The sequence below is a fragment of the Spea bombifrons genome, chromosome 3, assembly GCF_027358695.1.
Source record: "Spea bombifrons isolate aSpeBom1 chromosome 3, aSpeBom1.2.pri, whole genome shotgun sequence".
NCBI lineage: Eukaryota > Metazoa > Chordata > Amphibia > Anura > Pelobatidae > Spea > Spea bombifrons.
The window spans coordinates 111,619,314-111,763,492 of record NC_071089.1 but is presented as its reverse complement, the minus strand read 5'-3'; the positions used below and the strand labels follow the sequence as shown (position 1 = coordinate 111,763,492).

Sequence of the window (144,179 nt, the reverse complement as noted above, 5' to 3'; positions counted from 1 at the left end):
ACGTGAAGGTCAGCGGGTTAGGCAATGATCCACAAGAGAGGCATCTGCCTCATCTCCATGGAAGCATAAGATGAATAAAAACTCTAGAAATCTATTTATTATTGTATTTATTTATTTTTTAATTCAATATTGAATGATTTAGAGAGAAATACAAATGGAAATGGAATATTTCAGTTATGGAGCACATAAAATAATAAAAGCAGCGAACTGTCTGCGGTCTCTCTTTCTGTGGACTTTATACCAGCGAGTGTGGCTGTGTGTCAGGTTAAATAGAGACAGTTTAATGTCACCGACAGCCTCACTAAGAAGGAACGCATCTTAACGTATGCTGTGTGTATTTCAATGGATTCTTCAAAATAAATAAAAGCACTTAACTGAGGTAGAAGCTGCAGTAAACCTCGGTGGTCTGACAATTCTGGCCCCTTGATTCATATCAATGGAAGCGCTTTCAGCACAGCACCTGAGCCAGAGCTGGAGCTGACTGCCGATGAGTCGATCACAATCAGGAAGATTGTTCGGCCGGGGCCAGCGAAGGCCCATTGAGAGGGGAAGTGTAATTATTCAGAGATAAATATTATCTGTGCCTTTCGGTGCAAAATCATCACAAGCGTGTCACTTTTCCTTCAGCAATTTACTTTCTGGCATTAATGTCAGGTTTTGCAAATATTGGCACAATGCTTTTTATAATCCTTTTTAACTGTTTAATAAACGTTAAATCCCACAATAAAAAAAAAAAGTAATGCATGATAGGCCTTCTGGCTCTTTACGTCTCCTCGATCGCTGGGCCACCTGGACCAAAAGTCATCCCCAGTCTGGCCCTGCATGGGACTTTACTGGGACAGCGGGAAATCTAAGATGCCCAACCGACGACCCAAAATCAGATGAACGGATTGAAAAAGAAACACAGAGTTTGACAGTAGATAAGAACCACGTGGCCCCTCTAGCCTGCCCGTGTCTACTGCTGCGAAGAACGAAGAAAGAAGTCACCGCTTGGTCAACAGAAGCTGGGATCCGCAATTATGAAAGATATTAACGTGTTATTAAAAGCATTGAATTGTTTCTCTTAGTAACCGAGTGTCTCCTGATTTATCTGCAAGTGGTAATTAAAATCCAGCCCTGGCTGCAGTGTTCTTACAGCGGGTCGTTACATGCTTCCTCCTGCAAGCTATTTGTAGAGCGATATCCATTCACATGAAATAAAGAAGAAAAAAAACAAGTTTTCACTGGCCTAATGCATTCAAACTGAAACATGGCAGAGAAAATCCCAGCGAGATTATTACACAACGTGCTGGTGGAGGGCCGATGACTAATTCATCCACCCCAATGACTAAAAGCTTGTAAGCAGATATTAGGAACAACAGATCCTTGTTAGTTTCCGATAAATTGTCTCCATGGCGTCACTTTTGATTTTTTTTAATGTGAAATCAGATGATTTAAATACCTGATAACTTTTTTTTTTAATAAAGTGGAAGGAAACCAGGTGAAAAGAATAAAAACAACTTGGACGTGCCTGGCTGAGAGTTTGTTTTTAGACGGTGGAATGAAAACTTTAAAAGTGTTATGAAAGCTACGAGCTGAGCATGAGTGCAGCTACAAACCACCTCTGTACCGGCCCTCTGGAGTCCCGTCTCCGAGATCTCGTTTCTTTAGTATACAGGCTGCCTATTGGCCCCTTTAAATTATGGTTTGGTCCCCCCTTACAAATGCATAGAGGAATATAGAGTCCTTCCTCCTATGCATTACCTCTACTCCAGGCCCAAGCCTCCTGCTTGCCAAAGTGCATGGGCAAGTAGTCACTGTCGGCCAGACAGCAAGAGTCTAATGAGACCCCTAAAAAGCGTGTGCAGAAAGCACTCCTATTGGTTTCTATGAGAGGGCTTTCCTGCCACTGATTGGCTGCTTCAAGCATTCAAGAGTGATGTAGAGATGGGACCACGGAGGGTTGGTGCACCACAAATGTTCCATAGAAGTGTTTCATTTCTTTTGTCCCTACCTAAGTACTTTAATAGCATTAAGCACTTGTGGGGCTGAATGGACACTTGGCGGTCCCTTTAAGCTGTTCATGGCGGTACCAGCAGACGGCTGAGCATGTTCCAATGGAAGGAAAGTTCTTGTGGATGTCCATATGGAGGTTCACTTACACCAACATCATGACCAGAGGATGGGTTCCACTTCACATGCCAGATTGGATGTTGGATTTTTGAATGTCCGTAATGTAAACTGATTACATTCTATTTTTGGGATACGTAGGAACAATCATAATAAAAAAAGGCTATTTCACCTTCAATAAAGCTTTGGAGGCGAAAGCCGCCGGTGGTATTATTTTGAAATATTTGCTCTTAGACATCTAATGCCGTGAAGCCTTGGGTGTGGGTCTTGTTTGTATCATCTACTTGCGTGTAATACTTGTTGTCTAACGTCTTACGTTTGGTATTCCTGGAAAAATCCTTCTTGATCCACGTGGATGAGTTTTAAATGCGTTAATTCTGTTTGCAAAGTTTTCAGCCAACAAGTTTAATTTAATTTTAAGCACATTAAGAATAATTTTCTGTTTCAAAAAGTTCATAGTATTACAAAGCCAAAAAGGGATATAGGAATGGAACCCTTCAGAACAGCACTTTAAGAATAATTTTCTGTTTCAAAAAGTTCATAGTTTCTATTTAATACATAGAAATACCCAAATACGAATCAAATTTTCTCTGAACAAGAGAAGCAACAACACTAGATGAACGTCTGAGCCATCAGCCAGACATGAGCCTCCCACGTCACCTAACCTATTTTTATATAAGTTCCTTGTGTAATATACACACATAATGCAACAGGTAGTTTTCCTTATTACAGGAGAAGAATGACCTGATTTCTTGTCGAGCAGCTTGGAATTCTCTTATGAAAGCTTCTGATATATTCATCTGGCACACAGTGTATCTGAGTCAACGTGATGCCTGCCACAACAAGGACTACCCAACGGTCGGGCTTTCCTTCAACAGGAACAAGGAACCTTCCACTCATACTTACTACCCAACTTTCCTCCATTGGGAAGAACTGTCCTCCTTAGATTCCAAATCTCTTTTGGCTTGCTGGTGGAGGGTCGATTTGTATAATGCTAGCCATGGGCTAGGGCAATAATGCCACTTTTTTCTGTTTGTGCACACATTCTATTACTTTTTCACTTTTTTATTAACTTTGTTTGGCCTGGATATATGGCATGTAGGCATTTTGGGGGCAGTAAAAGGCCACTAAAGACTTAATTCAGACTCATTGGCAAATTCTAATTTAAAGAGTGTTCCCATAATGGCTTATTGAGTATTACATCCATAGACCTGGGGTCTTCTGGCAAAGACCTGCTTCTTGTGGTATCTGCAGTGAACCAGGCCTAGGTTGACTAAGTCCTGCAACAAAGCAGAGGCAGGGAGAGTGGATGCACCACTGGGTCTAGGGGCCAGTTTCTTCTTTTCTGGGCAGGAGTGCGGAGTGTGACCACACCCACCTACCCCCTCCCACTAAAAGCTGTCTGGCGGTAGCCACGCCCCTACACACAACTAACCACGCCCCTACACACAACTAGCCGCACGAGCTTCAGACGGCCTCTGCTGGGAAGTTACATCATGTTAATTTATACATTTACTTTGTGCAATGACATGACGTTCTGACATAATCATTCCTGAATCACTCCGGTCCTCCGTGGTGGTTTACACAATTTATAGGGTTAGGACCCTGTATTTTTTGTGAATAATAAACATTATAAATATTATCGCAATGCAGGGAAGATTGGAATATTAGACTTCAGTGTTCAGAAGAAGTGAAAGATATTGATGTAGGGAAAGAAGCAATCATGTGAAAGAATATTTCCTTTGTATTAAGTAATGTTCCTTGATTGCGGTCACAGACATGCACACAACAGGTTAATGTGGCAGACATCTGGAAATTCAGCATTTAATTAAGGATTACGCTGGGATAGCAAAGCCCATCCTGCAGGAGACGTTCGCTGTTGTTCACCCTTGACATAGTGAAGTCAGTGAGCTCACCGGCAAACTCCCCGTTTAGTGAGTAGACCTCATTGGGTTTTTGATGGAGCCCTCGGCTAAGTGCTTACTGAAGATATGATGTGAACCAGAAATGCTTTGGAAAAACTAACAATCATTAACCAGCGATTATATCTGAACCAAACAAGAAGCCACACAGAGCAGCTTCACGTGTCTCGGATACATTATTATTCCATTGGAAACAATAGCTTTTTTTTTTTTGCTATATTGCAAAATTCCCATTAATGGAACAGTTTGCCTCAATTAAACTTGGCTGTCTTCCAAACTGGGATATCTGGAAGAGGCAGAGGCTACCCTTTTGCAGATGGTTTCCCTAATGAGTAACATTTAATATGATATGTTTCATATCATGTGCGATGCCCTGGTTAACTGTTCATTTAATATTACTTTTTTTATTTTTTATATTTCTTCAATGTTCTTCTTTCTTCCAATATTTTGCTTCTTCTAAGACAATGTACAATGTCCCTGTATACTGAAGCGGATATTCCATTTCCAGCGCTCTGTGTCTTCCTGTTAATAATGCTTCTTTGAGCTGTAGTACAGAACACATCCTGTTCCAGGCAGAAGGACCTTAGGGTAACTGGCAGTCCGTTGATTTGTCGTTCCTTGAAGGCAATACCTATGACACGTTGTGATGAATAAGCTCACTTATCCTAAATGTTTGTCTTGTGCCAGAGAGTTAAATATGTGGAAATGTTTAAAAGCTTACCTACATCACATTGCCTACAGCTGATTGACTTTGTGGTGGTTTTATGTTTACAGACAAGCAAAATAATTTTGGTAGCAACATATCGGTTCTTTATTGGACTTGTGTATTAGAATGATTTTAATGTATCCATAGAAACAGAAAAACTATGTATAACTGTTAACGAGAAGTACCCAATGTATAGACACTGCCACTTTGGATCGTATATCAACCTTAATTTAATGGCTACTCACTGTTGGTCCCAAAGCATCTATACAAGCAGACCACAAGACAAGACAGAAGAAAAAAGAAATGGAGTACAAGAAGGAGAAGCGGAAACACGGAGAAGGAGCACATTGACAGAGATCATGAGAGTGTGAGTTAGAATGAATGAAAGTGAGTGTGTGAGTGAATGAGAGTGATTGACAAGGAATTTTGATTTTGAATGGGGGAAAACTTTTTGAATTTTATCCGAACCCAAAGGACAGGAAACAAAATTCTTTGTCCGAAAACAAATGGACCAAAAATAAAACGAAAAATTTACCCAAATCGTTTTTGGTCCATACGCATAAGCCTTATTATCAGAGATGGGTATTTTCAGTTTTTAAATTTTTTTAAATTGAAATAATTACATTGGCAGGCTTTTCTTGGTTTCTGCCCATGACTGCTGATTGCTTTTGCTGGCAGGACATGCTATGGAAATAAGTGATATTTAAACACACAATGACTTACTATGTACTATGTGGTAAAGTGAAGTCTGTATGGCATAAAGCTTTACCCTGTGCCATTAATCTTTATATAACAATGATGAAACGATGCAAACAATAATATACAAGGACAGTACAAGGGCAATTAAAATATCTTTACACCAAAATATAAAATGATAAAGGAAGAGGAAAGTGTGCAGGGGTGACAAGGACGGTAACACAATATGACCGTCATCACAAAAGGCTGCACAAATGTATCTCCTTCTATGACAGTAGAGATCTGATTTTTCCTTGTGTAGGTTTATATTTGTATTTTTTATTATTTTATCACAGTATCTTTTTCTTTTTTCTAGAAGCCTGTGGTATCTCATGCTTCTGTTCATTGTGTGAAGAAATGGTGTCAGGTGTACCTGTGGCCATTGAGATTCACCCGGTGGGCCAGCTGACCAGCCTTTGCATAGTGATGGGGGTTATGCTGTACCACTACCAATGTCTGGCTCGGTATATAGTAATATGAGTTATGCTGTACCACTATCAATGTCTAGCTCAGTGGATAGTGGTAGGAGTTATTCTGTACCACTATCAATGTCTGGCTCAGTGTATAGTGATAGGAGTTATGCTGTACCACTATCAATGTCTAGCTCAGTGTATAGTGATGGGAGGTACGCTGTACCATATCTGTTCAGTAAATGTTATGTATTTAAACTTAGTTCATTTATTTATACATTAATAATTCATTTTCAGAACTCTGGTTGACATACAGTTTACAGAATTGTAATAAATATTCTTGCCAACATTAAATTTTTTTATTTGTCTTTACATATGTGTGTGTGTGGGGGGGGGTGCCACATACAGGATCCGCCTAGGGTGGCAAATACTCTAGGTACGCTCTTGAGTGTGAGGCCATGGTAGGCGAAGTTGGTGAGATGAAACTACAGCTCTCCTGCAAACTCTCACTTTCATGAATAAACAACAGATTTGCAGGTATTTTACAATGAAATGACAACATAAATGTTTACACTAACAATGTACAATATGACTCAAAGCAGACAATGATAATAATTATAGTATAGCCTCAGCTCAGGACACAATGAAAACTCCAACAGGATTCTTCTTAGATATCAGGGCTGTGCTAACCTATAGGCAAACTCGCTGTCTATGGTGAAGAGTTTGCAGGAGATCTTTATTTGGGCTCCTTGACCGCTATACATGAAGAGCTTGTGTTGCATTGGCTGGCATTGTATAATCTATAGTCTAATACGTTGCATTTTACATTATCCGGGGCCAGCCTCATTCTCTCACATTGAATGATGGAGAAACTTGCTAGTGTTGGCCCTTCATAAGTGAGTGAATAGTGAAGTGAGAGAGGTAAGGCCATAACTTTCCTCAAACTCCTGCCATCTCTCACGTTAGCGGATATACCCCAAAACCCCCATACGAAGGTTGGGCTGAAGCTCCTTTATGTCTCTACAGGAAGAAGGCCGGTGCTGCCAGTACACAATTCATGGAAGCTAAATGATCTCTCCATTCAAAACAAGTTAAGGGGCACTAGGCAGCCATTAATGCTCCTTCTGTAGCCACCAGTGAACCTTGATAACCCCTAACTGCACTTCAGCCGATGATGAAGGATGAGCACAAACTCTACTACCAGGGTAATACTGTGAGTTATCAAAAGCAGTGGGGCAAATGCGCCCTCCTCTTGTGCTGTGACGGGGTAAAAGTGGTTTAAACCGCCGGTGACAGCCGTACATCTACTTTGAGTTCTTGGTATAGGTTCAGGAATATATATTGTAAGTATGTATCTTCTCACGTGTCCAGAGGCATCCTAAAAGCAAGCCACCAGCTACATCAAAAACCAGAACATTAACCCCTTAAGGAGGAAGAGTTTTCAGCACTTTTGCTATGATTTTGTTTATTTTTTCATATTTAGGTGACCTACACAAATTATACATTATTCGGGCTTTGTGTTAAAACTTGATTCCTTATAAACGTTTTCTCGTCTGACAAATGTGATCAGATATGAAAATGATCACTTCTACTTGGCAACATATTTATCTTTTGTGCTGACCCCGGTCCATCCTAGGGCACCCCCCCATCCAACCCTCCTCGGTAAGGGTCTGCACTGCCTTAAAGTGCCACTCTACATAAACAACATAGTTATGTGTTCCCAAATGCGTAACCTTGCTCTATTTAACAAAATACAAACCACCCTGTTGAATAAACTTTACTTTAAAGTACTGACTAGAGGCAAAATATCTTTTTTTTTTCTAGTCCCAAAGAAGAAAGAACTCATTCATTCGGGTTCCTACGAAGACCCTCGGGCTGCAAATAATACATGGTTATCGGCAAGACATAGAGATCTGTTTCTGGTGAAATCTTTTCAAAGGAATCTGCAGTAAATCATAGCGCACTGAAACATTTTTTAAATAGGTATCTCACGCGGTTTCAGAATTTCACGTATGGATGGCGGTTTGGATTATGATCCAGTTCTGTGAACACTAAAAGAGGATTTAGAGGAACAGATCAACAAGATATATGTGAAAGATCGATTCATATCACATAAAAAAAAGACAAAATAACCTCTTTAGCAGAAAGCGATTAATACTTTGCTTATTTAACGTAAGCAGGAATCAAAGTGCTTGTGTAGGAGAAAACAGCTTTGATGTATGTTGTCAACTATGATGTATTTTCTTTGCTTTGGGAAAAAGCTCTTTTATCAATGTCTCTGCTCCAGTCCCTTGAATTTTCACAGCCTCAGAGAACCTCTTTTTATGTTTACCTGTGAAGAGACCTTGGAGGTATGAAAGCCTCGGCTTGTTAGACTTTGCTTTTTGAAGGACTGAAAGACCCCATTCAGAGTCAATGTTCACTTCTTCACCTGACACACACACAGCCGTTCAAAAGTTTGGGGTCACTTAGCTGTTTTCGTGGAAAACTAAGAAAATTTCTGGCTGCAACATAAGTGCAAAAGGAATTTCTAAATATTAAATAGGCTTAAACCTGGTTTTGCGAACACAACGTGCCATTGGAACACAGCAGTGATGGGAGTGATAAAGGGCCACTGGAACACAGCAGTGATGGGAGTGATAAAGGGCCACTGGAACACAGCAGTGATGGGAGTGATAAAGGGCCATTGGAACACAGGATTGATGGCAGTGATAAAGTGCCATTGGAACACAGCAGTGATGGGAGTGATAAAGGGCAATTGGAACACGGGAGTGATGGGAGTGATAAAGGGCCATTGGAACACAGCAGTGATGGGAGTGATCAAGGGCCTCTGTACGCCTATGAAGATACCCCATTAACACGTAGCCATTTCCAGCTACAATAGTCATTTACAACATTAACCCCGCCTGTGCTGTATTTCTGATCCATTTCAAGTTATTTTAATAGGAAAAAAGTTTGAAGATCAAGGACATTTCTAAGAGACGCCAAACATTTGAATGGTAATGTAATTAATTGAGTAAATGACAGAACATGCCAAATACACTGTGCATCGATACTTTTATTGAAATCTAACTAGTAAGCAGGGCCGCCATCAGACATTTTGGGGCTCAGTACACGCTTAGCGCCTGGGCACCCCATTGCCCCACCCCTTAAGATTCTCCCATAAACACCTTATGAGAACAGGGGCATGCCTAGGGTTAATGTTGCCTGGGTGCGCCATTTTTTCAAGGCCCCCTCTAACTAACATGCACACATACTAATGCGCAAACTCGCTTTAACACCCACTTACTTTACCTCCGTACACTTACATACACACACATTATCTTACGATAATATCATACACTGACACCCACAGACACATGCTTACACTTAACACTAACACACATACACTCATGCTAACACTATACTGTTACACACATATGCTAACACCATACACTCATGCACCGTACAGTACATGTGTGTATATATATTTATAGTGTTAGAATCAATGTGTATATTTTATTATATATATATATACACAGTGGCTCTAACACAACTGTACAGCACAACAGTACAGCACATACACACACATACCACATACATACTACTACAAACAATGTGCTTATACACACAATAAAATACTAACATACTTGCACACACAAGCTAATATATGCACTTACACACACAGTAATATACTGACATACTTACACACACATACCATAACATACCTACACCCATAGTAACATATTTACACGCTTACTAACATGTTTCTCTACACTTACACACAGAGAACATACCTTTGTTGGCTCAGGAGGGGGGGGGTAGGCCGGTAACTAGTTACATACATTTAATGGCCATTCCATATATCAGCGTGCATTTTTTATTCCAGAGGTGTTCTATTAGCAAAATGTTCAATCGCTATTCAATGCCATGAAGCATTATATAAGAATAGAGTTTTCTAACAGAGTTTTTCTGTATGGAGTTCTCCCAGAAAACTTTGCAATGGAACCTCCTAGGTATAGCTATTAATAAATACCTTGGCAATTAAATGAATAAAAAAAAATAAAAAAAAAAACACACAAAAAAAACAGAACAATAAGTATAGTTTTTATTGTTTTATGTGTTGGAATAAAAAAGTGCCTAAACAGGGTAGTGTTTAGACATATATTTAAACATATATTAAATATTGCTTTGCATTTTATAAGCTATAATTTTAGACCCATTTTAACATTAAACTTTGTAAATTAAGCGAATAATTGTTTCTAACAGGTGCTGCTGGGCCATAAGAAAATTAAAAACTCAATTGGTTGCTGAAGGAGAAGAGACTTGTAATTCTGGAAAGTCATTGGCTGTCGGCTTTGTGAATTCAAGTACAGACTCGTCGGGCAATCCAGAAGAACCCTGCGAAACGAGCTATAGGTTTATTGTAAAGCGTAATTGGATTTTCCATGGGAATTTTTCTTTAATGATCTGAATTTCCTTGGGCAACATGAGATCACATGAGTAACATATAGGTCAGGAGACAAGGAAGGCAGCAGTCTGTTTCCTGTAACAATAAAAACGAGGAATCATTTTTGATTATGTGCTTCCTTTACGGAATGTGGCCTGTTTTTGAACCGTTGCGATAAAAAAACGTAATAATTATTTGGATACAAAAAAACTAATGGAGATAAATTAATTTGGGTGGAAATGTGGTGACCTCGTTGGAGCACTATTGCTACGGGATCTTTCCTGAGCTTTCTTTCCTGTTTAGTTCTTTTCACGCGGCTCGACGTACGTTTATGTAAGCTGCAGAAATAAAGCTACGTTTACTGACTTTCCTCTCAAAATGAAGTCACTTAAACAAAGAACAAACAAGACAGTATTTTACGTTCACAGCTTGATGCCATTCAGTGATAAACGAGAAGATGCCCAGGGGTTGGAGTGCCCTTTGGTGAGGCTTTGCGGACTTTGGCCACGTTTTTTTTTTCTCTCACAAACTGTTTTCTTTACATTTTAGTCTCCTTGGTTTCAGAGCAGAACTATATTTAGTTCCCACTGGCTGTTCCTCGGACCCCTGGGGACGGACCTGTCTTGCTTCTGTAGTCTCCTAACAAATATTGACATTTTTTAAAGAACGAGGTCAGCGATATTTGAACGTTCTGTAGGTGCAGACACTGAGTTTCTTGTGTTCAGAAGACAAACTCGCTGGTTATAAAAATTATTTTCCCAGAGACATGGAGGCAGACGGGCTCTGACCCTCTGAATACAAATTTAGCGTACATTTTAATTTAGTGCATATTGTTGTGAATATATTGGCCAGAGCTACAGATCATCACGATAACCTATTTATTATTATAAGTAGTTTGGCAAAGGGGTAAAGGGGGTTTCAATAGTCCTCCATGTATGACCACAGTTGGAGAAGGCATTGTTATTTAGTGATGACAAAGTCTTTCAATACATTACCTGTCAAGCAACTTGTATATCATTATGCTTACACAGTTCTCTATTCTTACCATTCATAGGCACATAGAATTTGTCAACATATCAGATCCATTCATATAATATAATAATATAATGATGGCTGGGAGCTCTTGGGTTTGACTAGGAGTCTGTGGGTGAAACAGCGCTGTTACCTGGGTCTCCTGGTCACTCTACTTTTTCTTGGGGGAAGCAGAGAGTTGTTTAGCCACGCCCATCCTCCACCCAATTCACCTTCTACTCTCAACCGTTTTAGTGTCTAGCCCCGCCCCTAGAACAGCTTAACACGCCCCCTTCCATAGCAAGCACTGCTTCCTCATGAAGCCACGCTCTCAGTCAAGGAAGAGCACTGGGTAGCCTACCCTGGAAAGTTCCCAGGTATGCATTTAATCCCACCTCGGCCAGGTTCAAGAGAGCCTTAGTCTGGATGTGAATTAGGCTCTGGACTGCGATTGGGTGAATAAAACCTTTTTAGGCCATTTTACTTTCCGCCCAGAGCCATTTGGCATCACCATACCTGGGAACTTCTTGGCTCCAGCTACCCAGAGCCTTCCCTTGCAGGACGCGGCCAGGACCGCACACTGACGTCAGCAGGCGGTCCCACTGATGTCGGTGGGAGGTCCCGCTGATGTCCGTGGGCGTTCCCGCTGATGTCGGGGGAGTTCAGCGGGAACTCCCCCATTTAAAAGGGAAATGGGCAGGGAGTGGGGCGTGTCAAGACCCGGAGAACCGGAGGAGCAGCGCTCACCCGACAGTCTCCGTGTCAAACCCAGAGCGTTCCCAGGTATGGGCATCACGCTTCATAAAACTCCAGCTCTGATCTCTTTGGCATATTCCATGGTTACAGTCCTCCAAGGAACTCAACTTCGGAGTCACTACTTACACACTCCGCCACAGTAAGAACATCAGGTTCATACAACAACAATAATATTTACACACACATCTCTTCGTTATCTTTAGATTAAACCGTAACTTTAATTGTGTTATCACGTTGTACACAAGTATCAGATGCACATCTTTATCTGAGCTCTTATGTGTAACGAGAAAGAATAGGTCATGGAAAATCTAATAAAACCGTCACCATAGAAATACGTCAACACAACTGTTGTATAATACACAAAGAGAAGGGGTTATGCACTTTGTTTTTCTGATTAAGGAGATTAATTTCATTAGCATTATACAGTCAAACACTAAAGTCAAAACCGAATCGGCTTAAACTGGAGCCCTTGGAAAAAAAAAAAAAAAAGATACTATTAATAAAAGTTTAATATCAAATAACATAGTTAAAAGGTTATGTTTTATGTTAGATTTCATAATGAGCTTAATTTTATGGGAAGAGCAAATATTGAATTAATATGTTGGAGGCTAGATTTTATTAGAATGGTGTATCCGAAATACCGTGCCTTTTCCAGGTCGGCTGAGAGTTATAGAGTTTACGTCCAGGAAGGTTGTTTGGTTGGCCATATTTTCAGGGACAGTCACCCTTTATAAGCATACCTGGGAAATCTGTGAGTTTGACTCGGAGTCTCCGGGTGAAGTGCTGCATTACTTCCCAGGGTCTCCGAGTCACTCGTCACATTCTCCGGGGCAGAGGAATGGCATTTAGCTATGCCCACTAATTCTGCCTGCCTAATTCTCCTCCCTTGTCCATGGCTAGCCCTGTCAATCACAGGGCTAACCACGCCCCTCATATGGCTAGCCTCACCACCTTACCACACAACTCCGTCAGAAGAGGGAGAGCTCTGAGTAGCCAAAGTCCCAAAACTTTTGTCACTCAGTCAGTTGTCAGTTTTACTTGTCCATAAAAGAATAGCCTCCTGGGACATTTTATTTACTATTATAATAATAATTATTATTATTATTTTTGATGTATTCATTTATTTTTTTGTTTTAACTGGTTTGTATAGCATCATCATATTCCAAACGCAACAATAAGAATTTGGACAGAAACAAAAGTTGAGGAAGGTCCTGATCTTGTGAGCTTACAATCTAGAACATATTTCAGTGAATTTTTGAGGACATGTACAGAAACAAATTAAATTAATGTTAGACTGCATGCTGACATAGTAACAACTTTTAGATATAGTACATGAGCATACCTGGGCTACCCGGAGCTCTCCCTCTTGTTTGGGTCTGGCTTCATGACGGGCAGGGATAGATGCCCACAGGGGCATGGGTAGCTGTGCACAGGGGCATGGCAAATAGTGGGGGGAGGGGCAGATTCATATAGGGAGATTCTGCAGACCCCCTCCCCACACGCGTAAACAATGTGTATTCCATGACAATTTAAAGGGACCTCTCAGCTATCGTCTGATTAAATAATATAATATGACACATGTGTTGGTTAAATAACACACTGAGTTTAGCCAATACATTTACTTCATAATTCCCCCCCGAAGCTCCATGCATTTAGACTCCTAATCCTTATAGCTGGAAATCCTTGATGGATTATCTCTGCTTTTAAATAATTCCTTTCATTCCTCTGTAGCCTGAAATTTTTTGACATCTCACTTCTTGCAGCACGCATCTCGCCCCGGAAGCAGAATAACATAGAGTAACATACAGTAATTAGTGATGTATCTCATCATGTTTGTCAGACATATTTCTGGGGAATGAGACCATCCTTAGCTTTCGTTTCTCAAGACCCCGATGAACCCACTTACCCTAGCTGTGCCCTTAGGGCCCTTTCACATTCCTTGCTGCCCTGTACCAGAGGCCCTTGAAAGAAGTGCCTGTCTCATCTCACAGATGCTATACCTGTTTTTTCCTCCTCTCTTGAAAATTATTTTCAACTTCATATTAATGTCTATGGCTTTAGAATGTGCTGTCATAAAAGTCCCTGTTGGTGTAATGGTCAAGTGTCCCAATACTTTTGTCCATACAGTGTATGTCTCATGTGTCGTAACATCACACGTGGTCATGTCATGTATAATCCCTGTTCTTGCAACTTGCATGTAGATACAAATCTTGTTTCATTCTGCAGGAGCAATTTTTGGCGGGGCAGTTCTTGTCATGCATGGTCACATTTTCATAGTTCTAGCTGCTGCAAGATGACATTGAAATCCTTCACATGCGCATGCATATAATTCTATCTATAATGCCACACACAGGATGGGCTCGCAGGTGTGCACCAGCATTTTACATCAGGAGATAGAATATTGTCTCTGCATGCGCATGTGCAAGTAAATATGATCTTTGGTCAGACCTCCCCTAGAGTATTGGGGACAGTTCCGGAGACCCCCATTTCCAGAAGGATAGTGACACATTGGAGAGATTTCAGAGGAGGGAGACCAAAATGGTGAATGATTTAGAGAATAAAAATTAAATGGGAGACTAAGGGAGCTCAATACGTACGGCTTGGAGGAGAGAAGAGAGAAATGTGATAGAAACATTTAAATACTTAAAGGGATTTAACAAAGTACAGGAGGGACGTTTACTTCAAAGAAGGAGAAACGGATAAGAAGCCATAATCTAAAAATAAAGGGTCAGAGGTTTGGAATGTAATGTAATGAAGTTTTACTTAACTTTGATAGGGTGGTAGATAAGTGGAACTGTCTCCCAGAAGCGGTAGAGGCTAATACAGGAAGGGAATTTAGGGGGTTTTGTGCCCATGCATGTCCACCATCTATATTCATTGTAATATGTTTCCAAAATACAGGCTTCGCTGCTGCCATTCCCGTGTAATCATTTTAAAAGCACAGAACACGTGTGTCGGATACGCACCCCGTCTATATGATACGCTCCGCCGTTACTAAATCAACAACCACAGGCGGAGGGTTTGTATTTTTCATGAAGAGCGTACAAAGCTACCAAAATATTTGTTCTTCAGTAATATTTCAAAGGTAATCTGCATTCAGCTATATAAACCTCGTTCCTCACGAGTGTCAGCTTACTGGCTTCTTTTCCGACCAGATACAAAAGGAGCCAGGATCGTGTGAGCAGGTAAAGACACGACGCGAACTCGGTATAGGGGGTGGGAAGGTTTTACATACATGTTCAATGACCTCTAGGCATGTAGTTGGCTCTAGCTAATAACATTTGTGGACCGGTGTTGAGACAATAAGATCATTGTGGAAAGCAGTGGTGTTCGGGTGGTGGTTTGCTAACTCCCAGGGGTTCCAGGACTTCTCTAGGTGGTCTTCAAGACAACACAAAGCGAATGAAAACGTTTACATGAAGTGTCTGCGGACCCAAGGCAGAAAATGCAGAGATTCTAAGCTAGATTCTAAAATAGAACTCGAGGTTTTAAAATAAATTGAAGCTATCACTTCGGTTCCTTCTTTCGATCTCCCAAACATGGCAGCGTTGTCCTGATGTCCTTCAGGGTCCAGAACATCTCTGAACTGGTTTCCAGACACAAGACAAGTTTTTAAAGAGTTTTGTGGCCTGTTCAGTAAAGCTGCCACATGTTTGTTGAGTTGAGGCTTGTTCATCAGCTGGTGCTGTATAAATAAAATATACTAATCATATAGTTGCATGAAAGTCTTTCTTGCCATGCATTTCTCTCCATTATTAGGGTATGTATTAAAACTGCTTCAATTTTAATTAAAACAGGAGGTCAAATTGATACATTTTATTCTTGTAATCCATTTTTCTCCACAAATATTATCAAGAGTGCCAAAAAATGCACGTGATTTAAACGCATGGCACGCTTGCAACTCTTTAATACATTACCTGCCATAGATTTTTTTTAATTTTTAAATTGGACTTCACCTGCCAATGACCTTTAGTGCCGCCACCTGGCCCCGGGAACGCTTAGCCTTTCATATACACAGATGATGAGGAAGGCACGGCACCCGTTAAACAAATTGCTTGCATTAAAATTCGCCTACTCTTCTGCACTCAAGCCATGAATGTCTCCTTTGTAGACTGTCACGCTGGTAAAGGGCAATTGACCGATGTGGTTTGATGGGATATTAAAGTCTTCCTCTGCACAGAAATAACTTTGCGGTCGCAGGTATTCTAACGCTGTTTGTATAAATTATACCTTTTTTGGGTTCTTTTAGGAAAGTAGAAGCCACGCTTCAATATCTCACTGTCTGCACTTACAGACCAATAACCCCCTAGGTGCGACATAAAGCCCTTATACACCAGCTGAGATTTCATAACTGTGGCAGATACACAGCGTAATTTGCTCCCACGCACATGCCGTACATACGTGGGCCGCGTGCCCAGCGTGGAGCAATAAGATTTACTTTATTGAAGTCTTTGTTCCCCCCCAAAAAATCGCTTTCCAGCCTTTCCAGTGCCAGCACGCGGCACCCGCTCCGACGGCCTTTATTATAACTGTGCCCGTGTGTTTTCCGCAGAATTTCAATTATAATCATGCAAAACAAACGTCTGGGTTACTTTAATGCATTCTGAGTGAAAGCATGATTTTTTTATTATAAGAGAAATGCGCTTTGGGCTCATATTGTAAGCATGCAATCTAATTTTATTAGCGCTGGAAAGAGTTCAAATGCACAGTTCAGAAAATAAAATAAATTATCGTTTATTTGGGAGGTTTTTGTGTTTGAGTTTTTTGTTTTTTTTGGAACCAGCACAGACATCGGTGGTAAAAAAATATACCGGTATATAGAACCCCCTTACAGTAACATCATATTAATGATCTATCATGATTGCATCTAATGAAGTCATATAATACATCCTAATTTGATTACAGGCTAAACATTATACACATAATTACATTATACATAAGTATAATTTATACTTTTGTTTTTTATTATTGAATTATAAAACACGCCGTAAGGTGTAATGGAATATATGGTCTCATTTTCTACTTATTACCGTGAGTTTAGAGCATGCACAGGGTTACTGGGGTCTCAGTACGGCTGCCTTCATAGGGCCTATTAGAGTCGTTATGTAGGATCGGCCCCTAGTGTATTATATGTTTGTTTATTTCATTGATGGTTAGGGTTTCATCTATTCCAGTGATGTCCAGTGATTTCAGGCACATCCATTTGAGGTCCACATCCAGCCCGCTGGTCACCAGTAGGATGAAGATGAGCAATGAAGAAGAGACGTTACAGTGAAAGCTAATTATAAAGAGAAATTCTGGGGCAAAATTTTTTTAATAGTTTTTATCACTACAGCAGCCATTGCAATGGTGCAATTAACATATAGAAGTCCATCGGCTGGGAACTCACCAGGTTTGACCTGAAGTCTCTGGGTGAAGTGCTTCTTCCTAAGATTATTTTCCTCTTTCTGCGGGTAGAGGGGTGCTGATTGGCTCCGCTCAGCCCCGCCCACTTCACACCCTACTCCAGGCCCACTTAATTCTGTCTGGGGCTATCCATATGTATAGCTTGCCCCGCCTCTACAGACGGGTGGCTCCAACTGTTATAAGGCCACTCCCCTGAGCTTCCCGGAGCCAATTCTGGGAAGTTCCCAGGTATGAAAATTGGTTTTGATACTAACTTTGAATTTTATCACTATAGCAACCACTGGAATTATTCAATTGGTACCTATGGTGATAAGACCACTTTTTTCAAATGCTTAGTCTGCCGTGAGTGTCAAAGACAATAGCATATAGTACATGGGAACTTTCCACGACGGGAAACCGAATCTTTCCTTCCTTCTCCTGCTCTCTCTCTATTTATATATAGAAGGTTGTGGGGGGCATGGTCAGGTTTAGGGCGAGGGCCGCCTCTTCCTCCTGACATAGAATAACGCTGACCTAGACATCTGACAATCATCTCAGGTGACGTCTCAGGTCTGCGGATCAGTGATCTGTTCCCATATTTTGTCCATTTTTGGAATATCATGATCAGCATCTAAACTGGCTTTAGATGTGGGTGAGACAGCTATATCAAGTCATGACCCAGTCTGAAACCAAACCAGACCCCAACCTGGTTTTGTAGAGCAAGCATATGTGCAGACTCTGAAGGCACAAGTCCATGTGAGTCTTGAGAAGAAAGCTGCATAACCAAGGCCGAAGTATCCTGTGTAGAGCGAAGAACTGTCATACTCCCTTCACGTGACATGTTTCTAACAAGCAGAATATTAATTTACGCAAATATAGCAGATGCAGAATGATTCCATCATACATTAAATGAAAGTGATTACCCAGCTGGGAATATAACAGACATCAAATAAACAGACACAAAATGACGTTTAGGACCGGCAAACAATAGGCTTTCCTGGTTTGTTGTTTTATATGAAAACATTTAGAGCTAGAGTTTAGCAATAAACTAAATTTAAAATGCACTCATTTCCATGTAACTTCATATGCAATTAATGTCACAAATTGGCTTTGCAAGCAAACTTTGGCAGCGAATATGAGTTTTGACCTATACAACCAGGTCACACCTGGCTCCGGTTAACTTACCCTTTGGTGAGTTTAAAGAGCTGTTTCGAAGCTGTAAAGCCACTTCAATGAATCTAAGTATTAGATACAGCTAAGTTACAAATGGTGCAGGAAATTAACCCGAACTGAAAGCTGCTGTCGGATGAAAGGGTTTTTACTTTTAGGACACGCGTTAGAACATAAGACAAGAACAAGGACCAAGCAAGGTTTGAGGATCTACAGTGGAATCGGAAATCATGGACACCAGATGGGCCAAATATTTCTATTTAAGAAAAAAAAAAGAGTTATTTTTATTTGTGCAATGTTAATTAAGTGGTAACTAAAAAAAAACATGTTTCTTTTAATTTGGGGATTTACACACCTAGTATTGTTTGGAATAGAACAAAAAGCAAACAAAAAATGATTGAGGAGTATTAACAAAGAGTCCTGGACAGACAATTGCTCATCAGCATGGCCCTGTTTGCTTTTACTATGGATGTTTATGGTGTTGACTTGAATAGGGGGCTTACGATTCACCAACCTGTTGTTACAGCCGTCTTGTTTGCAGTTCTTTATGATACCTGAGAAAGTCATGCTGCAACCCTACTGAACACCGTCCATAACGACTCCCTGCACTTTTTTAAAAGCCTTTCTCTATCCAAGGAAGTATTACCCAAAACCGGTGATTCTCTGGCTTAGACCTTCCTCTATTCTTAAATGAATGCTTTTGTTCTGTTTTTACAGAGAACGCTGAGGGACTCTTGTTAGCAAAGGCTTGTAAAACTGGTGTGTTTACAGAGGAAGAAGTTCCAGCTGAACTCTCCAAAGTAAAAACAGACAAACCCATGGGACCCGAAGGGATACACCCAAAGTTAATAAAAAAGCTTCGAAGTGTCCTGGCAAAACAGTTGGATGACTTATTTAACCAGAAACTATTGGCAGGCGTCGTTCCAGAGGCTTGGAAGTCTGCAACTGTAGTACCACTTCACAAAAAAGGTAGCAGGGAAGAGTCGGCCAACTATAGACCAGATAGTCTTATGTTTTTAGTTGGCAAATTAATGGAAATAATTGTTAAATATCTGAAAGTAAATGGTTTAAAGGATTAGAAACAGCAGGGGTTTACTATAGGAAGACCCTGTCAAATTAACTTCATTTATTTAACCCCTTAAGGACAATGGGCGGTCCCTAAACCCATTGAAAACAATGCATTTTGAGCCCGTACATGTACAGGCTTTGTCATTAAGGGGTTAATTGACTAGGAAACTAATATAATAGACCAGAAAGGAGCTGTTGATATCTAGATTTCAGTAAAGTATTTGATACTGTCCCCCATAGAAAACTTGCAACAATGGTTAAGTGATAGGAGGCAGAAGGTTGTAGTTAATGGGGTATATTCAGAGGAAGGACTTTTTCATATTCATTATTAGTGATATTACAGAAGTAAATTAGAAGAATGTGGCAGCTGCATTTTAATGTTGATAAATGTAAAATAATGCACTTGGGGCAGACAATCCAATAACGCGTCCAAAGAAAAGCAAGCAGGGTGCTGGGTTGTATAGCCAGATACATTAGTAGCAAGAAGAGAGAGGGGAGATGTGATGGGAACAGTTAAATACTTAAAGGGATTTAACACAGTATAGGAGTGAAGATTATCTGAAAGGAGAAAAAAATGTTAGAACAAGAGATCGTAGTCTAAAAAAAAGAGGGTCGGAGGCTTAGATGTAATGTAAGTACGTTTTAGAGAGACTGTGGCAGATAAATGGAGCAGCATTCCATCAGAAGTGGTAGAGGTTAATACAGTGAAGGAATTTAAAAATGCATGGGGTGGGCATAAAGTTATCCTGAATTTAAGACAAGACCAAGGACTGATTAAGGTCTGAGTCTTTACATCAGGAAAAATAGTTTGCAATGCTGCTCTACAATGCTCTAGAACACTGCTGTCACCAACTGTGGGAGAAGAAGAATTCAGGGAGATCCGGTCTCTCAGGTCCAGACGGGCCATTGGGTCGCAGGCTGCTGCTGATATGGTCACTGCCAATCAAAGTCTGCCTGTTATTTAAAAGGAATTTTGACTGCCTGCCTGCTAACCCGAATGGAAAAAAATACTAATACAGCAAATTGTAGTGGAAATTACTAAATGAAGTGTTAAATGTATAAAAAAGTGAACACCGCGGCAAAAAACATAACAGTCCGATCAATTTTATTTTAAATATTAAGATTTCAGTAACAAAAATCAACACTGGTTGTGTAGAAGGTATAGATCTCACCTACTTCTTTTGTTGGACAATGGAACCTGAAAATCAGACCCATTTAACGTAAACTCACCGTTCTTCACAGGAAAAAGAATCTACATGGTTAAAGTAATGGTTCTTAAAAAAAAAAAAATGTAGCACTTGTGTGTGTGCTACTAATACAGGTTTTAAAACATTAGCTACAGTATAAACCCGGCGAGTGAATTTGATATTGTGCATTTATTGCAGCTCTGAGACCCAAGCAAGTGTTGACCCTGAAATAACAATTTTCTCACACTATGTATACTCTAAAAACCCAAATAAGAGCTAGACATGGCACTATGTAAAACTAATTCACAGCAGTTCTCAAACACCTATAAAACAGTGTCTCTGCAGCTTTAAAAATAAGTAATGAAGTAATAAAATAAGTGTTACCAAGCAGAACATGATGGAAAACAGTATATCGTGTACAAGATCATGTTACCTGGACATTATATTAATATATACAGGAGACATGGTAGACATTCCTTTGCAGATGGGTAGAGCTGGTGATGTTGGTGGATTTCCAAAAAACATTGAGACAAAATACTCAATATCAGAGGGAAGTGGGGGATTATGGAATTGTGGTGTCCACTCGAGTATGCAGTAGAGACTCAGCTTGTACGCTGTCTAGTGCACATGAGGCATACTTGAGCACCTATAGAAATATATGGCCCCTAGTTTGGCACCAAGGGTGCTGGGTTACTGCCATCCTGCAAGCCCATCAGTAGCAGGCTGGTGTGGCCTTCCATATTTTTGACTCATTTGGGGCCAGTTTTATTTGGGGAGGCTCCCCAATAAACGTTATCAGGCTGAGATGAGGGACAAGTCCCCAGCGAATCACCGTGTCTGTTGCTGCCAGTTGTTCTGCAGCTTGGAGTCCAGAGCCATTAATGGACATGTTGGCTTATTTTAGGTCACCTTGGTAGAGTTGCCAACAGGATGAGTCAACCTAATGTATCCCGAGGGTCATGCTCAGCCGGAGTGCACTCAGAATGCTCTGTATTATCTCACTATGTTTATAATAAAAAATAGCATTTGAGTGAACAGAGCCTTAAGCTTAACTCATGTGATGCCTAGATTAATGCATGGGACATCAGTTCCATGCTGGACTTGGCTGAATGTGAAGCCAGGGAGATCCCAATGGAACAACACCTAACTTAAAAGTTGGGATGCGTGCAATACCTCAGCTGTTGGGGTAAATCTGCCACTCGACGAGCTTTTCATGTCCAACTTGCTATGTGATACACTACTTGCTTAGTCCTGATTACCCATCGTACAACGCTGTGTACTATGGTGGAGCTATATAGATCAATAAATAATATATATTTCCACAGTAATGGTAACATTTGGATATTTTTGTCTTACTGGAAAGCAGCATGTGGTGTTGGAGGCCAGGTGTCCTGTAACTCTCTTACAGCTGAAGCCTTCTCAGATACCTTACACAGAAGTTACACAGAAAGTTCTATGAGACAGATGCCCACTATATATAAAATAATATGTTATGTCCGAATAAAGGCTTCCTTGATATCGTAACTCAGTACATGTAATATATCCATGCTTGTTTAACTTAATAAAAGTTTATGCTTAATCCTAACCACCCAAAACAGTTCTAAACCACACAGTGCTCACAGGTTAGCTATTTTAAAACATTCCATATATTATAACCAGCCCAAAAATAAAAATCAATAAATAAACGTCCGTTGGATTTTTACATTTCGGCATTTCGTTCTTGTATGCTAAACATAGATAGCTCACAGTTTGTCCTGACCGTAATAAGCAGGGTGATGTTGAGAGATGCAAAAGGCTTTTATAATTGTAGGTTACTGACTTCAAACTAAGCTCAAAGAGAGCAAAAATAGGCCAGCACAGGTTTTGAGCCATTATTTCGTAAATAAGTCAGTGGTTGGCACCACATAAAAATAACAGGTACTCAACGGGTACAGTCTGTGCCCTTTACACAATATCATTTAATGGAGTAACAAACAAATATATATCTCCCAACCATCCCGTCTTCCATGTGATTTTTAGGCATTGTTACTGTGTCCCATCGAGCTGTTCCATTGTCCTACTTTTGGAGACACGGAATCTCATGAGCCGAGACACAGATCTCCCCTGATCTACCGAGGGAGCTGTAACGTTAATGGAGGTCTGTGCAGTTGCCCAGTTTCTCTGGGTTGTTTAAGCCCATTCTGACCATGGCTAAGAGGTCTATAAAAGACCTAATTTAATGAAAAGGGATATTTTTTAGGCACGTCATCTTTCTCTGGTTTAAATGGATTAAAGCATGTGAAATTCCATTATATATCAATATAAATTCAGATTACAGCAGTATTATTTACATAATATTTTAGTATTATTTAATGTATCATAATATACATTTAAAAATGTAAATTCTTCTCCTCCCGACTCCATCAAGCTCCTTCTACACACAGCATGACTTGACAATATATTTAAAAGCTCAACCAGCCCCCAGGGTGAGTTAAAAAAAACATATAATCCATAAACCATTTACTTTTTTGTCTTGTCTTCAATTATAACAACGGATTATCTACATCCAGACAAATCTCAACACACCCATTCAGCTGGTGCAGCATTTTTATTCTGCCTCCCCTACGGGGTATAAGTGAAATGTGAAATATATTCCGTTACTTCTGCAATTAGAGAAATATCCTTGATGGGCATTTGGTAACTGAGCGACGGTATTACGTGCTGACTGATCTCAAACAGATTTGGTAATGCTGGAGTTCCAAACATCACCCTACGATTTGAGTCTCTCATAAGAGATACAGTAACTATGGCCTTCTATAAGATCCTAATGCAAGACTTTTTGTATAGGGGGTCATACATGTAAAGACAAGATCAGATTGTATATTTTTCTTCATGACATATTGGGTAAAAAGTGACTGGATCTGCTTCTCTCTTTTTTGTACAATCCCGAGGCTCCATTTCATCATCTAAAAGAAATGTTAAATGACACATATCCTTATTATTATAGAATTCACCCCCGGGCGTCAGATAAGCAATCAAGATGGTGGACAAGGAAAATTATCATGGGTGTAGATTCCATTTCCTTTTCATGGTTTTAGTTTCTCTGTTGGCTCTTGTGCCACCACTTTGTAGCTTCACAGCCAAGTGTACAGGAGCCACCGAAGGTCCAATTATGAAGCTTCCTTGACTTCTTCATTCCAACCTGTTCTGCTACTTTTTCTGTTTAATTGGCGCTGTTGGGAGTGGGGAATTTGGTAACATCTGCTTACAGTTCAGTAGTCCTCGGGTTCTATCGCCCTATTTCATAATAATTATCCAGGTTTTACCGGATCATATATATATATATAATGTAGGCAACTAGGATGTGATCTGGGCCTTGGGAGCTATGGATATTTACGAGAGTTTTAATAACCTATATTTTTCAATGACTAATTAGAAATGCAATTTTCTTTTTTATATGTTTACATACAAACTCTATTTGGAATAATTGGTTGATTACTTGACTGACTAAAGGCAGAAGAAAAAGAACACAGACTATTAAAAATAAATAAATAAATAAATATATATATATATATATATATATAAAATAAAATCACCTCATCAATATGTTTTTTTTTGCATTATGAAAGTGTCTATTTTTATCTTATCAACCATCACTATGCTCTGATGAAAAGAATATAGACCTGTATAGTGTACCTATAAACTGTCCAGTGTATTAATAGATAAGTATATATGTAAAAGATTATATCATTTTTTTCTAACGTTCATATAAGAGCAGTGAAATTAAAGAAGGAAGAGCTGGAATGTTCAGAGCAGTCATACAGGTCCTCTTTGGCTTGTTAGTATAGCCCTCGAGGTTGATCTGCCCCTCCGTTGCCAGTTTTTGGCCTTGTTGCAAAAACAAGTTAAACTAGAAATGTATATTCACTGTAAAATATCAACGTATTAAATATAAACAAAAGATTTTTGCTTTAAGAGCAAAGTCACAATGACACAAAATACACCTTTGGGTTTGTTCACTAAAGTACTAAGAATACATACCTGCAACAGGGTAATACTTTGTGTCTTTACTCTTCAGGTTCCAAAGGGGTACAAATTAAATTGCTTACCTATCTAGGTCTCCGAATGTGTGCTTATACATAAATGGGGTGCACCAAGAGATATATGTATATGTATATGTATGTATGTATGACAGTATGTGTGTTTTAATTTTTTTGTGTGTTTCCTTTTTTGTACCAGTGGTTTAATATTGTATTTTACTAATTTGGCACTCAAAGGGTAAATTATATTCATTAATCCTTGTGAGAGCTGTGGCTCTTAAAGAGCTAAAACATAGTTAACACTGCCTAGAGGAGGACTGGTAAGGAGACGAGAACAGATCTGCAGGGGAGGGCCTGAATCTGCAGGGGAGGGCTTGAATCTGCAGGGGAGGGCTCAAATCTGCAGGGGAGGGCTTGAATCTGCAGGGGAGGGCATACATCTGAGTATTTGTTTTGTTGTCTGTAACAGCTGGATGTATGTTCCTAGTTTGGGTTTTCACACAATGGAGCTGAGTTGCTGCCTGATCAGTTTCCTGTGTTCTCAGCTCCGCTAGCACTGAGCCAGCTGCTGGCCCTACATGTTTAAATATCTCTCAAGTGTCCCTTTATTGGTCGTAAGTCTCCAGTCCTTCATTCCTCCCAGATGTTCCTCTTTTCCATTATCTCGAAATGTCTGCTGGGTATGAATTTACAGTTGGGTAAATAGGGTATGATTTTACAGCCCTAACGGTTACTATAATGTGTATAGCAAGTAAAAGCACATTGTTTTTGTTCTAAATTCCTAAATAAATTACTAAACAAAAATGTAGAGGTCGCACTTTGGCCATTTTAATTGTTGGGAGGCGTGTGTTTCCTTGTTACATCTTACAAACAGCGAGGGAGTGCAGCCAGGTCACAGAGAGAAGAACGACCCAGGGTGCCCATTGCAGGTGCTCTATAAATAAAATGTAACAATAATGATAGACTTGCATCTCTTTTTTAAAACTTTCTATAGCTGTTTCAGGACAGTGCCCAACCAAGTTATGTCTCTGTATATACCCCCATCACTGTGCACTGGGAGTTGCTATTTACCTCTGTGGACACCATTGGCCATGCTGAGCACCAACATATGGTGTATCTATCTGATCTCCTCAACCAGCCCAACGGTAAGAGGTTGGAACTTTCGTCCTAGGCCTACTCTAGAATACATACATTACTGGATGTATATAAATTCTACTATGCCACCATAAAGCATAAACATACTATGATTCATTATTAGGGTTTGTTCCACCATTTACTCAATGTAGGTCTATGGTGCTGCGCCGGGAAGTGTGCCAACACAAGACTACTTCCAAGTTAGCAAGCAAGCGCATGCAGAAGTTGGCATTGACGATGTAGGTTGACAAAGGGACTAGAAAGTGAAAAACCCCAGCGCTGGTCCACTTTATGGAGTAAAATAAACAACAATTTAAAGGAAAGTTTAAAAAGTACTTGTTTGCCTCAAAAATAATTGGCCGTGATTTAGCATATATCCAAACATTTCCCAAGAATAAACCTTTACTCTTTTTACTCTGAGAAGGGAATCAGTGCTTGGTAGAGGAAAGGATCCGTTTCAAAGGTTACAGACGGGTGCAACACCGATCCCTCTACAAACACTTTCAGTTTAGGTGCCGATGAATCAGAGATCTGAGTTACACGAAGAACAAATAAGGGTTAGGTGCGGATACGTGGTAATATTACAAATTAACCATACGTGCCGCAGTAAACCGTGACCCCAAATTCACTTTTCTAATTACCAGATTAAACTGCTAACGCCGTGAACACTCTTTAGCGCTAGTTCTTTGATGTTGAGGTTCACTGTAATTAAATCCGGCTTCCTGCCGCCAATTTACTTTTTTTTTATATCATTTTACACGCAGAAAGTGATTCTCACAGTCCGCAGCTGAATTTTCTTTAAATTATAAGGCAGCCGCAGAGACGGGCTTATTATGGTGTACAGCCATTGTAGGGCTTGAAATCGACACCTCAGCTGAAAAAAAACATCGGCTTGAAAAAGAAAAAAAAGAAAAATGAAGGTACAGCTTTGTGAAAATATTATTTCGTTTCCTAAGTATAGATTTTCAGTGGCTGTTAAATATTAAATACAGTATATTTTTATATTTAAAAGTTCATTTATCTCACCTTGTTTTAAACATTCTAACATAAATAAGATATCAAATTATGGTGGTATATATTGCATTATAAAAAATAAAACTGTCCATTCTCGTTCCTCCAGTCCGCCTCTGAAGATGTCCACGCTTCATCGGCCCATGCTGCAGCATTCTCCAACAAAACCTCTTCAGCTGTCTCCACTCGCTACAGCTGCCTCGCAGACACAGCCACGCCACACAAAAGATGGCGGCTGCACATCCTGAATGGAGTGACATCACTCCTTGTGAGTCTCAGAACACACTAAACCTTGTCCCCTCAGAACGTCTTTGATCCTAGTGTCGTTCTATATTTGACCAGATAGAGGCCCCTGCCAGTGACCAATAGAGTCGCTCCTACGGACCTCTAAAATCCTGGCACCAGAGCTGCTGCGTACCGCGTTAACCCCTTATTAACCCCTTCTAAAAAAAAAAATACAAACACGAAGAATGTACACGAATATTCGCCCGAACTGAACACAGGAACGGGTGAATATTCGTGGAATACAAGGATTTTTTCCCCCACGAAGACGAACACGAAGAGTTGCCGGCACCCAAGTCTAATAGTAACTCTAGCACGTTATTCCATGGCAGCATGGCTATACTTCTTCTAGTAGATTTTTCTGGAGGACTGTAACCAAGGTGTGCTCACCATGAGGAGGACATTTGTGACTTGGTGAGTGGGCCCTCAGGCGTGTGCATAGAAAGTGCTCCCATGTGATGTGAGTGGGTCCATTTTCCTGCAGATGATTGGCTAACTCAGTGGCGCTGAACATCAGTTCACTGAGGAGGCATTGCTCTGCAGCTTCTCCTTAAGGTAAGTAATTGAATATTTTTATTAATGTAAATGTTTTATATCCCTTAAACCGACCTGCATCTCACAGTTTAGTAAATTAACCTCAAAGTCTATACAATAAACTAATGCAATAATATAGGCCAGGAGTTACAAAAAGGTAAATCTCCAGTTGATGCGATGTATAGTTCTTAGCCAGGGTAATTACTACAACTACAGCCATAGAACTACTTGCTGGATACTCTTGGATACGGTTTTGTCTATGTATACAAACACCATAGGCGACGTTTACTGGGTATACATAATTAGTAGATGTATTATTTTTTTTATACCTATAAAATAATAGGATTTAAGTCCCGGGACTCCATACCGTCTGTCATGATCAGCGCTGTGAAATGCTGAGAGGTGACACACCTTCTTAAACACAACGGCAGAAAGCACTTTCAAGAGTCATACCTTCTCGGAGGCTGATCACCTTTCCCTTCGCTTACTCATAGACCCAGCCCTGAACAGGTCATAAGAAAAAAGAAAATGTACCTTATCACCGCACAAACACGCTCTGCCTCGCAGGCGCAAAACTCCGATGACTAATTTAATAAAATGATACAAACCCTGGCACTGGAACGAAGTGTTAGCAAATATAAATAACCTGCGTGCTCCAACCTGAAAAATACATTATCATCCCGCTTGTTTTTTGGACCATGTCGCTATTTTCTAATAAAAAAAATGGCATTTGAATTTGCAGCAGGTTATATCCCTGTAATAATGAAACATTATTCTGATCGGCAACACTCTGTGAGTGACCCTAACCCTCTGTGAGTACGCCTTCTTAAGAAAGGAAAAAAGAGATCCTACAGAAGTGGGAGCTCCGCAGTAGCTTTCTTTCTAAACATCCAATCAGTGGCAGGAAAGCTCTCCTGCTGGGATCATTATATAGATCCTACATGCAGATTTCACCAAACTAGCACTGAAGCTGGCTGGCAGTAAGTATTTCGTATGCAGGGACATCTCCTTCATGGAAAATTACTGGGGGACCCAGAAGACAATGATCGTTTAAAGGGACCACTTAGACATGTGCAAACGGGCCAGATTTTGACAATTTTCAGTTTGTTTTTGGCCCATTCGTTTTCAGGTAACAAATTTGATTGCCCACTTGGGTTGGATGAAAATCGGAGGGCATTTTTAATTTGGAATTAAATGAATTGCCCAGTGTTCACATTCACTCTCACTCCCTCTCTCACCCTCTCATTCACTCTCTCAGGTCCTCATTCTCGTTCACTCTCTCACGTTTACCTACTATCTCTGCGGACTACTTCCGCTTCTGCTGACCACTCCAACGTCTTCTTGTTCTTCATTGTCTATATTCTCTCTTTAATTTTCTTCTTTTTCTCTTGTATCTCCTGTTTTTGTCTGCATCTCCGCGGACATAACCTGATGATGCTTCCGGTGATGTCCTCTTGCCCAATCCTACAATCAGGGTGGGAGGCCCTCTACCATGATGAGAGCATCAGGGATGTCACCAGAAGCACCATCACTTCTGTGAAAATTTGAACCAGATTATATTCCATGCTCCAGTCGGGTGAGAGGACATCACCGAAAGTGCTGCCATTTTGCCCTAAGGTGAACCTCCGCCAAAATCTCGACGCTTTTGGTGAGGTCCCCCCAGGTAGCAGGTCGCTGCACCATATCCCTGCTACCTCACTCAATCAATAGACTGGGGCAACCACATAACATAATTCACCCCGGCTAACCCCTGTAATTGCATAGTTTTCATGCTGAACTGCCTATTTCTTCCAGGCCCCTTCATCCTTTTTCTATCCAGGACCTTCAGTTTCTTGTTGGCCTCAGTTGGTGTAACACTCCTGCGTTGTTCCTGTATTATTTTGATGATTTATTCCTTTTGACCCCGCTTCTCCTGACATTGCTTGCTGTTTTACAATTTGTATGACCTCGCCTGCTTCTTACGTGATTTGGATTCGGTTATTTCGCGTTCACCTTATTACTTATTCATTAAGAATTACTCTCTTTCTTATTATTTCCCTTGATGGTGTAATCACCTATCAGTTACGGCATTTGTGTCACATGACAGAATGTGTTCCCAGTGAAAATTATGAATGAGACAAATTTGTACTTTATTAAATAATTATCTCTGGGAATAATGTTTCTAAGGCAAAATGTAGTTACAAAAGTAATACATTGAGCAGAGTAAGTTAACAGAACCTTTAAGAAAAGCTAATGTGTTATTAATAATAACAGCGGCAGGCAGTTTATAGTAAATAAAAGTGACTTTACGTAAAAACAGCACATGGCGCATTAAGACTGAAAAACATTTCTTAGTATAATTTCTCCTTATGACCTTTTAGGAACACATAACTGAATCCTCCAAATTCAAAGTTGGGTTTTTATTTTTAGATGATGCTAATCTCTGGTGGGTTTAGTTAAAACTATCCATGTTACTGCACTTTTGTTCATACAACTTTCAGGGTTCTTTCCTTGTCTGGCCAACAATGTCTTAAGTAGCTTTTTTCAAAGGACTTTTCATTCAGGCACATTTTGTACCGTTATTTCACCTATACATTGGGTTATTGAGTTAGACGTATTATGGTGACCAATTCAGAGAACTTTTGTTTTCACAAGAAAATAGAGATACTTGGAGGTGCAGGAAAGATCTGTGTTGTGGTGTTGCCAACACCACATGGTTGCTAATAAATATGGTGGCCCAATTAGAAACATAGAATTTGATGGCAAATAAAACCATTCAGCTCATCTAGTCTGTCCCTGTTTCCTGCTGTAAAGACTCAGACCCTAATCGGTCTTTGGTCTTATGGGAAATAGGGAAAAGAAAAAGTGTCGGTGCGCTAAGCTAGTCTCAGGCTCAAATAACACAAATGTGTAATACGAGGCCTACCAAACAGGTGTAAGCATGCTGCAAGAAACAGTGTATTGGCTGTACAATGTATACAAGAAACAAAAACTGTCTGCGCTTATGGGAAATAACAAATATGTTAAAATGAATTCCATACTGGAAAACCTATGCAGGGCAGATCAGCTCTTTGATCATTCCCCAAGGTCGATCATCGGTGATGCATGGGTGATCAGGCTCCCTCTAACACCACTGTTCGACTACACTATGGAGGACCATGCAGAGTCACAGCCTCCATACATCACTTTTGCCCAGTGCATGTGATGGAGAGCTGGGATATGACATCACACCCTGGCCCTTAGCCTTAAAGTAGGCCGTGCAGAGGGAGCGGCTGGTGGCGCTGCCATGGGTTAGGCCTAGGACAGCGTTGAAGATAGATACACTACTGTCAATAATAGATACATTACAGCTACCCGGAGTACTTCAACATGATGGAAACTTGTACGGAACGCAAACACTGCTTGGTTCAGCCCAACTGTGTGAACGCTGAATAATTGTTTTCACCTATATACCAAAGATATACTGTACTTTACCTGCACTACACTCTCTGCTTAGTGAATAAACATGACCACCTTCCTGTGTCATAGTTTACCCCCCTCCATGCTATACAGAAGAACTAATGAAATCATGAATAAAGTGCTTTCCACGGTATCTCCCAGGAACAATGTGTAAATAAAATAATCTCAGATGACTCACGAGCAAATCCCCACACAGTAGGCACACGTGCTTGTTGTATCAGCAGTTGGCAGTTTCCCATGACCAATTCATGCACCTTACAAAGTTAGATGTGAATATTTAATGCCCTTTGTTACATATCATGCACATAAATAAAAATAATTTTTTTTTGTCTTGGATAAAATGCACAATATTTTCCATGTGTAGTCTCAGCAGATATATACATTTGTAAGGATATGCAATCAGAACTTTGTATCCGCTAAGGGTAGTCTTGCTAGGTAAATACAACCTCAGATGAACAACAACACATGACCATACCTGGCAACCCGAATCCTCCGGGTCGCCGGATTGGGGTCTTGACATGACCAGCTCCCCACCTGTTTTTTCCTTGAAATGGGGCCCACTAATATCAGCTGGGCCGCCCACTAACGTCAGCGGGACTTCCCGCAAGGGAAGGATCCGGGTAGCCGGAGCCGAGAAGTTCCCAGGTATGCACATGACAACAAAAAAAAAGCCAAATGAAGAAGCCATGTGTAAAAAACCTTTGGCTTTATTTTTGATGAATAAATCATGACACAGTTTAATATGTCATGTGTTGTTCACCTGAGGTTGTATTTGCTAAAAAAATGTATCTGCTAAGGGACAGATGATTTCTGGATATGTAAACCATAGAATTCAAAGAGGGTGTACTTTCATTTTCACACAACTGTTTTTTCCTTCACCTACTGTCGCAGGTACATCTAGCTCGCTCATACATGGCATGCTGGGGGTCTGGCCCCAGCTGAGCTGATGTTAAGCACCAGCTGTCTGGCTCATCATTAAGCACCTGGCTGTTTTCTCAAAAAAACAAAAAAAAAACATAAAAAAATGAATGTGCTATTCCTCCTAGACGAAACATTAATTGCACTCTTTAGTTTGTTAAGCACAGACCTTACACCTTGTAATGCTATTCTTGTATGTAGGTAGTGTGTATCGTGCATTGTAAACCCAATACCAGTTTAACCCACCAAATAACGACACGGAGACTGAGATTGGATAAAGCAGGCCACAGCACAATTTTATTATAAAACCCTAAAACACTGTGTTGGCCCAAAACACCACAAACCAATAAGAACAATATACAATAACCGATAAATAATAAATACAAATATACAAATATATACATAACACATTACCGTAACATATTCAAACATAACCAACACAGGAGCCGAATTAACCCCGTCCTTGCCGGCCTCTCACACTGCACAATCCAGACCACAGGTACTCACCTCCCCCCTCGTCCAAACAAAAGTTGACAGCTACCTTTCGCTGTCCCACCACCAATGCTAACCACCAGCCGTCCAACAAGCTCGGTGGGCACGTCCAATAAAACACCAGAGGTTAGGGGAGGATTGAGCCTTCCATTACCAGCATCCAAACTCCATCACTTACCAAAACCAGACCGGCAAGGACACCCAAACCGCCACCAACCCCGCTGTTTAAAACCCCTTAAATCAGCGGGGGCCCCCACCAACACACGCCATGGCCTGACCGATAGCCTCCTGTAGAGCCAAATTGAAAAGATCCAAACCGATGTCATTCAAATGAACGCCATCACTCCGAAACAAATTGGCCGCGTCCCTTTCAAACACCCTATGCCGAACCGTCACACCATTAACGCTAGCCACAAACTTGGAAATCCAACGATTAAATTTAACCCGCGACCGCTCCAGGGCCCGCTGATTAGTCGCCACCCGCCAAAAATTCCGAGACACCACCTCGGACCACACCAACCGGACATCAGGAAACAACACCATAAGCCTAGCAAGGTCCCGAAGAACCGTATCCCCCAGAGACCTAACCGGGACCACCCCAAGATCATTCCCCCCGAGGTGAATCACCAGAACCGAGGGAGGACCCAACAACCGGGACAACCGAACCAGCTCAGGGAGGAGATGAACCCACAGCATCCCCCGTTTCCCGAACCACCGCACCTCAACCGCAAGAGGAGAGAACCCCAACTGCTCCCCGTTCGGGCGAACTGCCGCCCGCCTCCTGGCCCAGAAGATGAAGGAATGTCCAACGAGCCAGACTTGAGGGAGAACCACACCTACAAAAAACAGAGAACATTAAACAGGCATATCCAAACGAACATATGACCTAAAACGACCCGATCGCCAGCGCCCAATACGCTGCACAGAGGAATCAGGCAAACCAACCCGGGTAGCCTCCGTAGCCGCACCAATCCTAAAGGAATGACCCCCAAAAGACCCGGCGGGAACACCCAAGACCGACAGCGACTTCCGAAAAACACTGACAAACTGGAAATGGGATAAAAACGACCCGTCCAGATGCACCAACAGCGGACCCCCCACCGCCGGGCGTACCAAGAGAAACTCGCGAACTAACGACACTGGGCAAATAGGAGAGCCCGCAATGGCACCCAAACGAACGCAAGACCCTCTACCCAGAACATCCGTCTTCGAGCGCCGAATGCGAAAGCTCAGACCACCAACCCCTAATTCCACATCCTCCGCCAAAACACCGCCAGGCACACGCTTATTAGGGCTAACCAATTCCCCAATCCGCATAGCCCCGAAAAAGGCCAAGCTAAAAGCCGCCCGGAACAACCGAACTTCGAATTCTGAAACACAAACAGAACCCAACACCCCACACAACCGAACCAGCAACTCAGCCGAAACCGGCCTCCGAGTGTCCCTCGCAACAACTCCCCGTCGCCAACCCCTCAAGGCCTGGCGAACAAGGAAATCCTTGGTAAAATCGGCGATACCCATCAACTTACACAAAAAACTAAGACCCGACAGGCGAGCAGAAGCCGCAGATGGGGACACCCCGGTCGAGTCCCACTGGCACAGGAGAGAAAGCAAGCCACGAACCCGAGCAGCATGAGTCGGGAAACCCCCACAGCCGCCCTCAAATGCTGCCCACTCGTCCCACACTTTACAATACCTCCCCCAGGTGGACCTGGAAACTGAACCTCGAATCCACTCCGTCACTCGTCCAACCCAAGGGACCACAGGTCCACTGGACACGGGACCCCGTCTTCGTCCGCGAACGGTGCCGTAGCCCGAAACTCTGCCCACTGAAAGCGAGAAAGAGCATCAGCCGTCACGTTTTTGACACCGGGTATATGCACTGCCCTACAGGTCACATTCAGACCCAAACACCGCAACACCAGCCGACGCAAAAGGCGAACCACCGGAGGAGAGGAAGCCGTCAAAGTATTGATAGCCTGAACAACCCCCAAGTTGTCACAATGAAACAACACCCGCCGATCACGGAGAACATCTCCCCATACCTCCACCGCCACCAAAATGGGAAAAAGCTCCAGGAACGCCAAGTTCCGGGTCAGCCCCGACTCCCTCCACGAGACCGGCCATTCCTCAGCACACCAGTGCACACCCAGGATAGCCCCGAAACCCACCGACCCCGCCGCATCCGTGTAAAGATGTAGCTGGGAATTAGAAACCTGGGGCGCCTGCCAATACGACCGACCATTGTAGGTATCCAAAAAGGACCCCCAGACAGCCAAGTCGTCCCGCAGCGGACGAGTAAGTCGAATAAAATGGCGGGGTCGAACAACGCCCGCTGTCGCCGCAGCCAGCCGCCGGCTAAAAACCCGACCCATCGGCAAAATGCGGCAAGCGAAGTTCAACTTCCCCAACAGCGATTGCAACTGACAAAGCTGAACCTTTCTCATACCCCGCACCCTGGCAACAAACCCCTTCAAGTCAACCAACTTATCAACAGGCAAGCGGCACTCCATCGCCACAGAATCGATCTCGATTCCAAGGAAACTCAGACAGGTCGAGGGACCCTCCGTCTTGTCGGCCGCAAGAGGAACCCCAAAACGACACATCACAGCCTGCACCGTGTGAAGGAGACGAAGACAATCCCCCGAATCCCCCGACCCGATACACAAGAAATCGTCCAGATAATGCAGGATAGAAGCCAAACCCGCCTCCTCCCGAACAACCCACTCCAAAAACGTGCTAAAACATTCAAAATAGGAGCAGGAGATAGAACAACCCATCGGGAGGCACATATCAACGTAAAAACAACCCTCAAACTGACAACCCAACAAATGGTGGCAGGCCGGGTGAACCGGGAGAAGGCGAAACGCCGCCTCAATATCAGTCTTAGCCAACAGGGCGCCTCGACCCGCCGCCCGTACCATGTCAACCGCCTTATCAAAGGACGCGTAAACAACCCGAACCATTTCAGCCGAAATGCCGTCGTTAACCGAACTGCCACGGGGGTACGACAGGTGATGAATCAAACGAAACTTACCGGGGTCCTTCTTAGGAACCACCCCGAGCGGGGACACCCGCAAATTCGCCAAAGGCTGCACGGCGAAGGGGCCCGCCATGCGCCCTAACTCAACTTCCTTATGCAACTTGTCCCTAACAACATCAGGAAATTCCGCAACAGAGCGTAAATTCCGAAAATTAACCGAACCAGGGGCATCCACGAATGGAATCCAAAACCCCTCCGACAACCCCCGCAACAAAATGTCAGCAGCACGCCGGTCACTATATCGGCTTAGCCACGGGCGCATCGCGGCGACGTCCACTGGCGTCGTCGCCCTTCGATCCCACATCTGCGCGCTCGCCCCCTTTAGCCCGCTTGAAGCAGCGGGAATGGGGATGGGCTCCGCCACAGCCGGAGCACTCATGCTTGAACTTACAGGACGTTCCAAACTTACACTGCCCGTCGTTGAACTGGTAACAGCACCCCGGCCGCCGCATACCGGCCGGAGAGGGCGTGGCACCAGATACCCCCCCGGCCCCTCCAAGAAACGACGAGAAACCACCCTGGTGTGTGGCCGGCCGAGTCATAATGGCCAGCCACAGACCAATGTCCATCTGATCCCAACCGATAGACGGCCGGACCGCCAAGCGTTGGCGGAACTGCTCATCGTACCGCCACCAGCCCAGACCCCCATAAGTCCGACACGCGCTCCAGATGAGATCCTGATACGCAAAAAGTGCCGAACATTTTTCAGGGCACTTTTCGCCTATCACACTAGCCAGAATAGAAAAGGCGCGGATCCAATTCCCAAAGGTCTTTGGAATCCGCCGATACCGAAACTTCTCTTTCTCCTTCTCCTTGTCCTTATCCTTCTCCTCCGTCGCAGGGGGAGGAACCTCCTCCAGCGGCAGAAGGGAGAAAATCTCCAGGAATTCCCCCTTCCAGATCTTCTCCTTAACCTCCTGTTTTAAATGCAGCCCAAGCGGGCCCGACCAACACATGTAGGCCGCCCCACGAGCCACGTCCGCCACCCCCAAAGCCGCATCTACAACTGGCAACGAGCCAAGAACCGCAGCAGACCCGCCAGCTGGCGGGGCCGCCGCCACCGGAACCCCGGGGGCCACCGGGCCAGATGGCCCGGCTCCAACAGTCCCCGCCACAGCAGGCGCAGAAAGGGAAACCGAACCTAAAGACCCCACGCCACCCCCAGGTTGCTCCCATACGGACCTAACCTGACTATCCAAACCTGAACCTGACGGACCAGCACCCCCGCCGCGCTCCCACGCATCCAAAAAACCCCTCAGACCCGAAAGAAAAGCACCCATAGAAGAGCCCGAGCGACCCTCCACCCCGGCTCCCAAGAGGCCCACAGAAGTAGAAGGCAACTCACCGCCAAGCGACCGGCAGACCTCCTGCGGCGCCGTAGCCGAAGCCGTATTGCTAGAAGGTCCCTGAAGTCCTGGTCCCAGCAGCGGCGAAGCATCCTGCAGCAACACACCAGACACAGCCTGTGTAGAGGAGAGGGGTGAGATCACAGGTCCTGGAACCGTTGCAGTACCAGAAACCACCGGCAGGGGGCCGAAACTTGGCAAGCCACCAGCAGGCGCCGTAAGGAAAGCAGGAAGGGGGGTAGCAAAAGCCTCCTCATCAGAGGAGCCGTAAAGAAGCTGGGAAGACCCCACCAGCCCTTCCCCCTGAGGAGGTAAGCGGGCCGAGGGCCCCAGAGAGAGGGCCAGGTCGTCCCCGGAGGACCCCCCTGCCTCCTCCGAGACAGCCCCCCCAGTAGGACCCCCAGCCGCCCCCCGTATAGCCCCGCCGGACCTACTCACCCCCCCCCGCGGCTTGCCTGACCCCGGATGGGGCTGCCGCAACCGCCCGCGATGTCCTCTTCGGGCGGGCAGCGGAAACGCCGCCCGCCGCTTCCCGCGCTCCCGCGCGGCCTCCAGCAGGCTCCACAGTTCTGCCGCGGCCACCGGAGCGGCCGCGACGAGGCGCCGCATCCCGTGGCGCCCGTGCAGGCGCCGGGGCCTCCGTCGACGGCCCCGGCAAGGGAGCAGCAGGCCTTGCGAGCCGTGAGGCAGCCTCGCGAGACCGCCGCGAGGACGCACGCCGCCGCCGCCATCTTGGGGACGACGGCGGCGAAGACGGCCGCCCGCCCCGAGGAGACGCCTCCCGGGGCGCGCGCGGCCCGGGGTCCGGACTCCTGCTCCGGTACCGAGCCCCCCCACCCGACACGGGGCTCAGCCGAGCAGGAGGGCGGGCGCGCCGGCGACCCGAAACGCGCCCGCGAGACGGTGCCTCCGCGGCCCCACCAGACCCGGCAGGCACAACAGGCACCGCAGCCTGAGGAAGTAAATGAGCAAACTGCTCACGAAGCGCCCTACCACCGTCCTGGTCCGCACCAGCCCTGAGAGCAGCGAGGATCGCATCCACGTCCATGCTCCAGGCCGTCAGGGTACACCTAAGCACAAGCAGGTAAACTGTTGGCCGTGTCTGCAAAAAGGACAGTGACCGGGGTCACCCAAAGGGCACCTTATATCACCTAGGGTCTCCCACCCCTTAATTAACATACCCCAATCAAAACACGGACATGCCCTGAGCATGCACTAACCCACACACATACATGCTCCCTGTCCATTTAGCTACGCTGATTCCCAGGGGCCTTTCCTCTATAGGTGTGATCACCACAACACAGAAACCTAAGTGTTTCCCATAACAATGTGAACAGGGCAAACTATTAAATAATGAAAGAATCATTTTTGGGAAAGGTTTGGACATTTAGTTACCTTTAACATAAATCCAGATAACCTTCTCTTATTTGGCAGCAGTAGTTAAAGGCTGGTGATGGATTAGCAGCTTCATCGTTGGGTGTAGCAAGCTGAGCAAGATGACAAAAAGAGGAGTGATTAACCATCTTCTCTCTACTTACCAGTTGGCACTGGCTGGGATTTGGCTTCTTTCTCCCTGGCATTAAAGTGTCATGTCAGCATGTTTTTTTAGGTTGCCTAAACAGAGAAAAATCTCCAATTGTTCTCTGGTAAGACATTATCATTACAAGAACTAAGCTCTCGCTATTAAATACAGAATTATTAAATATAGAATGCATATAATATTTCCCCCATAAGGCAGAAAACTGAACGGTTAGTTGATGGATGTCCCCTCTGCAGTAGTAATAACAAGGCTTCTTTTATCTGCATGGCCATGTCGGGGACTATAGATAAAGAACACTTCTTCTGCACAGCTGGAAAATGGTCTTATCATCACAAAAACCATTGGAATGTTTATTTGGATGGGATCATTACAATGGTTACTATGGCGATAAGACCACTTTTCAAACTATGTACCAAAATCATATTTTTATAGGTAACCCCACTGAACTCATTGGGGTTGTGTGTGATAAATGCCTTTGGGGCCACTATATAACTGGGCCATTTGGCTGAACTGGCCCCCCTGGGATGTACTTTACTAGACCCCCCCACACACACCTTGCCCAGACTGTTCCTCAATATATATATAACACTTTTATTAAAATGAATATTAGGTGACGGCTATTATGAATTTTGTAAATATTCAAGGTGGCGGAATTATTTCTTTAATTACTTACCAGGTTTTCTTTTTGTGATAACGTCACTAATTGCTCGGTAACACTTTAACATACTGGTTGTGTGCAAACAAAAGTCAGCAGGATACAAAGCGATGGAAGGTACGATTATTAGACCACTGGGCACATTTTACTGTAGAATCTATAAAAGTATTCATAACACTGCAGGAACAGAGGGGATTCAAGTCTGTTCATTGTTCTTGCCTCATTACCAGCAGATGGTTGCAATCAAAATTCTGTAAATTTGGTAATAACATCAATTTTACGTTTGTTTGAAAAACAAAATAAAAAAAAGTTAAACAGAAACACACAAAATATGTAATATATTTTCTTAGAGAAGGTAGCTTTTTAAATGGTTTGTAGCACCACATGCACACAAAAAAATAAAAACATAATTTGCAGCCAAAAATAATGTTCCACTTTATTACCAGCGAGCGAAATAAAGTAATCATTTTAATGTGAAAGGACACTAAAGGTTAAATTGATTCATACTTCAAATGGAACCCATTTTTCTAAGCAAAAGAACGATCTGGGTTCTTCCTGAGATTTCACTGATTTCACTTATCACTGATCAGAAAGCAAAGATCTCCATGCCTGATCCCAGCGTGTGTGAGCAGCCAGCAGAAAAGGTGTTAGGAGAAGACAGGCCCTGAACAGAAGTTCAGGCATACAAACACTCTTAAATGTAGCCAGCACTCACATTGAGCGCCATTGCAGTAAACCTGACAATTTAGAGCCAGCAACGGTGACAGAATATTCTGGATTGGCCAACTAGGCCTAGGGCAGCAGGTCCAGGGAGCCCCGCCGACTCATAACAGGGAGCCAATCAGCCAAATCACTGCTCAATGGGCTAATTAAAAGGGAGATCACTGGTCGCTGAACCCGGCTCACTAACACTATAGATGCAAAGTATTTTGACTTTTGACTTTGTAGGGATTTCCTTGGTGTCCATGTTGGGCGCAACTGCTATGTTCTGGTGGTCACGGTACCTGGAAGATCAGCTGAAGGGGCACGTGACCATTATAGGCAGAAGACCTGCACCCCTAGGGCCTCCTTACTTGTCTCAGACCAAGGTTCCTTGACTTGGAGATTGTTACAAAGGGCACTTGTTTAGCAGTCCAAGAGGGGTCCGTAAAGTAAAGGTTAATCAGGGAGAACGTGGCCATTCCTGTGAGAGACCCCCACTGGCCCTTCATAAACCTCCGTGATCTTAGATGCCCAACTCACCTATAAACTCCCACTGGTGAAAAATCACACCCAACAAAATTGTTATCTTCAAAATGCATGAAGTCATCTTATTGAGCAAATGTGACAAAGGGTTTTGACTGACTGCTTCTAGTTGCTCGGTACAATTAACTGAATTTGGACGGATTCAGTGAAAGGTTTTAAATGCGATTACAGATTTTATTAAGTGATTGTGAGCGTAAGACGCCCATAAAAAATACACAGGGCAAATTAACTAGTCTGAGCATATCAGATAAACGAGTCCAACAGAAAAACATGGTTTGACTGATTTATATACGACAATAAAAGTTTCAGAATAAAGGATTAAAGGAATACAGTCAAACTGACGGGCAACTCTGTCAAAGTCTGTCAAAGGCCGTCAGACAGCCGGTAATACAATGGAGGTGAACCGGTTTCTAACAATGTGACAGCTGCATTGTAATGAATTTTCGTAGACAAATAATAATGCATCAAAACCAATGAAAAACACAAATAAACTTTCACACACCTATAAAAGCCAAGTTTAAATTTATCCGTACATAAACTTTGGGACTAAAAATAATGGTTATAGTTTGAATGCGTTGTAGTTTAAAGGGACACGCTAGCCATCATATGTACTTACAGCGGAAGGGCCTTTTAAATATTTTTCCCCTTGTGAATGCACGGGGGGATTCTGTATTTGCCCCCTCCCAGCACCTCGGTTTGGCTGAAGAAATCTCCTGTTCATCAAAGTACATGTACGCCATATTCCACCAGCTGGCTTGCACAAGAGTTCCAAGGGTCTCTAATGAGACCACCTGATTTCATGCACAGGGGGCACTTCTATTTCCTGCCGCTGATTGATGCTTCAAGCAGCCAGAAATAATGCAGAAAAATAGTTATAATGTTCGTGTAATATGCAATAGGTTCTAACGATTCTAAAAAGATCTGTGATTTAAATTGTGGTTGAAAATCCCTGTGCCCTAAAAATATTACATGTGCCCTTTATTTAATTTTAAAGAAACTTGGCTTTGATGGGATATTTTTGTATGCCATACATTAGGCTTCTATAATCAAAATAGGCTAGATAACATTGTATTAGAGTATATTATATATATTATTATTTATTGTTTTATATAGCGCCATCAAATTCAGTAGCACTGTACAAAGGGTATATAATAACATTATAATATTTTAGTATATTATATATACAGTTGTGCTCAAAAGTTTGCATTCTCTGGCAGAAATTGTAAAACATTGGTATTGATTTTGAAAATATGACTGATCTTGCAAAAATAACTGTCTTTTATTTAAGGCTAGTGATCATATGAAGCCATTTATTATCACATATATCACTCAAATAGCCCTGTTTAAAAGTTTACATACCCTTGAATGTTTGGCCTTGTTACAGACACACAAGGTGACACACACAGGTTAAAAAGGCAATTAAAGGTTAATTTCCCACACCTGTGGCTTTTTAAGTGGCAATTAGTGTCTGTGTATAAATAGTCAATGAGTTTGTTGGCTCTCACGTGGACCACTGAGCCATGGGGAGCAGAAAAGAACTGTCAAAAGACCTGTGGAACAAGGTAATGGAACTTTATAATGATGGAAAAGGATATCCAGAGCCTTAAAATGCCAGGCAGTACTGTTCAATCACTTATTAAAACGTGGAAAATTCGGAGATCTCTTGATACCAAGCCAAGGTCAGGAAGACCAAGAAGGACTTCAGCCTCAACTGCCAAAGAAAAACCCGCAGGTATCCTCAGGAGAAATACGGGCTGCTCTGGAAAAAGACGTTGTGTGGTTGTTCCAAGGAGCACAATACGACGGTACTTGAACAAAAATGAGCTGCATGGTCGAGTTGCCACAAAAAAGCCCGGTCACAATATACCCGACAACACCTTGACGCGCCTCACAGCTTCTGGCACCCATGACGAATGGGAAGCTATACCACCTGCAAGATTTCGGGGCCTCATAGACAACTATTACAAAAGCTGGACGCTGTCATTGATGCTAAATGGGGCAATACACTGTATTAAGAACTAAGGGGACGCAGACTTTTGGGGTCATTTCCTTTTTTTCTTTGCGGCCATGTTTAGTTTTCTGCCCTACAGTTGAAAATGAATCCCATAAGAAATAAAATAAACGTGTTTTGCCAATTCTCCAGGGGCATGCAAACTTTTGATCACAACTGTATGTTAGTCATGTTAACCAGTCTTTGAGTCATACGTGAAGGGGTCTGGTCACTAGCCCTGTCTGTTGAGTTCCTCCATGGCTGCTTCCTGACTTCCTTTGGCCAACCTTGATGAGTCTTATGCATATGGGCCTTCTTTTCCCATGTTTGCTTGGTCACGGCCAGGGCCACCATCAGATGGGTGACCCGCATACTGAGGAAGGTTAAGAAGAACTTGAAGAAAGGGGATGAGAACGGACTTTATCTACGGGGAGTGGGGATAAAATGGAATTGTGGGTCGTGTTCACTTATGGATCCCAGATATTTACATTGTACTTGGCCCCAATATTTCTAATGTCCCGCCTGAAAACTGTATAATACAGAAATCTTTGACTTCCAAAACAAGTAATTAGAAAAAACTAGTAGATCATGTAGTGAATTTCACTTGTCGTAGTATAATGTGCGCTGGCACTCGGTAATGCAGCTGTTGGGTTTCTCTGTAGTAAATGAAGGGTTATGGGGGTTTGAGTGAAAGGGGAACTGTCCCCACCTTTGTGTCTAAAATTGTTATCTCCTAATTCAGATTAACATAGTTTCAACCTAGTAGGCAGAGTTTCAACCCATAGTTTCAACCCATACTACCAAATATGTAGTTGTTATCATAATAATTAAAGTTTTCAGAAAAGAAAATTGTATTATATTTCAGGGCACTTTCCTTAATAGAACAGACCACTGGAACTATAATAATTTTGTTTCAAAGCAGATTGTAATCTATTACTCGAGGAGATGCTGTCCTCTTAGACACGGCAAGGGTTATTTCTGGGGGATTACAGTTATGGGAGTAGCCTTGATAGCGGTTAATCCAGGATCAACTGCAAAGCTAAATTTACCAATAATTGCAGAATTTTCTAAGAATTTGAAACGCCAATCGCACCAGTGGGAAGGCACCCGAGGCTTAGGCTTCCATTCGATACTAATATCCAACAGGTAAAGTTACAATACAGATGATACGGAGATCCGAATATATATTATTAAGTATAGAAACCGTAAAAATAATATTTTTTTTTATTTCAGGACTTATCTGATGAATTAGAGAAAGCGCAACAAATAAAATATTTTTAGAATGTGGACTAATTTACTAATTGTTTATGTAAAAATTACCCGTGTTAACAAAAATTGCAACTGGATTCTCCTTAAAGCAGACTAAGCCTTAAGCGTTTGTCTAGAGAAGTATTTTTTTTTTTTTACAGGCAAGCCCTGAAAACTTTTTGAACATTCCTCATTCAACACCAACCATCAGTCAACTACAACTGTCAAACTGTACTAAAAAAAAAAAAAAATCACACAAAAACATTACCAACCAGTAAGCCTTAATTAAAGGAATAAGTAGAATTCCCCAGGAATAGTGAAATAATAAATTGTAGTTAGTAAATTTAAATTTGATAGGTTTTGGGGGGGGGCATTTTTTTTCTACTAAATTTCTACTCTTCGAGATTTTTAAGAATATAAAAAAGCACATTATTTACACAAAATAAAAGAATGCATTCACTGATTTCTATGCAAAAAATGCACTGAAGTTCACGTCCAATGGATACCAATACGGACTAAAAAAATAAAAAATGGGGACAAGGCCATCCCTTTAATGCTAAAGTATGACTCAAGAGGCCTGGTTGAGGATCACATCACGATGTTCTTGTCTGCCATAGACGGCTATTTATCCAGCAGATGAAAGGTGGAACAAGTGGTTATGAGCAAATCTATAAAAGAAATTGTAACTTTTGTTTGAAATGCCTGAAAATTCAAAGCAGATTGATGGCAAATATGTTTTCGGGCCGGTTTACGGTACATGAGTTCAAGATGGAAACCACAAGAAGAGTAGTGGTTCTCGAAAGGATTTGGCAGGATCCTTTTGTTGAATTAATGTATTGAACAACGCAAGTGGCACACGCTGTACAGCTAAGCCCTTGGTTTACGAAGCTTAGGAACAAGCGACATGGAGAATGCTTTTTAAATACACAACCCGCAATAAACAAACGCTTTTAAAAGTGTCCAGTATCGTAGGGAAGATGGTCCGCCATTTGGTTCTTAAGTTACATACTTTAGTTCACACAAAGTAAAGATCAAGTGTGAGCCATAGCTTAAACCTGTATACACAAGATAAACCTAGTTTAATTTACATTGTGTATCCTGATATTACTGCCAAAAAATCCTTTGCCATCCAACACACTCATCATGAGTGCCCGCAGAAAGTTTTCTGAAGGAGGGCAAAATTTTACCCCCGGGGCAGAACATATGAAGAATAGGGTGGTCCTGCCAGAGAATTTCCAAGGGGACAAGTGCACCCACTTTTGAATATCCATGAAACTAATCTGATTTTGTTCAAGAACTATCATAAAGGACAAACAGAGCCGACAAGTCCTACTCCATCGCCTCGAGGTTGTCCGAGTACTGAGAGAACTTTCTTCTAAAGCAGTGGTTCCCAACCCAGTCCCCAAGGCACACTAACAGTACAGGGTTCAGTAATTACTACAGTTTACTCTAAGAGGGAGATTAAAATCCAGGACCATTGGTGTGCCTTGAGGACTGGGTTGGTCATCACCCTTCTAAGGTAATTTTCCTGGGGTATAAATTTCAGCAAACATTTGAAAACATTTAAATAGGGACAATTTTTATAAAATACTGGTGGTTTTCCTTGGGCAAGCACCTTCTACCCATGTGATCAGCCACTCATCAAATAATCTTCAGTAATTTGTTCCCATAAAAACCTACAGGACGTAATTGTACTAATCTAACATACTTTCTAAAATATATATATATTTTTTTAATTTTAATTTGTTGTTTTTTATCCTTGAACAAACGCATAAACCAGGACTAACCCAAACCACTCAGCCTCTGAATAGTCTTACCAGAGAAAATGTCATGAATGTAATAAAATTATCCACTAATAACTAACTAAAAAAGAACAGAACACAGACAAAGGTAATGTTTCTTAACTTTGCCTTTGTCTATTGAAGGATTCTTTGCCTGAAATTGGTTATAAAATGCACTGAAGTACCTCGGATGAGCTGAAGCTGGTCTACGCTACATCTTGGCAACTAGCATCAGCGGTCCCACTGGTGATCACTGCTACAGTGCGGCGGCGCCGCGGCGGAGACCATTCAACCACAAGACGTATCATAATATCCTATGTCCTAAGTGGTAGGAATGCAAGAATACCTCCTGCCTCCTGAATGGGTTAAACATACTCTCTACTAAGCAATGTCAGAGTAAGGTGACACAAAAGTACACTTCATCCACATACCCACATTCTGTCTGAAATCAACATCGATCAGCATAAAGTGTCTTTTAGTACGTGGACTGTATATTACTTATTTTATCTAAAAGAACCTAAATCCAGGTTTATTTAGTGTATAGAAGTGTAGAATGCAGGATTTGGAATAATGACACACACTTTCTTGGTGTAACGTTACTCACATAGTCCTGGGTTGGGGTATTTCTCTGATTAATGGTTAATTAGTCAGCTGAGTGTTCTCTACACCAATAAGTAAAATATTTAGCTTTATATTACCGTGACAACTTGAAATGTAAGAGCCCCTTCAGGGCACAAGTCCTGGCTTTGTCTGAATGTGTGAATTTAGCACACACAGGATGTATAAGCAAACAAAACACGCGCACCGATATGGCCGAACTTTCCCTCGGTACATTCCGCGGTGTTGAAAACTCTGACTACAAAGCTTAGCTTACACAACTTGCTAATTGGGCCAAACATTTTTAAATAATGAAATAAAAGGCTGAACTGTCTGTGTGTTTGCTCCTACGGATCTGATTGTTTGGGGTTATTTGTAAGATGATCGCACCCTATCCACACCCACGCGATAACTTGTTTCTTCATGTCGGCTTCCTTCTCCCAGAAACCTCCATCTACTAAGAGAAGAAAAACATCATGAAACAACTGAATGTATTAGACCTTTTGCGTATCTTTTAACTCAGATGGTTAAAAGTGTCTATCAAAGGGTCTTTAGTAAAGGGTTGGGAAAGGAAATCATAAGTTGTAATCGATTTGTATACACGGACCAAAAACAATTTTTTTTGGTTTCGTTTTCGGACAACGAATTTAATTTTCTGCCTTCTCAGTTCTGACGAAAAAGAGGCCTTTATTGATTCGGAAATGGAATTCTTTGTCAACCTCTCACACTCTTTCACATACTCTCTCAATGTCTTCTTACCCTCTCCAACAACCGGTGGTGTGCATGGAGGCTCTGCCTCGTTGCGGGAATACTCCAAAAGGCCAGAATAATACAGATGGATCCATAAAAGAAAGAGAACCACTCGGAAGAGGCCAGGATAATGCCACGGAGAGCCAGGAGCAGCGGAGAGATGGGAGAAGAGCAAGAAGAAGAGGAGACCCAGAAGCAGACCTGAATAAGCATGGGAGGTGAACAGGTAAAGCCAGGTAAACATCAATTTGATTGGCTACCACTAATCTTGTGTCTTGATTATGGAAAAGCGTGATGCTTCAGGCTTACGTATTTGAATGATCCTGTCTACTTTTAAACTTTACAACAAAATGACTTTTAATAAGTAACCCTAATGAGGTCAACATTACTATACCTGGGAACTTTCTGAGCTGAGACTCGTGAAATATTAATCCTTTAATGGCTCATTGTGAAGATTCTATGTAGTGTGTTACCCAAATGGTTCTAATACTGGTGCTCATGGAAACATTGACTTGTGTAAATGAGTTCTCACAGGCAAGCTGCTAAAGGGGCAGAGGCGGCACAGGCAGGCTGCTAAAGGGGCAGAGGCCTACCACATCAATGTCTGGTTTATTGTATAGTGATAGGAGTTATGCTGTACTAGCATCAATGTCTGCCTCAGTGTATATCACAAATAAAGTCGCTCAGCACTCCAGTAGTTAAGTGAGGTGTGTTTAATTCAACAACAAGGGCAAAGTTTCAACCTCACGGTCTTTATCGTAAGGTCGAAACGTTGCCCTTGTTGAATTAAACACACCTCACTTAACTACTGGAGTGCTGCACGACTTTATTTGTGATATTTTGGGGTGCTGGTAGAGCCCAGTTCGAGCACCAGAAATATTGGAGTGCTGTTCTACTACTTCTAAATTGGTATATGGCTCAGTGTATAGTGATGGGAGTTACGCTGTACCCCCATCAATGTCTGGCTCAGTATATAGTGATAAGTACTATGCTGTAACATATCTGTTCAGTAAATATTATTTATTTAAACCTATTTAATTTATTTATAAGTTAATAATTTTTTCAGATTTCTAGTTTTTTCCAGTAGACATACAGTTTACAAATTTGTGAAATAAATATTCTTACCAACATTATTTTTTTGTGTGTGGGGGTGCCACATACTCTAGGTTCTCCCCTGTATATATACATGTACCTATCTTTTCTTGTTTTTGCGAACTTTTCCCAGTTCCCTATCCTTATTTATATAATATATATCAGACTTTTTGTATATTGTAGCTTTTAATTTACAAGGAATGATAATAAAGGTATCTCAAACCCGTCGCAGAGAAAATGGAATAAATGGCCTTCTCTGATGGACAGTAGAAGACGTTATTATTACAGAAAAGTCATCTGTGATTCCCACGCCTGCTATGCTAGGACACTCCTCACCCTTCATATCATAAGTGCTGCTTTATCCTATGTGATGATAGAAAATGACATCACAGTGTAATAATGCATTTTCTTCACTTATCTGTATTTCTGGTCATTATTTATGTAATTATCAGCAGACAAGGTACCTGTACTAGACAGCCAGTGTAAACAACACGAGTAACCTCAGGGATAGGCATCCTTGGGAACGCTCCTGGTGACCCAGAACTCTTTGATCAAATACAATGCACCAAACAAAATAGGTTTCCAGGAGTTCCTGGTGGCCAAACCCGGAGGGTTCCAAGGAATGCTGGCCGGGGTCCCTGAGACTACTGACATAGGTATAGCCCCACCGTAACTCCCCCTGCACGGTGGGCACCATAGAGTCCCAGCTCGCGGTGTGTCCTGCACTTAGCTACTTGTAGTAGTTCCACCCAAATTAGCCAAACCTCAGACAGATGAGCTCCTCACTAGTTCTGCTGATCATCAATGTTCTCCCATCTCCAGAAGTCACTTGGAGTTTCATCTATACAGTAAGTCCTGGTCGGAGATCACACTAGGGACCATTTCACAGAAAAATGCTAAACGTGATCGTGAATGGTGGGCTAAAGAGCACAACCATGTATGAGACGTGCGGTCAGTATCCTGGGTACACGTCGCCAACTACATATTGGTTGGCACTAAGAGGTTTAATAGAAATAGTCAGACCACACACTTATTGTACACTTGCAAAGATTTCCTCTACTCAAACCAGACCTCATTAAAATGTGTTAAATCTACCCCACGAGTTACTTTGCGGAGCGCTTCTATAATTACATTCATTCATATAAGAGAGCAGAGTATATGTATGCTTTAAGAAAAATAACATTTATTACTTTAATTTAAGGAGGGGGGTTTCTTAGTGAAAGGAAATGTACAGTTTGGTCATAAAAAAAAAAGAAAAATAAATATATTTCTGCTAAATTTCATCACAATGCACCCATTCACAACTATCCTTGTTTTTTAAGGGAATTTTTTTTTCCAAATTCCTACAAGATAAGTAGAAATAGATGCCTTGTACAGACCTTCCCACTAATCAATGTTTTAGCTCTAAATGCAAGATGAACTGTGGCAAGATCAGGGTTTTCTGGGGGTAAAGAATTACTTTACTGAGAGGGTAGTGGATAAATGGACCAAGGTTCCAGCAGAAGTGGTAAAGTTAATACAGTGAGGGAATTTAAACACGCATGGGATAGGCATGTGGCAATCCTGAATGTAAGAAGAGACCAAGGACTGATTAAGGTCTTATTCTTTACAGCAGGAAACTGGTCAAAAAGCCAAATGCTGTCAAATTCTGTTTTTAAGTACTAGAAGGGTGAGCTGGGCACTGATATGCCGTGTGTTTGACATTTAAAGAGTTAAAATGTCAGAAGAGAACATTAGTGTCAGTCAAATCACACCTGCAGATCGCCAAGGGTTTTGTTTAGCCAGGGGTGTGCTTTAAATGCTTTTACGGCTTTAACCGTGAAAAGAATGAGGTCATATTTCTATAAGCAGTGCTACATGTAGCGACTAAGGTATATTTTCCCCCATAAATCTGTATTATTGTTATATAATGAAAACATGAGAATCAGACCTGGACTGGCCATCAGGCACATCGGGCACACCGGGCATACCGGGCACATCGGGCATACCGCTGGCCGACACACTCGCCCAACATGCTGCCCTTTTAGGCTACTTGAGCCGTCAGCCGCACATATGTGATCAGGAGGTCGCTGGTCTTAAAGTGCCATGGACACCTCGTCATCTCCGATCCAGCTCTGATGAAAATGCCTATCCTTAGGTGAATACCCCCTATGCATTAATCTTATTTATAGCAAAATGTATCAGTGGAATTGGGTAAAGATACAATGAATTGATTTAAGCTCTCATCAGGACTCAGACCCAGCCTTATCACAGCGAGAAAGAGTGTGGGAATGACTACGGTAGCCTGAAGTGACTCTTTCATTTTAATAATAATAAAAAAAACGCTAAAAATATACATTTTTAGCAGTAAACAAGCCACTTTGATTTATTATGTTTTTTTGTTATTCAAATTGGCTTTATAATAACATCCAGCTTTTGGGTTTAGTTACATAGGAAGGACTTTTAGGCTGATTTTCCATTGCATTTAATGAAATGCCTTTAAGCGCACAATCTGATCATAGGGCCGGCATTTTCATGAGCTGGATTCCAAACAGAAAAACATAATCACAAGCAGGGATCCACTGGAATGAGACCATTATGTAGAAGCTATATGGTTACTGTAAATGTACAGTACAAGAACGGCCATGCACGTATAAAAGGCTCCATTGAGTTTTACTGCCGCTGATTGTTATATTTTTTACTTTGTTAAATGCTTAGCATTATTTGTCAAGACTCCTCCAACTTTCCGGGTTGTACCCCCTTTTGCCTTCATTCTTCGTGGCAGACTTTCTATAAGGTGCTGGAAACATTCCTTATAGATTTTGGTCCATATGGACATGATGGCATTAGCAGTTACTCAGGTAGGCTGTCGCATTTAAACGATGCTCATTTGGTAGTAAGGGGCCCAAAGTGTGCCAAGAAAATGTCCCCCACACCATTACACCACCAACCTGAACCGTTGATACAGGGCAGGATGGATCCATGCTTTCATGTTGTTTATGTCAAAGTCTGACCCTGCCATCTGAATGTCGCAGCTGGAATCGAGACTCATCAGACCAGGCACCGTTCTTCCAGTCTTCCATTGTCCAATTTTGGTGATTCTGTGCGAATTGTAGCCTCAGCTTCCTGTTCGTAGCTTAGATCACTGGATATTTTCTCTGTTTCGGACCATTCTCTGTAAACCCTAGAGATGGTTTGGGTGCATTCAAAGTCACTTAAATCCCCTTTCTTCCCCATTCTGATGCTCGGTTTGAACTTCAGCAAGTTGTCTTGACCACGTCTACATGCCTAAATGCATTGAGCTGCTGCCATGTGATTGGCTGATCAGCTATTTGTGTTAACAAGCAATTGAACAGGTGAACCTAATAAATTGGCCAGTGAGTGTATGTATGGGCCATTTTCTATGCTGAGGCTTTTAAGGGCTTCAATGGGAGCGATTTTCTGCCACTAATTGCCATGACCGATCATGGAGGAGGAGGGCAGCTTCTCTAAAAGGTGAGCACTTGTTTTTTTTCATTTTGGAATGAGAGGGTGTCAGGGACATTAGACGGACCCTTTAAAAGTTAGAGATTCGAAAAGAGCCCTTTTAGAAAAGATAATATGCAGTAAAAGGCAACAAAAAGCTAAAAATAAAATTGTAACTTTTGATGGCATTTGACATGAATGTTCCTCGCAGGAGAGGGGGTCTCAAACAACAGTGTAGGAAGTGTATTAAAATGCAAATCAAAAAAAAAAAAATCAAATGTATTCATGTGCTTTCATTTTTTAGACCTAGATTTGTAAGACACTATTATTTATAACATATATGTTTAGATTATTCCAGTTCCAATTGCACAAAAACCTAGAATGATCCTTTTTCACACCCTGAGTTTGAAGCTTTGAGAATCTCCCGAAGGGGAGAATAAAGGGGAGTAAAGAATAAATTATTAAAATCACAGAATCAGGTAAAACCAGATGCTCCCAGTGAGGTGAGGATTTTGTAAGGAGACACACTCCCTGTGTGCCCAGGTATGACCTTTTCATAGCCGCTCTAAACTCATCTATCCTGTGAAGGGTACTGTTCTTGGTGCCTGAAAAAAAAGGGCCCCTCTAATGAGCTCTTACCTCCTTTCTGCCTCCCGCATGTCAGTCCTTCATACTCCCTCACTGACACACTTACAGGATGTGACCTGTAGCTCCCTCAATGTGCTGTATGCACGAAATGACATCACTTCCTGGCACTCAGTCTCAGTGAGGGAGCATTGTTGCCAGTGCTGCGTCACATGAGAGGTAAAGGCTCCTCACACCGCTGGGGCCTGCATCAGTTGTTCCGTGTGCTCTGTGATTAAACCGCTCCTGGCTGAGGAGAAGTACAATGTAAACATATAGGCCCGATTATAACCTGCATACCTACCAAAGCTTCCAATCTTCCCTTCTGCTCCCCCTTCTCCCACAATCCCTTCAGTTTTGCCCCTTCTTTGTGTTGAGTTTCACTCCACATCACTTCCGCTTCTGCATCTTCTGCTTTCTTTTTCCTATCGTCATCCGTTTGGAGGATCGGGCATAGGATTTCACCCCACGCACCGCCATATTGCTCTCAGTTCATGGTATTTGGTGACGTCCTCTCCCACTTTTGGTGGATCGGGGAGAGGACGCCACCGCAAATACTGGCATTTTGGTGGGAGTTCCCGCCAGTTTATCTCCATAGAGATGCGGATGAAGAGAGAAGAGAAGGGAGAAGATAAAAGATAGAAGATGACGAAGATGTGGAAGTTGGCAGAGAAAAGAGAGAGGGAGAGTGTAAGAGAGTGTGAGTGAATGTGGGCCTACAAATTTAGGACTAAAATTCAGAGCATTTTTTCAACTGATTTTTGGCAGGTTTAAAGAAGGCATATTAAATAATTACAGAGTTCTTCCTCAGGAGGCTGACTGGGACCAATGACAGGATGGGTCATGTGACTCTTAATGAAGAATTGTAGATAGGGATTGTAATGGGGAATAAAAGGGGCTTAACAGGTCAGTTAAAGGGACAGTACTGTCCAAAAAAAATGACCAATCATTTAAACAGAATAAATCCTGTGCTTGCCTGCATACTTGGCCTGAGTTGCTTGCGTTACCAGACATGTTAATTACATTACAGTAAGCACATGGCTGCTGGTAATGCAGCTGAAGACACGGAGAATGTAATTACATGTAATCTCATTAAGTAAATGTACTGTAAAATGGTTATTTTAACAGGAAGCCCTAACAATCAGGAGCTAGGCGATATTTTATCATTAGCGGACAAACTGCTGTTAATGCACCTACTTGTTAACGATGGAGACTGTGTGTCCTGGATTGGGAGGACAGTCCCGAGACTGCGTGAGGCAGATCCCTTCGCTGATAATGCCAAATATTTGCTTATCTGGAAATGATATGTATTGGGCCTAGAGGCAGCCTTTGATCACATAAGCGAGGGAAGGTAGCATCTAGCATCTTGATCTTGGTTTTTACTGATAACCCACCACTTGGTCCAGCAAGCCGCACTTTGATCCTGACAACTTTTATTTGCATAACTGCCAACAGTCCCAAATTTGTGGCTGTCACAACAGCTGGGCCTATGTCAAGCAAATGATCTGTTTATTATTATTGTAGTTGGTGTTTTTGTAATACCTGGGAACTGGGTTTTACTCCAGGAGAGGTGCCGCTTACCTGAATCCGATACCTGAATCCTCTGGATCGGGGAGCCGGGTCCTGACATGCCCCACTCTCCACCCATTTCCCCTTTAAATGGGGGTGTTTCTTGCGATGCCAGCGGGAACACCCACAATGTCAGAGGGACCGCCCACTGATGTTGGTGGGTAGTCCTGGCTGCATCCCGCAATGCTAGGCTTCCAGTAGCCATAGACCCACAAGTTCCCAGGTATGCTTAACATACATACAGCCCCAACATGTCATGGGTCCAAATCAGGACACCTGTGTTGGGGGTTGGCAAGAGGTGGGGAGGGGCAGGGCTGGCCCGAGAAGTAGGCAAGTCCAGAGGCGTAGCCATATGCCCACTTTAATCTAGGAGCCACCTGATGAAGCTCTGCAGATTGATGTCACACGGTCGTCATGTGAGAGCTGCAATTGTGGTCTATGCTGCTGTCTAATCAACTATCCCAAGAGCCTCATGAGACAGCAGGACTGTCACACTAGAACCGGGACACTCGGGAAGTATATTATATATATATCCATATAAAGCATATTGACGGTTTTTCCCTGAAAACATCATTGATGGCACAGATTCAAACCGTATGCAGAAATACTTCTTGTGACACAAAAGCAGGCACTGATAAATGGTTACCAAAAGTTTTTGTGTTTATAGAATAAAATGACAGAATTGCTGAGCTTTATTTGCATGAAGTATGGGACAGAACCTTTAATAAAGTTACCGTCGGGCACATGCCGTGTTTCCACGTGTTTGTCAACCCCCTTCTTTGTTGATTTATTTGCGAACTGTGCCCCCTGCTGACACCAGCCGGCATAACACGCCGTGCTGAGAACCGATCACACAATACCACGCTGGGTGAACATATATGCAATTTTATGAATGCGTTTTGTGTTCTCATATTACCTTAGTACCCTAAATTAAATGAACTCTGCTACTTTACACAAATCCTATGTCATTATCATTTATTTATATCAAGTTCTGCAGCGCTGTACAATGGTCAAACATGACATAACAAGTGCTGCACAAGTACACAACAATTTGGAATTAAAGAAACCAAGGAGTAAGGCGTTCCCAGCTCAAATCATTTTATAATCCAGAATATGTTACTGGTATATACTAAATATATCTATGTATTCATGTTTCACCTTGTATGTGTACCATTGGGAATCGGTGTCGGTATTCCTCCCCATTATGCTATGTCTGTTGCAGATTGGGCAATATATACTGTTTTATATGGCTCGTCCCCATTCTAGCTCTCTTATTGAGAGAGGCCTATAGTAAAATTGCAGGTCCAAATTCTTCAAGCATGACCGGGGCAGCCTGCTCACACAATGGGGGCCGAGAAGGTCACATAAAGTGATGTTACCTGACCCTGTGCTAGTAGTGCATTAACCGTGTACCATGTGCGGGCAGCACTGAAGTCAGGCTCTATGCAAGGTAAGCGTGTGTTACAGTGTATATGTGTTCGAATGTGCTTTAGAGGGACACGTTTGTATTCGGTGGTGTGGATAGGGGCATGGCCCCGAAAAATACATCAACAGCTGTTGATGTAGTTGTACCTAATCTGATCACCAAGCCATGAGTCCGCATGCTTTATTTCATGGCAATGGGAGCAGTGTTTGGCGTTGCTCACTCCACCTGGAATACACTCCCTGCGCCTTTTCACCCACTCCCTATCGGGGTCACATTCACCCCCACTCTTTGTCTCAGTCATGGCCCCTTCTTGCCACTACGTTGTGGCACAGGGGGGAAGCTGGTATGAAAGACAGTCCTGGAAAGTTCCCAGGTATATGTTTAATTGCAAAATTCAATTTATAAACAGATTTTATGTTGATTCTAAAGCTCTTATTGTGACGCCTTGGTCTGTAGAACATTGTGATGCCCTCATACCCAGCAAAAAATCGGGGGAGGAAAAAGGCCGATGGAAATGGGTCCCAAAATGGGACTCTTCCGCCTACCGGCGGAAACTTGGGCGGTATACATGCTAAGACATGCTAAGACTAAGCCTCTGTGCTTGGCCTTCCTAGCTCCTTCACACCTAGGGACCCCAGGGGAAATCGGCGCATCCAATAAATCAGCCTAGAGTGGATCGAAGCACTTTTATTGAGCTATTAAGTTAAGCGCTTTCCTTTAGCCAATAACAACTTTTTTATTTATGTTCTGTTTTGTGCTTTTATTTCATTTTTTAAATAATAAATAAATCTTTTGAAAGATAAATGGCCTCTGGCGGAATATTAAAAACACTGTCTAAATGGAGAGGGCTCTTAAGGAGAATGGATGACAAGAAATCAAGCAGAGCGGATGCTACGATAAAGCCTAAAGCCAGCAGGGGGCAGTAGAGTAAGTTTTCATAATTAGCTTTTTGTGTATACAGAATGGAGCTTGTAAAACATATTAAATATTAAAGTGTTATAAAAGCAAAACTATTATAACAATTGAATACATATTTAAATAGATTTTTAAAGAAACGTTGGCAATAAAGTTTAAAATAGAAATTTGGGATGCATGAAGACCCTAGGCCAAATCATCCGGAGAGGAAGATCTCTGCTCTCTGATTGGCTGCAGAGGCGCCTACTACATGGACTATGAACCGACTGATCATTTGTGCTTTCACCCCTGCACAAATGCAAACACACAAATAGAGAGAGAGAGTTCTACACATCTGTAGCACCTTTTTAAGGGTGTTTGTATAACATTCGGACATGCCATTGGTGGGTGTGTATGTGAAATATATATATATATATATATATATATATATATATGTTACTATGTAACTATGTAACTATGTAACTATATATATATATATACCCACCCATGGCATGTTCAAATGTTATAAAAACACGCTTAAAAAGGCGCTACAAATGTGAAGAACTCTCTTTGCGTGTTTGCAAATGAATCTGGTGCCACCTCCTGCATACATCTGCCAATGCTCTGTATTTGGAAGGGCCAGCCCTGTGCCCGCCACCACACATGGGTCCGCCAACAGTACATGAGAAGAGGGAGGATATCCCAAAGCCGGTTTTTCTGGGTTTCTTTTATATATGCAACGCCAATCTGGGCAATGCGCATGCAAAGCTGCCAGCAGACCCAAGGATTGGCACACCTGTTGGAATAGCCGACAGCGAGCACAATGTTAGGACTGTCCATGCAGATTTCAGATTGCCAGCAGCTGCGGGCTTCCCAAATGTTTCTCTTTAGGTTGGTGAGTCTGGTGACCCTTTCCATCCTCCCCCCCTTCGTTTCTAGAAGATCGGAGCGTTAGTGGGCAATAAGTGCTCCATTAATGTAATTTTTCCTAAACCACGAAAAAATGGACGGATGAGATGGGCCAAAGGTTCTTATCTGCCTTTAAATTCTATGTATATAACCAGGAGCAAATGTGTGTATAAAACAAACCCATATATATGACTCTCAAAACCGCCATTCGCTGAGCCGGAATATAAAATCCAACAAACATAACCGTGCCGTTCAAATGCCTTTAAATAGAATCTGACCAAGCCGGTTAGACAACTCAAAGGGACTTTCCACCTATCCTGCCGGATGTAACAATAACTAGATACAAAGTGAGAAACAGCCACCTTATTGATGGCTTCCAGTCTCCGGCCCATTAATATTTAAGTGTGTCACATTTGTCACATTTGTGTTTTCTAGAGAAATACCGTAATTACAGGTTACAGTTATATGAGACAAAATAATAATAGTTTGATACTTTGTTGCCATAGCAGCAGAAGAAACAGCTATGTTCTTTTCATGTGTTTCCATCAGATGTCCAGCCAACAGGTAGTTATGAGTCTGCTCAAAAACCACACTGAGCTGATGCTTTATGACAATGCTAATAAAGTCTATCCCTACATAGACTTCCATTAGTCAGCGTCTGGCTGGGTGATTGAGACTGAGCCATTCTGTTGTTTACCACAGGCAGTGTGATAAGGAGTCGGGGTGTTTTTTGAGCAGATTGGGCTAGAACACATACAGTATAAGTGGCTAATATACAGCTGCTGGAAAGTATTATATTATTCAAAAACTAGAACTGTTTTACATTTAGAAAATTACACAATATTTAAAAAAAATATATTTTTAATCTGATACTACCGTATTTGCTCGAAAACGAAAAAAAACCTTACATCCCATTGCCCTAACACCCAGTATAACCCTCCTGCCCCCGTTCACAGCCCCCAAACCCGTTAAGCCATAAGCATAAAAATTCGAAGAATAATGTACAATTTATAGTATGTTTCCTATAAGTGCTGGGAAAGTATGGAAAATCTATATAAATTAGGTATTTCTGAAATCAGGACACCTGAATTGATAAACTTGGAGGGGATTTTCCATCACTTTACCTAATTTTGTGAGGATTCAGAGGGAAAATGTATGAAACATTAGGTGTTTTTTTTGTAATTTTTGCTAGTTTTTACTAAATTTCTCATCCTAAATTTTTAGCTAATCATCGAACTATGGTATCAAACGAAAGCTCTAAAAAAACAATATATAGTTTACATGGGTACGCTATTCACAGGAAAAGAGAAAAATCACTGAACCGACTTGAGGTACCAAAAACCCCTGGGACTGAAGGGGTTAATCAGGTCTAGGGCAGCACAAAACCTATTAACAATAATGATCTGCAATAATAAAAATGGGGCTCAGGGGCCCCCTTGCCACTCCGGGTTCCATGTGCCCCTCGATTTATCCAGCTCTGACAGAGAGTGTTACTTTTAAAGACCCCTGGTCTTTTTTACAACCCTCATTTAAGAAAATGTTCTACAGAATAGTGGATGCCTGAATAATATAGCTAAATGTTAAAATATATATATTTCAACCGCCATAATAACTTGGAGGGAAAAAAAAGTATGTAAACTTTTTAATATTCAGTAAATTCAATTATCTCACAAAAATCTAATTTGGCAGCATTGAAAGAATTTAACGTCGTGATAAAAAGACTAAAGGATCTCAATATGTAGAGGGGAGATGTGATAGAAGCATTTAAATAGTTAAAGGGATTTAGCAAAGTACAGGAGGGAAGATTATTTAGGAGGAGAAATGTTAGAACAAGATGTCGTAACCTATAACTAAAGGGTCAGAGGCTTAGATGTAATGTAAGGAAGTCTGGGCGTTATCGATCTCAAAAAATATATGGATGTTGGGCATTACTGTACTTGGCGAATGCTGATGAACATAAAGTGAGTTTTTTTTCCAGGAGCTAAAATGTGAAAGAAATCCTAATTAAAAAATGTAAAAAAAAAAAACCACTAACCAAATAAAGAGGAAATAATGGTTAAACAAACACAAGGTTAAAATTGTTTACTAGTGGGAGTAAAGTGTTTTTTTCCCCCAGAGGCCACGTCCATAGAGAAACAGATAAAGGAAAAAGACACAAGGAGCAGCGGACAAAGAAAAAAGAAGAAAGAAGACACAAGGAGCAGCAGAGAAAATGAAGAAAGAAGACTATGATGATGCAAGAGAAGAAGCAGAGCTGGGTGACAAGGAGACATAGGGGAGAAGGTAGGGAGGCATTTAGAGATAATGAATGGGGGTGTAAGAGAACATGAAAGAGAGTGTGAGCGAGTGTGAAAGAGCATGAGAGAGTGTAAACAAATTTTATTTACAAATGTAAGATGCCCTGTGATTTTCATCCAAATCGCAAGAGCAGGAAACTAAACTTATTGTCCAGAAACAAAACAAAAAACTTGTCCCAATCATCTTTGGTCCAAAAAAGTCTAAAAAATACCACAGGTAGAAGGTGCAGCTCCAGGGCTTCAGCTTCCTCAGTGCTCCGAGTAGCCAATCAGTGGCATAAAATTAGACGCCCTCATAGGACTTACTATGCCAGCAATGGAGCTGACTGATGGTGAGTATATCACGTGGCAAATACCATGCACGGCAAATAGCTATTGGGGCAGAAAGCGGTAAAAGCATATGGGCAGAATCTGGCCATGCACTAACAAGGGGCAAACCAAGTACATTTTGAAAGCGATCACTCACTTCTCATATACATTAAAGGTGTCCCTTTAAGAAGCCACAATTCCTTCAGCGCAACCAAGAGAAATGGCGGGAATATTATTATTATTTACTGGATTCCATGCGTTCCCAGAACTTTTCAGGATGTATTTAATCACTGGGTGTATTTTTACGACGTGGGACTGAAAAGCATCAGACGAAGTGCCCGTTCTCGTTATAACACATAAATAACCGTCTCAGCTCAGAGCATCAATATTAAGTTTGCAGTAAAATCTCCAGCGCTTGGTATAATAAGGAACATGTGAAGGAGCGCACTCACTTCCTTTGTAGTCAAGTTTCTTTCATTCCATTCCTACTTTAAAAGCCGTGATTAAGGACGTTTTATTGGAACACAGATCTGATCATTAATTTCCTCCATTCCGTTAATGGGACATATAGACTAGGGGTCTTATTCTCCCCCCCCCACCCCCGGCCTAAGCTTTGGAATATATCGCAGTGATGTCACCCGAGTGAATTGAGTCATTCTGATTTATAACACTGACTTTGACCTCTTCTGAAAATGAAATTATTGTTGCTGTATAAATGAAGTTTAAGCTGGGGGGGGGCATTAGGTGGTTAAGGAAATCGAAGGTGGAAAAGTTTGACTTCAAACAGTATTTGAGGGTTATAAACAGGAGTCATTTTACTTTACCCCTTAGAGATGAAGGTCTCTTCTATAGGCACGTTACAAAATTCCGGATGAAGTATATATATTTACACAAAAACAGTGCCGGTGCAGTGAAAAAGATAAGATCCGTAAGATCCAGGACTTTGATCGGTCATAAGTAACTATGCAACGCACAAACTGCCCCATGGATGTGAAGGTTATCCAAATATTCCATATTGTGATAGCGTGGCTGAAATGTTTTGCCTCTGTCAGACCATTCTTCAAAGAGTTGAATTGGTCCATTCAACGCTTCCAAATTCTGTGTACTCCTCGACCCACTTTCCCCTGCTTTGCACACAGTTTCCCCCAACTAAAGGCTTTCTGGAGCTGCCCATGTCCCTCCTGACCTCCCCTGATCAGGCTCCGCTCCGGTCTCCTCGCGATGCACTGTAGGTGAGCGCAGCAAGGTGGCTTGTCGTGTATGGTGGACGGTGACCCCGCTCCTCTCCATATCCCCCATCACAGGTGTGCCAATTTGTTCACCTGAAATGTTGGGGTATTTTAAAGAAGGGGACTTTGCTCCTGCAAGCTTAGGGTCAGTTAATTTAGGTGAGAGGGTTATGTGTAAGGTGATAGTAGAGGTTGTGGGAAATATGTAGTGTAGCTTGAGGGTCTCTTGAAACGTTCTTTACCTTTAGTATTTTAGGGAGCCTTGGGAATGTCGGTGGCTCTCTGTATGAGGTTCGAGGATGTCCATTCCAATCTGTGGTATCAGAGCAGATGTTGTTATACACGATGGCCTGGCTGTACATTTATAGAGGTTTTGGATGGAAAATTCTCAGGCAGGTTATCCTTAAGTTTTTTCTATAGTAATTCCTAGATGTAGTTGATGACTGTAATGTCCTGAAAGTTAGTGTTTGTACTGTCACAGCTGAGTGACAGGCTGATTTGGGGGTGAAATGTATTATAGTTTGGAATTTTAGCAGATCATCTTCACTGATGGTCAAGATAGTTGAAGTATTATAAAGTAACTGGTTGAACACCTTCTGGATGACCAAACTCACTCCCATGGATGTCTCTGCCCTTCACCATCTGTTCTCACACCCCAACTCAGGTGTCCCAGTTCTGAGCGTATGCTGCACGGTCTGTATGTGAAATATTGGTCCACCGCGATCCAATATCCCGCTATTTCCATCTCATTGATCTAATCAGGTGAGGGGGAATATATCGTAGACTTCATTTTGCCAACAATTCTAAGGTAAATGGCATTTCAGTGTATAATGAAGAGGACAATAATCACTGTCACGGAAGCCTCCGCGCCATGCCAGGGCCAGCCTCCTTCCTACAGACTAAGGGCTCTGGTATGGAGTGCCACGTTTCCCAAAGTACAAGAGACTCTAAAGATAGTGGAGCTCGGAGACAGATGTGGGGTTACTGTCCATTGGGTCAGGATTTACAGGCAGAGACATCTATGGCCAGTATTTGCACCCAGATCTGATATCCAGCAGGTTTCAGCCAGAAGTCAGGGAGCCGTCCGTGTTGGGCTTAGGTGGGCCGAGTGCAAATACTGAGCCGTGTGCAAAGGAGGACCTGATGGAGAACTATGTGTGGCTTGTTGTGTCTATTATATGTAAATTACCCCTTGCATTGTTTAAATACACCTGTGTTTCCAAATAAACTGAGTCCTGTTTTCACCTCCACACGAGTGCTGCCTGATGCTTGGGGTGGGCTGCCTGATGCTTGGGGTGGGCTGCCTGATGCTTGGGGTGGGCTGCCATGAAACTTTAGTGTCCTTTTCAGGACGATAGTCCAATATTCACACTGTGTAGCTAAGCTTCGGCTAGCCACGGTGCCAACGCAGCTTCGGTGCAGCGACATCCCCCCTTCTCTCTACAACGCTGGTTCTAACTGGCGCTGAAGGGGTTAACCGCTGGTGTCCCGGCAGGAGGAAGCAACATTGGTCGGGAGTACCCTGTCGGGGTACAGGGCGTCCCGTCACAATCACCATGTATACTCTCAGTTTTTTTTTACTTTGATAAAGGATAAAAACAGACAAACATGGGGGTATAGAGAAAAGAAGAGGGGAGAAAGAGAAGAGGAGTGGGACCTCTGCTCTGGTAGAGAGATAAGAATCTAGTTTTTTCCCTTTTGGTTAGCATTTTGATACATGTGACATTTATTCCGTTTGCCGGCGGTGTTCTAGTATCCTTAACACACGACGGAGAGGAGGGTGCTTTCCAACATCTGCCTGCCGCCAGCTTTGTAGCCAAAAAGAAATTCTATGTTTCTACAACTCGATATTGGAGGAAATAAAGAAGAGATGTGATAGAAACATTCAAATACTTAAAGGGGTTTTAATAAAGTGCAGGGGGGACGTTTATTTCACAGGAGGAGAAATCTTAGAAGAGATCATAATCTAAAACTAGAGGGTTGGAGATTTAGATGTTATGCAAGCAAGAGGGTGGGAGATTAACGGAACAGCCTTCCATCAGAAGTGGTAGAGGATAATACACTAAGGGGATTCAAAGATGCATGGGATCATGGGACACAACACCTTTAAAAACCTTCTCCGATATCATTTCATAGGGGGTGCAGGACCACCAAAGTCCAGCATATCACAGTCCTCTTGACGCCATCTCCCCGCTGAACTCCCTGGGGGGCTATGGGCTATTCTAGCTGGTGTTATATACCATCTGCATGATTTTTTATTCTATAACCCCATACGATTAGAACATTTAGAAACCCCCTTCATTTCTCCTTCGGTTTGAAAGCATTAATCGCGGGGGAAACTCCCGACCAAGTTCCCTTTTCCAAAAAATACCAAATGCAAGCGTTCCAAAAACTAACAAATCGCTTACGTCTATTACACGAGAATGAGAAGGCCGAGACTTCATTAACACGATCTTAGCATCCTGTGTCAGGAAATGCCTCCATCAAAGATATCTGTTAAAGAGATCGCTCTTTGATAACATGACGGCAAATTCAAGTCTTGAACCTTATATTCATCTGAAGACACGGGGGAGGCGAGGGAAAGAGGTTAGCTTTGAAATCTAATTAGGACGGCGTCCCAGGTGCCAGCCTAGTGGCGACAGTGGGGTTCATGGGCCAGTTGGGTTAATCGTTTGAACCATTATTGCTCCTATGTGGCCACCTTGAGATACTCTGAAGCCACGAGGTGGCCCTGTGGCCCACGTGAGCAGATGACCCTGCCTCAGACCCCAACCTCCCCGGTCTTTTCTTCTTGCCACATCCCCATCACAGGCGTCCTGATTGCGACACGTGAAATGCTGAGGTTATACATCTATGGCAGTCCATCCATCTGTTGGATACATTTAGTAAGGTGGTGGAGACTCGTTGACCTATGGAAAATGATTTAGTTTCCTTGAATTCTTTGGTTTGACATTTATAGTGAGATAACGAGGATTTTTTTTAAAATAATTTCATAGTAATTATTATGATATTTGTATTTATTATTATTATTTGTATTTCTACCATTATATTATATTTTAACTTGTCCTAATCAATATATATATATATATATATATATATATATCGGTATATCTTATATATAATTTATTTGTTTGCTGGGGGCTATAAACCAGTAAAATAATGAAAAAAACCTGCTTGAAATTAGGTAATTGAATTTTTTTTAAAACTACAAATTCCACAATCCTCTGGGTTAAACAAATATTTGATTAGGATTGTGGGACTTGTAGTCCAGATAAGCTCCAGAGTCATACTCTCGTTTGGGCGCTGATGTTCCCTTTTCCAAGATGGTCCCGGCTAACTTCACGCCCTTCTTTGAAAGCGAGGCTTGGCTCCGATTGGCTCTTACTGGTCGCAGTTTCCGTATGACGCGCGTACGTTAGTGAGTTTGGGTGACCAGCGACAGCGACAGAAGGAGTTTTTGGAGACCGAGGACAGCGGGAGACGTTTGGCTATGAACTTGAAGCGGACCCGGGACCGGCTGTACAGCACTCGTTGCTGCGGCTGTTGCCATGTGCGGACCGGAACCATTATCCTGGGCACTAAGTGCATGGTGAGCATAGAGGGAAGAGTACTGTAACATATGGAGGCGGCCTTGGTATACTGACTGTACGGTGTAATGTGACACAGCCGGGATTATGTAATGCCCGACATGGTGTAAAAGTGCTGATACTGAGGCGGACAGGAGGCTAAACGGGGAAAGGGGCTGAGAGTGCTGGCACTGGGGGGCTGAGAGTGCTGGCAATGGGGGGCTGAGAGTGCTGGCTGTGGGGGGCTGGGAGTGCTGGCTGTGGGGGGCTGGGAGTGCTGGCTGTGGGGGGCTGGGAGTGCTGGCTGTGAGGGGCTGAGAGTGCTGGCTGTGGGGGGGCTGAGAGTGCTGGCTGTGGGGGGCTGAGAGTGCTGGCTGTGGGGGGCTGAGAGTGCTGGCTGTGGGGGGCTGAGAGTGCTGGCTGTGGGGGGCTGAGAGTGCTGGCTTTGGGGGGCTGAGAGTGCTGGCTTTGGGGACCAGGGTTAGGGGTTGTATGATACACTATAAAGACTGGCAAGGAAAAGGCTGGCAGTGGCCAGGCTGTGGCCGAGGGGAGGCTGGCAGTGGCCAGGCTGTGGCCGAGGGGAGGCTGGCAGTGGCCAGGCTGTGGCCGAGGGGTGGCTGGCAGTGGCCAGGCTGTGGCTGGCAGTGGCCAGGCTGTGGCCGAGGGGAGGCTGGCAGTGGCCGAGGGGTGGCTGGCAGTGGCCAGGCTGTGGCCGAGGGGTGGCTGGCTGTGGCCAGGCTGTGGCTGAGGGGTGGCTGGCTGTGGCCAGGTTGAGGCGGAAAGTGGATCTGAGGGTGTGAGTGCGACCGGTTCATGGAAGCCCAGGGACTGTAAGGTATCGCTGAGTCGTAACCAGGAAGGAAGCTCAGGAGGCAAATAACTCACTGAGGTGAGGCCGTGTTGGGCTCTTAACTGTAACCTTAACCCCTTCGTGACCAGGGTATTTTCCTCTCCAGTTAGCGAAGATTTTTTGCTATAAATATGAATAGTCATTTTTATGGTTAATTTTGTAACGGCGCAGAATGTCCTTTTACTGTATTTTTGGGGTTATTTAAATGTTTAACCCTTCTCACTTAAATAAAACACACATATATATTTTGAGGACTTTGATATTGGTGATCACTTTACAACCAAACAGTACCGCTTATGATGTCATGGTGACATCACTGTGGTCCAGTAATTGTTATTTTTTTTCTGTCTCCGGTCCCCCCTTTGCTCCCCAGTACAGCTGGTCACAGAGCGGCACTGTTATGTCCCCGTACACGTGATCCGTATGGTGTATTCTTACATCGTACGATTTGCATCTCTATACAAAGTGGATCCCTTTTAATAACTTTTGGAGGAAATTAACCCTTTGAGTGCTAGAATTGAACGAAGCACATAAAGTAGGCAACAAATGGCTTCTTTACAGACGCGTTTAGTACCAGTGGCAGCACGTTTTGCCCAACTTCTTCTAGCCCGGCTGGTAATAGGCTCACTTTTCCACTATTTTTCCCCATTTAGTATGCTGTTTACCCCCTGTTGACTGCACTTTGAGGGGCCACAAACCCCTTAGATTAGTGTTGGCATAAACCACGGCAATGAAGGTGCTACGAAGCAGCTGCTTGGAATACCTTCCAGATTATGACAATTAGGGATTTATTCACTAAAGGAGAGTTTTGATACAGCTTCAGTGTACATCTTGAAGGTGAGCTTATGTATAGTTAAATCAGGGAAATGTCTTCGAAATGTTCCCACACATTGGATTATGCATCCTGCGGGGCCAGCTTAGTCCTTCATGTTTGGGAAAGAAATAGCAAAACAAGAGTTAAAAACGCATCTCTCCTAGTCTTTCTTGACAACTGTTTAGTGAATAAACCCCTTTTCGTTGCTCAAATATAAAGCGACATCAACTTTCGTTTTTAGAGACATAATTAGTTTTATGGGAATTGAAGCCTCGCATGGCCTCTACTCATAATCTGTGGCTTTTAACCGTTTACTTTCCAGCACTACAGAATTGTGGACCCGAATAATTAAGGGATGACTTGGTTTTGTGAATCGCACGGAATCGTCTCTGTGTTATGGTTGCCGTACAGCATGTCCTGCCAGCCCCGGACGCACCGTTCATATAACACGACCCAGCCGCGGAGGAATGAACAGCGTTTGGCAGAGCGCTGGACGTGATGTGATCACGCGCTGCGGTGCTGCGTCCGCATGTTTCTCACAGTATTCACAATGGCCACAATACGTCTAAAGCATTCATAGTTGTTGTTCCAGCTCTCCTGACTCCATAAACGGCTGTGTTTTCGGTCTGTGTCCGGCGGGGGACTGTTGTGTCGCTTGTTGTGTTTATAGGTGGGACTCGCAGAGATTGGGGTGCTGTGACGTAGCAGGAGGCTCAGCAACGCCAATGCTTACGCCTCGCCGGTAAATGGGATTTGCTGCGGATGCGCTTTTTGTTCCAAGCGTATCCTGAAATTCGTTGTTGTGGGAAGAATACAGCTGCCTGATCCATAGCACTGGGGTGTCTCGCCTCCATATGGTGTTTAAGGTTAAACCATTTGTGATAACGGGACAGTTTGCACATATGATGCTGCTTCCATTCCAAAGAATTGTAAAAGCGGGATCTCCGTTACCATATTGCTACAAAACGTAAACCAGTGGCTGGCTTCCTGCCCGTTGGACCGTCTAGTTCAGCCGGGGGATTCCTTTACTCTGCTGCCTCTTCGCTTGATGTCCGTTTCTTATGGAACGCCGTTGCACCTGCTCAGAAAAAAGTACGTCGGCCGGCTCTGCAAGGATTCCTTATGGGGGAAAAGGATAAAGGTCTATCGCTGAGCGGCAGCTTTCTCATCTCCACCGGCACATTTAGCAGCACATGTCTGTATTCCACACGCACCACGTGCCAGACTTCTGCTAGGACCAGATAAGATCGACTTCTCCGCTGAAATCTATGGATTGCAGAGCGGGGACGCACTGAAAGGGTTAACCGAGCCGTAAAAACACCTACGCCTGCTCCGCTTCTTAATTACAAGTCGGCCCTTTTATCGGAGTTCTTGGAATATTCCTGCTGAAGCCACCCGTAGCGTATTGTTTGCTAATAAACATCCAGTGTGTACACAACAACAACATAGTGCTCGGCGTGACCTTCGTTACTAATGATAGCCGCCGGTCGGCGTATATATGACATGCTGTCTGGAGCCGGCGATATCCCCCGTGTCAGTAATAGCCAGGGGCGACCTGATCTGTGTAGGATAGTCTCTCAGTACGCAAGAACTTATCCCCTAAAACATATCTAACGTTTACCGATTTTAAATAAATATCAAAATCCACCTTTATATTTAAATATAATTTTACTTCAGAACATTCAATGAACGTATATGATGTCTGCAGATTAAAATAATATATATGTGTGTGTGTATGTATATATGTAATATATACACACATACTAATATCCCATGGGGGAAAAGTATCTTAACTCCCTGTTCTCCGGACCTATGATTATTATTACTGTCCATCGCTTCCCTGTTGTTGATGGTTGGCGGGTGGGGGGATGGGAAGCTGATAATGCCAGTCATGCCACAAGCAGCCACAGATCTCCGCTTCTACAAGGTGAAAGTTTTACCCCAAATATCTCCAAAACCCCAATGGCAATCGAGAAAGCACAGGCTTTTAACACACATAGCAGTCGCTGTCCCTTTAAGCCTCGTCGCCTGCCTCGTGTAACCCTTCGAGGGCAACCAAATTATTAGGGGGATGAGCGAAGTCGGTATGCTTGGCCAATTTAATGTCCGCAGTCATCGGCTCAACGGAGTTAAAAGTAACTCACCGAGGAACTGCCAGCGTATGTCGCATTGCATTTTGTTTTGGATTTAATAGTTTAGCAGATGTTCCCCTTATCTGCGGCTTCGTGATGAGTGTTTACGCGGAGCGCTGTGGCCTTGATTCCCACACTTTTTTATTAACTCTGTTTTGAGAACATTAAGGCAATCAGTCCTAGAAATGTGAAAACTAAACACATGAAAAGGTTTATATCAAATGACTGATACATTTTTTCCCCTTAACATATAGAATTCTAGATTGTAAGCTTGCCAGTGCTTTAATATGCATTCTACCAAAACGTGTGGGGGGGGGGGATAAAGCACTCATAGTAACTGCAGCCTGGCTTCTCCTCCACGGTCCACCAGTTGAGTGCTTGAATCTTTCCATACGTGTGGACGGTGTAAAACGTGACACAGAATGTCTGCCGCCCTGTTACTATCTCACGAGCCATGCTTCACCCACTGATCGCGTTTCCTATTACTTTTTTGTATAGGTGATGAACTTGCTGATGGGCATCCTTCTGACGGTCAAAGTGACCCATCCGGACACAGTGCCGACACTCGACATCCAGTATGAGGTCATCGGAAGTGACTACTCCTCTGAGAGAGTGGCGGGTGAGCCTCACTGCTTTGCACATCTCTTGCTTGCGATTACGAGCCACGAGTCAGGGCCCTTCCTCTGTAATACGTTTTTTTTTTTTTTTTTTTAATTTGCCAGCCAAAAAATAAATAAATCTTAGTTCCGATGCCTTTATACCGGCATATCCGGGAACCCTCAGTACTCCTTTCTGAAAGCGGCTTCTTCAGTGATGGATCTCTTTGGTCAGACGGCTCCCTGTTTATATGCTTCATGTTTTTTATGTTCCCAATAAGCTTTCATAAATGTGTGCAGTAATTGTTTCTTTTTTGTCTTCGCAGAGAACACCTGTGTCTTGTTTGCCATATGCCTCCTTATGTTTGCCATGAGTGCCATGATGGTCTACGGAGCCGTCACGGTAAGTTCATCTCGTTGGATGGAGGTATAAAGGAGAATATTCTACACGTCCATTGAAACTGTTATGTTGCAGCCGATATGTTCATTAAGTCCACCCCGGCCAAAAGGTCCCTTGTAGGAAATGGCGTATCGTTGGCTATAATCATATAACCATTAATTTGAGTCGTCTTCTTCACGCAGCATCGCGGAGGTTGGCTGATTCCGTTCTTTTGCTACCAGCTGTTTGACTTCGCCCTGACCTGTCTGCTTGCAATCAGCTCTCTTACATATCTGCCTGGAATTAAAGATTACCTGGAACAGCTGGTAAGTTTGTGGCACACTGTACTGCGATGCAGTCACGCCGCCTATAGCCACCTATATGATCGGCACTCTGTTATGTGGCAGAGGGGTTTCTGCCCCCTGGATCTGCCACCCTAGTCCACAATACCCCCCTGTGTGGAGTAGTTTCCGAACGTAGAATGTAAACGCGGTGGGTCTCTGCCGTGAGCCGGTGCTCCAACAGGGAGTTGATATAAGGCGGATTCCAGGTGCGGAGTATAATGATGTATACTATTTTTTTTTTCATTGGGCGAGAAGAGTGCATTTTCCCTTGCCATTCCAGGTGGCACATGAGAAGTAGGCTCCGCCTACCAGGTAGGGCAGGAAACACTATAAAAAAAGGATACCTCCCCCTTCCTCCCCAGTGTTGTTTCCTGCCCTACTCAGGTAGCGGTTAGGCTGAAGCTTACCTCTTTTTTTGTTTTCTTGGAGCCCCGGGGGGGCATCCTCTCTCCCGACACCCGGTAGTGGTCCCGGTGGATCCAGGGTGATGCGGCAGCCTCGGAGGCTGTAAACTCCGCGGTAATCGCGGTAACACGAGGCTCAGTCCTCGTTATACGTTGCCCACAGCCCAGGGGGCTCACTGGGACGTACATCCCCGGGCTCCGGTTCTCTCCGTCCCGGGGAGGGGGAATCCTCAGCGTGCGGCGGCAGGAGAGCGCTCCGGCGCGAGCAGTTTTCTTTTAGCCGGCAGTGCCGATCTCTCGGCACCCGGTTTTATTATCTCCTCTCTGCAATTACTCCGGCTTCCGTCCGGGGTCACGAGAGGTCAATTGACGAGGAATTTCCGGATGTGACGGTTTCCGGGCCTTGGCGCCTAAATGCCTCTATAAAAACGCCAGAATGGGTAAGATCTTTCCATGCTCTTCGACCTGTACTGTTTTATTGGATTTTTTACTCCTCTTTTTTTGCCTGCCTGTGCCTGAGGACTGTATATTGCCTTTTCAAGTAGGTGTTTTCTCTCCTAGTTTAGAGAGAGATTTCTATGGCCTATTCCATTGCTTTCTGATGTTATAACTTTTGTGTTTTCTCCTCAGTTATGTCAGACAAAAATCCAGACATTCCTTCTGAGGCCTCCCCACATAAGAAGTCTGTGGGGAAAACGAAACATAAAGCCTGCTCATCTTGTAAAAAGACCCTACACGACCCTACGGCCAAAATGTGCAGCTCCTGCTCTCGGCCTAAAGATGTTTCCAATTCAGAATTTACCTCCTGGTTGAAGGGGGAGCTGCAGTCCACCTTTGACTGTTTTCGTGCCATGGCAAGCTCCGCTCAGGGGCCGGTGTCGCAGCATCATCTTTTCCAGCAGGGTCCTCCAAATGTTCTACCAGATACCCTGGAAGATTATTCGGCACCCTTTTCTGAATACGACTACAAGTCTAATGACCCCCAGTCTTCGGATGAGGAGGGGGAAGTTAAAGAAGAAACCTTTTTCTTCCCAGTCGAAGAAACAGGGAAGCTAATCTCTGCAGTCAGATCTACTCTAAATCTACAGGATGATATACCAGTTTCAAAACCGGATCCTTTTCAGGGTCACTCTAGGAAGCCGCAGACCTTTCCAGTTCACGACTCGCTTTCGGCCATAATCACGGAGCAGTGGAAATATCCGGACCGGAGATTCTTCACGTCTTCCAGAACCAAAAAGCTGTTTCCCTTTGATGGCAAGGATTCTGAGGCCTGGGAAGTCCCGAAAGTAGACACCGCAGTAGCCAAGGCTACGAAGAAAACAGCCATTCCGATGGAGGACGCGTCCCACTTCAAAGACCCCATGGACCGGCGGGCTGAGAATGCCGCCAAGAGGGCTTTTGAGGCAGCAGCGGCGAACTTTCGTCCAGCCATTGCAATAGCGTCAACTTCTAGAGCCATTAAGATCTGGCTCCAACAAGCGGTGGAAGATCTGGCAGCTGTCCCAGGGTCTGAGCAGGTCGCAAGAAACTTGTCCGACACCTGCCTAGCTATTGACTTCATCTCCGATGCTTCCATTGAAACTGTCCGTACATCTGCTAAAGCTACGGCACTTTCTGCGGTTTCTAGACGAGCGCTCTGGCTCAAGTCATGGTCTGCAGATAACGCCTCCAAACACAAGCTGTGCAGCATTCCGTTCCAGGGGAACCACCTCTTCGGCAGCGACCTTGACACGATTCTGGAATCCACCACGGGTGATAAGCACTGGTTACCTCAGAGGAAGGGACCACCGCGTTTCAGGTCCAATTATTTCAGAGCTCCAAGAGACAGGGAGTCCTACAGGCCCTCAACATCCTATCAAGAGTACCAGTCCTTTCGGGGTAAACCCTACGCGAGAGGCAGATTCCAGAGAGGAAGAGGCAGAGGCAGGGACGGCAAATCAGGGAAGTTTTGACGCCAGCAGGTTTCAGGTAGGGGGCAGGCTATCCGGTTTCCTGCATGCCTGGGAAGAGATCACCTCAGACCCCTGGGTTCTTCGCATCATCAATCAAGGCTATGCTCCGGAGTTTACTCACCTACCTGCCCAGCGATTCCTGCTGTCCATGCCTCCCACAGATCCTTGGAAAAGAGCGGGATTCTTCTCCACACTCAACAACCTTATTCACGAAAGGGCTCTGGTCCCGGTGCCTCTTCAAGAAATAGGAGAGGGAACTTATTCCCACGTCTTTGTCGTACCAAAACCATCCGGGAAATTCAGACTAATAATCAATCTACAGTTGGTAAATGCCTGCATCAGATACAACAGGTTCCGGATGGAATCCCTGAAGTCCGCCACGGAGGTTGTTTCATCGGGGGACTTCATGGTCACTATAGACCTGCGAGACGCCTATCTACATGTCCTCATCAGAGAAGACCACCAAAGATTCCTCCGTCTGGCCGTTCCACTACCTCAAGGGATTCGGCATCTTCAGTTTCGGGCACTTCCCTTTGGGATTGCTTCAGCACCACGAATCTTCACAAAACTCATGTCAGTCGTCGTGGCCTTCCTGAGGCAAAGAGGCATAAAGGTGGTCCCATACCTGGACGATTGGCTCCTGATAGCAGCTTCGGCATCATTGCTCCAATCTCATCTAGAATTTTCCCTCAGGACGCTCCACAAACTGGGATGGTTAGTGAACCCCCTAAAGTCAAAGTTTCTGCCAAACAGACGTCGGTCTTTTCTGGGAATGATCCTCGATTCAGAAGTACAGAAGACGTTTCTCCCGCAGGACAAGATCCTAAGGTTACGGGAATTCTCACATACAGTCCTGCAGTACAAGTCAGTGTCCCTCAGATCCGTCATGTCCTTGCTCGGTCTCATGACTTCCTCCATCCCGGCGGTTCCCTGGGCACTGGCTCACGCAAGACCCCTTCAACAATTTTTACTGGATCACTGGGATCGCTCCCAGACATCCCTACACAAGAAGGTCCGGCTTTCTCCCCTCGTTCGGGAGTCACTCCGTTGGTGGCTGTCAACCAAGAATCTTTCGCAGGGTCTCCCTTGGCAGACGAGAGATTGGGTGGTAATCTCCACCGACGCCAGTTTGACAGGCTGGGGTGCCGTCATGGGAAGCCATTTTGCCCAGGGATCCTGGTCTCCCCAAGAATCAAGCCTACACATCAATTTTCTAGAACTACTGGCGGTCTGGAGGGCTCTCAGGTTCTGGTCTTCAATCCTGCGGCACAAGTCCATCAGGATCCTTTCAGACAACATCACCGTGGTGGCCTACCTTTCCAAACAAGGTGGCACCAGAAGCAGACGCCTGCAGACCCTGACTGCTCAGATCTGCAGATGGGCGGAGTTCAATCTCTGCACACTCTCTGCGGTTCATATCAAGGGGTCTCTGAATCAGGAGGCGGATTACCTCAGCAGGAAATCAGTACCTCCAGGAGAATGGTCCTTAAACAAAAAAGTCTTCGCCCTCATAACAAGGAAATGGGGCACTCCTCAGATAGACCTGATGGCCACGCACCTGAACGCTCAGGTAAAGGAGTTTTTTTCTCTTTCACCAGTCGGTCATCCCAGAGCGCTGGAAGCACTCTCGCAGACCTGGGATTTCGACCTCGCTTACGTTTTTCCTCCGCTTCCCCTTATCTCCAGAGTACTCCGGAAAATTCGGGGAAACCCTCAAAAAGTCATCCTGGTTGTTCCTTTCTGGCCTCGCAGGATCTGGTTCTCGGACCTTACCACCTTGGCCATAGACGAACCTTTGCTTCTTCCTCAGGTGAAGGATCTTCTCATTCAAGGTCCTGTTCTCCACCCAGATCCATTCCGATTCAACCTCTCTGCATGGCTTCTGAAAGGGAGATCTTGTCCTCCAAAGGATTAGCTGCATCTGTGGTGAACACCATTCTTTCCAGCCGCAAAATTTCTACGGCCACCAAGTACCAAAAGGTTTGGGAGACATTCATCGCCTGGTGCAATGTGCATGAAGTATCCACTCCATCTATCCGCGAGGTGCTGCACTTTTTTCAAGATGGCTTTGATAAAGGATTTCAACCTGCTACTATCAAGGTCCAGATCTCAGCACTGAGTAACTTCTTGGATTTCAATCTGGCCTCTCATCCGTGGATCTCCAGATTTTCTAAGGGAATGTGTAGACTTCGCCCTAGGATCCGGCCGTCGGTCCCTCCTTGGGACCTTAATCTCGTATTGCATCAACTCACCTTGTCTCCATTTGAGCCTCTAGTAGATACCTCTCTTAAGCTGCTCACCTACAAGGTTGTCCTCCTCGTAGCCCTCACTTCCGCTAGGAGGGTGAGCGAAATCCAGGCTCTCTCCAGAGTTGAACCTTTTCTCAGGATTCTGCCGGACTGCATTATCCTTCGTTTGCCTCCAGAGTTTCTCCCTAAAGTGGTCTCCCCTTTTCATGCGGATCAGGAGATCGTCCTACCTACACTCTGTCCGGATCCCAAGAATCCCAAAGAACTGGAACTCCATTCGCTAGACCTGCGGAGATGTATCCTGTCATATCTCTCACGTACGTCGGCCTGGAAGAAATCCGATTCTCTCTTTCTGTCCTTTGCGGGGCCCCGCAAGGGCAGATCAGTATCCAGGGCTTCCGTGAGCCGCTGGCTTAAGGACGCTATCGCTTTATGTTACGTCTCCGCGGGAAGAGTACCTCCCTCCGGCCTGAAGGCTCACTCGACCAGATCCGTCTCAACTTCCTGGGCCGAACTCTCCGGGGTGTCTCCGTCTCTCATTTGCAAGGCAGCGACCTGGAGGTCGATCCATACGTTCGTAAGGCACTACAGGCTGAACCTTCATCTCTCAGACGAGTCTCAATTTGGTCGTCGTGTCCTTCAGACTGGAATCCTTCCCTCCCTATCTTGCTAATTCTTCTCATGTGCCACCTGGAATGGCAAGGGAAAGAGAGAATTCTTACCTGGGAATTCCTTTTCCTTGTCCATTTCCAGGTGGCACACTTTTTTCCCGCCCATTAAAATGTATTTGGGTTTTGCTATTATTTGTCTGAGTCTTTCTTTTTAACCACACTGGGGAGGAAGGGGGAGGTATCCTTTTTTTATAGTGTTTCCTGCCCTACCTGGTAGGCGGAGCCTACTTCTCATGTGCCACCTGGAAATGGACAAGGAAAAGGAATTCCCAGGTAAGAATTCTCTCTATCTGTTACAGAAAGTCCCGAGGATTGAGTAATGCGGGCTGTTTTTTCGTTTTTTTTTCTTGAACGCAGTTCCTGTATTTGGGTGGGGTGGCCGCATTTCTCATCATTAATGTCTTTTTCTAGCCTGATTTTCCTTACAAAGATGACATGCTGTCACTGGATTCCAGCTCGCTCCTCTTCATCGTACTGTTTGTGGGTACCTTCATCATCCTCTTAAAGGTACGTCTGTATAGATATCTGTAGCTTTTATACTGGATATATATATATCTCTGATGAAATGCAGCGCCTAGATAGTAGCGCGCCTTTATCTCAGCCGCAGTTTCCTTATGTCTGTCGGCAGCCTCAGGCAGTCTGAATTCTGTTAACTCATTTTTGGACTATTCTAATTAACCTCTTAAAGGGACGCTCCATTGTCCCAGACATGAAACACCCCAATTAATGCATATTAAACGACTTTCTAATATGCATTTAGTGGAGTCAAAAGAAAATAAAAATGACTTGCCTTAAGAAGCCGCGGCTCCTGGCTCTTCCATTGTCCGGCATTCAGCTCCTCCAATTGACTGTTTGATTTCAATGGGGTCGCTTTAGTGCCAGTGATTACCTTTTATAACAGAGACCACCGAGAAATTTAAAGGGACCACTCGGGTATCATATGCATTAACAGCACCTTGTAATGTCTCTTTAATAGGTATTCTTCCAAAATGGGGGAGAAAATGCAGTTAATTACCTTATGTAGCAGCTGCAGACCCTCTCCTCCATGGTCGGATTCTTGCCACTGATTGGCTGCGTGAAGCCAAAGCTTTTCATATACAGCCAAAAAATTTGCTTTTGCATCTAGGTCAGCGAGCCTCGTTTGAAAGTGAATACATCTTGTGCCGTATTATACCTGCGCTTATTTTTAACCCACTTTCTTTGTGTGTTTGCCAGGCCTATCTGATTAACTGCGTGTGGAACTGCTACAAATACATCAGCAATAGAAACACCCCTGAGATCGCCGTCTATCCAGCGTTTGAAGCCCCTTCACAGGTAAAACTCAAGGCATGATGCCATCATCCAGTGCATCATCTATACAAATGTCTGTCACCGAAGTACACTTCCGAATGGAATATAAAAGATTAAAAAAATAGGAATATCGCAATAAAAACATCCTGCTTGTCGCGCAGGGTGTTTGTAATACCCTCTGAAAAAATCTGGTTTTCCCCAGGACTGTACAATTTTTAGTGCCAAATATAACAATGTAGTTTAGCATCCATAAAAAAAAAATTTAACTTTATGTGCAAATCTAGAGGCTGCAGAGGTGCAATATTTCTTGGCACGCACAAATCTCCCCCCGTAATCATAACACATGAATATACGTAAAAGCAAAGTCACTCTAACTCCCACTTAGCCAAAAGGCCGAGAACCAAACATACATATACAAGTACGCACTCCCTTCTTCCTGTGCACCACTTAACCTAGGCTCACATTCTAACACTATTCATTCACACACTCGTGCTGACACCATTCACCAACATACTCCTTACTGGAGTTGCTGACAAACACTTGTGCTAACCTTATACACTAGCGCTTGCCAACACGTACACACTTGCCAACAGCGTTCACTCACACGCGAGCTCGTCTCGGCACTCCAAGCGAGCTATTGCCTCTCTACTACCACCACAAAATCACCTGTTACACGACCCCTCTGGGCATCTCGGTTACCGGGTGTTTAGGTGCCGTTCACCGCTTTGGAGCGCCCCTTAGAGGCTCTCGTCTTATATTGGGCGGCTTTGTCATGTTCAAACACCACACTGAGCTGATTCTTTATGGCAGTGCTATTGAAGTCCATTCCCTCCATAGATCATATATAATAAATGTGTGCGTTTGGAATAATCTATGGCTTTGCCGTTCTCTCCCGTTACAGTACATTCTTCCAACGTACGAGATGGCTGTTAAAATGCCAGAGAAGGAGAAGGACCCTCCACCTCCCTACATGCCTGCTTAGTTACTGAGGCTTGGAAGTTTGTTTTTCTTTTGTGTTTTTCCATTTCTTCTTTGATAAGTATATTACCTCTGTGTTTGTTTCACATCTGAGATAACAGATTAAAAGAGGAAGAAATATTTTTATGTACATGTAATGCCTTAACCTTAAACTTTTTATTACAATGATTCATTATTTACATTTAAGACAATCGTTTTTGATTAAAGTTTACTTGGTAGGTTTGCTTTAGGGCAAAAAAAACTGTTGGTGTTGTTTTTTTGTGTGTATTTTTTTTTTTTTACAGTTTTGCTTATGTTTTACATACCTTTTTTTAACCCTTTCTGAGCTTGATTGAAGTTCAAGGTTGCTGTTAATCTAGTTCTAGGAGGGTTAATCATTTGTGTGCCACAGGGGGTTGGAAATCGTTGCCACGTACCCCTATGACACTGCAGACCATGCACTGGGGATTCAGGAGTATGTTAAGAAAAATAGAAAATAAAATATATATATATTTAACTGGACTGATGCGTTACAGCATGCTTATGCAACAAATACGAAATATATACGGGGATGCATCTCGGTATTTTATCTGTCGGAGCACAAGACGGATCTCAATGTAACTCGATGGCTGTGATTTATTAAATCTTTAAAGAAACCCATTATACTTTGTGGAGTTTGATGTGTTATCGATTGTGTTCTATTTTTTTTTTTTTTTTTTAACTACTATATAGGGAAGGTGCAGCATAATTTAATAATAATTGAGGCCCTGGCGTCAGAGCCGCAGTTTTGAGTACCCTAGATATAAACGTAGCGCCCACCTGCTCACACCTGTGTATTTAAAGCAAATTTGTCTCAAGTCATTATCCCAGTGCTTCAGCCATTGACTCCGCTTTGATGGTGGAGCCAGTAACCATGGCCACTGTATAACATAATTGATATCACTAAGATTTTCCCATTAATACATTGTGTACAAGTGCACGAAAATAATGGTTTTTGATCTGTAATAATAGTACTAAAGCAAAGTCATAAAAAGGTCATGCAAAGCCTTTGGGTCAGCGATCCCGTTGGCTATAAAACTGGAGTAACCTTGTACTACATGGTGGATGCTAATGAATCTTGTTTTTCCGGACCAAATTTCTAAGTGATGGAAAAAATTGGAAAATTACAAGAAAGTATAATAGACATTTGTATTCTGTAGCCAACAGCGCCCCCTATCTGAATATTGGGAGATTTCAGATTAAATCCAAAATTCATCTTCCTGGAACCCTAGTCCGTACCTGATAGTAAATCCAGGCCTGCGATCAATGTTCAAGGATACATTGCGGAAAATGCCTTTGTATGCTGTAACGTTAATATTACCCTCTGCTGGAACAAACGTGTGCTGGTGTTGCTTCCAGAGACCGTATAGAACTCTATAGCGAGCGATGGGTGTTTTATACACACTTCGGCCCCGGTGGCTGCACTCCGCTTCGTGGCTGAGCTGTTGTTACTCCTAGTAAATTCCAGTTCACAATAATAGCCCCTACATTGGCCCGGGGCAGATCAAGCAGGGCAGAAATTACAGGAACTGACGTGTGGCATCGTATGACAGCGCCACGCTTAAAGTCACTGAGCTCGGCCCGTTCTACCGCCAATGTCTGTCTATGGAGATGGCTGTGTGCTTCGTTTTATACACCCGAAACACCTAAACTTAATAATTAGGAGGGCTGTCCACATACTTTTGATCACATTGTGTATATATGTGTGTGTGAATATATAATTGGTCATATATATATATAGATATATACTATTAAATAAAAAACGTTGCAGAACAATTGCTTTAGAGTTCAGACCGTGGCCGGATGGGTGGGATTTCCCAGCACTCCGTCCCGGATTCCCAGACCTAGAAGGCGTCTCTCTGTTCTCCATACACTATATGTCTTTGTGGACACTTCGCAGCTTCAGTATCGGGTCCTCTGTGTGTACATTCACCAGCACGCTGTGAGCTCCGGGGATGAAGCAAATACTGAGCAGGGCTGTCCTCTGCCTGTCGGGCTTCCTGATGGTGGCAGTCAATGGCACTCATTACAGGATGTATGGATTGCCACCGTATAGAAGCTACTTTTTCCCCCCTGTGGTTCATGGCAGCTCAATGTTGCCCCTTCCCAGACATGGAGCGCTAGCCAGCCCTCTTCACAAGCCAGAAGAACCCAGGACTTTGCCCGTGCAGAAACCTAGAGGTAAGGAAAGATTTATTTTGGTCCCCTTCAACAGGTCTACTGTCACTAGTCTCCATCGCATCATCCGGTACACCTGACGTTACATTGCTGCGTTATATTGTTCGGAGTTGGGCTTATATTTTAACTCTTTCAATGCTAGGGCTTAAATGCAGAACCGAGTAAGAAAAAAGTAAGCTCTGGAAGTGAAAACATTTTAAATAATGGATCTTTTCTAATTATTAAAAAAAATAATCTACCTTCGATTGCCTTTGCATTTTAACTCAATGTTCCTCTTTATATCTGCTCAGCAAATATTTTCTTCTGAAGGTAGGATGTTGCAAGTGTACGTTCTATTGTATTTCCGCTTTATGGTGCGAATAAAAAACACTAGAATGAAAATCTAAATTATGAGTAATTTTTATTTGGCAGTTGAAAAATCTTCTATGGCTCTGATACAATACAATTTTTATGTACAATTTGTACAAAAGTGATACAAATGCATAAATGTTGTAATATGTAAAATCCTGCTGGAGACATAACGAGATGAATAAATCACTGAAGGTGCTTTGAAATAATCTTTCCTTCTGTACTTTGTTAAATCCCTTTAAGTATTTAAATGTTTCTATCACATCCCCCCTCTCTCCTCCAATCCTTACACATTGAGATCCTTTCCATTCCCAAGTCCCTCTCTTCCGTTATCGCTGACAGAACAAGGTCCCTGAAGCTATATTCTGCATTTGAGATTTTTACATCCCAAGTGCGTTATCTTACATTTATCAACATTAAACTTCTTCCACCAGGAACATCTACCCTGCTGCAGACTTTTGTATCATCTGCAAAAAGAGGTCCCTTATCATTAAGAGCTTTTGAAACTTTGCACAGGGTTGTAATGGACATTTTTTTGTTTTAACCCCATAAATGTCTACCAAAAACCGCTCGATACATTCCCATGTTACACTTAGCACGGTATGTGAATTTGCAGATTTAGGAAGTTGATTAAGTATTGATTTGTGTGAAAGAACACTAGGAACAATAGACTTCATGTTTTTAGTTTTTATAAACAAACATCATGCCTATAAAACAATAGAAAGTTTTCCTAGGTGCTCCTTTGTAGTCATGTGATGAAGAAACGATGCAGGTAGTTTGAAAGGCTTTGTTGCCATTGCTGCAGAAAAAAAAGTGTTTCTTTATAAAAGAATTACACATATTTATTAATGCTTTATGGTTATGTTTTTTTTAGGTTTTGTGTATGTTTTACTTTTCAAACTCAGGAAAGGAGGGGTTTTTCATGGAATATAATAGAATATTTTGGAGAAAGCAAAGTTAGGAGGCAGGGGCCATAAAGGTGAACTATGACAGTGGATATTAATTTGTATAACTTTGGTCCTTACAATGGAACTGCCACCAACTGTGGTTGGTTTGTTTTTTTTTAAAGTAGTTTTTGCATAATTTCATGTTTTCAGGCAGCTGCATATCATGTATGAGTTCTGGTTATCTGAGCCCGATCCTCTTGACAAACACGTCAAATCCTTATCATACTGCTTGTGGGGAAACAATAGAATGGCTCAGTTTTAATCAGCCAGTGGGACACTCTGACTAATGAAACTTGATGGAGAAAGACTTCAATAACCTTTCAAATAAGAATCACTTCCGTGTGGTGTCTGAGCAGGGAAAGTCACCCAAAATGCTGATCCAGTATAGAAATAGTATAATTCAGTAGAATTGCTTTTGTCCTCCTGGACCCCCATTGACCCAGATTGTATCTCATATAATATATGCATGTTTTATACTCCATTGCGTATCCGGTGTTAGGAGGCAATGAAACAATTTTACCTTTATGTTATGTGCAAGGAGCAACTTTCCACCTTCATGTTGTTTCCTACAACTACACATATGGAGAAGAACTACGTGGAGGAAAGCAGAGGTTCTATGCCATGCCATTAAGGGGGTTTTGTACACATGTGTATAGAAAGTTGGGCTTTTAGGTTCTGTCGTAACGTATAATAAAGGTGCACGTTCATCTATGGCGTTATCCTTACAGACACCGCGTGTAAGAGGCAGCCCATGGACCTGGTGTTTATCATTGATAGCTCCCGAAGTGTGCGCCCAAAGGAATTTGAGAAAGTGAAGACCTTCCTGTCTGAAATGATAGACACGCTAGACACGGGCGAAAGGGCCACTCGCGTGTCCGTGGTAAATTACGCCAGCGCAGTAAAAATCGAGTTCTTCCTCAAGACCTATTTCACAAAAGCCGAGATGAAAAAGGCTGTGTCGGCGATTACCCCGCTGTCTACGGGCACTATGACTGGACTGGCCATACAGACTGCCCTGGAAGAGGCATTTACAGAGGCTTCAGGAGCACGTCACGCGTCGTTCCAAATTCCAAAAGTGGCCATCATTGTCACAGATGGCCGCCCTCAGGACGGTGTGGAGGACATTGCGGCCAGGGCCCGGGCTTCGGGGATTGAGATATACGCAGTTGGAGTTGATAGGGCAGATTTACGGTCTCTCAAGCTTATGGCCAGTAGGCCTTTGGACGATCACGTTTTCTATGTGGAGACGTATGGGGTCATCGAGAAGTTGACCTCTATGTTCCGGCTGTCTCTTTGTGGTAAATATATGCTGACACACTATGTATTATACCTTGAGGGCTGCCCAATCCACCCCATTGTTATCTCTCACCTGTTGTTAAGTTGCTACTTGCTGTCGATTGGTTCAGACAGCCTTTGCAAGGCTTTTTGTTCTCATGTATTCAATCCACCCGCACTGATTCAAAAATACCATATAGATTTTTATAGGAAAAAACAAAACTGTGCTTAAAACACATTTACGCTATTGCCTATACATCTCCTGTATACTCCTGTTTTATTTTGCTCCTCCCTCTGAGGGCCTCTAGAAAACAGGAAGTGTACTTAAGTAAGCTTCCTGCCTATAGCCACTCCCAATTAAATGAATGAGAGTAGAGGCAGCATTAATTAAACCTACATATGATTGGCTGCCACTTCTCCCATCGATTTAAAATGTACTTAGGAACTATCCATCTAGTATTAGGCAAATGTAGAAACAATGTAAAGTCACAAGCTTTGTGGACGTCAGAGGTCTCTTCTTTGACTAATATGACTGTATCTGTTTCCATGTTCAGTATGAGCAAGCATCCTGCTCTCAGCAGAGGCAGCCACGAAGAGGAGAAAAAAAGAGGCAGCAACTAAGTAATACTTGTTCTGAGAAATAGAGTCTCTTGTTTAAATGTATGCCGTGCGGATTAACTGAGCGGGTAACAACAATCGCGGTCCTGTAACAAAGTGATAATAATTATTTATATGGCGCCAATAAGATTTATGAATATTGACAAACAAAAAGAGCAGCAGTGAGGTCCAATGACGAGCCCCTTAGCTTCGTCTTGCAGAATTCATGACGTACCGTTAACAGCTTAATATTCAAGATCAGCAACAATGAGAAAACCGAGGATAGATAAGCATGTTCCGACACGCTAATACGCCGAGTGTACGCTCACGTTTCACAAACGCACCCTAAAAGTTTGGTGCTTTTTTAAAGAAAAAGTTTTTTTTAATAGATATGCTGCCACTCTGTCCCCCCCGAGATATGCTGCCACTCTGCCCCCCCAGATATGCTGCCACTCTGTCCCCCCCGAGATATGCTGCCACTCTGTCCCCCCCCCAAGATATGCTGCCACTCTGTCTTAAAGTGGGGGGGAAAAGTGCGGCATATATTTGAGCCAATACGGTAATTACTCTTGCGTGCCTTGAAGACAACCAGCTGGATAGAACGTAATATGTATCAACATATCAAAATCAGCCATGTCCTTTGAGGAGAGCGGCACATTGTAACAGTAACACGGCAATAAAAATATAATAAAAGGAACATCAGCTGGGAAATTTCACTTGGCTGCAACACTATCTTCTCAAGGTGCAATCAGTGGTGACCACGTTGAGCTTGGTTGATGATCTTGTACCTTTTATCTATGTATGTATGTATGTATGTATGATTATTTAGCATCAGTAGATATACTTAGTTCCCTACAGTTTGCTGTATAACGAAGGGAAGGCACAATATTATTATTATTTATTGTTTTGTATTGTTTTATATAACATCTACAGTAGTCTTGGGAACGTCCCAAGGCAGGCTACCCCGAACCTTCCCTCTTCCCAGGTAGTGGCTTTGTGTGGGGGGTTGGATACGGAAAATTAATGGGAGGGGAATTTGGTAAGCAGTGGGCGTGGTTAAATACCCCTCCCCCGCTCCAGAGAAAGAGCAGAGCGCCCAGGGAAGCAGCGATTCATCCAAAGACTACGGGCCAAGCCTGGGGAGTTCCCCGGGGTCATTATGATTGCGGCAAAAGTTCAAGGAAATAATAGGAAAAGACGGTCCTTTCCAGATAGCGCTTACAATCTAAATCTTTTTATAGGCATGTGGGGCAGTTAATACAGTACAGACTAAGGGTTATAGAACAACATTCTATTGCACTGGTAATATAAATTAAATTAAAACAAAGAGCCATGGAAAGCAGTGGAAGCTTTTAATATTAAATGAGCAAAGCAGGAATTTAGAGTGGATAGCCCGTCGAGTCTGCCCATTCCTTTCCAGCTGTAAGGCCTGAAACCTTATTTGATCCTCGGTTTCGCCTTATATTCAGAATAATTTTATGCCTATTCCATGCATGTTTAAATTCCCCCCGTTGTATTAACCTCTAATACTGCTGGAAGGCTGCTCTCCCTATCTACCACCATCTCTGGGAAATAAAATGTCCTTACGTTACATCTAAAGCTCTGGCCGTCTAAACTTTGACCTCTTGTTCTTCCACTTTGCCTCTTTTAAAATATAAATAATAGTTTTTAATGAGATATTTTTATGACCTCTCTGCTATCTCTCTTCTCTCCCTTATATATCTCTCTCTCGTCTTGTCTTATTTGTTGAGGTCCTTTGATCTTTCCTGAAAATGTCAATCTGGTAGAACATGAAGAATTTGTTGATGCCACGTTGCCTGGTGACGTTTAGAATACCAAATATATTATTTATGTTCCTTAACAGGCGTAGATGCGTGTGCACTGGGAAAACATGATTGCGAACACGCGTGTGTTCCTACAGCTCTATCCTATTACTGCAGATGTCATGACGGTTACACCCTGAATCTGGACAATAAAACATGCTCGCGGATAGGTAAATATTATCGCAAATGCTTCCTGTTTTCTCTGCTTGAGATGTTCTTTTATAATTAATACAAACAGAGGTATTTCCCTTCATCAGGCATGGACTGTGCTGGCTTCTCTTATAACGCGAGTCAAGGCGGCATCAGTGGGCATTTCAGTAAATGCCCCACAAACACTAATGTCTTCCACATGCCATGTCATGGAGTCCACATACAGACACTTTGTGCTACTCCTGGGATAGTGTTTTCCTACATTCTGACCACGACATATTTACATCCATGAATTATTGTCAGTTGATATATAATAATAAGAGGTTCCGATATCAATGAGAATTACACAATCTTTCGTTTAAATGATACAATGAATTGAAACATAACGGTATGTTTCTGTTGCAGAAGAAGCACGGGGGATTGCTCAAACAGAAGATCCCTGCAAATGTGAAGCTCTTGTCGCATTCCAGCAAAAGGTTAACGCATACATCGAGTCACTGACCACAAAACATATCCTTTAACTGTATTGGGAACCGCTGGCCACCTTGGTGCTAGAAGAACAAACTCACCATGGGCTACGTCTGTGTTGTAACAGACGTAGCCCAGTGAGTTTCTCATTCAAGAAGAGCTAAGATGACCTCGTATAATGAAACGAGTCATCTCACCACATCACCTACAACGTTCAACCTTAGCAAGTGTCTCCTGGTAGTAGGGCTGGGTTGGTTCTGTATAATCTATAGTCACTAAGATATTAATAATCGAACTCTGCATTATTTAGGGCCACCAAGTCATAAACTCACTCAGTGCCCCCCATTACAAATCCGTATACTGAAAGGAACCCTCTTGGTACTTGGTGTAAGAACAAAAGGCCACCTCCTACAGAGCAATTCCAATAGAAATATCAGGTCCTTCCTAATGTGTTAGGCGTAACATCTTGCTCGAATTCTACAGGGCATCTTGCGTTCAAAATATACAATAATTGGTTTATGAAGCTCGTAGGTGGAATAATTGGTTTAGGAACCCAGGGTTTAGGAACCCTGTTTACTGAGCACGTCTTCAGCTCTCTTTCAGGCCCGGACTGGCTATCTGGCGCACGGGGCGAATGCCTGGGAGCCGCTGACTGACAGCACCACACAGTCACCCGATCTACCGCTCTACTGTTAGATTTGGGGCTGTAGTGTTTGGCCAGTGGCTGGATATGCCCAGCTACATACTATGCGAGAATAAAAAATAGCGTGCCAGACGCCAGCCACACTTACGCCATAAGGTGGCAGCTGGCCTTGTAGTTCCAAGGCAACCACATCATTGCCAATTTGTCCCTGCCATCTTTGTTTCAGCAAGAGCTTGAGTGGGGATAACTTGGCAGTCCACGCCTGAGACATACACTACTATTCAAAAGTTTGGGGTCACTAAGCCGTTTTCATGTGTTTAAAAAAAAAAAGAAGAAAAAAAATTCTGGCTGTAAAATTAGCCTTTTAAACTTAAACTTGGGTTAGTGAACGCAACGTGCCATTGGAACGCAGGAGTGACAAAGAGCCTCTGAAGATATTCCATTGAAAATCAGTCTACGCTGGATTTCTGATGCATTTCATGTTGTTTTGATGGACTAAACTTGCAGTTTCTTTAAAAAACTAGGAAATCTCTAAGTGATCCCAAAATTTTTAACTGTAGGGTATCCTACAATAGAAAGAACAACACTGGATCCTCAGACACGATTAATAAATTATTTTCTCTCACAGCCTAGTATTATCTTTTTCTCATCTGTTTGATTTCATTATAATAGGACTGGATTTCCTTAGAAATGATAATAAAATCACCAGCCTTTATTCGCTATATTCTACTATTTATTGTACCAATTACGTTGTTCCTTAACTTGAATCCACTAGATGAAGCTACCAAAAAATTACAAGTTTATGAACAAAGACAAAACGGAATTTGAGAAAACTTCCAGGACTCTCTTTCTTTTTCTGTGCAATAATCTAATTTCTGTATATTGCTAAAATAGGATCTCCTGCGTTAACGCTTAATATGATATACAAAAGAATACAAAGCTGCGCTGAGAAGAAAATATATAACGTTTATTGGCGTCGGAGAAGGATTTGTGCCGCATCCAACTGGATTTAATCATTAAGCATTTGTACAACAGAGTTGCACTCATTTGATTGCATGCATATGTTACAACGCTCAGAATAAAGAATATTAAACAACTGGAGAGCTTATTATTATTTTTTTAAACAGGACAAAAAATTGCATTTAGGAGTTATCTTCATTTTTAATGATTTCTGATCTTTTACAATCACTGGGAATGTGTTTAGAAGTAAAGGTTTCTTGCTTTATTTCTGTTTAGCACATTATCCATTGTACATACATAATTTGATGCCACTATACACAACAAGAACATAAACGTACTTGAGGATTTTCGACCACATTAGGGATTTAGTGGGGTTTTTTTTGTATCAGGGACACATATCTTTTAAAGCACTTACTGGGAATCTGGGGCATAATACTGGGATTTTCAAGAAGTACAAGAAACATAGATATATATATAGAGTGTATAGTCCAGCTGTCTGGTCTGCCCATTTTTCCTGAAGAAAGACTCAAACCTAAATCAGTCATTGGTCTCGTCTTAGATTCAGGAGCCATGTGCCTGTCCCATGCATGTTTAAATCCCCTCGCTTCTCTCCACAACTTATCCTGAAAGCTTGCAATCCATTATACGTCAGTTGGCCAATAAAGGTATCATCTTTACCAAATCTTCTTTCTCTCTTTCTATGGCTAACACGGTACAACCTGGGTTTTGCCTGGGAGCCAATGCTCCACCTTAAGGTGCTATACCTTCTTTGTGCAGAGTTTGGCACATGATATCATATCTTGGGGGTCCACCTCAGACGCTCATGCAATGGACTCTGCATTATAAATAGACCCATTGCCTTGGAGGCTTCTGATCTCTCCAACTGGGCCACCAAGGAGCAATGCGTTGGGTAATGTGGCACGGGAGCTACCGACCTCTCAACCCAGCCACCCTTAGGCCTTGTTTGCCCAGGCCAGAATATACTACTGCCTAAGAGGTGCAAAGATGCAAGGTAAATATAAATAACAGAGATGTACATTAGTTTTGCTACAGTTAAATTCAGATTAAGGCTTGCTTGCATTTCGTCATTCTTCATTCATATGGAGAAGAGTGTTCTCCCATTCAATGGGGTGACCTGAGCTGTATGCGACTAGCATAGTTACATCTTTTATATTAACGGTGTAAAAAGGTCATAATATTACATTCAATCGTTACACTAGTCATTTTAAGGATACAAATAGTGATTAGTGACTAAATGTGGAAACTGTACAGACTAAATAGTAATCACTTTTCTATTATTTATTATTATTACTATTCTTTATTTACAAAGCGCTAACATATTCCGCAGCATTGTACAATTTAAACATGTTTGATACAGAAGACACGTGTAACGTCGCCATGTTTGAGGGCTGTATGATACAGAGACGAGACACGTGTAACGTCGCCATGTTTGAAAGCTGTATGATAGAGACGAGACACGTGTAACTTTGCCATGTTTGAGGAGACGTGTAATGTGGCTGCACAGAGTAGAGCCATAGTTTGGCAACAATAACTGCTAAGTATAATTTTGTTATTACACTATTTATATGTATTGTACAGGACTGGATATTTTTTTCTTGTTGTTCCTACAATACAGACACGTCTTATAATAACATTGCGTTAAGCCTATTCGTAGGCTTCTCACTATATAGATACAAATGTGTCGGATAGTATAGTTTCTAAAAGAAATGTATGTCCCCAAGCGCTGTAATGTATCTGCCAGTAACAAAAATGGCGACGCCTGCAACCTGGCTTTCCCGAGGTAGGGCTTGCTGCACGCCGGAAGTACTGAGATTGCTCTCTTTCCGGGAGACTTGGTTACCTAGTGACGGGAGGACTCTGCATCTTGGTTACATCCACGGGTATAACCGCCCTGTGTCCATCACTGTTAGGGAGGAAAATTCGGTGACCGGGCCGGTCCGGAACCAGCAGACATGTTTATTTACTTGAGCAAGAAGGTGGGTGCCGGCGGGGGATGGCTGTATGGTGGCTGACTGAAGGAACCATTGGGGTATCTGATTTATTTTTTGGGGTGTAGCTGTTTTCTAACCGTATTGATCTCCCAGATACATCAGCATGTAGTGTTTTCCAGGTACTGAACCTGATGGCATTGCTTAAGAATGGGCCACCAGCTGTGCCATGGAGCTATAACACAAACATCTGTAGATCCTGGTTGTACACACATGACGTTTCGTAAATCACATGCATGTATTGAGAGGCGAGTGTTGGAGACCTCACTGGAAAACATGCATGTTTATAACTTTAAAGTTACTCTGGTGGTAAAGAAAAGGAATCTATCGGTACTGACTTTCCATATGTTGTTCCTACTGGTTAAATGATAGAGTTAACCATATGTGGATCATCATCATCTATACACTCACTGGCCACTATATAGGTACATCTTGCTAGTACTGGGTTGGACCCCCTGTTGCCTTCATTCTTCGTGGCAGACTTTCTACAAGGTGCTGGAAACATTCCTCCATATGGACATGATGGCATTAGCAGTCGCTGCAAATTTGTCGACTTATACGAATCTCCCGTTCCACCGCATCCCAAAGGAGCTCTATTGGATTGAGATCTGGCGACTGTGGAGGCCACTGGAGTTCAGTGAAACTCACTGTGAGATGATGTGAGTTTTGTGACATGGTGCATTATCCTGCTGGAAGTAGCCTTCAGAAGATGGGTACACTGTGGTCATAAAAGGGATGGACATGGTCAGCAACAATACTCAGGCTATCGTGTTTAAATGATGCTCGGTTGGTAGTAAGGGGCCCAAAGTGTGCCAAGAAAATGTCCCCCACACCATCAGCCTGTACCGTTGATACAGGGCTGGATGGATCCATGCTTTCATGTTGTTTATGCCAAAGTCTGACCCTGCCATCTGAATGTCGCAGCTGGAATCGAGATTCATCAGACCAGACGACGTTCTTCCAGTCTTCCATTGTCCAATTTTGGTGATTCTGTGCGAATTGTAGCCTCAGTCTCCTGTTCTTAGCTTAGCTCACTAGATATTTTCTCTTTTGCGGACCATTCCCTGTAAATGCCAGAGATGGTTGTGCGTGAAAATCCCAGCAGATCAGCAGTTTCTGAAATACTCAACCAGCCCATCTGGCACCAACAACCAACATGCTGCATTCAAAGTCACTTAAATCCCATTTCTTCCCCATTCTGATGCTCAGTTTGAACTTCAGCAAGTTCTCTTGACCACGTCTACATGCCTAAATGCGTTGAGCTGCTGCCATGTGATTGGCTGATTAGCTACTTGTGTTAACAAGCAATTGAACAGGTTACCTAATAAAGTGGCCAGTGAGTGTATGTATATATATATATATATTTGCTTCTGATGGACAAAACTGAGTACAAGATGTACATAGTACCTTCATTTTATGTTTCCATTAATGAATGGATATTTATAAGAGAATAACTAAAAATGTATTTCTTTCTTTCTAATCAGATTGCTATTCCAAACAATATGAGGCTGAAATGCATATCCTGGAACAAAGACCAAGGATACATCGCCTGCGGAGGGGAGTCGGGTTTACTGAAGGTTTTAAAATTAGAAATGCAAACAGGTGAGTAAAGGTAAATAAATTGGTTGCGCTTGCTTAGTGCCGTTTGGAGGAGGCTCCGGAAGGCGGTAGCTTCTTCTTCTCTCCTGTGCAGAATACCATGAATAAAATCTACACGAGATGGACTACGTGTCAGTAATCTGAATCTTAATTTCAGAAGTCCTCTAAATATTGTTAATCTGTTGCTGTAGAACTACAATTCCTATAATGCTCATCATGGGAGCGGTACAAGATCACTATATTCAGAGGCTTAATGTAGGCAGAATAATACAGAGACCGAACCTAAACTCGTATGGGACAGGCATATGGCGATCTTCAATATAAGACAAGACCAAGTACTAGATAAGGTTTACGGTTTTCATTGCGGGGAAATGCGGGCAGATTAGATAAGCAGAACTGTTCTTACCTGCAATCAGATGGGACTGACGGCTGTTTTTCCTGTCCGCTGAGACCGTGCTCGTTCAGGTGGGTCCTAAGCCTAAAAATGTTCCGTCCGCCTCTTCGTGCTTCCCACCCTTACATGATGTCCTCTTTTCCAGATGATGCAAAGTTAAAAGGCCTTGCGGCTCCTAGCAATCTTTCCATGAATCAGACTCTCGAAGGACACAGCGGTGAGAAGTTTGTGTAAATATTAAACTGTAGCCGAGCCGTGATGTGTGTTCATCTCATTTCTCTCTTGTACAATTCATCGGTATGTACAGAAGGGCTCGAAGTAATCACCTCTTCTGTGCCGGTCTCATTATTTTGGCGAATAGCGTTTTTAATTTTGTATGTGTAAAATAATATTAAAGCGACGGTTTCCATATCTGTATTGACAGTGAACTTGGTATAACTGGTCATTGCAACCTAAAATACACTTCTGTAAACACATATTTAGAAGTGGCCTTATTGGTCGCTATAGGGAGAAGACCACGTTGCACCAAAATTATTTTTTATACACGGTCCCAGGATCTTTAGTTCTGAAGAACACAAAGTCAATACATTTAAATAAATATATATATAATATATAGCGAGGTGAGCCTTACCTGATGACAGAATTGGGTTAAATGATCAAATAAGAAGCGAGAAGGACAGATTCGTCGTTGACATTGAAATGAATTGTCTGTGGTTTGGCGTTGCAGGCTCTGTGCAGGTAGTGACGTGGAACGAACATTTTCAGAAATTAACCACTAGTGACCAGAATGGACTTATCATTGTGTGGATGCTGTATAAAGGTACTGTGGGAATACCGTTAGTATGGTTTTGCTTGTATTTAAACGTCTTGCTCTCCGATAAAGGATTCCTATTGGATTCTTCTTCTGGAATGTATATCCGTTTCAGGAGGAACGGTGAACCTTTTTATGGCTTTTTTTTTTTTTTTAGTTAAAAAGGATAAAAAAACCCCCATGTACCTATAACTTGTACCCTGCAATGCAAAAACCTTAAGACGTATTGTTACATTTCTTTTAGGACATAATCATCAGTCGTGTATTCTTCCAACTAGGGTGGCAGTTCAGGGGGCAGCAGCCCCTGTGCTGTGCATATGGGGCAGATTGGGGAGATCAGAAATCTCCCTTGTAACCTGCCTATATACGTAATGGAGGACTATGCCTAGCCTGGAAAACCTCTATATGCAAATGTTCATGGCTCTGGGCATCCCAGGCCGTGTGTTCACAACTCCTCTTTTATACAGGGTCGTGGTACGAAGAGATGATTAATAACAGAAATAAGTCTGTAGTGCGCAGCATGAGCTGGAATGCCGACGGGCAGAAGATCTGTATCGTATATGAAGACGGAGCAGTCATTGTGGGCTCAGTGGACGGTGAGAACTTTTTATTTTGAATTATTGCAATTTGCACTCATCATGCATTGTAACGCCACTCCCCAGAATGTCTTAATGTGTTAACTCTGATTTCATATATTGTAAAGTTACTGTTTCTTTTCACTCTCCCCTGCTGTTACAGCGCTATGGAATTATCTAATGAAGGGAGGTAATATAATAATGGGTAACTGTTCCCTCCATAGGGAATCGGATTTGGGGCAAAGAACTGAAAGGCATACAGTTGTGCCACGTCGCGTGGTCCCCGGACAGCAAAATCCTCCTCTTCGGGATGGCCAATGGCGAAATACATCTGTACGACAACCAGGGAAATTTTATTGTAAGTTATGTAGAGTTTTACGACAGGTGAATCACAATTATAGATATCTTAATTAGAAATCATGTTGACTTGTCCAGAAAATCCACCCCTTTCCAGCTTAATTTGGGAAAAATCCTAGTAACATCTGGTGTTTTAGGGGCTCCTGTCCTGAAACGCCTCAGGCAATCGATATAACGTTCACAAGGGGTACCTTGTTCACCTGGGGGAAATATTTGTGAATCTGCTTTGTTTAATGTACAGTATCATGGTGGCGTTGCTCACCTGTACAGTACTCCTCGTGTGCTGTCTTCTTGGTTCTTCTTCTTCTTCTTTGGTTGTAATTGATTTCTTTGATTAAGGTGAAAATGACCCTGAGCTGTTTAGTCAATGTGACCGGGGCGCTCAGTATTGCCGGCATGCACTGGTACCCAGGCACCAAAGGTTATGTGGAACCAGATTGCCCCTGTCTCGCCATCTGTTTTGATAATGGGAGATGCCAAATCATGAGACACGAGAACGATGAAAGTAAGTACATTGTGAATACCCCACCCAGCTGCTGTAATGTGAAACACCACACATCATCCATATTCACAGCCGTTTCTGTTCAATTTAGATGCTGTTATTGTAGTCTCTCAAACATAGTCAACCTTGGCCTTTGAATTCATTAGAAGTGGATCTTTTCTTTACAGAAACTCCTACAAGTTGACCGCGTTAGAGTAAAGTAATTCTTCACGTGTTAGTGTGATTCTCATTCATTCGCACATCTGGAAGTAAAAGAAAAGTGTGTTTTGGTGTAGGGTTACAGACGTCTGATTGCTCCACTTTGTAGTCTTGCAGTGTTTAGAGTGTGTCGGTACATAAAGAGATGGGGTTTTGGAATGTTCTATATTTAAGGTTTTATAGGAATTTGACATGTGAACGCCAATGGGGTATTACAACTCCCCCCCCCCTAAAACAAAGCTCTATTATGTTTTAATTTGCAGACCCTGTCCTAATAGACACTGGAATGAATGTCGTCAGCATCCAGTGGAACCACTGTGGGAGTGTGCTGGCTGTGGCAGGGTCCCAGAGGGCCACTTCTGAAGACAAGGAAGTCAATATTGTGCAGTTCTATACACCTTTTGGAGAGGTATTGAAATGTAATAATAATGACTTTCTTTGTGGTTCCATTTCCGCCCAAAAAAGAAAAATCTAAAACCATGTGGTAGGAATCAGATATAAATGAATGAACGCATCAGAATGTATACAAATGCACATCTCACACTGTACTCACTGAAGTGTTTTTGACAAGAAAATGACGTTTTGGGGAAGAAGTGATGAAAAATGCACAGTATAAGCATAATAATGTGCGCCTCATTTGTGTCTCATCTATGGGAATCCTGCAGCAATTTCTCCAATCTCAGCCTTACACACGGCTGACCTTAAACAGTATCGATTGGAGAGTGATCGGTTGTCTCACCTCCCGATACCTGGTAGTAGCTAGTAGCATGTCTCCTCTGTGAACTTGTCAAGAGTGGTGTGTGTGCCTGAGAGTGGTGTGTGTGTTTATATTTATTATGGCTGAAAGTTTGTCTGTTTGAGTCAGTGTGGAGGAAGTATAAATGTGGTCAGTATAAATGTGTATCAGTCGAGTAAAGAGTAGTTGAGTTGATTTTATATGTGATTTAATATTGATTTTATATGTGAACCTGTCTCTTCACTAATTCCAATGCGCTCCCCCAGCACCTGCGTACATTGAAGGTCCCTGGAAAGCAAATGGCAGCAGTTTCTTGGGAAGGTGGCGGGTTGAGGATTGGCTTGGCGGTGGATTCATTCATATACTTTGCCAACATCAGACCCGATTACAAGGTAGGTATGAAGAACCTGTTTGTGTGTTGTGAATAGCATGTCACAGGATCTTAGCCAGCACTGGAACTACAATTACTGGTAGATGTATTTAAATAAAGGTGTATATAACCATACATATGTGGAATGGTTCTCACAGTTTGGATTTTTAGCAGTGAGGCTTCTTGAGATGAACATTAACATACCGTATTTGCTCGATTATAATACAAGGGTTTTTTCAGAGCAAGTGCTCTGAAAAATACCCCTCGTCTTATATTCAAGGTTGTGTTATAATCAATCGGACCTCAAATAGAGCATCCTCCTCTCCGGCAGCCGCTGGACTTCTGCGCCATGCACACAGACGACCTCTGCTGCTACCTGATACTTCCGCCAAAGCGCCGGGATGACAGGACCTTCCGGTGCTCCACCATAGAAGCCCTGGCGGAAGTCCTGGCCAGCGGCAAGGCATATCAGGGAGGCAGAGTGGCATGTAGGGGGGGTATAAGGCATATCAGGGGGGGCAGAGTGGCATATAGGGGAGGTATAGTGGCATGCTGTGGGGCAGATTACATAAAATGCTGTGGGGCATTTTGACAAAAAAAACCCAAAAAACTAAATGCTTTATTAAATATGAAAAAATAGGTTACATGTGAATTAAAAATGAAAAAGCAGAAGTCATTTATTTTACAGGTTTATCCCCGTTTACTGGTGGACACCTCTTCGGGGTTAAACCTGTATAATGTATAACTGTTATTGTAACATATTGTCTGCAGTGGGGCTATTGCTCCAACACTGTGATCTACGCTTACACGAGACCGGATCGGCCAGAATACTGCGTGGTCTTCTGGGACACTAAAAACAACGAGAAGTTTGTGAAGTATGTGAAGAGTCTGCTTTCCGTCTCCACCTGTGGAGATTTCTGCACTTTAGCTACCAAAGCCGACGAAAATCATCACCCGGTACGTCAGTCCTTTTATTTCTTTATACCGCGACTCTGCTAGAGATCTGCATTATTTCAGTAGGACCATCATATACCGTATTTGCTCGATTATAAGACGAGGTTTTTTTCAGAGCAAATGCTCTGAAAAATACCCCTCGTCTTATAATCGAGGTCGTCTACTAATCAGACCTCAAAATGTCCGGTGGGGCCATGCTACTTACCGGGCTTTGGTCGCGAGCAGCAGGAGAACAAGAAGCTAGCAGCGTGTCACAAAACTCTGCCTCCCCCCTCCTTCCTCTGGGGGCGGGGCCAGAGAAGTTGCACTCACAGCGGGCCCCTGCAGAAGTCTTGAGTGAGAGATCAGCAGTTCAGGTAAGGGGGTGGGGGGCTGGGGGGTTTGAGCGTGTGTGTGTATATGTGATTAATGGAATGAATGAGTATTTAAATGTTTGTGAATGAGTGTGTGTTAGTATGGATGTGTAAGGGTGGTGGTGGTAGCATGGCATAGGGAGGCTGTACTCACACTCCTATCATCCTAGGTTCCAGCATGTACTGGCTGCCTTGGCTTGATAGGGGTGTGATTGCTGTTAGCAGTTATATATATATATATCCAGAAATGCCTTTTAACCCCCTATATGCCACTCTGCCCCATGATATGCCTTTTAACCCCCTATATGCCACTCTGGCATATAGGGGATTAAAAGGCATATCATGGGGCAGAGTGGCAAATAGGGGGTATAAGGCATTTCTGGGGGCAGAGTGGCAACCCTGGGGGCAGATGTGCATAACTGGGGGGGCAGGTTGGCAAAAAAAGGAAATAAAAAAATATATATTTTTCTCAATCATAGCTTTTATTAAATATGAAAATATTGTTTACATGAATTAATATTTACTAGTAAAACTTTTTTTCCTATAGGGTAGTCTTATATTCAGGCTTTTTGTTTTTTTCCTAAATTAATATTTAGATTTTGGGGGGTCGTCTTATAATCAGGGTCGTCTTATAATCGAGCAAATACGGTAATTATGATGTGCAAAGCTTAAACTGTGTCTGCCCCGAACAATGTTTGAGAATAAGTGTCAGTAGTCTGGGATCTGGACTTTAAACCTCCGGTAATTTCAAGTAAAACTGAACTTTATTGTAGATTGAGACATATATGTGCCCCAACTCTTTTACATAAGATGTGTGTGATAGATATATATATACTGACTCTTTAATGGGACAGTCAGCCCAAATATTTAGTTTTATTACAATAATTTTTTTCCCCCACGTGAGGGTAGCAGTTCACCGTACCTTGTATTCTGCTTGTTTGGATGAATAAAATACTTGGTTTTGAATTAAGCCTAAAACTATTGCATTTATTTTAGTTCTTGTATTTATTTTGCTTTACAGGAAGACGGTGAAAGCGAGCCAAATGGAGCAACGGTAAATCAGTTTGTTTTTTTGCTGCATACTATAAAGACTAATTTGAGCAGCACTAAATATTATTAGTTAAATATTACTTTAATAAGTAAAAAAAAATAGTAGTTTTAACTAATATAAGCAGCTGCACGTAAGCCATTTGTACGCGTTCTTGCTCTGTTATCTGAGACCAATCTACTAGATAAACACCCTGACTCCTTATCATACTGTCTGTCGTAAACAATAGAATGGCTCAGTCTCAATAACCCAGTCAGACACTCTGACTCATAGAATCCTATGGAGGGCAGACTTCATTAGCATTGCCATAAAGCATCAGCTCAGTGTGGTGTTTGAGCCGGGAAATCCACCCACAAAATCCCATGGCTGACAACAATGGCGGCCTCCGGGTCTGCAGATAAAGAGAGTTTATTGGGACAAAATAAGCTAAAACCAGTTTTCTATAAACACCAACCTACATCGCTGTATATAGCGCCATGTATTATGTTCGAGGATAAAATATTTTTTCCATTGAACCTGCCCTTCTGTGAGGTCTTTTACGGAGATCAGACATTCCCCGGGTGAGGCAGACTTTTGGCTTCCTCGGCAGACGCTTTTACCTACAGTTTATAGAATACTGAATGAATAATGAATAAGCGTTTATTGTGGCAGAGAGATGTAGTGAGTATGTCTGCTTGGCATGCATCTAAATGTTTCATTGATACATTATTTATTGATTTCTTCTCTCTTTCAGTATGTTCTGGTTTTGTGCAATTCCATTGGAACTCCCTTAGATTCAAAGTACATAGATATAGGTAAGAAATACTGTAACATGTAATAAAATAAGGATCAATATTTCGGTTATAAAACTACATAAAGCTTCTGTCAAAGTGGACGAGTACATTAATAGAAGGCGATGAATAACTTAATGGGATGACGTACATACGCAAGACCAAAACAAGATGAGGGCTCTACCCCTCTGGTACACCTACAGCATCTATACTGCCCTGCGCTATTACAGTACATGGTCGGCTTTCTTGTCTTAAAGCACTCTAATGGGTCTTAAAAACACACGCCAGCCATTAAAAACATGGCAGTCAGTGATCCAGAACCTGTAGTCCGTTTCCTTCGCTTTTCATGCGCTATGTTATTATGGTCTTTCAGCTTTGAGAGGGTAAACACCCGGCCTGTGTACATTCTCCGACACCCAAAGGGCTCCTATAGTTCCAGCACATAACAAGCGGAGCCTTCATCGCTGCGCAGTAGACAGCCATGTGTTCCCCGCCGCTCGCTTTTACACTTCTGCAAAATTCCTTTTTGTAACTTTGAGATGCCGCTTCCAGAAGATCCTTCCCGGACAGAGAGAATAAGCCTTTGTGCCAGGGTGGAATGCAAACATAGATGTGTTTGCTTTTCTCTCTCGCCTGGTGTAAGTCAGGATACGTTGGATACGGCTACCTAAAAGGCAAAGGGGTTTATATGCTTGACACGCAGCGAAGAACTCTGCATGATCGCGTGCCGCTGGCCCAATGGCTTCTACAGATAATTATTGTTTAGTGCCCCATATAGCCCCACGGCAAAGACTGCGTGTTAAAGTACCTTGGCAGTATTTTAATATGAATTCTTTACCTGTAATGGTAATGAATAGAAGAGGCTGCAGCAGAAACTCCTGTGTACATTTTACACAATACAGATCAATGGGTCCATGCGCAGCATCTTCTTAGACCCTCCGGACACCTCGCAGGAGCCGGCGTTTAAGCTGGCTGACAGTGGCCCATGGGCCTTACTGCCCAGGAGATGGGTTTGACCGTATGCGTCTTACAAGCCAAACAAGCTATTGGGTTGTAGAAAAAAAAAGCCTGCATGCTGCCAGCTGATCTTTTAAGCTTTATCGCTGGGTATGTGTTAGCGTGTGTTATTGGGTAGTGTGTCCATGTATGTGCGAGTGCGATGTGCAAGTGTAACTGTTACTGTATGGCACATTTAGTGATAGAGTGTGTGTTTATTGGTATATGGGGTTAGCAGGTGTGTGCATGTGTGTATGGGGTTAGCGTGTGTGTCACTGTACATTGTTGGAGTGTGTAAGTGTATGTTAGAGTGTATGCATGTTAGTATTTTGTGTTAGCATGTTTGTGTCGATGGTTGTCGGTGTATAATGTTATTGTGAGTTTGTGTTTTTTTCCAGTTTGTTTGGATCGGTATCATTATATAATTAACCGATGTGATTATACACAAGAAAAGAAATCCGTATCTGTGTATAATTTGTTGGGAGGGTTGGCACCAGAAATCAAGGAGAATCCTGGTGGCTGCATTAAAAGTATTGGGGGAACACCGTACTCCTAGTAAAAAGGCCCTTAAACCCCCCATGCGTTCTCTGGTCGTTCACCTTATCCTATACACCCTCAAATGAACTCTTGTGAACGTAGATTGTTTGATATGTTCATTATTTTTTTTGTTTGCAGTACCAATGTTTGTGACCATGACCAAAACCCATGTGATAGCCGCATCTAAGGAGGCCTTCTACATCTGGCAGTACCGGGTGGCAAAGAAGCTTACGGCGATGGACATCAATCAGGTTACACGGACCAGGAAGGAGGGCCGAGAAAGGTAACTTCTTTTACTGATTGATTTGTATAGCGCCATCACATTCCGCAGCGCTGTATAGTAAACTCCTTGTACTGTTCTCTTCTCAAAGGACTTTATGAGGGAGTTTTATAGAAGACTGATACAGATTTACTGTGTTTTAGAATAAATGCAATGGTTAAACTCACAGAGGCTTCATGCTGTCTTCCAGGATATTCCACATCGATGATACTCCATCCGGGTCTGCCGAAGGATCTCTTGATTATACTAAAGCAGTAGCAGTAAGTGCGTCTCGACAAAGAGAATCCCCTTCAGATTATGTGGATAGAAACAGAAAATATGTTTAGCGAGTAGATAAAATCCTTTGTTCTTCTTCCAAATCCCGCGGACCTCCCACTCCAGGCATAATCGCGGTAAACTTCTAGTCCTTCAAAAGAGAGTACACTGCCATCTCGATCCTATAGAAAGGGTTAAATGTAGCGACATCTCATTTTTTGGAGCTCATCCTTTTGTTTTTCAGATAACAAGAGATCCAATCTGTTCCATCACCGCATCGGATAAAGTTTTAATCGTGGTAAGTGGTAGCGAGAAGGTAACCCCCCCCCCCCGCTTAGCAGTATTTAAATTTCATTTTATTCAATATTAAAAAGCCACAGTTAGATCCCGCTTCCTCATCATTAATCTTAACAAACAGGCCAGGGTCCTTTTCATTGATACGGACCAGGGTTAAGAATATGTGTAGCAGCGCAGGTGTAGTGACGGACCAGAGCCGAGCCGAGCTGTATTTTGGGGTGAATATATATATATATAATATTATTATATTTAATAATGTGCAATCTCCATAGTAAATCTTGATTTTTAATGTTATTGGTGATTCGGCCAGCCACCACCTTGCACCAAGATTGCTCTTTATACAGAAACTCCTTTGTATTTTCCTTGGTTGTCTGTCCTGCGTTAAGGTTTGGTACCTTATGTAAAAAGAGACTATTACATATGGTTTCAGGACCTCCGAGATCTCCTCTACAGCTAAAGTTCTCTCTAACAGATGATAAAAGTAGACTGTGTGCTCTGTATTCAAATCCAACCGTAATGACTTTATGGATGAAATTGCAGGTTTTCATGAAAGCGGTGCTTGGTGTGGCGTAAGAACAGGGTTCCCTTTCCCTGATGTAACGGACAGTCTGTCGGTTTTAGTTTTGCCGGACCCTCTAACTGTACGGACTGTTAGAAGGGCTGTGGAAATTGTTGGCGCCGTATAAAGAAAAGATAATAATGATGTCCTCGGGTTCCACTTTTTTCTTCTTCCATAAGGCACGTGAATCTGGCACGGTTCATCGATACAGTTTACCCAGCGCGGGTTTGGTGCAGAAGTACGATCTCCATTGCCGAGCGTATCAGATGAGTTTGAATTGCAATTCCAGGTGTGTTCTCCGGGCATCACCCGTCTTATGTCCTCTGTATAAATACAAATGTTTCTGCTCTTTGTAAGCGGTTCTGTATTGTCCTGTAAAGGCAGGTACAGCTGTGTAATGCCGTGTAAGTGATCTCTGTGCATCAATACTCACTTTATGTTAATACAATGGCAGGCGTCATCAGAACTCTGATCTCATCCCTTTCGTGAGGCTGCTGAGTGATGTTAAGTGATTCCGCCAGGGAGAAAAAAGACAGACGATCGATCAGATAATGTTAATTTTGCCACTAATTGCTGCTTCCCTGCAGTGTTAGGGGTTAATACAGTGAGGGGATTTAAACATGGGCATTAAACTATCCTGAATCTAAGTCAAGGCCAAGGATTGAAGGAAAAATGGGCAGACTAAATGAGCCAAACGGTTCACATGCGCCATCAAACTCCAGAACAACTACAATCTGTACATAAACACAAGACACCAGCTTTACTGCCAGAGGTGCTTTTATTAAAATAATTTATGACATCTGCAAAGTTCTCTTTCAGTATATGTTGTGTTTTTTCCCCTCTCCTCATCCAAAATGTGACCGTCTGGCCGCAGCCGTCTCGCCATCGTAGACATTTCCGGAGTGTTGACTCTTGTTGACTTAGAGGCCCGATACACGGACGACAGAGGTCAGCAAACGATGGGAGAGCAGCTCAAGTTCGAACGGAAAGACGTCTGGGACATAAAATGGGCCAACGACAATCCCGACCTGTTTGCAATGATGGAAAAGACAAGGATGTATGTGTTCAGAAACTTGGATCCCGAGGTAACTAGGGGGGCGAGCTACGATTTGGCACGTAAACGTGAAAGGGCAAAAGGTCTTGAGTTCAGATATTTTATGTGTTTGTTGTTTTTTCTAACGCTGTTTTCAATCGTTCACAGGAACCGATTCAAACGTCTGGATACATTTGCAATTTCGAAGACCTTGAGATAAAATCCGTCTTACTGGATGAATTGCTAAAGGTCGGTATCTTTGCATTTTGTTAATTGGCGACAAATGCCAAACTTTACCCCCAAAAACATGAGCTGAGTCCTTGGTTGGGTTTTTCTTTGCTGCAGGACCCCGAACACCCAAACAAAGACTACGTCATCAACTTCGAGATCCGCTCCTTGAGAGACAGCCGCGCGCTGATCGAGAAAGTGGGAATCGAGGACGCCTCTCAGTTTATCGAGGATAACCCTCACCCCAGACTTTGGTAATTATACCTTTTGTGTTTATTTCAGAGATATCTTATGGCGGATTTTATGTATGGACGCTACGATGGGTGAGGTGTCAATGAATAATAAGGGAGAGAAAGCATTATAAGCATTAATGCCATATAAGACTTGAAGGGATGGCAAAGCTAGCCTTTACTACACATGGGATACCTGGCTGGCAAAGTGGACTCAATGAAAGCTGATAACGTTAAGACGTCCTGCATATAAGTATCCTGACATATAGAAAAAGAGACATCGGCCGATGATCTTTCACACCTTACGACCCGCTGTCAGAATAGTAACGAGGATCACAGGCGATTTTAGTCCACAAAAGGGTGTCTTGCTGGCGTAAGCTTGTATTTTCTTCATAGAATGTGTTTCATTAGTATATTTACAGCATTTAACCCCGTGTTGTGTGCTTACACGGCCATTCATCACCTACCGTCATCTGCTGTTACATGAGATCCCAGCTGGTTCAACCATTAAACAGGTTATTCTTTATCGTGAAGGTTAGATGATTGTACTTTGCAGGCGCGTTCGTGTAATGGATTCAGTTACTGTTACTAAGAAGCCTGAAGAGACCGGTATATATTATAAAAGGAGTGAGTTATGGGAGTGTTTTTAGTGCGTTACGGGAATATATCATGATACTTGTGGCTTGCAGACTAGATCTGTGCTGTCGGTGTGACTTCCAGCAGCTCCGTGTGGAATGCGAGGGCTTCCCGGGGTTTATCGGGAGGTCTGGGCTGCAGAGAGGGAATGGCGTGCGAAGCCGTGTGAAGCGTGAACACACGCTAGTGAAAATAAATAATGCAACAGAACCCTTACTGTTCCGACGACTCCTTTTAACCCCGGCGTGCCGGTGAATAGAGGTGTAGGTCGTGCCGAGTGTCTGCTGGATCCTTCAAGAAACCAAAACATAGCTCTGCTGAACATTTAAAAGTAAAAGGAATCGTTGAAAAGTGATGTACAACACGTTATAACTTACAATTTTAAGGTGTATGAGCAGTAACCGGAAACACAGGCGTGACGGCGGTTGTCAGACCCCCGTTTATGTCCCAAATAATCTAGGCGTCTTTTTTTGTAGCAAGGAATAAACACTTTCCATCTAAAGCAAATGCCGCAGCCATAGAGTCTTAGCCATACAGTCTTAGCCAAAGAGTCTTAGCCATTGAGTCTATAGCAGAGGCTCCTAGACTAGCTTTAGGCTCATTTCAAAATAAATAAATAATATATATATATGTATGTGTGTGTATATATATATATATATATATATATATATATATATATTGTTATGTAGCACAGTGTTGAAAATGTTGATCTGTAACAGGCGCCTCCTGGCTGAAGCCGCTCTCCAAAAGCTGGACCTCCCGACCGCCGAGCAGGCCTTCGTACGCTGCAAGGACTACCAGGGCATCGAGTTCGTGAAGCGACTGGGAAACCTCCAGAGCGAATCCATGAAACAAGCTGAGATCTCGGCCTACTTCGGGAAGTTCGAAGAAGCAGAGAGAATGTACCTAGACATGGACAGAAGGCAAGTGAAACAGGGTGGGGAGGGACACTGTGGAACGGAGTGGGGAGGGAAACTGGGCTACCTGTGGTGTTCTTCCCCAGTGAACCTCTGCTGGAAGAGCTGGCCCTGTGTAATGTGTAGTTATTGTGGAGAGATTCCTTTTGCACATTTAACTAGTTGGCCCTTTTTTAAACGCACAGACCAAAGACTTGCGGACTGGCAGAAGTGGTAGAGGTTAATACGATGAGGGAATGTAGACATGTATGGGGTAGGCCTATGGCGGTCCTAAATCAAAGAGAAGACTGATGTAAGGTTTTTATATCGGGAATAATGGGGAGACTAGATGGGTTAATAATGCATGTTTAGTGTTTTGTCCCCTTTGGGCAGATAAATAATAATAATGATGAATGTTTGCAGGGATCTGGCGATTGGTCTGCGGATGAAGCTGGGCGACTGGTTCCGGGTGCTGCAGCTGCTGAGGACGGGCTCGGGCGACTCGGACGACACGCTGCTGGCGCAGGCTTACAACGCTATTGGCGACTATTTTGCAGACCGCCAGAAATGGTAAGGTAGCCCCCCGCCCCCTATCAGTAAATGATGTTCATAATGGGTTACATTGATGGAGGGCAGGAGGTATTTTAGTGACACGCTACAGGGGCAAGTAAAGATAAACGAGTGCCTTTCATTTCTTTGGTTCATTCCCAGGCTGAATGCAGTGCAGTACTACGTGCAAGGCAGGAACCAGGAGCGTCTGGCGGAGTGCTACTACATGCTGGAGGATTATGATGGCCTTGAAACTCTGGCCAACTCTCTTCCTGAGAACAACAAGTTACTCCCTGTAAGTGGTTCATGAGGGTCTCTTGATAACGTCTGTAAATCTGATCTATCTAGAAACATAGAATCTGAAGATGGATCAGACCCATTCGGCACCATCTGGTCTGCCCGTTTCTCCTGATGAGAAGACTCAAACATTAATCGGTATTTGGTCTCCTCTTGGGTTAAGCAGAGCCGTGTGTCTATATCTGTGTATTACCCGCTGTCACTTCTGATAACTGAAGTCAACTTCCTCTGCCAAAAAAAGCAACTTCCACATTATCTATTATTTCACAAGATAATACTGAGTGGGAAGTATAAACATTATATTGCATTTATTTATATAGCGCCAGCAGATTCCGCACTGCTGTTACAATCAGTGGAATATTTTAAAGTCACAGACAATAACAAACTGTACAAAAGGAGAAGAGGTTGAGAGGGAGGTGAAGCAGTAGGCGAGGACGGCCTCTGTAGAGGTTGTTGATTAGGATGATGGCTGAGAGTGTTAGGCGTAAAGCTTGTACAAGTAAATGTGATTTGTGGGGATGGGATGCCGCACCGTGGGTATTATTGAGTGTCTTCTTACATGGATGCAGTAAGTCCCCGGATCGTTAAATAAGAGTAATCCCAATTTACCCAGAAACATAGAATTTCGGCCCTTAATCAGTCCTTGGGGAGCCGATTGCTCATCTCCTGCATGTTTATATTCGCTCCGATGCACACCTATAGTGTTTCTACTAAATCCAGCGTACCTCCGCTGATAATTTTTCATTGGTGGCCGTTGTCATAGGATTTCTGTTTATCGCGCAGGATATCGCGCATATGTTTCTCACCGTGGGGATGTGTGAGCAGGCCGTGGCCGCCTTTCTCAAGTGCAACCAGCCTAAAGCTGCAGTAGATGCCTGCGTGCATTTAAATCAGGTAATAAATTATATACACGCAACGTTATAATTAACTTATTAAACGTGCTTATCACACATGATCTTGTGCATCAGTGAATGTCTAGTGACAGTCAGGGCAAGGTTTTGATCTATACATTTTCAAGCAGTTAGACACAACGTGTAGATCAAAAATATTGCTCTACTTAAACGCAACTTCCTGCATGACACGGCTCATGTTTAAATTACATATTTAAACCTTTTTGTGCTCTTGATTATGTGCTTTTTTTAATACATGAAAACTCTATACGTTGCATCACATAGAATTCCTATGCTGAGTAACGCAGTGACCGTGCTTAGCAATCATTTGACATTCTCCAACTGCTTTACCATCTATGGATTCTGTCCATTTTCAGTGGAATAAAGCTGTGGAACTGGCGAAAAACCACAATATGAAAGAAATCGGATCCCTGCTCGCCAAGTACGCCTCCCACCTCCTGGAGACGAGTAAGACCCTGGACGCCATCGAGCTCTATCGCAAAGCCAACCATTTCCTAGACGCAGCCAAGCTCATGTTCAAGGTGCGTTTAACGGGGTCGCGGGATTAACATGTATGTACCTAAATATCCGACCAACGCAAACATTCTTTGTCTCATTATTAAATCTAGTAATCTAATATCAGTGCCGGACGATTGTATTAGGTCTCCCTCTGATATTTCTTTATTTCTCTTACCGGTATATGGTTGTATGGTTAAAAAAAAAAAAAAACCCCATGAACTGGAATCTGGTTTCATTAAACCGTACTGTGCATCAGGGGAACGCTAAGACAGGTGCCATGGGCCCTGTGGCAGCAGCACGCAGAGTACGAGTGGGAGTGAATACAGGCTTCCACGTGCGATAAGGGTGAACTGCAGCGATGATGGGAGAGAATGGAAGTGTATGGTGTTAGAGTGTGTGTTAGTGTATAAATCTATGGTGATGGAGTGTGAGTTTTTGCGTGGTCTCTGTGTAACTGTATGGTGTAAGCACATGTGAGTGTATACTGTGCGAATGTTACTGTTACTATCGTTATAGTATACACAATATTATAAATATATAATGTGTGATTTAGTGTATGTTGTTAATGTGTGACAGCATATGGTGCTAGACTGTTAGGGGTGATCCCAGGGTTAGATGAACAAGGAGAATAAATCTATTGTGTTAAAGCGAGTTAGTGTGTTAATATGTGAATGTGTTAAAAAATGGATTATATATATATATATATATATATAATTATATTTATTAATCACCTAGGGGAACTAGTAATTGGAATCGTGCTCAGACACCTTTAATGTATTCCATGCATCTGGTTGTTAATCTATCCGTATGTAACCTCTGAAGCTGCGGTTCATTTGGGTCGATAATAGCAGGAAATCAAAACTTGAGTTGAATGAATGTGATGACAGAAATCTACATCTGTGCGGAGAATCCAGGCGTTTTACCCCACCGATCACCGATGGTGAATTACATGAACGCTTTCACCTCTGATGTGTTGCTGCCATCTAGTGAGCATCATACACACTGAACGGGAAGTCTTTCAGCATTAAATACAATTATTATTATTATTAATTGTTTTATATAGCGCCATCAAATTCCGTAGCGCTGTACAACGGGTGGACAGGACACAACAAATAGTATGTAACATAACAATTTGACTTACAGAGACAACATCTGTACGGGAATGCAGATTAGTGCTGGACAAACGTTGGTTTGCTTTCGTTCTGTTCCTATAAACTTCCGTTACCTGGAGGCTGCCGTTCCACGCTCGCTGCTACTGAAGTGCAACGGAATCTTTTACTCTATAGACTTTTGTGTGTCGGTTTGTCCGTGTTCGGGCAATTAAGACGTTTTAAGTCATTTTATTGTTTATCGCAGTCAGGGTGTGTGTCCAGTGGATTGTGTAAAAAAACTTTATGTAGCTCTGTTTTAAATACAGAAAACTTCACAATATTTGTAAAAACTGATTCTGATACTATTAAAAAATGTTGGGTGTTCCCCCCAAATAAATGAGATTTAGCATCTGCCCCTTCTAACCAAGGGATCAAGTCACATGACCACTTCACATGCGTGAGATCAATCAAACCTTAACCATGCGCTTGGCGGTGATTGGATTTTTTTTTTATATTTAAAAAAATAAAATCTGCCTTGTAAGGTTTATAACAGGAAAGATACATGAAACGTCTGAAGTGTGTTAGCTGGGTGAAGGCAAAGTAGATTGTAACCCCCCCCCCGTACTACTGCTGCTAGTTCAGATTTTACGTTCTAGTCAAAAACATCAAACCAGAAACCCCATATCATTGTTTTTTTTACAGATAGCTGAAGAAGAAGCAAAAAAGAGAACTAAACCCATGAGGGTGAAAAAGCTTTACGTTCTCGCGGCTTTGCTAGTGGAACAGCACCACGAGCAGACGAAGAACGCGCAGAAAGGGAAACTCAAGGGGAAGCAAACAGAGGTAGGAATTCTACTTCACGCCAGCATGAGAGGTCTGTTTACCGAAAGGCTTATGCATTGGCCACTTCTGGGTATTTACAAAAGCCCTATAGGTTTTATTAGATGCGTTGGATTTCGTATTTGCCCCCGTAGGGGTTCCTCACCACCCCATTGTGCCATTAGCTGATGTCCTACTGTAAATGTGACACCATACAGTATGTATAATGACTCTGGTTAAGTTGTTGATCATTTGTGAATTTCCTTGAAAAGTTCAAAAACCTAAGGGTGCTCTAGGAATAAAACCCCTAGGCCACGTGCGAGGGATGTGCTGCTGAGGACATGATGTATGATTCCGCACCCATCTCCTGTTTTTCAGGCTACGTCTGCCCTGGCCGGCTTGTTGGAAGAGGACAGCACGCTGTCAGACAGCCGCATGATTGACAATCCCTGGCGAGGAGCTGAAGCCTATCATTTCTTCTTGTTAACTCAGAGAAAGCTTTATGAAGGCTACGTGGCTGTGGCCATGAGGACTGGTGAGATATATATATATATATATATATATATATATATGTGTGTGTGTGTATATATGTGTGTTATTTCTATTAATTTATATATATATATATATATATATATAGGCCAATATATATATATATATATATATATATATATATATATATATATATATATATATATATATATATATATAAATTAATAGAAACAACACTTTTCCCCCACTACGGCTGTACGGTCATTCCATGGTGTGTGTGATAATTTGTAACCTTGTGTCCTCAATGCCACACGAGTAGACGGAGGCAATTCCTAGACTCTAGAATACCCATTCCAGATACACAAGGGACTCGATCCTAATTAAAAAAAGTATCAAATATTGTTTGAATTCCAAATTTCTTCCAGTAGAACCGTCATATTGTAGAATAGTAGTAGCCAAGAGCTTGCGTCTCGCCAAACACTTGCCAACGATTGTAAAGGGATATGGTTCATCTACCTGCTGCGAGCGGCCTTCGTTTTGAAAGCATTCGTTGCTTCCCCTTTCTAGCGCTTTACCTGAGAGATTACGAAGACGTTATTCCTGCGGTAGAGATCTATTCCCTGTTGGCTCTCTGTGCCTGCGCTAACAGAGCTTTCGGCACGTGTTCCAAGGCCTTCATCAAGCTGGAGTCGCTGGAGACCGTCGGCCCTGACCAGAGGCAGCAGTATGAAGATCTCGCTCTGGAGATCTTCACCAAGCACAGTCCCAAGGATGACGTCAAGCCTGATCCTGAAAACATCCCTGATGGGTATGAGTGCAATTATCACATTGATGATGACGTGTTCTGGGTTCCATGGTCACTTCTTCCAGATAATCTCAGCAGTCATCAGGAGACCTCCTGGTCATCAATTCCCAGAGTCAGCTGCCCAGCTTCCGAACGTTTCTAACCAATGGCTGATATACATTGTATAATGGAAGTGTTCTGTTTTTTTTTTCTTAGCAGCAACGGGGAAGGGAAAATCCCAACGTGCATCGTTTCAGGAAGACCCATCACCGAGTACCAGTTCTGGATGTGCAGCGTGTGCAAGCACTGCGCCCAGGAGCGAGAGATCGCGGCCTACAGCTTCTGCCCCCTCTGCCACACGCCAATAGCCTAAAACGCCAGCGTTCCCCATCCTTTACACGACATCCGCCGGCTCCGCTCCCAACGCGTTTCATTACGGCTAATCCCGTATTTACACTCACACAGATCCTAAAGAGAGGTGCTGTCCCCAAATATCAAAATGTACGAGTCAAACATTTTGGTGGCAACTTTATTTTTATATCGCAAATCACTTTTTTTTTTTTAGCATCAAAGGAGAACGTTTCAGGAGCTGGCACTTTATTACGGGTCCGTAAGTCCGCACAAACAACTTTATATACGTCGCACGGACCACACAGGCATCGCTTTTGTGAAGTCTTTGCGTTTTGTATGACTATTGTTTTAGTTTGTAAATTGACCAAAAGATGTGTATTTATATAAAAAGAAGTGTTTTGTCCCGTATATCTACGATTAAATGAAGCATTTATGTAAAATGGATTGTTTCTTTTTCCCCGATTACACGTTGGGATAGACCGGGACAAGCATCTCCTACCCTCCAGGTGTTTGCAGACAGAACATCTTTTGTCTGGGGATATGGAATCCGCCGCTGCTCTATTCATACAACTAAAATCCAAATGATAAGGATCGGGACAGCCTTATTTAGAGGAAGATTTTGAAGAATCTAGTGAATTTAATGAGAAATACCATGTTTTCGTTCATCACTCCCGCTGTCATGCGTGAGAGCTTGTGCTTATGACAAAGATTGGATTTTCCTATTAAGATGCGCGGCGCTAAAATTCTAGCCAAATGAATTTTCTTAATCTGAGGAAATCAAACCGATGAGCAAAAGGTATCAGGGTTATTGATGATGTCATCCGAGAAAAAAAATACCGACCGACATGAGGGCATTTTTGTCTGATTCTTTGTATTTCTGAACTGATCCAGACCAACCCTTTCAACTGTGAACATTTTTACATAAAATCCAAATAATGAAAGAAAAAAACCCCAAAACATGTTCCTATAGGTTATTAAGAAATGTCATCATATCTACAACGCGAGTCAGCCAAGTAAGGTCTTCAAAATTGGTAGAGGGAAGGGCACCGACTTAGAGTGACGGTAAATCACCGGTTTATTAATAAAAACCTGTAAGCCACCGGTGCACATCGGACAAAAGTTTGGCCAAAACAATCCAACGATTATGAAAGAGATCGGTGTTAATTCGGGTTCTGGTAAACCCGACACACCGCCAGGCGACCGTCCGTAACGCTCACCTCATAGCCGCTGTCGGCAGACTTCCGGTCACGTGACTATGCCGGCGACGTAATTGACTGCGCAGCCGGGTCGCTGAAGGCGTGGCTTGTACCGCTGCTGCTTCTCTGCAGGTCTGCGTTATGTACGTTGGTCTCCATGGTGATCGGGGCAGGGGGGCTTTAAATGCTTAATATGGGTTGATACAGGCTTATCGCCGGTATGTGTGATGGGGGGGCTGCTGGCGGGAAGAGCCTCACTTCTGGTTTTCCGTGGGAAGTTACACAATGCTCTGCCGCTGTTTTAACCCTTTTAGTGCTGGTAATGGTTTCTGGGGCTTTATCCTCTGTTTGTTGGAAAATAGACTCTTTCAATAATTTTCTGTTAACCTTTATAAATTCACTACCGGGTCCGACCGGCTGTGTCTGTTTCCAGCTGCTGGGGTCTACAAGTATCTATCTATCTATCTATCTATCTATCTATCTATCTATCTATCTATCTATCTATCTATCTATCTATCCTGTATATAAAAAGTGCACGTTAATCCCTTCAGTGCCGGCCCAGCACAGGGAGGGTTAATATGTGCCCGCCATACACATGTGCCTGCCATGCTTAATAAATTAATATATCTAATGTTCTTGGGTGCTGTGCTTGTGATCAGGTGTACTGCAGTGCTTGTGATGAGGTACATTTGTTTACTTGCATGAGATGTGTATGTAATGTGCTTGTGGTGGGTGAGCTGCGCGTTTGTTTTAACGCCGGCGCCATAGAGTGCTGCTGATTCACGTGCGGGAGCCGGAGAGAGCGGCTGTATGAGGTCGGCACGCTGTGATGTAATACCTAGGGAATGGCAGCACTGTTACGTGACAACTGTAGCATTTCAATAAACTTTTAAATGCAGTTTTCAACTGTCAGGAGGAAAACAAAATGACGGGTTTCTTCTTTTTATATAATGCAGCCCCTATCTGGGGATATTTTAAGAGACCCCCCTATGTGGAACATCACCTTTAAATCCTCGGAAACAATCACGGCCGAGTTCCTCTCTTCCGTTATCGCTGACAGAACAGGGTCCCCGATGCTATATTCTGCCTTTGAGATTTTTACATCCCAAGTGCGTTATCTTACATTTATCAACATTAAACTCCAGCTGCCCCGTTCTTCTGATTCACGTCACTCACTTCCCATTTGACTTCTTCCACCATTTTTGTCATTACGTTGATTTTATCTTATAGATCCAACTAATGGATAAGATCTGTTCAATAAATGTGTTACAGAGAAATAACATTCGTTCTCTATGTGCAGAATGGCCAGCGACTTATTAAGAGCGGCGCATGCTCAGCTGGAGAAGCGTCACTTAGCCGAGGCGGAGGCGCTTTATGAACGGGTGATTAAAAGCTGTGCCCGGGACAGGTGAGATATGTGTGACTGGGTAAATGCCATCATTTGGTGAAATATAATATATATAATATAATAATAATATATATAATAATATATGTATTATATTACTAGACCATATGTGTAATTAATAGCCACATTTCAAGAGTATATAAGCATTTATATTTGCCGTTGAGTATCACGGGACAGACGGGCCGAAGGTTGACTAAGAGACCTTTGGTACCTTTTTATGTTTACTTTGCAGATCGTTAAACGCTCCGTTCTGCCTGCGCAGCTACACTTCACGCTTTGAATTCCGCGTTGGAAATGTCTTTGCTAGCACTGTCTCTTCCCAGTAATAATTATCGATCAAGTAAAGTATTTTGTGGAAACCCCTAATTGTCACGTGACACACAAGACAGGCACCGATGGGTTAACCCCTTAAAAAAACAAACCAAAATAACATGTCAAAACTGCTAAGGTTCTACAGCATGAGCAAATATGAATGCGTTTTAAATTATGTAGAAAGTAATTTAATATACAGGTTTTACATTATTAGCAAGTATAGGAATTAACGTTGCAGGTGCAGATCTGTCCAGGAGTGGCCCTCCTCAGCTTTTCAGCGTCTCCTTTGAGACAATCGCCGTTGATAAAAGTGCCGCCGTTGAAGTCTTGGCAAATGTATAGCGAGGGAAATGCATATGGGGACTGCACCTTTAACATGCTAGAGAGTGCCATTAATGTTTTGTATAAATGGAACAGCAGCTTTAATATTAGATATTTAATATGAAAACAGTGACTGAATTCAGAATTAAATCTGAAATATTCTTTTTCCGCCCCAGCAAGCAACATGATGCCCCCTTGGTTTTTGTGCACGTGTAAAACAAAGAGATTTTTGCTTTGAAGGGCACTTTTGTTCGTGGCAATAATTAGAAGCTGTATGCATAATAGACATATCGCATTTGCTACCAATTCTGCCAAGTCAAGCCACCCCACGATGGGTTAAGGGCAGACTTCCCATGGCTGGAAATGACAAACTAAATATACCCCCCCCCTATAGGAAATGCAGCATCGAAGATCTTGCCGTCGCTTTCAATAACCGGGGACAGATCAAGTATTTCCGAGTGGACTTCTATGAAGCGATGGATGACTACACAGAAGCCATCAGAGTAAATCCAAATTTTGAAGTCCCGTACTACAACAGAGGTTTAATTTTGTACCGCCTCGGTAGGTAGTGCTGTTATTTCTCCTTGGACACATATATTGTATTTTGCGACGTGCAGCAATCCTCCTCCCTCGCTGACGATGAGAAGTGATGGCGTTTCCAGGCACGCAGTATCGGAGGATGATCGCCGTACGTCGGGGGTCAGGATCAGAACGCCCTACGTCGGGGGTCAGGATCAGAACGCCCTACGTCGCGGGTCAGGATCAGATCGCCGTACGTCGCGGGTCAGGATCAGATCGCCGTACGTCGCGGGTCAGGATCAGATCGCCGTACGTCGCGGGTCAGGATCAGATCGCCGTACGTCGCGGGTCAGGATCAGATCGCCGTACGTCGCGTGTCAGGATCAGATCGCCGTACGTCGCGTGTCAGGATCAGATCGCCGTACGTCGGGGGTCAGGATCAGATCGCTGCATTGTGGGACGGATGAGAACATTAATCCGGCCCTTGTCACAGGGTATGTATTAATGTATTTCTCTTTTCAATAGGATTTTTTGATGAAGCCATCAAAGATTTCCAGAAAGTATTACAACTCAACCCTAAATTTGAGGAAGCAAAGATAAGTCTGAAACAGTCTGTCCTGGACAATGAGGAAAAGAGGAGACGCGTTGCGGGGATCTAACGCAGCCGCTGAACATACGCGGAACACAAGATAATTTATCGATCGCTTTCTGATGAAAAATACCAGAATATGAGAAATGATATCGGGTGGAATATGACATAACTAATTAGAAATGCAATTCAGTTAAATAATCACATTTTTGGGCTGATAAGTGAATTTAATGTATTTCTGATTGCTGCCTGCACCTACCTCTTAATATGACGTATTATCTCAGGAATTTATTACATGCACCGCGAGGGCTGTTAGGAAGTACATCCCACGCTGATTCCTATCCGGACCAAGTTCCCTGCTGACGGGAGAAGTTCGCTGTCCGAGTCGTGCCGTTGTTTTAATAGTGTCCGCGTCTGCCCCCCGCGTGGGACCCTGATGAGTGTTCGATGTGAGATTACGTCTGTCGCCAGCGTTAATGGATTTCACCGGATCCAACCAATTCATGCTTTAGTGAATTTAATCCTAAATGTGATTGCTCTAGAAGGTCCCATCTGCTGATTATTGTGAAAGTGGGTAAGGTTTTCCAGAAGACAGAAAACGTGCCGTTTTAGCTGCCTTCCCAATAAAAGGATGTTAGAAGTCGATAAAGCTTTGTATTCATGGTTTTCCTTGCTTTTATTACACCAGCGTACTGTGGCCCCCGAAGTGATTGTATGCACACGGAGCGCTCTAGCACTGATTTCATGTTAAATAAGGGGACCCCGGTGCATGTTATCTTGGCTCAGGCATTCTCTGGTGACTGGAGTCATAATGTGAGACTTCTATCTCATTTATCTCTTTCTCCGGCTTCCTCTGCCAAAATCATTGAGCGTTCCTCAGAATGTTTCTTGACCTCAATAGTTAATAGACGAGCTGTCATTGAAATCAGATGATCCATGCGATATGAATGGATCTTTTCCTAGCACGCCAATCAAATAATCCTCATCCAAGCAGCTCTGACCTGCTAAAAGATTGTAAGCTCCCAAGAGCAGGGCCCTCTTCTATACCAATATGTCTTAATGTGTGATCATGCTATTATCCGTTTTGCATATTTTGAACTTTTATTTCCCGTTTATTTATAGCAGTGTTACGGAACCTGCTATAAATCTTTATTAATATCATGGAATATCATGGAATATATGCAATTGGCTGCTGCATGAATTGCTCCAATGGTGGTTCTACTGAGCATGTGCAAGACGTGTCCAATAACTAAACTATGCAAAATAACTCCAACGTGCCGTAAAAAATGAAGGTACAATTTTGAGTAATTGCACTTTGTAACGAGAAGACATGAAACAACATTTCATCTCTGATTCATTTTGCATCACGGGCAACCCTGTTGCTTCTTTTTGCTGCAGGTAGTACGCTGACCCTGCATAATGCATGATTAAACCAAATGACTTTAAGGGAAGCTGCCTTATTAACTGTACATCGTGCAGGGCCAGCTCAGCACGCACCACTCAGAGAGCAGATGGTGAAAATTACCATTTTACTATTCAAAAATCCTTATAATGTTACTTAAGGATCATAACGCTATAAATCAAGGGGGAAAAAGTGAATGTAATGGTTTTAGTGTAGTGTCTTTAAACTAGACATAACTTTCCTTTCTGGGTACAATTTCTGTTAAATCATGTCTATAATATGCAGCTGTGTGTTATACGCAATTTTGTAGGAAAAAAAATGAAGCACCTACTTTTTTAACAAAAAAAAACCTCATAGGAACATTGCGTTGATTGTGATTTGGTCCCTACAAGCAAGTGGGTCTGAAGACACAAGCATTAACACCTTCAATGCCGTGATCATGGCACTGAAGGTGTTAACACTGCACCATCGCTCTTTTCAGCTCTCATGAAGAAGAGGTAAATTGCGCATGTTCTACCCGGGATTTTTTGGAATACTCATCTCACAGTGAATACACATCTTTAGCTTGTGTTTTAATACCCTTTGTTGCATTATTGCACCTCCCACCGGCATGATATCTATCACTGAAATGCGGTGATCAGAAAGAATATCGTTTGCTGGTTTTATAATATGTGAGCAGTGAAAGTATCTTGGTTTTATTTACATTTTTTATACTGTATGTTGAGAAAATTTGTGATTTATGTAAGTGGATCGTTCTGCGACCCCATATATATGATGAGTCTGTATACAGCAGCAGCAGCAGCAGGTAAAGAAATAACAGTACGTCGAACAGACATTTAAAAATGACATCATAAACCAAGAACGAATCATCGACTTCAAAAGGTGGATGGGAAGTTTTACTGCCCCGCAGGATGCTTTCTTAGTCCCGGCTGGGATTACTGTAAGGGATACCAAGTATGTTTTAGGGACAGCACGGGACATCGGGATTAATGGTGGGTCCATCTAAATTACTTCCACATATACTTTAAATACTTTTTATTTTGGCCAGCCTCTACTCCCTTTCTGCCAGCCTTATTGATGGCTGGGATTTAGGTTTGCCCCTCCTTGTGCCCAGGGAAGCCCTTCATCCGGCAAACACCCAGCCCAGAATTTACCCTGCAGCCAAAATCCACTCCAAGATCAATAACACCCTATAAACAAAAAGAACTCCCAGATCACCGATACCGTTCAACCAATAAGAATTCACAGGCCTCTCGCACCCTTCAGCCAATAGTAACTACCAGCTGAGCGTTGCTTTGCAACCAATTGGAATCCAAGGTCACCGACACTCTTCAGCCAATCAGAAGACCCGGGTCACTGAGTGCTTACATCAGCAGTAATATTTTATCTCGTAAGTGTGTCAAAGTCCAGTTACCAACGGCAACAGACGCGTAAGATTTATTGGAGACCATTATACCATACTATTATTTGATTGCACGTTAATTAGGGAATTGGTGAAGTCATTTGAAATCCCTTTATTATTGATTTGCATTGAAAGCAGGTTTTATTATAATTATGTTTAAGGAAAGTATCTTCTCCCGCCCCGCTCTGTTCTGGACAGGTAAAGCGAAGTACTTTATCAGTGAATTAGTTTATTAAACATATGATTTATGGACCCTTTAAGCCATACCGGTGTAATCGTGTTTCTTAAGCAAATTGTGTGTAATCCATCAAGAAAATGATTTTAAATGCACTCAGATTACAAATGCACTTTTAACAAGACATTCCTGTTCCATATTCTAAAGAAGAATTCCAGGACTCAGATATCCAAGGCGAGGAACGCACGGGAACTGCGGCGATTATTCTGTTTATTAAATAAACCTTAGTTACCTCGGAATTCAATATACTGATTAATGCTCCTTCAGGGTTGTGGGAAAATCTAGAAACATGTGAGGAACCTGGGAAGGAGATGCTGTCTGGATGACGTGGAGGAACCATCGGAGTCTAGCTGAGCTTTCTGAGAGTCTGTTGGTGGGGTCGTGTTGGGGTTTATAGATCTGAGCTGTATGGCAGCCTTTGGGTGACACCACGTAGCAGGTCCAGCCAGTAACCTGGTAGTTGTAGGGAAGCTGCAGCCATTGGGTGATATTGACCTAGCATGATCTGATGTGTCGTTACATCAGTTGATCCCTTTACTTGAAAGCTCCTCTTCGTGCCTGTGGGATCTAGCCAGCTACCCGAATGGCCTTCCTGACTTTCTACAAGAAAGTGCCCGGTGGTGTGCCTACAAGGGGTCTCAATGGGTATAGCTGGTAGCTAGTTTTGAGTCCTCATTGGTTATGGTAACCTGGTCTATCTATCTTTTCTAGGGATCTATTCTATCATGGGAGGGCTTTCTTGCCGGAACTATTCTCACTGTGTAATGAAGACTCTCAACACACAGGGAGAAAGGAAGATAAAGAAACATAAACTAATAAATGAAACCCTGTCACACAATCAATACAGGTATAGAGTGCGCGACAGTTCGTAACATCAAAAGAGACAGCTCGAACCGAATGCTACATATCATACTAATTATAAAATATAAATATGTATCCCCCCCCCCCGAGATCACTCGGCTCACACAATCTCAAATGCAAGATCCTTGAGTCTTGCCATGGCGGCCTCCGTGTTAATGTATAAATGTATGAATAAGCTTGGAATGGACACCATGCCTGAAGAAGAGGCCTAGATAGTCTTGAAAGCTTGCAATCTATTATAAGGTAGCGTTTGCAAAATATTATTATTAAGATTTTTTGTAAGGGCTCAGAACTTGATTGACCTCACGGACCATCAGGAAATAAGCAAATGCTGAGTACACACAGAAAATTGATTTCTGAGACAAACATTTTTCTGGCTTCAGTCTAAAAACAGCATTATGTAGTTCTGAGTGCATAGAATGGTAAAATCTGTAGACATAAAGAAAAAAAAAATCTACTTTTTTCCACCCCGGTTGAACTGCATTAGGGAACGTTCAGTGTGTAAGTATCGTGAGGAACTTAAAAGGAAACGTTGCTCTCTGAGAGCCTCAAACGATGACGTGGCCACTCTCCGCGATTTTGCCACAGTACAATTAGGCACATTCAGTGATTAATATGTTTGGCAACTTTTAATCGCGGATCATGACAGATACAGGAAACTTTCAGGTCAGTTTTCAAAAAAAAGGTCCAAACGAAAGTTTCTTTTGATCCAAAAAAATTAAAAGCTATATATATTTAATATATTTTTATTAACGTAAGTGTTCTGCTCTGACACATAGAGATGATTTCAGCGCGGAATTGCAATGCTGGCATTTCTAGTGGGTTATTAAATGTAATCTAAAAGCTGTTCTTGATATGGGAAAGCATTGCTTCATCCATCAGATATCCCATATTAGAGCCATTTTGGCTTAACCTGATAACAATCCCCTTCAAGCATAAAACATAACATGTAGGAGCCTCCAAGGCTACAGATTAATGACAGGAGTGATAAAACCTGCTTTGAATTATTCCGTCATAATAACCCAACTCGGTGGATGCAGTTTTAATATCTGTAACGATTATTTCATTGGTCCATGGTCATGAGCCTTAAATATTAGGTAGAACGTGTTACTTAAACTAGTTGTAATCAGTAAAATCCACACCATAGGCAAATACACAAATAATCTTTGCCTTATTTAAGCTATATACATACCATGACACTCAAGGTATGACCTTCCCGGGGTTTTACCCCAATCGGGGTAAATGGGAAGATCTTTGAGGTCACACAGTCTAGAACGGACTCCTTCAGATGCAACTGGGATTCAATGATATCCGTCCTTTCAGAATATCTTTACCTACTGACAACGAATGGTTTTCAGAAGCACCATTATGAGGACCTTTTGGTTGCCACCATTAGTCGTTACAATAGAATCTTCATTATGGAAAGTTCCCAAGTACGGCTGTGGGTCTACTAACCCTTTTACAGTAGGAGTGGGTGGCTTTAGGACATATTAGGGTCTTCTTACTGGTGGGCAGTGGGAAAAGTTCTGTTTGGTACATAACCCTAAGAACCTTGGTTGGGGGGGAGCAAAAGATGGCGTCCTGCATGAGGTCAAGTTGTTTAGAAGCTCCAAAAGAGGGAGTCGGTATTTAGAAGAACAGGAAAAAGGTTTTCAGAGGAAGATGAATAATGGTAAACAGGGCGCAAGACAAGAACTCGAAAGGAAGCAACTGTCTTGAAAGTACCTTTTGATCAACCTGCGGGAATTCCAGTAGACGGACACATCGCATGCGAGCCTCATCGAGGAAAATTGGTTGAGAAGGAGATAGCTGTGAATTATCATCAGAATCCTGTTTCAACAAAAGCCGGTTACAGTCCTTTGTAGTCCTGGTGAATCACACACATCCACTAAACAAACCATGTAGACATTAATCTCCGCTGTAGGAGAAACGGACAGATGGGAGCCTACAAAACATGTTACTACCTTTAATCTGTGGATACGGAATTGTTTTTATTCAATCAAGAATTAACCTCTGAAAGGGGAATTTGACCAAAGATGTTGGGTCTTCTAGGTGACCATTGGGCACAAGAGGAGAGCAGCTAATGGCACCTACATACATCCCAGTACCTTCTGAGCCCTATGCCCTATCTACAAATGTATTTCTTAAATATACTATTTTTACAGAAATGTAACGGTGACATATATGTAGAAGGCTTTCTCCAAAATTGTGTTTTTTGTTGTGGTATTTGTTTTTGAATCTACGTAAATGGCTCCTGGAAATGGAGAGATGTCTCTCTTTCTGCCCCTATGACTTCCAATTTTTTACACGTTTGTATCTTTTGGTATCAATTTTTTTTCTAATGCAATTTCTTTCTTTCTCTTTTAGTACTAAGCTGGATAACATTGCATTTTAACTTGAGAAACTTGGAATGGACATCAGATGGCAGTAGAAAACAACTTTTCACGTAGCTCGTTTTGAACAAAAAAGAAGAAGTCTTGAGCGTGTTATGAATAGTTCATATGTGTTCCATTGACAAATAATCAACTTAACAGATACAGCCGGTCTACCGTGCGTTCAGGCTAGGACTGGGTCATGATGTCAGTACCATGTGCTTGCAAGGAGCTTATTGACCAAGTTCATCTTAATTAGTGTTGATTGAAAAAGTTAATTAATTACGCCTAAATATCAAACAGATGGAGTTTGATTACTTGTGGCGGCCAATCTGGCCGTTTTTCAGAGAAGAGACTCAGCTCGAGTCAGAAGAAACATGTGAGTAATTACGGGGACAGTAAGCCGGATACTCAGTCTGTGCTCACAGCGGAGATACAATTACCGCTCAAGGTTATCTTCTGCATCTTTGTTAATCGTTTAGGAAGTAGATGTCTGCCACCTCCTTCCACGTGCTAAGAACCGAGTCGCAGGGACAGCACTCCTGCCAGGTGGCAACTGGCAAGTCCAGCCAGGTAGCCCAGTAGTAAACCGGCCACAAGAAATGAAACTCTAGCTCCAGATGTTCCCACCAGACAAATTGAATGTTTACTATCCAGTCCTGTGCAATATACACTTTCAAAAAGAGAATGCATATAAAGCCAATAAAAAGAACAGAAGGGATCCAGTCTGGATCTAAATGCTGCCTTAAGTCGTTACTCTACGCATCCTGGTGGACAGGATGAAATTGCAAGAAGAACACAAAAAAGCTTCCGGTTCATGACCCAAAATCAGAGGCGCCTAGGGGCAGCCCTCACCTGCCCGTCATGATTTGTCTCTCAGATTTGGTTAGCCAGGACTCTCGCCAATGAGGGATAATCAAGAACTAGGCGGCTTGCAACTAAATAACAGTTTTCACACTATGCTCCGTGTCTGCAAACATGACTCACAATAAGCATCCCAGAGTTTGCATGGTTTTCTTGGTCTTTAGCCATAAAGACGCTGTGATGGCCAGTGGACACTTTACATGACAAGTCCCAACAACGGCACCTTATGATAATATAGTGGCCACAGTATGTAGTAGTCAGGCCTGTACTGGATATTTGGCTGATGGGCGAGTAGGTCTCAACTTGACAAATATGTTTTTTTATGAGTGGCCATGGGGTGGGGTATAAGAGCGTAGCGTGCGGCTGCGTGTATCCAGCCAGTGGGGCAGCTTTCCTTCCCCACTCCAGCCCTGTTGGTAGGGTTTTCCGTATTATTTGTTAAGCACATTTTAGCGACAACAAAGCTTGTATTGTGAGGGTTCAATATTATTTAGAGCCCGTTAACCTATGTAATATTGATGTATATGTATATTGTATCCACTTAACTCACGGAGACCATGGCCTACCGTATAGGCAACATAGCTGGCTAATGGGGCTCTGAGCCGATAGGGGGCATCCACACCACCAGCAAGCAAGTGCAGGGAGACATCTTTTGCCTTTTCCCGTGGTGCTGATGCTGATGTTGATGAACAAACCAGTCCCGACTTTATCTCTTCAAAAACAGGCGAACCAAAATAATAAGTACCCTTGCTTTTCTATGTTACTATAATATATGTATTTATTACAGGGTATGGATCCATTTGACTTTACTTTCTCACTTTTTCCAGCGCGGGCCCACTATTCACACCAGAAACTTCCCACAATATCTGAATACGAATGGTGGCCGGTAGCCAGGTTCCAGCTCCCAGTGAAAACGCGTCCACACTTCCACTCAGGCACAGCTGTGATATTTAGGTCAGACAAACTATTTATTGTATAGAACCAGGATCAGAAAGCATACAGAAGAAACCCTCCACAGACACATAGAAGTCAAGGTCGTAAACCATACTGATCTGTCTCAATGCGCCAAGAGGTCCCTGCAGATAGAAAATTCTCCGAAACCCCTACCTTATTTTGACTTCTCATGTCTGGGAAAAACAGCAAAGCTTTCTTCACATTTAAGAACATGATCTTTGTGGTCTCAGACACTCATGTGTAACAACATCTATTACTTCTTGTGGTCACCGAAGCACACGGATAAAAACAGCTGTTGTTTTGTGGTCTTGTAGGCTCGTTTCTAGCGATTTGTACAAGTCCAATTCAAGGCATCCCAGTTTGTGGTCTACTCCCAGTGACGTCCCCCCCCCCGTGGCTTCCAGCCAGGAACGGGGAGGCACGGACTCAATGGACGATAAGGAGATCGGAGGATTCCAATTCATTCTACTCCGTACGATTTATAGAAATTTACAAACCACAATTGTTTTGCTGCGTGCGAAGGCGGCATGGCGGCAAGAACATAAAGAAACAACAAATGATTGTAGCCCTCTAACAAATGAAAGCGAGTGAAATGAAGCAAGATGTGTTTCTAGATCCCCCAGCTAAATGTGTTGTCAATATTTAAAGTACTTTTAGTTGGTGCTTCATATATCAATCATGTACTTTTTTCTGCACTTAATATAAAGAATTTGATATTTTAATATGTTTTTATTATTTTTAATATTTTATTATTTTGGCACTTTTATGGTAAATATATGTGACCGATATAGCGTGGTTTTTAATCATTGAGGCTAACATATGTCATGTGTATATTCACTAAATATTATTAATTAACTATAAGAATGGAATGATTATCCAATTCTACCTTGTATTTATTTGCACGTTCGTTTTAGCTCTATTTAAGGTTTGTGCTTTTCTGTCCTACATATTACGTGTGTTTACCGGCACTTTATTGCACATTAAAGCACTTTATATTTATCATTGGAGTCTGAAGCCTGAATATTTATTTACTCATTTAATGCCCTTTCTTGATATGTGATGCGTTCAATTGATTCCAAACTCTTTAGTGATGTAATCAGATTTTAATGGATGATTTTTGTGTGTGTCAGAAGGTTCTGCAATGCACCGCTCACTATGCTGCCACCTAAATCTTAATAATGTCCAGTATTACCGTACTGAAGTTCAGTAATGATTTACATTACCTTTACGGTAGCCATATTACTGATATTACTGATAATACAGATTATATTGGTGTATAGTTGGTATTTGTCACACCAATCAGATAATGTGTTGCTGACTGGTACACACCAGTTACACCGATAAGGAAATGTGTGAGACATGGAAGTTGGAAGTCCGCCTGGTATGATCAGGTCTGTTAGTGTACAAACGAGTGCACGACCTACATGTACGTCATTTGTCGGCCACTGGCTGTAAAGTGCCAGGACAAATTTTAATACTGGTTAAGACCTGAGAATGCGCCACTGGCGGCGTTACTGGCAGCGATGTTCTGTGCCGGTACAGTATGCATTCTCTGGTGAGGTAGAGCTCTGCCGGCATAATTGGGACCGCACCGTGCAAAGGCAATATACTTCTTATTCACAACAAATAACTTATCTTGATATGACCTTTCTCCCAACCTTTATCTTGAAGGAACGTTGTTTCTCTTTGGTCATTTGAAATCTTGAGAGGTATGAAGAGGTCGTTCCTTGAGTGAACCACCCAGTGAGAAACCACCAACTGGTGGCTATGTTATGAAGGCTCTGGATTCCCCAGTGCGGAGCTCAAGGTTATAACTGATTGTTTGCCGGAGCTATAGGGACAATTACATCTAGGTAGTTTTGACTTCTACTTACAAAACTTACTAGGCCTTTACTAACAGTATAGAATCCCTCCATGTGCATTAACCTCTTTCTATAGCTTCAGCTCCAAAGCTAGCAGGGGAGTTCAACCAAACACAGAAAAGCACATGCGTGATATACTCGCCACCAACCAGTTCCAGCTTACCCAACGATTCTAGGGAGTCTAACGAGACCCCCCACATAGGAAGAGCTTTGAGAGAAGCTCAGCTCCAGAGCTGAAAAGCTCTCCCCGCCACTGCTTCAAGCACCGGAGCTCTGGAGCTGAGCTTCTCTTAAAGATCAATTCTTTACTTACCCCCCAGGCTTGTTAAAGAAGGCATGTAAAATGACTTACAATGTACTTTAATAAGATGTGGATTTGCAAGGGTTAAATGTAAATGAGGGTTTAGAGCTCTGAAAAGGGGATTAGCGCGCAGTACATTCATTCAGGTCTAGGCTTCATTTACTATTCATGATAGAGCGCTACGACCGACGTGAAAACCTGAAAACAATATCCATGGCAGACACGTTAAACATGTGAGGTTTCAGAATTGTGGGTTTTTTAAACGTTAACAATTTAACATTTTTTCGAATTGGATTATTCTGGGCGAGAGCTGTCCGACTCGGGCTGATCTCCAGCAATGAAAGAAAATACAGTGAACTGGTGCATTCGCCCCCAAGCAGGGCATCTGGCAATCCCACCAACCCTATGGAAAAGCTAATGGCTTATCTGGGACAATAAGGGTTATGTTTCTAATTCTGCGTTGGTTACATGTATGTTGCAATGTGACACGGAGAACGGAGAGGCGATACGGCTGCGAATTACATAAATACCACTGTTTTTTTTTTACATATATTTCATTTTTTTTCCCAGACTGAGCTTCTCGGTTACCTGGTTTGTTATTTTTCAAGATGATAACATCACGTTGGCTTATTTGTTGCCAGTCTCGTTGTGGCAGAGATGACATTTTGTTCCAAAACAAACACCACATCCAGCATGTCACAACATTTGTTGGCATACGCATTTCATAGTCCCGAACCGTGAGAATGAGTCCCTTCGTGTTTATGAAAACAAGTCTGGGTGGGAAAATAGGAGATCCAAGTTCTTTTAAACAATAATGTAGTCAATGAAATAATAAAGATCCTGGGGTGAAATTCTGGTAGAATTTCTGGTAGAGCCCCTTCTTGCGCGTCTACACCCTTGGCACTCATGGGGTTAAACCAGGCTCACCTTTTTGAAATGAAAATTTAAAGATGTGCGGTTTGGAAAGGAAAAAAAAAAAATCCGCTACATATTTCATGATAATTTCATCAAGATAGGGTTTACAGAGAAATGGCATGTTAGCTCAAATAGAGTAAGGATTATTATTATTTTTTTTTTTATAAAAAAAAAATCTTGTAATAAATAACTTGGATCACCGTTGTAGATGACATAGCACTGAAAGGGAATATTGAGTAAGAACTTTTTTTTTTTTGAAAATAAATAGCCTGGATTTATTATAACCATAATTGGGAAGTGGTATAGGAGCCAAACGAAAGAGAATAAAATAAAGCCAACATATTTATGTCCTTTGGTGGCTCCTCGCACGATAGACTTTATTACATGTTTACGATGGAGTTCATGGTACAGCAGCCATGTCTGCGCCCATCAGGACTGCTCTTAGTATTAATGGGCCCCTAGGCAAGCTTTTAATGTGTTTCCATAATAGCAGCTCTCCTGTTCCCTACCTTCTTGTGCACTTACTGATAGGTAAAGCTCTCTCCGGGGGAATAAAACAAAAAAACGCAGCGACTGTTGGACAAGTACTGTAGATGACCCAAAATCGGCCCCCGAGGAGTCCCTTAAATACAGCCCTGGCTCTCTCAACTGGAAGACCCCATGTGCTCTATATGTGGCCAAGTGCTGGTGGTACACGCTACATATGATGGAGGGACGAACCCTATTAGAAATGGCTGGACAGGGGATAGCAGGCGGGAGTGGTCAGAACCCGGGTGGAGAATGGGCTAGGGTGACCACATGGACCATGATAAAATGCTGTCCTGCAGTATGTTGGATGTATAAACTAATCGAAGGGAACCAATAAATCAGTTATACATTCCGCATACTGCAGGGCAGCACTTTGTAATTTGTAAAAATGATATGTGTCCTGGAAAACATGGCTGATGTGGTCACCCTAGGATGGACATGACCATGACTAGAGAATGAAGAAATTCTCTGTGGGGACTCCGGGTCAATTAAAGTAGCAAAAAGTGTGCATGTGATGCTGGGGTGACCACATTGGCCATGACCCCCATGACACATATCATTTTCACATCTAGCTGACGAGGACGTGTAAAGTACTGCCCTCTGCTGTTTGTCGGATATGTTATCTCCTTGAAAGGAACCAGTTACTGCGTTACATGTGAGACTTCACCGTATGTGAAAATTACACGCGTGTCCTGGGAAGTATGACCGATGTGGTCACCCTATGTGATTTGGCGAGTAACTACAAATTCTTCATGGTGGGCTATGAAAGGGTTAATGTTTCAGAGAGTCTCATGGTCAGCTCTGTTAGAAAGTTCCCAGGTACGGTCCTAACGCTCTGGTAGATACACCACTGGCGGGGAACATGCATCTCTGGCATAGAAAATCAAAATATGGCAAGCGAAAAACAGTAAATATTTGAGAGAGAAAAAAACGATTTTGTTATTTCGTATCATTCACTAGCTGACATAACGCGAGTTCTCTAATGGTTTACGTGAGGTCATAGATTAATTAAATCCATGACTCAGGGCAAGGCCTGCTCTATCTTGCTGGGCTTGTACTGCTGTAATAGGTTAAAGATTACACAGATACGGCCGAGCTGTCTGAGTAACTAATGAAACAATCCAGGAATAAGCGCGAGTGAAAGCACGGTATGGGATTACACGTCCAAGACAAAAAGCAGACATTAAATAATGTAACATACATGCAATTAATATAGTTAGGGCTGTTTCGGGGCCCCAATTCCCAATTCTCTTATTTTATCTTAATTGTTAAGACCGCGGTCCAATATTTTTTTTGTTCTTCTCTTCAGTTCTTCTTACTTGCACAGTTTGAAATAAGTATGTGTTTCAGAGCAGAATTATTACAAGGCTCATAAAGTCTCAGATCTGTCACCCCCCCCCCAAAATAATCTATTCCGCAGTTCTATGCAATAAATTAAGTTAATGTAATTAAAATTATTTTTACAGATTAAAACAAAAATATATATTTTAAACCAGTTTTATTTATATACCACGGGAGCAGTCAGCTTGAATTCTATTTCTGGGGATCTACACGATTGTTAAGTTACTGATTGTGGATGGTTGGTTCAGAAATGTTTGGGTGAGTTGAGGGACTTCAGAACAAAGCATAATGCTGGCTCTGCAACAGGCGGCTGCCATGGATTCTAAGATCCATGAGCTGGACTTTAAAACTAAATATCCTCAAATAATACTGAGAAATAAAATATTAGGATACAATTGGTTTTAATAAAGCAATATAGTAATGGTCAGTAGGATATTTTTCATCGGTGCTGCCCTAGAGGTGGGACGCTCGCTCAGCAACAGCTCCTTGAAGATTTCTCTTGAGGTGAATTTAAACTCCCTGCGCGCAGCTTATTTGTTTATTTTAGAGTTGACTCGCGCCGTGAGCACAGCTGACTGCACCAATCAGCTGTGCTTATTTTTCCCGCCGCACAGAACGCCCACTCAAACGCTCGTGCTGCAGCACAGCTGATTAACCAATCAGCTGTGCTAAATAAACTGCCTGCCCAGCAACCTGGAATTAGATTTAGCTAACCTAGCCCGCCAAAACGGTATGCCTTGACTTTCCTGACCTTTTAGTGACCCCTGTTATATAACTAATGTCCAGCAATGGACAATTAGCGCGCCGCTTAGGCAGCTTGCGCTTTCAATTCTTTTGTAGACTTGTTTGCAGGCACAGAGGGCTGGAGGGAAGTTAAAGCTATGCAGCGCTTCCTGGGATTTAAATCTACCCTGGCTGTTGTTATTTTTTTATTGGACAATGGCTTAAAAAAATATTTTATTTTTGTTTCTTTTTACTTATGTAATCAGTCATACATTACCCAGACGCCGTTTATTAACAGACACAATCATTGGTAACCAAAAAAAAGCATTTTTTTTTTTTTAACTTGATGATTTGGGTGTTTTAAAAAATAAAAATAAAATAAATGGGACTGTCCTGGTTATATTGGGACAGTGGCGAGGTGTGCTTTGATAAGGTATAGAGGTGAATATCTATTATTTTAGATTACTTTAACCCTCGACAATTCCCAAAATTAAGGACGGAAGGAGATTCCATCTTTCCTTAGCCTGTAACCTGAGTAAACGAACTGTTCGAGTCCAAAGGCATAAAACAAAAACAAAAGATTTTATATTTTTTCCCCCCATTGTGCTCTACATTGTGATCAAAGTTAGCACAAAAGGTGCCTGACAACCCTGAGCATCGCTGTGGTTTCTCAATGCCACACAATTAATTGTCGGTTTTGGAGACCATGCAGATGTTTAGATAATATGGACTGTGAGCTCTCTGTCCGTTCCGGAATTTGGTGATATTCGTTAAAGACGCTGGCAACACATTTTCTTCTGTAAATCTGGTTATAGGTAAAGTTTGCCGATATATAATTTAAGACAGACACCTTATTAAGTCTACGTTGGCCGCCTTATGGAAATACATTGTTATCGGTTTCATTGTTAAAGAATGTTTGGAAAGGGCCCTTTGCGTGTCTCTGTTTTGAGTTTGCTGGCTGTCTGTACAATAGAAAAGTCTTTGACAAGCTTTTCAGGAGACACCTCTGTGTAATTGCTTTAAAATGACTGTCTAACCCTCATACGATGCTATTTATGAAATATAAATTATTTGTTGTGAAGATTAACATGTGTTATTTTCAAAGGCCCCACGTTATAGCAGAAACCTGACTCATACTGAGTGGGACTTTGCAGTGGAATATCCTTCAGTGACTTGACAGCTGTTTCTTGTCCCAGTTTTTAGCCTGCAAACCCAACATTGTTGGAAATCCTACACTGGTGTGAACCAATATGGATGTTACGGTAAAGATTCCAGAGTAAAATAGGGTTTCATACAATATTCTCAAACTCCAACTCAATTAACTCAACCTGCGTACACTCAACTGAAGAAGAGTTGAGTTGATGGGTGCCCCCAGCCACCTCTCTCTATAGGAGTTCTGCTTATTAAGGATTCTTGCATTGGAAAAGTGGGTTCAAACTATCTATACCCTTGGGCTGGCATAGAGTTCCCGTTGGCCAGGACATTGGGCTTTAAAGACAACTTTACCGTCTGGGAAGGCATCTTCCCACCATATCCTCCATCCATCTCCGTCCCGTGCGATGAAGTGAGCTAGGTGTTCATTAAAAAATAAAAATAAAACAAAAGTCAGCAAGGAGCAGAGATTATTGCATTGTCCTTCTCTAATGCCTTCTTCTCTAATCCCTAGGGGGCTAGGGGTGTATTCTGGGCTTATTAGGTCTAGGCTTGGGGCTTCCCTGTGCACCACTGGCCCAACTGGCCCATTAACAGTATAGAAGAATATGGCTACCTGGCATACCCTCCAAAGCATGGTCTTCCAAACACCACCTAAATCTTAATAGGCCGCTTGCCATTTCACTAGCCTATTCCTAATACCGACGGTGGCTACCAATCTATCCATTACGTGAAGGCGTGTGGTGGCTGATTCTGACTCATGTGTGTCTTTTATTAAGACAGAATGCATTTTGATCAGACGTGGCTCTGTATCAGCATGTATACCTGTTTATAATTTCTCATTCCTGTCTGCCTCTGTATAGATATATGTATTCCCAGCGGCCATGTATGTTATGTTTTCCATAATCTCATATTACATATACGCAATACTGCCTTCGCAGGAAAACCATCACAAATCAAAATGATGGAAAAGGCTCATCCCGCCATGGATCAAAACCAAAAAGCACAATGTTTAGCATCTCCTGGAATTCCCAGATAGCTTCCAGAGCCGTAATCCCCCCATCGGTGGGGAAGCAGACCTCTCTAGGCCTGACGTACTCGGATTTTAATGATTGACAGCCTGGAATGTTAGAACAGTTTATAGATACAACCCAGCGCATCCTGTGAGAAGAGACGCGGGAAACACAAATACATTTATAACACATTCCTCTTTCCAATTTTTTTTAGTGGTATTAGGGTCCATTTATTCGAGATCGGTTGTTTACATTTTTTCTTTATTTCTCTCTGGTCATTTTTTAACAATTTCAATTAAAAGTTATGTTTTAGAGGTCCCAATTCCTGCCTATTATTAATACATTTTATTTCTGTAGCCGTTATATCTTTTTCTTTTTTTGTTGATGACTGCATCCTCCATGACAAACAGTCGGCCGTTACTGGCTGAACACCCTACGAATTGTTCACTGGGGTAGTTGTGGTGAATCTTTCCCACCCCAGACATTGTAAACCAAAGTTCTCACGTTGCGCAGGTACATGCATGTCTGTTAGCCATTGGTGTGGATGAGGGCAAAGGTGGGTAGGATATTTTACCCCCCCCCAAAGACCCCATGATTACAATATAACAGATATGTGTGTGTCGCAACAAGGGGTGCAGTTTTCATACATGGTGTCCTCTGTTCATATTGCACAAGTGATACAATACACCCCTTGGCAATCTTGTGGGTCTAACCCTAGGGTGATCGGGGGTTAAACTATGTTATGCTTTGTCCTTAACGTTGAAAGACTGCAAGTGCACTTGCCTCTCAGGTGCTCATAAAAAGTGCACAAATGCGTTCCTATAACTTTGAAACGACGCCAGCGACGTTGCTTTGATGGGAGGAAGGATTGATATTCTGCCACGCGCTTTCCTGTCCTGCCGTCATTCTCTATGCAATTCTATACATCGTGCTTCATGTTCTTCTACGAGAAGACAACATGTAATAATTAATTTAAAATAAACTCCAAATGGACAGCGTGTTGTGTTTTTTGGCTTTTTAAGCACGGATGAAATCATTATTTCTCTTTTTTTAGACACAAGTTTGCCAATGTTTTGTTTCTCATCTGAGGTTTGGAACTAACACAGCGAGGTCTGTCCAATGAAGACGTGCCGCCAGGTCTCGATTGTTTACTTTAGAACTCTGAACTACCATCTATAGCCTCTTGTAGCGTGGCGTTGGTTAAACTCTATCAGTCTCCCGTTTGTCACTAGAACCCGCGTGACCCCGCTATTTAAAAAAAAAAAAAAAAAAATCATAATACAATCTGGAGGAAAAAAGGTATAATGCATGTTTTTACCAAAAGTAAAATTAGAATGTGGGTTAGATGCGGAAAATATTCAGGGTTTTATAAAGTACATGCCCCTCAATATACATTCTATGATGAAAAATATGTGGACACCTGACCTAAAGAACTTGTTGGACATCCTATTTCAAGTGTTCCTGTGGAATTTTTTTGACAATTCAGCCAAACCAGAATCTCTGAGGTCAGACACTGGTGTTGTATGACAAAGCCTGGGGTTAAGGGCTCTGTGCAGGCCACTTCATCCTTTAGGACAGGTGGTGTTGGATATTTTATTATCTTTAATCCCCTGGCCCACTGAGCATGGGACTGGGGATGAAGGAGGTGTAGATCAGCTCTATAGCCCACAAAGAGGTTTTTCCACCATACATGGGGTAGGAGAACAGGGCACTAGGCACCCCCCTCCCAAGTTGAGACACCGGTGTTTTTTTTTCTAAATGTTACTTTTAGTGGGGGGGGGGTTTTGTGAGTTACACGTAAGGAATTGTCATTAAACATATGGACTCACATGTTCTATACAGGTTTCTTTGCAAGTGTTAGCATGTGAGTTACTCTTTACTTTAACTAACCACACAGATTTTTAGTGAATAGACCCCAGAGTTTTTACTGACTATTTCTGTGCCCTTAGAGGTGGCCTAGTTCACCCGTGCCTGCTGCTTTTTGTTTTATTGATCATTCATTTCAGATGTAGATACTTATATATCATAAGATATGATGGACAAAGTGGAAATCTTGTCTATTTTTAATCAAAACAGAGCGAAAAAACGAATGTTCACAGTTTCCTCACGTCTAGTTTATGACTGTTTGAGAAGTGATTCATAGGATAAATCTAGATGAGTAATATATATATATATATATATATATATATATATATATAATAGGCTTAAAATCTACTCTATCACCCATGACATTCCAATAATAGAAATGTATCGTTATGATTAAGGATAAAAAATAATCCATGTATTTTGAGCCATGATGTTAATGTCCTTTTATATATATGCCCCTTTCCAGGACAAATCCGAAGCATTAGAGACATTTATAACACATATAAAAACAGTTACTATGTAACCACCGTGATTGTTAAACAGGCTGTCCTGTTATTGGGATACGCAGGTCATGAAGAATCGGTGTGAATATGTTATTGTCATCACTGGAACGTTTCGGAGGGGCAGAGCTTTAACCCATGAGCTGCGCAGATCCGATTCCTGCTCCGTTTAGATTATTATGACTGGAAACTGTCCCAAAAAAAGAACCACAATGTTATACGGTGATAACTCATTTGTCCTTCACATAAGATAGAAGACTTCAGTCTGAATGTTTCCAGTGTTGGTGACTTAGGCGGATTAGAGCGAAGCTTGTAACAATAAGACTTGGGCGCCGGCCAACTCTTCGTCTTCGTGGGGAAAAAAATCTTGGTATTCCACGCGTGTTTTCGCCCCTTCCTGTCTTCGGTTCGGGCGAATATTTGTGTTCATTCTTCGTGTTCGGCTTTTTTCTTCGTCTTTTTTTAGAAGGGGTTAATACGGGGTTAACACGGTACGCATTACGCAGCAGCTTTGGCGCCATGTTCGTTTCTTCGGTATTCCGGCTGAACCATGAAAAAGCACCCTTCGTGTTCGTTTTCATGTTCGCCCGAATACGAATGCACAAGTCTAGTAACAATATGTGTTGGTGAGAAATGATAATTGGTAACGCTTCAGGGATAATTAGAGCAATATGAAGGACTCTGTTCTTAATTAATTATCGGATAAAATACGCACAATTAACCCCCCTTCCAAGAGTCCTGAAAAGACAATGCGTTTTATAGCTGAGTACACGTGTTTATGCTGCATGACCGCTCCATGAGAGCAATTGTGCATCATTAACTCCCTCAATGCCACGATTGTGATGATGAAATCGCTGCATTGAAGCGGTAAACAAGTGAGTCTTCGGTCCCCACAGTGCAGCACTGAAAGTGTTAAAAAAATAAAAAATACAAATAAAAAAGTCAAAGGTTAGTTGCTGTCAATCACATTCTCCAGTCGAGGACCCCACCCCCACCCATCAGTGATCGTCAGAGAGAAGGGGGTCATCCTCGTCATTACATTTTTAAATAACTGGCTAGTATCTAATTATTGATTAGCAACATTTTAGGTCACTGATCAATATCAGTGTCCTAACCTTGTCACTTATCTGATTGTGAGTACATATTTATTTTTTTTTAACGGTTTTTAACCTAATTAATTGCTATCTGACTGATCATCCCCCAGTGTTTTTGTGGGTTTGTATTATACACAGGTAATTCTTTATTTCCTACAAAACTTAGTAAGGTTTTTTTTTATACAGTAAGTGTAGGCAGCTGCAGCCCAAATACAACACTAATAGCAAAAGGAAAGCTGCAGCAAGAAAGCTGATCACAGTAGAATATAATTCCAATATAAGAAATCTGGTTTACTATACACTTTTACCTTCAGAAAAGAGCTGGCCCTTACATGGGTCCTGGGACCTGCAATTTGCTGCCCCAAGCATGGGTGTATCTGGGGGCAATGGGGCAATTGCCCCTCTTGGACTTACCTCTTTATGCCTTTAGTTCCAAGAAGGAGGCCAGGTTGAGTGGGGTCATGTAACATTGCGTGGAAGACGGAGTAAATGACTTGCATGTGTCTGCCTGTATTTGTGTGTGGGCCTCGGCATGTTAGTGTGTGTCTTGGTATGTGTATGTCTGTTATTATTATCTTTTATTTTTATAGCACCAACAGTTTACGCAGCGCTTAATACAATACATATATTCAAGGGGTCTGACGAGACGAGAATTGACAGACTAAGACAAACCGATACATTAGGTGGAGAGACTCGGCTCGCAAGCTTACAATCTAGAGGGATTTTGTGTGTCTGGAAATGTGTGTTTGGGTTAGCATGTTTCACTTGGTATGTGTCTGGGTGCATATGTGTGTCTGTCTGGATTTGTGTGTCTGGGGATGATAGCATGTCTATCTGGGTATGTTAGCATGTGTATGTGTAGGGGCAACTAAATTCTACTAAATGCAAAATAAAAAGCCATAACAGTCACCTTGTAGTAATTGCCATGGCCTGGTTTGCACAGAATAATGTTTGTAAGACAAGCCACTCACATTAAGTTATAAATGATCGGGGCCGCCTGCACCTGTATTCTCCTTAAATATCTGAAGTTTGACATTCATCAGCGTTCAGTGGGAATGGGTTTGAAAATTGTTCCCATATGATGGCTGGAAAACTACTTTTTGCTGCCAAGTGGACTTGGTTTCAAGAGTAAAAAGTAATAAAAACATATGTATGGTAACTTCGGTGATCAACGAGTATACATCATAATAAGAAAATAATACGCATCAGCATGATCGAGAGGGTATCGCCAGTGTCAAGTGGACAGTCTTCTCAAACAATGACCTTACTCAAAGTTGGTTACTGTAGACAATGTGTTCAGAGGAGGAAATGCAGTCATCTCGTATTCTTTTTCTCCAGCTGGAACTAATATGGTCTAAATATTTGCTACATCCCTAGTATTCATTCATGATCTACCTTCAGGACTTTCTGTTGAAACAAAGTATCTTCTACCATCGCAAGCATATTTAAGGTGTATTTACTTAACAAGGAGCCTGGAGAAGAACTGGGCATCTCAACGTTGTGACTTTGCTGTACATTATGAAGGGGCTTCTGCAAGAAGGGTTAAGGTGGTGCTTATAGTGAATAGTTAATGTAGTTAAAATATCTTTTAAGTCCTCATGGCCACAAAATACACACTAAGGCTCCCCTTGATAATGCATAATTGTAATGGACGTTGTTTTTCTATGGCTCCTTAGTGCTCATGTTCTTTCTCCTTGTTCTTCCATTTTTTCTTGTCGTTCTCCATGCTTTTCTGGTTTCTTGGCACACGGACATTGCTTGCTGCATCGCTGACCACTGTCAACTCAGATAAGGATGCAGAATTACCGCCCTGTTCTGAGTAATAAAAAGACCGATTGCGCAATTATTATTTCAAAGCTCTGCCGGATCGCGGGACTATATCATTGTGTCCAGCTGTTGTGTGGCCTACTCTCGATCATGAGTGTTGGCTGATGCCAACACGGGCTTCCCTCACGTTGTTATTAAAGTAACCTGAAGCTAAGTATAGGCGCTTTTGCTGTCTTTGATGGAATAAACTATTTCTGTTTTGGTGTTATTTGGGGATCTGAAATAGTTTACTGATGTAAGGTTTTTTTTACGTCGACTTACATTAATGAAGTCTAAGAGTTGAAATGTCGTATTCTCCTTCAGAACTATAGTTTAGTAAATACACCTCACCGTTATGATCAATATATTTTTGCATCATAGCACATTAGGTCCTGCTTCGCATGACTACCAGATGGATACACCTATTCTGGAATTATCTACCACCACGAAGGAACACACTGGTGCTGCATCACATTATAGACATGTCTTTGTTTTGTTAATGGAAAACCTTTTGTTTTGTTTCACCTTCCCTTTTTTAATATGAACTCTCGCTATCATCTCGATGCTGCCTATAGCTTGTGATTTTGTTAGTCAATCAGGGTATTAGCGTTACTTTATAAACTTCTTCTGTGGTGGAATCTGACACAATATACAGAATCAATTTCCTTTTTTAAAGGCGGCCTCATTGCTTTATTAATATATAATATGTGATAACATATTTTTGCAACAGCTTTATATTCACTATACTATGTCTTAATATGAGATGCTGATATGATTTTTGTAATATTTGACACATTGTATACGTATTATTATGAGATACTGATGGAATGCACAATTATAAAACATTGTCACTTTAATTGATTAGCTTTCTAATTATGCATACCATCAGCATCTCATAATAATAGATCCCTTATTACGTCACGTGTGTATGTGTGGATTTAAAAACACGTGGATTTTTTTTCATTGCTCCTATGGCTAAACAAAGACTCCTGGTGAGTTAAAACGTTGCCACTTGTGTTGTAATAAATACCTCCTTTCTACATCATCAGGAGTGCCGAGGGGTTTATTTGATTAAAGTGATTTATAAGAAAACACATATTGGTACAACATGCCTTGTTCTGCTCGTACCAAATGTGCACTTTGCATTTCTTAAGACGCTGCCAAGAAATACTTTGTCAAGGTGTGTTGGTCCAATGAGCGATGGACGCACCATCTGGTCCCCGCAAGCCCTTCATCATTTATTGAGAAAACCCATCAACTCTCTACGACAAACGTTGGTACTTCACTACTACAGAATTCCGTGACAATAATGTATCATTTCATCTCTAAAACACAAAAAAAGTTTGACCAAAGGATCTATGTTTCTAGTTACAGATCTGGAACACAAGGCTAAACCACAACCAAGGAAATTCTGCACTCCCTGGCATTCTTGCTACATTTTTAAACATCGTGAAAGGAAAAAAAAAAAAAACTCCGTATTCTTCCCTGTTCTGTAAGAAAAGGTTGAATTGGCAGCTTGCGATAGGGATGAACAGAAGTTTCCTTTGAGTTTCTTGGGTTACTAATAGAAAGAATGTTCTCTAACCAATAAAAATAATCCCAAGATTTATAACTACAAGAAAAATACACATACGTGCTCTAGTTTCATTTTATGTGAAGGGTTATATCATTCTGCGCACACTTGGGAGGTAGTGGGTTCCCCAGAAAATGGATGCAATGCTTAAGTACTCATTGTAATGGCCCTTGTGATGACTTACAGGAAAAAAGGCATTCTATTAGTGGAATGCTTTCAACTTAATGCTTTTGGCCGTGTCTTGGTCCACCATGAAAGCTCGGCAGATGTGCCAACTCTAAACCAGAGCTCAGCCTTCTAACTTTATATTCTGGAGACTTTTAATTCTATTCAATATATACATTTTTATGGATGGAGAAGATACAAACCAATACGGTCCAGAGATAAGTGATGTGCTGATATTGATGAAGTGGTATCCCTTTTAAAGACGCAGTTAATAATACTACTAATAATAATGATAATAGTGCCATCCAGGTAAATATGAATGGTCATCCTTTGTAACTGTTTTCATATGTTATCTGGCATTTAGGGCCCGGGCCCTTGATAAAACAAGAATGGAGGCTTCAGACAGCCATTGCCATGCATTCAGTCAAACGCAACAATATCAGATGCACCCGGTATGAAAATAATTGATTTATTGTAATTGTTTGAACACAAAGAGATTTTAAATGACATCCACAATAACTAATAAAACGATGACCATTTCAGAGACCTTGTCTACCATTTTATACATAAAATATAGCACTAGAAATAATATCATCCTTCATCATCTGTGTATATTGTCCCTTAACCCTTATCCTTGCCATAAGCCATTCTCAACTGATTAACTCCTGCCATCTCTAATGATGTATCTGATGTCCTCTTGTCCTCCCTCCCCACTACCTGACCAACTGACCTAAATCCTCTGCATTGTCTACATTTTTCCAATGTCATGACACCTACCCTAACCCATCTATTCCACCTGTCTTTCCCCTGGCATGTTCTCCTTCTTTAACCATGGTCTCATCTGTCAAATTTCAAAGAAACCTTCCCAAGATCTATGCCTCTTACCCGAGTTTTGTCCAAAGGCCGTCTTGTACAGCGGGGAATTACTTTCAAGGGATCCATGTATAAAGTGGATATTGAGGCAAAAGGTGATCATTGTTGACCTTATTTGCATGCACCTACCCAGAATCCCTTGTGGTTGTGGCAGCACCATGAGATTTCTGGTGCTGCCACGGTTTGTCTTAGGGAAAAACACTTTTGTTGTTGGTAGATCTTTTATCCTCATCTAACGGCCATAGTTCCTTCTTTCAGTCTCTGGCCCCTAAACTACTGCAGTGTTGAACTTACAATCCCATAACCCATTTTATACAGTGGGAAGAAAACAATATACTCTGTAAAACAATGAAAGCATGGCAGGCACAATACTAGAAGAAGCTACTCACCTATAGTTAAGAAAACTAAAGTAGTTTGTTAACATATCTGTAAGATAAGTAGGCAATGACCAAGGTGGATGGTCTTCCATGCTTCCATGTTTTACTTTCTGTTAGTGGAGGCGACTGATACAGTAGACCTTACCATGCATACGTATGCATCTCTAGATTGCAGTCCCTTTATCCTACTTTTATAAGTCATCTTCCTTGGTCTTGTCTTGAAGTACGTTGGGTGATTTAAGCAAGATTTGTACATTTTTTCGTTGCATGTAAAATAATATAAATTATATATATATTTTGGGAAGAGAATACCAATCACCTGGCCTCCCTTTTGTAAGTAGAAGAGTTTTAAGACATCAGTAACGCTATGGGAATGAAAGGGATTTCCTATGATGAAGAGGTTTTCCTTTGTTAACCGATACTTCCAGTTTGTCACATAAAAAAAAAGCCGAATATTTGCCACGGGGTGTTTTCATTATGATATTTAATAGTCCTAGTAAATATTTTAGACCCGTCGTAACATTTGGTACAATCTGACAAAGCAATGGATGTTGAAAAACCGACAAAGCAATTCTTCTCACCTCTTTTAGTGCTCTTTTAACTTGATGTCATGTAATGATACATTATTCATAGCAGTGATGATGCTATGGCTACTGTAAGCTTTACAATCTTTACGAAGTACGATTACTCTGCCAGGACACGTCCAGGCACTCCACGAAAACAGCTACTGTTACAAATCCCTTATTTCTCATAAACGGCACATTCTTTGACATTGTGTCACAATTCACATCTAGACAGCCGTCGAGGGGGGGGGGATAGGAAAATACTTTCAATTAAGTGGCAGTGAAAAAAAAAAAGTGAATTAAAACTGGCGAAAGTAAAGAATATTCCAAGTGATGTATAGAAGTGGTGTCTTATAACACAGTTGGATGTAGACAGATAGCGGTGAGGACAGGCGCGGCTCGTATGGATCACGGAGGAAAGAGGTTTAGTGTGTAACGCTAGAACATCCACAGAGACCGTTTCAGTTGTTACTCCAGTTAATCTCCCGCATACGATTTTTTTTTGGGTTGTAGCTGATGTGGTTTTGTAGATACATAGATATTTTCAATTGAGATGCTGAAGGGGAAGACCAAGTTTGTTTTTTTTGGAACAGTAAAGAAGCAACACAAATGAGTTTACATTGTTAATAAAAGTTAAAATATTACCAGGGTTTTCCCAACTATCACAAATCTATACCACAGAATAATAACTTCTATTCTTGAAAATTTAGGCTGCAAATATAATATTGGGTGGTTTACTACTAACTATATACACCCAGAATTTTGTATCTTGATGCCACTATAGGCTATGAAGCATTATATGCAACTGCATTTCAAAATGGGTGCTTGTATAGTTGTTCAAAATGGCCCCATGAACAGGGATGGATAAACGTTTCTCTAAGCGGATATACTGTAGATCAGGGCCAGGAAGATCTTGCCCTGTAATGTACTTGGAACATTTTTGTTGAGTGGAGTGGTATGGAGTTTACATGATTCATAACTATTCTGAAGTGATTTTCGGTGCACTGTCCTGATGCCCCACCATGCTGCCCCATTGTCCTGCTTTTATGGGCAGTGGTGATCATGGTCCACTGAGCTGTAGAGACAATTAATGTCTGCTCTTTTGGAGCTTAAACTGCAATCATAGCTCCTATTTGGACAGTTCATGTCACCTTGAAGAAGAGCTCCAGCATATGACATCCCATCTCGCATTTTGCTTCTCTAGGTCGTGAGGCCCATGTCCCAGTTCAGCAAATTTAAAAGTCAGGACGTATGAGCTTAGGTGGGAATCCTCTGTAGTAGATCTGGAAATGCCATGAAGCACAAAAAGCAACTGCCATGGAGAACAGAACCCCAGAGGGCATAGTCATGTCTACTTTGCCATCAATATTATATATTTCTTATCTATAGCAGGGTTATGGGGACATGCATCAACTGAAATGTTGAGGAAAAAGAAGTAGCGCCAATGGACAGCTTGGTACCTTTTTCTTGAAATCTACTATATACGTGAACGTAGGGCAATATGGCTGCACTTCCAGTGACGTCCTCTCCCACCATTGGAGGATCGCGAGAGGACATGAAAAGATAGAAGATGAAGAAGATGCAGAAGAAGATGGGGAAGTAGCAGAGAAGGTGAGAGAAAACGTGAGAGACAGGGTGAACGAGAATGAGAGTGTGAAAGATTGAGTGGGAGTGACATTCATGGGGGGTTTGGCCTCATTTGCAGGGCTTCATACGAATCACCAAATTTACAATTCGTACGGATCCTAATATATATACATGTATAGAAGTACACATTTTCTGATCTGTGTTTCCTGGGTTTTATAATTCAATTTACTCTCATAATTTTCTCACTTCGCTAAGAAATCTTAATAAACTATTTGAATCAATCCTCAAAACTATTCATTTTCCTTTAGTCACTGGTTCCTTGGATGAAGTTAAACATGCTTGTGGTGCAAAGTCAACTTTGAAGAGACTTTCCAGGGGAAAAAGAAATGCAAATGATATAACAGGAAAGTTATGAAGGAGGGCTTGGATTACTGCTAATGCTTTTTGATGGGACTTAACATTTGCTCCAAAGGAAACTGATGGAGTTTCGCTAGAACTCCTTAATTTTATAGCTGGCGATTATGCATTCTTATGTTAGATTTACAACTGACACTTTATATTTTCTGTGGGAATGTTCTGGACTCCAAGAGTACCATACTAGCCAACAAGGAGTGTATTATCTTCGTCAGACAGCCTCCTTACGGCTAGCATTCCTTCTCTTAATGGTTGTTGTGTACAGCGTTTAGCATAGACACTGATAGAGCATTTAAACGATTAGCAACAAGTAGCATTATTTGGGATGTGTGGAAATAAATAAATAGGATGTTATTGAGATTTGATAACAATGAGCACTTCATTTGGTCCCAAATTGTACAGTTTTCTTGATTAAAGTAAATAATTTCAAAAGTTATTAGAAGATAGTAAATAGAGTAAATGGACATACAATTTGACAGATAAGAACCATTTGACCCATCGAGTCTGCTCATTTGTCTTGATGTAAGGACTTAGACCTTAATCAGTCCTTGGTTCCATCTTAAATTTATGATATCCCATGCATGTTTAATTTCCCTCACCGTATTAGCCTCCACTACTTCGATGGGAGGCTCTTCCACTTATCTACCACCCTCTGAATACAGTAAAACTTGTACTTCTTACATATAAGTGACCCTTGGGGTAAAGTTAAATGCCCAGCAAATGTACAAGTAAAAAGATCTCATGCTATGTATTGCCCAGGGTTATCCTTAAGGGGTCCATGCACAGCTGGCCATTCTTCAATATCATTCAATGCGAGATTCCAAGGGTTGGCTACCTAGAGTACACCTTCTTCTAGGGGAGTGTCTTTGTCTAGGGGGAGGGCTAGCCACGTGTAGGGGTGGGACTAACCCCGCACAGCCTTTAGTGGGCGTGGTCAAACACCTCTCCCTTGCCTAGAGAAAGAAGAAACTGTCCTGGAGACCCCAGGAAGTAGGGCTTCATCCAGAGACTCTGGGTCAAACCTGCGTAGGTCCTAGGTTTTCTTAGCTGCCGTCACCCAGGAGCTCACACAAAGTTCTTCGTCCTGAAACACCTAGCAAGGGGCCCCGAAATAAGAGGACAGGGACCTCGATGATCCCAACACTGTGGAGGCTCAGGTTTAGGCAGGTATACATATGTACTGAGTACAGGTGACAAAGTAAATACCCAGGGCAGGTAACACCAGATGCCGGGTGGAAATGCAGATAGATAGTCAAAGCTGGGTTTGGTAGACTAAGCAGGTACTCAGGCAAGCTGGGTATGGTACAAAGATCAGGACAGTAAGGTACAAAATTGCCAGACACAAAATGCTCAGACAAGCCAGGAGTCAAAGTATAATGTTTAGGAATCGATATGCCAAACAGGTAGCAGGACCACACCAGGGTGTCAATGTTTAGCGCTTTTAGATTTTTAAATCCAGCGCCTAGCCTGCCTCACCCTGAGCCGTGCGTCATAGACAAGCCACTTCCTTCGTGTCACAGGCCTCCCTGCTTCGCGCAGAAGACACTTCTTGTAGAGGGTCTCAGCAGCGTGACGCTAGGTATGGCTGGGTCTGCACTGAATATACACCAATAGATAACATTTAGATTTATTTGCAGTATGCTCCAGCAGGAGGTGTGCGAGTTGCAGTTTTTTTGAGGGAATTAAATTGCCCTTCTCTAATCCAGTAATCACTGAGAAAATATAAACTGTAGCGTCCAAAAAGCAACTCTTCCAAGATACAAGCAAACCAACTTATTGTGGCTCTAAAAGAAGATCTGTAGTTGTCACAAATGAGTACTTTTGTTATTTTATAATCTTGGAAAAAGCCGAGTTAATCACAACTGATGTCAGAATCAATATTTATCCAGCCAAGGAATTCATGTAGAGAATCAGAAGATTCATCGTCCAAAAAGAATTCTGTTGTTAGGTCTGGAATCCTAACTTTTATGGACTAGAAGATGCTCACTCAGCGGCTTGAGATCTGCATGTTGCCCATCTGTTAAGAAGCAGTAGAACATGAGATATTTTCTGCGTTGTACTTTTCAACTGCGGCCTGACGTGGGGGAAAACTTATCATGTGGCTTAGCTGTCAAGCTGACATTAAGACTCGAGACCTAAATCAATTTGGATTCTGGAGTTTTCATATAGTAAATCCTTCATCAAAGCATAGTTCAGGCTACCATGTATCACAGCCGAGCTGTGAACATATTTCTGCCCATATGTTATGCAGCTCGTACTATCTTGATACGAAGCTAAATGGACATGTAATGTAAAGGAGGTTAACTTCATTGAAAGGGTGCTATGTACATGGAACAGTCTTCCAGCTGGAGTGGTAGAGGCTACTATAGAGAGAATGTTAGCATGCATGAGATAGACATAGGATTGTCCAGAAGACATGACCAAGGATTAACTTTAATTCAATCATCTATAGTTATCCAAGCCAATGTCCGAGGTCATAATGCCGCCATGTATTTTAGTTTATTTGAATTACCCCGTAACGCCCGTAATCTTTCAGTATTCCCAAATCTTTATCGTGATAATCTGGTGTAAACAATGGATTTAGCCATTCGTAATTATCCGGAATGGGTTTCCAAGGAAATTATTTGTAGGAAAATAATCTCAATTCCCCGAAAAGGTCAACTACGACTCTTAAAAAAATTCCTATTAGGTCAAATTATCTGTCTATTCCTAGAAGATCATTTTTGACCTGTCAGATGATTTACCAAGAAAAAGAATGAACACGTACATGTCAAATAAGAATATCGGTTCCTACAAACCCAATTAAAATTCCTTGTACTCAGCATAATGCCCCATGCAGCTTGGTGCCTTAGGAGGTCACCATGAGCCTCCATCCCAGAGGATCTTGGGAGTTGGAGTCCATAACACCTGGGAATCCAGCGATCCCCTCATTTTCCTCTCTAATTCACCTTTACACATTAAAGCAACAAAACAACCAGCCGCTGACAATTTTATAAGTAACGAGAGTTTCTGGATACATACAAAATGGAACAATTCAATGTATAACCTACTATACTTACTGCAATTCAATCTGATCTGTATATTTCTGCCTGAGCACTGAAAATAATTAAAAACAGAAAGTACGGTTTTATATTATAGTCAAATAAATTATTTTATGGAAAGGAGAGATCCCATGAGCATCGCAAAGCATATTTCTCCAAAGGATTTAAGTCAACTATTTCTGATTTCTTTTACAAATGTTTGGAAGGATAACCTTCCAACAGTATTTTATAGAACGGGGGGAAAAAAAAAACGTATTAGAATTTTCAGGATTAAGTTATTTAACGCAGGGAAAGATTCACACATTAAATGCCTTGGAAACACAGGGATTAAATCGTTTATATTTCTGCGATTGACTGGAAATATTCTGTAACATCAAATCTCTATACGGGTGACGACATGCCTGATATAGATTTCAGTTTCTGATAGGGGTCAAGTATCTTTATGTCATCCTGTTCCCTAATTAGCGTTAATTAAATTGGATTGGGCAAAATAATATTTTTTTTTTTCTAGTTTGCGGTGATCAAATTTCAGAGCATTTTATCACTTTTCTGAGTTTCTCAACAAAGTTAACTAGGTTAAAATAAATAACTAAAATAAATATATATATATATATAGGAGCGCACAACCTAAAAAGCCTTCTCTGGACACAATTAATGAGGCACCTGTGTGGCAGGTGTGGATTCAGTCACACTATACTGCCATATATCGCTCATCCCACCACTCTGTCAAAGTACCCCAATATTGATGAGTCCTGTCTAATTTTTCATGGCGATATTGCTTACCAACGAGCTGAATCAGTGCGACTGCTTTGAATTTTAACCCAAATGAGACTCTCAAACAATTTAAAGTATTTTCTGGACACTATTTATTGGGCACCTGTGTCAGGTGGGGCTGCTGCTCCTTATACATATATATATATATTGTGAGCTGGGCTCATGTAACCACACAGTCTTAAGGTTTGAAATACCACATAAGGCTGAATTCTTTTTAGAAATTGTAGTCCTTTTATTAAAAGGTCTGTAAACAAACATAAATAAAACAAACAAAAAGAAAAGCCTTGCTCTCTGAGCACTTACTGACAAACAGCCACTAACTCTCATTGGACAGCTTACCCGCTACCAACAAAAAACATTTAGCACAGACCTTTTTGCTTTAGGAAGCGTTCAGTAGATTCTTTAGGAGAGAAATGCAGTCTCACTCACTGCTTGTGTGTTTCTCACCTGAATAACTCACAGGGCTCCTTTTTGTAGCAGCCCCCTGCTGCTCATTGCTAACAGGTGAGTAACAATCTGAGAGACCCA

General features: G+C 42.4%; 5 protein-coding genes across 6 annotated transcripts; 4 read left to right on the top strand and 1 right to left on the bottom strand.

Annotated features, from left to right (window-relative positions):
• Positions 1-32,956: 32,956 nt before the first annotated feature.
• Positions 32,957-53,701, bottom strand: LOC128484135 (uncharacterized). The gene is made up of 7 exons (XM_053460454.1): positions 53,653-53,701; positions 46,921-47,112; positions 46,563-46,618; positions 38,099-38,207; positions 37,561-38,057; positions 37,105-37,474; positions 32,957-33,552 (listed from the first exon to the last, which is right to left on the bottom strand). Exons 1-7 carry the CDS (start codon positions 53,699-53,701, stop codon positions 32,957-32,959), a joined length of 1,869 nt encoding a protein of 622 aa, XP_053316429.1.
• A 10,404-nt stretch (positions 53,702-64,105) lies between these two features.
• Positions 64,106-77,069, top strand: LAPTM4A (lysosomal protein transmembrane 4 alpha). Its single transcript, XM_053459787.1, has 7 exons — positions 64,106-64,293; positions 68,568-68,688; positions 68,992-69,068; positions 69,248-69,370; positions 75,076-75,171; positions 75,880-75,978; positions 76,856-77,069. Exons 1-7 carry the CDS (start codon positions 64,195-64,197, stop codon positions 76,934-76,936), a joined length of 696 nt encoding a protein of 231 aa, XP_053315762.1. The 5' UTR covers positions 64,106-64,194; the 3' UTR covers positions 76,937-77,069.
• Positions 77,070-78,785: 1,716 nt separating this feature from the next.
• On the top strand, positions 78,786-86,475 carry MATN3 (matrilin 3). Its single transcript, XM_053459684.1, has 5 exons — positions 78,786-79,131; positions 81,152-81,721; positions 84,160-84,288; positions 84,674-84,778; positions 86,152-86,475. The coding sequence occupies exons 1-5, from the start codon at positions 78,906-78,908 to the stop codon at positions 86,205-86,207; spliced, it is 1,086 nt and encodes a 361-aa protein (XP_053315659.1). The 5' UTR covers positions 78,786-78,905; the 3' UTR covers positions 86,208-86,475.
• Positions 86,476-88,201: 1,726 nt separating this feature from the next.
• Positions 88,202-109,167, top strand: WDR35 (WD repeat domain 35). Of its 2 annotated transcripts, XM_053460659.1 has the most exons (28): positions 88,202-88,336; positions 89,833-89,950; positions 90,487-90,558; positions 91,069-91,161; positions 91,620-91,748; positions 91,952-92,085; positions 92,424-92,589; positions 93,048-93,193; positions 93,787-93,912; positions 94,662-94,847; positions 96,219-96,251; positions 96,979-97,039; positions 98,687-98,831; positions 99,019-99,088; positions 99,328-99,381; positions 100,119-100,228; positions 100,814-101,024; positions 101,141-101,221; positions 101,318-101,454; positions 102,786-102,989; positions 103,386-103,532; positions 103,674-103,806; positions 104,592-104,702; positions 105,076-105,240; positions 107,011-107,151; positions 107,506-107,662; positions 108,184-108,424; positions 108,620-109,167. In XM_053460659.1, the coding sequence occupies exons 1-28, from the start codon at positions 88,313-88,315 to the stop codon at positions 108,771-108,773; spliced, it is 3,549 nt and encodes a 1,182-aa protein (XP_053316634.1). In that variant the 5' UTR covers positions 88,202-88,312; the 3' UTR covers positions 108,774-109,167. The 2 variants fall into 2 exon arrangements, with proteins under 2 accessions (XP_053316634.1, XP_053316635.1); XM_053460660.1 differs by lacking the exon at positions 88,202-88,336 and having other exon boundaries at positions 89,809-89,950.
• Positions 109,168-110,005: 838 nt separating this feature from the next.
• Positions 110,006-113,742, top strand: TTC32 (tetratricopeptide repeat domain 32). The gene is made up of 4 exons (XM_053459332.1): positions 110,006-110,079; positions 111,248-111,355; positions 112,380-112,546; positions 113,030-113,742. Exons 2-4 carry the CDS (start codon positions 111,249-111,251, stop codon positions 113,161-113,163), a joined length of 408 nt encoding a protein of 135 aa, XP_053315307.1. The 5' UTR covers positions 110,006-110,079; position 111,248; the 3' UTR covers positions 113,164-113,742.
• Positions 113,743-144,179: the final 30,437 nt, after the last annotated feature.

Bases quoted from the DNA above. Each gene is read 5' to 3' on its own strand.
- LAPTM4A (XM_053459787.1), top strand. From the start codon at position 64,195: ATGAACTTGAAGCGGACCCGGGACCGGCTGTACAGCACTCGTTGCTGC. The intron at 68,689-68,991 runs GTGAGCCTCACT...TTGTCTTCGCAG, and splicing joins CTCCTCTGAGAGAGTGGCGG to AGAACACCTGTGTCTTGTTT. The intron at 75,172-75,879 runs GTACGTCTGTAT...TGTGTTTGCCAG, and splicing joins CCTTCATCATCCTCTTAAAG to GCCTATCTGATTAACTGCGT.
- MATN3 (XM_053459684.1), top strand. From the start codon at position 78,906: ATGAAGCAAATACTGAGCAGGGCTGTCCTCTGCCTGTCGGGCTTCCTG. The intron at 79,132-81,151 runs GTAAGGAAAGAT...TTATCCTTACAG, and splicing joins GCCCGTGCAGAAACCTAGAG to ACACCGCGTGTAAGAGGCAG. The intron at 84,289-84,673 runs GTAAATATTATC...TTTCTGTTGCAG, and splicing joins TAAAACATGCTCGCGGATAG to AAGAAGCACGGGGGATTGCT.
- TTC32 (XM_053459332.1), top strand. From the start codon at position 111,249: ATGGCCAGCGACTTATTAAGAGCGGCGCATGCTCAGCTGGAGAAGCGT. The intron at 111,356-112,379 runs GTGAGATATGTG...CCCCCCCTATAG, and splicing joins AAAAGCTGTGCCCGGGACAG to GAAATGCAGCATCGAAGATC. The intron at 112,547-113,029 runs GTAGGTAGTGCT...TCTTTTCAATAG, and splicing joins TTTAATTTTGTACCGCCTCG to GATTTTTTGATGAAGCCATC.
- LOC128484135 (XM_053460454.1), bottom strand. From the start codon at position 53,701: ATGTCAGGACCCGGCTCCCCGATCCAGAGGATTCAGGTATCGGATTCA. The intron at 38,208-46,562 runs GTGTGGATAGGG...TCCTTTTTGCAG, and splicing joins AGAAACAAGTTATCGCGTGG to ACACGGCCAACAGTTTACCT. The intron at 38,058-38,098 runs GTAGGGCGCTTC...TTACTTCCTCAG, and splicing joins TGGTGCGGACCAGGACGGTG to GCTGCGGTGCCTGTTGTGCC.
- WDR35 (XM_053460659.1), top strand. From the start codon at position 88,313: ATGTTTATTTACTTGAGCAAGAAG. The intron at 92,590-93,047 runs GTAAGTACATTG...TTTAATTTGCAG, and splicing joins GAGACACGAGAACGATGAAA to ACCCTGTCCTAATAGACACT. The intron at 107,663-108,183 runs GTGAGATATATA...TCCCCTTTCTAG, and splicing joins GGCTGTGGCCATGAGGACTG to CGCTTTACCTGAGAGATTAC.